General features: G+C 48.7%; 1 protein-coding gene across 5 annotated transcripts; it reads left to right on the top strand.

Moving 5' to 3' along the window:
- Positions 1-65873: 65873 nt before the first annotated feature.
- PAX8 (paired box 8) lies at positions 65874-131107 on the top strand. 5 transcript variants are annotated; one of them, XM_061432589.1, is made up of 12 exons: positions 65875-65977; positions 66320-66426; positions 103091-103256; positions 105245-105442; positions 107225-107313; positions 107607-107732; positions 108174-108349; positions 112936-113056; positions 113489-113695; positions 121367-121468; positions 128443-128529; positions 129976-131107. In XM_061432589.1, exons 2-12 carry the CDS (start codon positions 66402-66404, stop codon positions 130050-130052), a joined length of 1374 nt encoding a protein of 457 aa, XP_061288573.1. In that variant the 5' UTR covers positions 65875-65977; positions 66320-66401; the 3' UTR covers positions 130053-131107. The 5 variants fall into 5 exon arrangements, with proteins under 5 accessions (XP_061288575.1, XP_061288574.1, XP_061288573.1 ...); XM_061432588.1 differs by having other exon boundaries at positions 105242-105442; XM_061432591.1 differs by lacking the exon at positions 113489-113695 and having other exon boundaries at positions 65874-65977; positions 105242-105442.
- The last annotated feature ends 12770 nt before the right edge of the window (positions 131108-143877 follow it).

Below are 143877 nucleotides of genomic sequence, written 5' to 3'. Positions count from 1 at the left end.
GGCCTCCTGCATCCCAGACTGACCTCCCAGTCTGATGCTCACTCTTTCCCCTGGACCTGACATCGCTTATTCTCTTCATCCACACAAATCACTCAAGATGCCTTCCCTGCCAGATTCATTGCAGTATCCCCAGGTCTCAGATCCATGCTTGGCACATAGTAGGCACCCAACAAATACTTCTTAAGCAGCAAAATGAATTATCTAGGCAGCTCTGCCCTGTTTCATTATTCTATAGCTCTTCAATCTCCATCTCAAACCCTGACCCCTTGGTCCTCTATTATCTCATATTTCTTGTTGTCCACGCAAGACCGCTATTTGGGTGACCTTCCAACCCCTGTAACAAAGCTTGTCTAAAGCAGAGCTTGTTATCTTTCCTTCCAAACCAGAGCCCCTTTCCACCTTTCCTATGATTGCTGGCAGCTCAATTAGCCTTAGGATAGCACCATCATTGCTTTTCATTTTTCTCTTTGTTTTTGGCATTTACTCCCTCTTTGGGTCCTGCCTGTTCTTTCTCAGCAAGGGCTCCCAAACTCCAAGCTCTCCCTTCCCATCCCCACTCCTGAGCCAGGTGAACCCTCAGTGCAGGAAGCCTCAGCAGGTGTCCTTCATGACGTCACCCAGCATCACTCCTGCCTTTTCCCTGATACAGATGTGCTCCAAAGTGAGTACTGGATGGTTGACCCCTACACTGGCTTCTCCTAGGGGAGACAGGCCATCTGTGTCCTGTCTTTCCATGATAAGCACAGTAATTTCCAGGCCCTTCTTAATTCTCCAAGTGTCTTTCACCCTCAAAACCAATCTGAAAACATATCCCCTCTCTGCTGCCTTCACATCCCCCATTCTCTTTCCCTCTCTCCTGATTCTGGACCACTGCCCTTCACTGAGTGACATCCACATGACGACTGGGGAAAGGGCCATGATGGGGAATCACTGGTGATCTCGAAACCTTCTCATGGGAACAGATGGTCCTGGCTCATGCACCTCCTGCTGCTGCGGACTTCCCAGGTTTTGTTCTTCACCTCTGCCTAGAAAACACTTCAGAGTTCCTGTTCCCTTCAGTGTTTACCATGAAGTGCTATCTTCCAAATAAACAGATAAACAAAAAGAAAGAGAAATGTCTCCCCAGAGGCAAGCCCAGCTTATTTTCTTCAACACCACCCCCAAACTCCAATCCTCAACCTACCTAAAAGTGTTCTTCACCTGGAGAATGGGTGAGAGGATTTCTACCCACCTTAGCATGCTCTCTGGGTATAACTGTATGTCCAGGATGACTCCTTGGGTTTCCTGCACTCTCTGACCACCCACACTGCTCAGAGTCTATCTGTGTTGACTGATGTATGCGGGGCTAATCCCCTTCCTGAGAAAAAACTTGGGATTTGGACATACACAGGTGACATTGATGGGGTCTTCATGGAAGTCAGACTGCAGTGAGGAACTCCAGTCACCACTGAATCAATCTGGATACAGGGCCTGAGCAGCAGATAGAACGGCTCTGCACAGTGTGAGGCCACCACTATGTGCGCTCAGTCAGTCCAGCCCTGCTGGTGGCCAGGATGCTCTTCTGCAGAAAAAAAGGCTGTGTCTATGCCTTCCCAGGTGGTTCAGTGGTAAAGAACCCACCTGCCAATGCAGGAGAGGCAGGTTTGACCCCTGGGTCGAGAAGATACCCTGGAGTGAGAAATGGCAACCCACTCCCATGTTCTTGCCTGGAAAATTCCATGGACAGAGGAGCCTGGTGGATTACAGTCTATGGGGTCACAAACAGTGGGATGTGACTGAGCATGTATGCACAGTTAAATGAGCTGCAAAGTCTTAGGGTTCAAACAAGTCTGTGCTGATCCCTTATAAGGAAGTCATGTAGCAAGAGAGGAACCTCTTCTTCTCCCATTTTGCAGATGCTCAGCATATAGCCATCCAGAGCAAGCGGAGATGGCTGCCTTCAACAGATCACCTGAGCAGAGTGACGATGGGAGCACAGCCAAGAAGCAAGTGGCATCAGCAGAGGAGGAGAGCAAAGAGATTCACGAGAGCACCATGACACCCCAGGCACTGCCTGAGATGGATGGGAGGAGCCATGGGAGGGTGAGGGAGGAGGGGTGGGGGAAGGATGGACTCAAGTTCCCAGAAGTGAACTCTCCAGTACCAGGAACCAGGCCCACAGATCACTGTGACCTCATTGCACCCGCAGGCAGTGAAGTGAAGGAGCATTCAGATTACATAAAGTATCCTCCAAGTCAAGGTATGTCAAACAAGTCCAAAGAGTGAAGTAGGGAGAAGAAAAACAAAACACCAGGGCTTCCCAAGCATTGAGTACATTTGAGTACAGACAGTGCTTGGTCAGACACTGCTTGAAGGGGGTTGGTTGGGAGAGGAAAGATGTGGCAGGAAGTCAGCCCCTAGATCCCAATCCCCCAGCCCATCCTAAGCCATCACAGTGCTTGGAGTCATGGGTAGTTCAGAGTGGTTCAAAAACAGTGGATGCCTTGGAGACTGGTGATTCTAATTCCTCTGTTTCATCAATGGGCCAACAAGTTTTGCACAGAAGGAAATAATCAGAAGTGGCATTTGGATGGCACATTATACAGGGCCTCCATTAGTCTGCATAATTCTCATAATATCCTCATGAGATATGGCTATCCTTGCTTTAAAGAGAAGAAATAAAGGTTCAGCAACATTAAATAGCACCCAAGTTGCCCTGGCTTCCCTGAATACCTTGCTTTGTTAAAGGGGGATGTGGTGGGGGTGGGAGAGTGTTGGTTATGAGAACTTGATGAAATACTGTCAGCCCTTTAACCAGTAAATATGAGGCATATGAAAACACATTCAATATTTTTAATTACAAATTGGGCAGATTTTTAAGAATTGAAAAGTCCCATAAAATAGTAAGAAAATGTGAGACTCAGAACAATTTAGGAAATATCTTGTCCAGTGTTTGATGTACATTAAAATTCATTTAAAATATATGCATGTGGACCCCACCCATAAACTACCAAATCTGGATTTCTGGGGGGACTCCCTATATCCAAGCTGCCCAAGTGATTCTGCTGTCTGTGAAGGTTTGAGAACTAACAATCTAGGTTATTTGTTGTTTAGTCACTAAGTCATGTCTGACTCTTTTGCAACCCCATGGACTGTTGACCGTCAGGCTCCTCTCTCCAGGGATTTCCCAGGCAAGAATACTGGAGTGGGTTGCCATTTCCTTCTCCAGGGGATCTTCCTGACCCAGGGATTGAACCCAAGTCTCCTGCATTGGCAGGCAGATTCTTTTTTTTTTTTTTTTGTAAATTAATTGATTTATTTTAATTGAAGGCTAAACACTTTACAATATTGTAGTGGTTTTTGCCATACATTGATATAAATCAGCCATGGGTGTACATGTGTCCCCCATCCTGAACCCCCCCTCCCACATCCCTCCCCATCTCATCCCTCAGGGGCCCTCTCACGTCTCATGCATCGAACCTGGACTAACAATCTATTTCACATATGGTAATATGTGAAATATTAGCATGTTTCAATGCTAATAAGATAGCATGTTTCAATGCCATCTCTCAAATCATCCCACCCTCACCTTCTCCCACAGAGTCCAAAAGTCTCTTCTTTACATCTGTGTCTCTTTTGCTGTCTCGCATATAGGGTCATTGTTACCATCTTTCTAAATTCCATATATATGTATTGGTGTTTTTCTTTCTGACTTACTTCACTCTGTGTAACAGGCTCCAGTTTCATCTACCTCATTAGAACTGATTCAAATGCATTCTTTTAAATAGCTGAGTAATATTCCACTGTGTATATGTACCACAGCTTTCTTATCCATTCATCTGCTGATGGACATCTAGGTTGCTTCCATATCCTGGCTATTGTAAACAGTGCTGTGATGAACATTGGGGTACACGTGTCTCTTTCGATTCTGGTTTCCTTGGTGTGTATGCCCAGCAGTGGGATTGCTGGGTTGTATGGCAGTTCTATTTCCAGTTTTTTAAGGAATCTCCACACTGTTCTCCATAGTGGCTGTACTAGTCTGTATTCCCACCAACAGTGTAAGAGGGTTCCCTTTTCTCCACACCCTCTCCAGCATTTATTGCTTGTAGACTTTTTGATAGCAGCCATTCTGACCGGGGTGAGATGGTACCTCATTGTGGCTTTGATTTGCATTTCTCTGATAATGAGTGATGTTGAGCATCTTTTCATGTGTTTGTTAGCCATCTGTATGTCTTCTTTGGAGAAATGTCTGTTTAGTTCTTTGGCCCATTTTTTGATGGGGTCGCAGGCAGATTCTTTACCACTGAGCCAACAGGGAAGCTGGATGTAGGTTATAGCTTACTTTAATTTATAATTATCAAGACAAATAATTAACTCGTTTGTAAAAGCCACGTTTCTTGATTGCTGTCATGTTTTTCTCTGATAATAGGGGCAGATCTTCATAAGGACTGACTCTCTGCCACATACTCTGATGTAATTTTCATAAAAAAATACTTCAAGGTATTATTACACTCACTTTAAGAAAGTAGGACCTAAAGTTCAGAGTAGTGGAGTGATTTGGTTGCTATTAAGCGTCCTCGTTAATATATGGCAAAGCTGGGCTCTGCCTCCAAGTCCAGGGTCAGTCCACTGTACCTGGGACATCATCCTCCTTGGCTGGAGGCTGGGTTGGGAGGATCCGGAAGTGTGTCGCATGACTCCAAAAAGAAAAAGCTTGATTCTTAGCATAGGTCCCGACATTTCTTACAGCAGCAAATAAAGCCTTTTGAGAAGAAGCTGGTGAGGAAAAAAGATGAAGAGCACGTATGGCTTCGATAAAGCCTAGAAGGAACAGGGAGCTTCTCTGCTAAAGAATGAGGAGACATTAGAGAGGGAGTTGGAGGTGATGGAGATAAGAGTCGATGGAGAAAGGGAGGCCTGCTTGAGGAATGTGAGTAGCTTGGAGCCGGCATCTGCGGAAAGTGAAGGAGGTGCTGCGAAAGGGAAATCGGGTGGAAGGAGAGGAAGGAAACTTCCAGACGGAGGGGAGGGGTTCAAGGATATGGCTGCAGTGAATGATGGGGGCAGTATGAGAGCAAGAGATGAGTGAGGTGTGGGGAGGGGGAGACGAGGAGTGGGCTCATTATTTCTAAGCCAAACTCAATCAAACCTGCAACTAATAAGCTTTTAGAGATACGCTCTGTTCCCACAGTTCTCCAAAGTTTGATCTCAGGATCTTTTTACACTCTAAAAAGTTATCAGCCCAAGAGCATTGTTTATGTAGGTTAGAGGTATCAACAGTCATCTTATAAATCAAAAGTGGCACATGTAAAATATATATTTTTTTAAATTCATTTAAAAGTAGTAATAAACTCATTCATGCTAATACAGATAATATATTTTTATGAAAAATGTATTTTCCAAACTGAGTGAGCCAAAGATCATTATTATCCATGTTTGCTCATCTCTTTAGGTCTGACTTAATAGAAGACGCTGGCTTCTCACAACTGCTATGACATTCAGTGTTGCCATATGTTGTTTTGACTGAAGAGTATTGAATAAACTCTGGCTTCACACACATATGTAGTTGAAAGGGGGAAGAGTTAATATTAATCTCCTTCTCAGATAACTGAGGGCATTCTTCTTTGACACAACCTCACAATTCAACAAATGGTAGTTTCTTAAAGGTTATTTGTGACATGGAATCTGAAACCCTATCCACAAGGTTTCTGTATCCTCTTACTTTTAGATGCAATTGAGCTCATTTGCACCTTGAGTGGGTGTTTCTCCCAAGCGTGATTTGTAACATTATGTCTTGGTCGTTTGGAAAATGTTGGCCCCCTGAGCTCTTCAGATCTTCCAAATGTACTATAGAAGATCCACTGTACAAATCTGTGTGCAGGGCATACCTATATTAAGTTAACCTTAAAAATGTATCCCAGTATACATTGTTGTTGCTGCTGTTTAGTCACTAAGTTGTGTCTGACTCTTGCAGCCCCATGGACTGTCGCCCACCAGGCTTCTCTGTCCATGGGATCTCCAAGGCAAGAATACTGAAGTGGGACTCTTGCAGCCCCATGGACTGTCGCCCACCAGGCTTCTCTGTCCATGGGATCTCCAAGGCAAGAATACTGAAGTGGGTTGCCATTTCCTTCTCCAGGGATCTTCCTGATCCAGGGACTGAGCCTGCATCTCCTGCACTGGCAGGCAGGTTCTTTACCATTGAGCCACCAGGGAAGCCCCCAATATACATTAGGTGCAGACAGATACTGTTTGATTCCACTTATATGAGGTACCTGGAATAGTCAAATTCACAGAGTCAGAAAGTACATTGGTGGATGTCAGGATCCGGGGACTGGGGAGGAGAGGAGCGGAGAATGGGAACTTAGTGTTCAATGGGGACGAAGTTTCAGTTTAGGAAGGTGAAAAACTTGGGAGATACATGCTTTAGAGTTGCACAACAATATGAATGTACGTTGTGCCACTGAACAGTGTAGTTGAATATGGTTAAAATAGCATGTTTTGTATTATGTGACTTCTACTACAATAAAAATTTTTTAATAAATTAATTAAGAAGAAAAGAAAACCCATTGTACATTTGTGAGCAAGTGAGCAAGGCAGGTGCTAATGATTTTGAAGTAGCCTTGACCTCACAGGCCCTCTGAGAGGGTCTCAGGGAATCCAGGGGCCCCAGATCATACTTTGAAAATCCCTGTTTTTGTTCATTGAAAAGTGTTCTGAATTGGGAATCAGACAACCCTGGGAACTAGATCAGAGTCTACTTCTCATTAGCTTGGACATACCCTTGAACTTCTCTGAGCCTCTTCAGCCAAACTAGGTGGCTAGATCTTTCTTAAAATTTCCCCAAGAATCCCTCCCACCAAGCCTTCCTTTGCTCTGTCTGAAATATAATTCTCCAAATGCCACCTGTGTCACCGCCCCCCGCCCCTTCTGGAGGACTAGTTGCTTGACCAACTCTTCTTAGGTCCTCGGCTGCCTTTGTGTGGATCTCTCTCGGGTTTCTTATCTCATTCTGCTCTGAATGAGATTGTCATACTGAACGATGTCAGTCAGACAGAGAAAGACAAATATCATATGGTATCGCTTATATGCAGAATCTAAAAAAATAAAATGATACAAAGTAACCTATTTACAAAACAGAAATAGAGTCACAGATATAGAAAACAAATTTATGGTTACCAAGGGAGAAGGCGGTGAGGGATAAATTGGGAGATTGGGATTGACATATGCACACTACTCTATATTAATATGTTGTTGCTTAGTCACTGAATTGTGGCTGACTCTTTGCAACCCCATGGATTGTAGCCCGCCAGGCTCCTCTGTCTATAGGATTTCCCAGGCAAGAATACTGGAGTGGGTTGCCATTTCCTTCTCCAGAGGATCCTCTTGACCCAGGTATCTAACATGCACCTCCTGTATTGGCAGGCATATTCTTTTACCACTGAGCCACCGGGGACTATATCAATATAAAAGTTAACAAATAAGAACCTACTGTATTGCAGGGAACTTTATTCAGTGTTCTTTAATGACCTGTATGGGAATGGAGTTTAGAAGAAAATATATAAGTATATGTATGACTTCCCAGATGGTGCAGTGGTAAAGAACCCGCCTGCCAACGCAGGAGATGCAGGAGACATGGGTTTGATCCCGGGGTCGGGAAGATCACTTGGAGGAGGAAATGGCAACCCACTCCAGTATTCTTTTCTGGACAAGTCCATGGACAGAGGAGCCTGGTGGACTACAGTTCATGGGGTCTCAAAGAGCTGGACATGATTGAGCACCCACAATCTAGAAACGATCAATGACTGATTTACTAACACAACACTGTAAATCAACTATACTCCAATTAAAAATTAATTAAAAAAAAGAAAATGACCAGAGTGCTTATCTAGCATCACCACCCCACTCCACACTCCCACCTCTCCCCCAACCACACGGTGCATCCCTGAAAAGCAGAGACCAACAGTCTTATTCATGTTTGTGTCTCCTTCAGCCCAGTGCCTAATGTGAAGTAGGCGCCCTGTGGAAGTGAAATTAATTGGTTAGCATGTTTCAGAAAGATCTATCTGTAAGGCTGAATGGATATTTATGGGAGAAGAGGCAGGGAAGAGGTGACTGGGAGGTGAAGGAAGAGGAATGACAGTAAATGGAAATAATGAGAAGACGGATAGAAGGAGACAGAGAGGAGAGGTCACAGTTTGTACCTATAGGTCACGGAGCTAGACGAACTGGGGATGGGACCAGGGCGTGGTGAGAAGATAAGAAGGACATTTTAGGGTGGATTTAGACGACTAAGGGAGGCGGGATGCTTGGGAACTGGCATTCCATTGAATTAAGAAAAATAAAGCATACTTGGGATGACAATCCTAAGAGGCTAGTGGGCAGAGGGGGCTGAGCCCTGGGAGGCACTGGGATGAGATGCATGCTTGAGTGAGGGGCGTGAACAGGGATGGAGGAAGTCAGTCCATGTGGCCATGTTCCTAATTCTCTCTGCTAACAATTTCGAGGATGCTGCTGGCTCCTAGGTACCTCAAAAACCCGTTGCCAGCTCCCACTCATCTGGTGCAGGATGAGTCCGCACGAGGCGCAAGTGGAAAAGAGCAAGACACTCCAAACCTCTATTTTTTCTCTTCAAATATTTGCAGAGAGGGAGTGTGGCGTGGGCACAGGAAATACGGTGCTTATTGCTCACACTACATTAAAATTCAGATTGGCTTGTGCAATATCCCCGGCATAACTGCTCTGTGCTGATATTTTTATAACTCTTAATATCAAACAAATTGCCTCTTCACTGAGACAGTTTAATGTGACGGGGGCTGTACCCGCCAGCTTCCTCACGCCGGCCCCATAAAGATCACCGTTCTGTTACTGGGAACAGAGGAGCCGTGAATTTCCTATCAAAAATATGGCTGGATTATGCAGAGTAAATCTTGGACCATATTAAAGGGATCACAGTGTTTTAATTTCTTTTCTCCCCCCACTCCCCCGCCACATCCTCCACCGCATCTTTTCTTACTAATAAAATGAAGTGAGGGGCCTCCAGATTGAGTCAGTCATGAATCATCTTTTTTGGCTGAGATCCCTATTTTTGTCATATTCATGCCTCTTCCCCAGTCATTATGGATGCCTTCTGCCCCACCCACCCACCCGCAATAGATGTCACTTCTCTCTTTCATGATCTGAGGGAGAAAGAGATTTGAATGGATTTTCCTAGGAAATCCTCACCATGCTGTCAACTGCAAGGTCAAGAGAGTCCTCTCATTTGGGCTTCCCTAGTGGCTCAGTGGTTAAAAAAAAAAAAGAAAGAAAGAAAAGAAAAAATATCTGCCCGCCAATGCAGAAAACACGGAAGATGCAGGTTCAATCCCTGGGTGGGTAATAAACTCTAAAGGAAGGCATGGCCACCCACTCCAGTATCCTTGCCTGGAAAATTCCATAGATGGAGGAACCTGGTGGGCTACAGTCCACGGGGTCGCAAACAGTTGGCCACAACTGAGCACGCACACGCTTATTTGGGCAGGTTTTGTCTCAATGGCAGCAGCACAGTAGTGAGAGCGCCATGGATAATATTCTACTCTGCCTCTCAAGCTCTTTTCATCAGAGACCCCCTTTACTACCCACCATGAACTCCTACGTGATTAGAAAAAAACCAATTGAGTTTATTAAACAATTGGCTCTTCCTTCCATATATTAATCAAAGACCTAGAAAAATGTTAATCAGAGCAATCCATTTGAGATAATAAGTAGAGGTATCATAGGGCTTCCCTGGTGGTCCAGTGGTTAAGAATCTGCCTGCCAATTCAGGGGACACCGGTTTGATCAATGGTTCAGGAGGATCCTGCATGCCACAGAGCAGCTAAGCCCATACCCCAAAACTATTGAGCCTACACACTGCAACTACTGAAGCCTGAGCACCCTAGAGCCTGTCTCTGCAACAAGAGAAGCCATCGTAATGAAAAGCCCTTGCACTGCAACAGAGTAGCCCCTGCTCACCACAACTAGAGAAACCCCTGGAGCAGAAGGAAGACCCATATTTATTGTTAGCCAAAAATAAATAAATTTTAAAAAGAAATATCATAAGTTGGTAGAAATTAATTTAAAGCAAAGAAATTGACATTGTACTATCCCATGATGATTTATGGTAGGTAATCCACATACTTTTTCAAATATTGAAAATAGTTCATGGACTCTCCTCTCCTGTCATTACTGTTCCTCCCACTCAGGAAACTGAAGTTTGTAACAAGTGATGTAAGGTGTCCTTAAGGGCCCCAAGAAGTAGATTGAAATGTTGCATCCATAGAAATCAGTGTATTTGTTTATAATTAAAATGCTGACGACAGCACAAACTCAAGGAGCAAATGATCAGATTGTTTGGCCTCAGCTATCAGCGTTCTTGAGACCTGCAAACTCCAGGCTGACAGAGACATAAAGATGGACACCTTACTCTCCAAGGAAGGGAGACGACCTTCACCTCAAAAGTGCCCAGTAACTTGGGTTACCTGTGTTGGTCACTGAATTCCAAAGTTTGTTTGTTTTTTTAATAAAAGTGTACTTATTTTATTTTAAATAAAAGTGTACTTATTTTATTTTAAATAAAATGTTATTTATTTTATTGCTGGCTGCACTAGGTCTTTTTCTTGTTTCGCAGGCTTTTGTCTAGTTTTGGAGAGAGGGGGCTACTCTCGCATTGCAGTGTGCAGGTTTCTCTTTGTGGTGTGTTCTCTCGTCAATGGAGCACGGGCTCTAGAGCACAGGCTCTAGAGCACAGGCTCAATAGTTGTATCTTGCATGGGCTTAGTTGCCCTATGGCACGTGAAATCTTCCCCAGTTCAGTTCAGTTCAGTTCAGTCGCTCAGTCGTGTCCGACTCTTTGTGACCCCATGAATCACAGCACACCAGGCCTCCCTGTCCATCACCAACTCCCAAAGTTCACTCAGACTCACGTCCATCGAGTCAGTGATGCCATCCAGCCATCTCATCCTCTGTCATCCCCTTCTCCTCCTGCCCCCAATCCCTCCCAGCATCAGAGTCTTTTCCAATGAGTCAACTCTTCACATGAGGTGGCCAAAGTACTGGAGTTTCAGCTTTAGCATCATTCCTTCCAAAGAAATCTCAGGGCTGATCTCCTTCAGAATGGACTTGTTGGATCTCCTTGCAGTCCAGGGAACTCTCAAGAGTCTTCTCCAACACCACAGTTCAAAAGCATCAATTCTTCAGCCCTCAGCTTTCTTCACAGTCCAACTCTCACATCCATACATGACCACTGGAAAAACCATAAACCCCTGTCTCCTGCAATGGCAGGCAGATTCTTTACCACTGAGCCACCAGCAAAGTCCAGTGAATTTCAAATTTTTCCCCAACATCTTTACACTTCAAATCCCTTTCTTTTCCACTCATATGATACTAGACCCACTAGACTCTTAGGGTGATGCCACCATTTTCAAGTGTTACATTTTAGGACACTTTGAAATTAGTAGATTTCAAAATTATATAATTAATTTGGTTCACGTTTTATTTGCAGACTTCTTACAAGGATTCAAGGACTTCCTTGGTGGCTCAGACGGTAAAGCGTCTGCCTGCAATGCAAGAGACCTGAGTTCGATTCCTGGGTCGGGAAGATCCCCTGGAGAAGGAAATGGCAATCCACTCCAGCACTCTTGCCTGGAAAATCCCATGGACGGAGGAGCCTGATAGGCTACAATTCATGGGGTCGCAAAGAGTCGGACACGACTGAGCGACTTCACTTTTATTTCACTTTACAAGGATTCAAGCTGGATAATCCTTTTCTTCAAATACTGTATCTTTGTTGGTTCTTATAACAGCTAAAGCCTAATCTACCTCTCTTGCTGGCAGAACATTCTCAAATTGTCCTGGTGGGTAGATTCAGGTGGTCTTTGAAACCTTGAAAAGTTCTAGAAGAACTGATCCACAGTGGGCTGTCAGATCAGAACTCCTGGAGTTGTTAACTTTTAAATATGTCATGTCTTATTCTTATAAAACCAGGAAGGAGCAGAGATTACCACTTTTATCACTGACTATGACAAAAAAAAAAATAGTATAATCTGCACCATACTAAGATTGGCATCGCTTTATAACAGTGAAAATTTGGAAATAATCAAAATGAAAAAAACATGTGCCTTGTTCTTAATAAAGAAGCCATACATGGAACATACAAACATACAATTGATAAACTGTTTCCATTTAGAGGAATAGTGAATATCATAAAAAGGGATGCACAATATAATATTGTAAAGCATATCAAAAATATGTACAATATGACCCTTTTTCTTTTCAAACTCAGACAGACACCAAACTAAAGAACTGGTAGGTGAGTTTTCTTTTCTTGTCCAAGCTTATCTCTATTTTCTTCACATTTGACAGAACAATAAATGTACTGGGGTTTTTTCACATTATCTTTCAGCCCTCCTACTTAATTTATTTCAACTTCTACATTTCAACTTTTAATTTTTGAGAAAGAATTCTTTCTTGTTTACTAAAAGGGAAATTAAGACTTCATAAACAGAAAAAAAAAAAACAGATAAATACAAAACAGAGTTACAGAATAATTACTGCTCTCCCAGAGATAAGAGAAGATACTGCATCCATTAAAATGTATTGTTTTTAAAATAAGGAAAAACACATCCTGAAAAACTGGCTCCAGGGCACATCCCATGGGAGTTGAAAATGAAGCCCTGAGTTTGAAAGACAGTCTTGTGTTGGTGCAATCACTGTGTCCACAAATAGTATTTAGGGCCTACAGTGGCTAAGTTGTGTCCAACTCAGCGACCCCATGGACTGTAGCAGCCAGGCTGCTCTGTCCTCCACTGTCTCCCTGAGTTTGCTCAAATTATGTCCATTGGTTGGTGATGCGGTCTAATCATCTCATCCTCTCCTGCCCTCTTCTCCCTTTGCCTTCAATCTTTCCCAGCATCAGGGTGTTTTCCACTGAGTCCTCTCTTCACATCAGGTGGCCAAAGGATTGGAGCTTCAGCTTTAGCATCAGTCCTTCTATTGAATATTCAGGGTTGATTTCCTTTAGGACTGACTGCTTTGATCTCCTTGCAGCCCTGAGTGAATGAGTGAGTGAAGTCGCTCAGTCGTGTCCGACTCTTTGCAGCTCTGTGGACTGTAGCCCACCAGGCTCCTCCAACCATGGGATTCTCCAGGCAATAATACTGGAGTGGGTTGCCATGCCTTCCTTCAGAGTTCATTACCCACCCAGGGCTTGAACCTGTGTCTCCCGTGTCTTCTGCATTGGCAGGCAGATATTTTTTCTTTTTTTTTTTTTTTAACCACTGAGCTTTAGCATTTTGCCATTTCCTTCTCCAGGGGATCTTCCCAACCCAGGGATCGAACCCAGGTCTCCTGCATTGCAGGCAGACTCTAACCTCTGAGCCACCAGGGAAGCCCTTGCAGCCCTGCTGCTGCTGCTGCTGCTGCAGCCCTAAGGTACCACAAGAAAACCCAAGATCTCCCACCTGCTCTCAGGGAGCTTACAGTTTGCTGCCCAGACAACCAGAAGTGTTAAACCCCTGCCTTGGAGGTGAGGCCTGGGGGCTTGCTTCAGTCAAGGGCTTCCGCTGCCTCTGTGTCCTGTCCTGAGTCATGCCTGTGATCAAGATAAGAAACTGGTTGAGCTTCCATGGAATCTGGGTATGGCTGAAGTAACCTGGCCGTCAGATGTGGGTGGTCCATGAGCACCCACCCACCCACTACAGCTGATTTCACAGCCTAACTCCAGCCCTTGGGACATCCACCTGCTCTTCGGTCCCCTCCCCACCTCTTCGCCTCTGTCTGGTTTCTTCCTGAGCACCCCCAGAGACCTGCTCCTCCAGCCCCATCTGTTGCTTACGTCCTTCTAGAAAGGTCTCTGCCCTTTTCAACGACCACATCCAGGGGGGAGGAAGAAAGGCGCCCCGGGGTCTGGAAGTTCTTCTTGGGGAAGAGAGTTCCTGGAGTCTGCGGCAGATGGGGGAGGCCCCAGTGGGGTGCACGTGGATGAATCTCTGGGCGGAAACCATGTACCATCCGCTCTCGCTCGCTGCCATCCAGTGTTTTCTTCCCCCAGTGAGTCTCTTAATTTTGCTCATTTATCTTAAAGAGCTCCGTAAGCGCCGTGGGCTCTGGTGGGGGGGGCCCGCACGGGGGCTCCGAACCCGACCCCCACGCCTGCCTCCCAGAGGAGCCATCCAGCGCGGACCAAATCTCATTTTCCTACAAATAGTTTGTCAGAAGCAGCAGGGCGAGTAATAAATCACAGAGAGCGAGCGCAGAGAGGGAAGGGGGGAGGCTGGGCGAGAGGAGGGCGGGGCCGAGGGCGGAGGGAGCTGCAGGCGCAGATGCAGGCGAGGCGGGGAGGGGGTTGGAGGAGGAGTGTGTGGCGAGGGGGCACCCGGGGAAGAAGAACAAACAGAAAAGGGGGGAAGGAGATAAAGAGACAAAGAGTAGAAAAAGCGAGAGAAAAAGAGGGACAGAGAAGGGGCGAGGAAGTTGAGAGAAAGCAGGGGAAAAGGGAGAAGGAAAAGAGAGTAAAGGATGAATCAGGAAGGTGGGGGCGGGAGGGCGGAATGAAGCTAAACACGAGAAGAAAATGCATCCAAAGGAGTCCTGAGATGTCCGGTCAAGAGGCAGACCACCGGAATGAGGGTGGTGAGCAAAGCCGCCCCGTGTCCTCCTTCACCTCCTGTGTCCTGCACTGTTGGGGAACCTGCGGTCTGACTCCCCACCTCTGTCCCCGCTGTCTGCTCCAGGTGGACAGACACTGGATGGAGGTCAAGTGGGGTCCTCCCAGTCCACTGTGTTAGCCAGCGTAGAGAGCAAGTCTCCAGTCACTGCTTAGTGCGTGTGTTAAACACGGAGAGGTGAACCTGAATCTGGACTATTGCGATGATGCTTTGTGGCCACTTGACTCCCGTGTGCCTCAATTTCCTAATCTGGAAAATGGGAACAATAATCCCCATTCCCAGGCTTGGGAGCACCAGGAGGGTAAGCCACCTAGAAAAGCATCTGGCCCATAGTGCAGGCTGTTGATTAGGAAAGGGAGCCTCATTTGAGTGTCTACAGTCTGTGAACTTGGCCTGATGGCCACAGGCAAAAACCTTCAGACTCTGCAATGCCGTGCCACCCCCACAGCCTGTGATCCCCAGCCAGCCACTCTGATCCTTCAGCTGTCAACACAAGCACACTCCAGTGCTTTCTGCTCTGCCTTCGGTCTCCCCTGGGAAGCTTTGAACACTAGTGAGATCATCGTTGTCAAGCTCTCCGGGTTTCTGGGGCAAGGGCAGTCAGATAAGGAGGACCACAGAGCTGTCCCCTCCACTCCATCCCCAGCCCCAGGATCTGCTCCTCCTCCCATCCGCCTCCTCCTCCCTGGCTGCTGGGAGGGCGCCCTGCTCTAGAGGAGAACTCTCCGCTACCTTTACAGATGAGAAGAGGAAAGTGGTACTCATGGGGACCCACGCTGTCAGGCTGGGCTCTTGTCTATGTGGATCGCAGAACTATCCACAGCCCCTAGCCCAGCATTGGCACATAGAAGGCTCATAAAATGAATGAATTCATCTAATATCATGAATATGTATTCGCTCATTCATATTTTATGGCAGTAAAGAAACTGTTACCGCATTTTATAGAAAGGGCAACTAAGACACAAAATCACCCATCCACAAAGGGGCAGGGTTGGGGTTTGACCCCCAAGCTGTCCGTCTCCAAAGCACATATTCCTTCCACTGCGGTCCAGGGCTGGGCAACCTGCCCATCAACATTACTCTTCGAACAGCCTATGTTGATCAAGGGCCTCCTAATACCCAAGGTCAGAGATAGCAGAGAGCCCCAAGCCTGCGAAGCCTACTCTGCCTTTTCTTTACCCTCGAGATCCTGGAGACAAGATCCCACAGGGGGCTCTATTTGGGGTGACTCCTTCCTTTCTGGATCCTGTACCACTGGCATTGTCTTCTAGCCCTGGGCTGACATCAGGCTATGCCGGTCCCAGACAGACCCTGAGTCCCCGGGCCTCTGCCCAGTTTGGGGCTTTGAGGATAAGGTCATGTGCCTCAAAACCTCTCCCAGTTCGGCTTTTAGGACCTCGGCCATGCTCGCTCTGCTCCCGTACTCTTTAACCCTCCAGCAAAGTGAACATCCTCTGGAGACCCCATGTTGAACCCCAACAAAGAGCACTGCTCAGGCAAGAGAGAACCAGGATCTGCCATCTGCCATTTACCAGCTGGATGACCCTGGTCAATTGTTTTCACCTCTCCAGGCCTCAGGTTCTTCAGCTAGAAAATGGGAATTGAAGAAAAGCTCCATGCCTAACTCCCAGAGCTGTCATGAGAATCAATTAAAGCAAAAGCTGGAAAGCACTTTACAAATGAGAGGGCCTCCTCCTCTGTACCCTCTTCTGACGTCAGATCCCAGGCTCTCCTTCCTGATGGCCCTGCCTGCCCAGCCCGATGTGCACAGGATCCTTGATCCCAGGGCCTGAACCCTAAGGGCCACGATGCCCCCTCAGCCTGCCCCTCATGAGGAACCATGACATGATACCATCTAAAAACAGAGATGAAGCCTCATAAGTGAATCGACTTAAAGAAGGCAGGTTAAAGCAGTGCCTAAGAGCTCTGATAGGATTTGAAAAATCAAGTTTTAAAATTCCAGCTCTGCCACTTATTAAGGGCTTCCCAGGTGGCTCAGCAGTAAAGAATAGCTCTGCCAATGCGGGAGATGCAGGTGATGCGGGTTCGATACCTGGGTTGGGAAGATCCCCTGGAGGAGGAAATGGCAACCCACTCCAGTATTCTTGCCTGGAGAATCCCATGGACAGAAGAGCCTGACAGGCTACAGTCCATGGGGTTGCAAAGAATCGGACATGACTGAGCAAACATCTGCACACCACTTATTAACAGTGTTAACCCCGGGCAATCATTTTACCTCCCTAAACCTCAACTTTCCCATCTGTAAAATGGAATAATTATAATACCCACTAGGATGTGATAGGTAATATATATTAATTAAGCACCCAATAAGTGGCTACTATTGTTATTTCCCTTTATTTTTGTCTTGACTCCTCAATAATAAATCAGTTGCCAAACTTGGTAGCTTCTGGCCTCTGTCTCAGTTGTCCCAGTGCTGGGACCTCAGTCTACATCCTTTCCCTCTCCTCCCTCAGCTGTGGCCTCTCCTCCCAGGCTGAAACCATAGGCTCAGCTCTGATCTGGCCTCATGACCAAGGAGAAAATCTACCTTGGGTTTCCAGGGTACCCGACAACAAAAAAGGAGGAGGTGAACACAGCGGCCATCCACAATGATGTGGTGATGAGCAAGATGGGAGAGGTGAGGTTCCCTGCCCAAGGTCATGGGGATGCTATAATCAGAGCCACTGTTAGACTCCTGGACTCCTGGGGCCCATTGTTCTCATTACCCTCGCCCAAAGCCCTGGTAGGCTGTTAAATTCCTCAGCAGCCTGGAACCGGCTTCCCGTGTGACAGCATGCTCTGCCTCAAAGCCCTCAGTAAGGTGCACACAAAGTCTGGCTCTACCCCAGCCCCTCTTCTCAGCCCCTTTCATTCACCCTCTCTCTCAGCTTCCTCTACTGTCCTGTCCAGCCTTCACCTGTCACTTGCACATTTCATTCATGGCTCTTTCACGGCTGTGCCGGGCCTCCCACCACAGGAAGCGGTACCAAGTGCGTGGTCTCTGCCCTCCAGGAATCCCAGTGAAGTGAATGAGCACCCAGTCTTCCAGCCCGAGCCTGCTCTTTCAGTCCTGAAAGCCCGCTTCCTCCAGGAAACCCTCCCAGACTGATGCACGGATGGAAGTGTGCATCCTTAGTTATTCAGTCCTGTCTGACTCTTTTTGACCCCATGAACTATGGCCCACCAGGCTCTTCTGTCCATGGAGATTCTCTAGGCAAGAATACTGGAGTGGGTTGCCATTTCCTTCTCCAGGAGATCTTCCCAACTCAGGGATCGAATCCACATCTCCTGCATTGGCAGGTGGATTCTTTATCACTGTGCCACCTAGGAAGCCTGCTTCCCAAATCCTTCCAAATGGTGCTATTTCTCTCTAGAAATTCTATATGTTGATGTTGCTTTGGAAATCAGTCCTGAATATTCATTAGAAGGACTGATGCTCTAGCTGAAACTCCAATACTTTGGCCACTTGATGCAAAGAACTGACTCCTTGGAAAAGACCCTGATGCTGGGAAAGATTGAAGGCAGGAGGAGAAGGGGATGACAGAGGATGAGATAGTTTGATGGCATCACAGACTCAATGGACATGAGTTTGAGCAAGCTCTTGGAGTTGGTGATGGACAATGCCTAACGTGCTGCAGTCCATGGGGTCGCAAAGAGTCAGACATGACTGAGTGACTGAACTGACTGAGGCTATTTTCATTTCCTTTTTAAAAATTGAACTTCCTTGTTGATGTGGTTCACATTTTTAAAGCAATTATTTTTAAAACAAATACTGTCTTTTCTAGGCTTTCTGAATATAGGAGTCTGCATGCATTTTAAGCACTGAGGCAGACCTCAGTTTGCTGTGATTTGAGGGGAATGAAGGCCCAGAAGACTACTGGCAGGTAGGGGCAGCCAGGCCTGCCTTGGAAAGGTGGGGAAAGGCACCCACAGGGCCAGCTCCAGAATCTCGCTGATGCCTCAGAGGGGGGAGAAGGAAAAGACCATTTCTGGAATATTACTTAGCCATAAAAAAGGATGAAATAATTAGAGATACCAAAGGAACATTTCATGCAAAGATGGGCTTAATAAAGGACAGAAATGGTAGCAACCTAATAGAAGCAGAAAATATTAAGAAGAGGTGGCAAGAATAAACAGAAGAACTGTACAAAAAATATCTTCATGACCCAGATAATCACTATGGTGTGATCACTCACCTAGAGCCAGACATCCTGGAATGTGAAGTCAAGTGGGCCTTAAGAAGCATCACTATGAACAAAGCTAGTGGAGGTGATGGCATTCCAGTTGAGCTATTTCAAATCCTGAAAGATGATGCTGTGAAAGTGCTGCACTCAATATGCCACCAAATTTGGAAAACTCAGCAGTGGCCACAGGACTGGAAAAGGTCAGTTTTCATTCCAATCCCAAAGAAAGGCAATGCCAAAGAATGCTCAAACTATCGCACAATTGCACTCATCTCACACGCTAGTAAAGTAATGCTCAAAATTCTCCAAGCCAGGCTTCAGCAATACATGAACTGTGAACTTCCAGATGTTCAAGCTGGTTTTACAAAAGGCAGAGGAACCAGAGATCAAATTCCCAACATCTGCTGGATCATGGAAAAAGCAAGAGAGTTCCAGAAAAACACCTATTTCTGCTTTATTGACTATGCCAAAGCATTTGACTGTGTGGATCACAATAAACTGTGGAAAATTCTGAAAGAGATGGAAATACCAGACCACTTGACCTGCCTCTTGAGAAATCTGTATGCAGGTCAGGAAGCAACAATTAGAACTGGACATGGAACAACAGACTGGTTCCAAATAGGTAAAGGAGTACGTCAAGGCTGTATATTGTCACCCTGCTTATTTAACTTCTATGCAGAGTACATCATGAGAAACGCTGGGCTGGAAGAAGCACAAGCTGGAATCAAGATTTCTGGGGGAAATCTCAATAACCTCAGATATGCAGGTGACACCACCCTTATGGCAGAAAGTGAAGAAGAACTAAAGGGCCTCTTGATGAAGGTGAAAGAGGAGAGTGAAAAAGTTGGCTTAAAGCTCAACATTCAGAAAACGAAGATCATGGCATCTGGTCCCATCACTCCATGGCAAATAGATGGGGAAACAGTGGAAACAGTGGCTAACTTTATTTTTCTGGGCTCCAAAATCACTGCAGATGGTGATTGCAACCATGAAATTAAAAGACGCTTACTCCTTGGAAGGAAAGTTATGACCAACCTAGACAGCATATTCAAAAGCAGAGACATCAGTTTGTCAATAAAGGTCCATCAGTCAAGGCTATGGTTTTTCCAGTGGTCATGTATGGATGTGAGAGTTGGACTATAAAGAAAGCTGAGCGCAGAAGAATTGATGCTTTTGAACTGTGGTGTTGGAGAAGACTCTTGAGAGTCCCTTGGACTGCAAGGAGATCCAACCAGTCCATCCTAAAGGAGATCAGTCCTGGGTGTTCATTGGAAGGACTGATGTTGAAGCTGAAACTCCAATACTTTGGCCACCTGATGCAAAAAGCTGACTCATTTGAAAAGACCCTGATACTGGGAAAGATTGAGGGCAGGAGGAGAATGGGGAGACAGAGGATGAGATGGTTGGATGGCATCAGCAACTCAATGGACATGGGTTTGGGTGGACTCCGGGAGTTGGTGATGGACAGGGAGGCCTGGCATGCTGCAGTTCATGGGGTCACAAAGAGTTGGACACGACTGAGCGACTGAACTGAACTGAACTGAATGCCATTTGCAGCAATGTGGATGGACCTAGAGATTCCCATACTAAATGAAGTAAATCGAAGACAAATATTGCATCATATTGCGTGTATGTAAAATCTTAAAGATTTAAATGAACTTATTTACAAAATAGAAACAGACTCACAGACATAGAAAACAAACTTATGGTTACCAGAAGGAAAATGGGGTTGGGAGGGATAAATTAGGAGTTTGGGATTAGCAGACACACACTACTATATACAAACTAAACAGCAAGGTCCTACAGGATAGCACAGGGAACTATATTCAGTATCTGGTAATAATCCTTAATGGAAAAAATCTGAAAAAGAATATGTATATATAAGGATTATACATATGTATATATAAAAGAATTATACATATATATATATACACACACACACATATGTGTACATATACGTATATAACTGCATCAGGGTCTTTTCCAATGAGTTGGCTCTCCACATCATATGGTCAAAGTATTGGAGCTTCAGCTTCAACATCTGTCCTTTCAGTGAATTGAAGGCAAGAGGAGAAGGGGGCAGCAGAGGATGAGATGATTGGATGGCATCACCAACTCAATGGACATGAATTTGAGCAAACTCCAGGAGATAGTAGAGGACAGGGAAACCTGGCATGCTGCAGTCCATGGGATCGCATAGAGTCGGACACGACTTAGCAACTGAACAATAATATATAACTGAATTCCTTTACTGTGCCCCAGAAGCTAACACAACATTATAAATCAACTCTACTTCAACTATTTTAAAAAGGCCTTTTCCAGATGCAGAGAAGCCAGGGAGAAGCCACCTTTGATTCTGCTCAGCTTCAACGCGCCTGTCCTTGGAGAGGTGGCTAAATGCCACACCTGCCGGATAGGTGCTCAGACCTCCACTTGCATTAGAGGAGGAAACACCATACTATGGGGAAACACCCTACTCTGTGTATACCTTCCAGGGATACTTTGTGGATTCTGTGAAGGCATTTTGCACACTTACATCCATGCACAGCTTTGCTTTCTCTCTGCAGTTCAGTTCTACAAATTCTTCCCAAAGAGAGACCAGAATCTATTAACTTTCATATCCTCTTCCTCCACAACATCCCCCCAGATAACACCTCAAACTTAGTAGGTGCTCAGTGAATGTGTTAAAGGGAAGAAATGGAAAGGAAAAGAAAGAAAGAAAGAAGAGAGAAGGGAGAGAGGGGAGAAGAGAAGGAGGAAGAAAGAAGGAAGGAGGTTTCAGACAAGCTTTCAGGTGGAAACAAGAATCTATCAACAAAGTCAGGCAGCTCTCTGACAAGAGGACCCAGGAAGCAGATTGAATTTTCTATTGTCATCCTGGGGGTAGATGCTTGTCTCGCCAGCACACTGTGGAACCCAACACCTTATGGATAGTGCTGAAGATGTGTTTCTGATGAGAAATAACAGCTGCAAACTCATCTGGATGATTAAGAGTCTCAGATCGACAACCTTGAGCAGGATCCAGCAAGATAGAAGAAATCCATCAGCATCTCGACTCCCTTTGGAAATGGGAGGTTGCTGAGCAGAGGGGGAGTACCAGGGTTCTCCAGCCAAGAGGTTGGTGAGGCTTCCGGGTAAGGACAGAGCCAGGGGATGGCTGGAAGTTGGGGGCTCTGAGCCTGGAACCGGAGGTATTTAGGATGCAGTTGGCTGAAATGCAGTTTAATGGAAATGTACTCCCGTGTTTCTTTTTTTGTTTCTGAGAACTGGGGGACCTCAGATTCCCATGGTCATTTTTCCCTAGCAGAGGAGGAATTGCCACAGAGGTGAGCGGAGCCCAGGAAGGAACAGCAGACTTTACCAGAGTCTGCAAAAGATTCTAGTAGATACTAAGAGCTGGCAGCATGACCTTGGAGCATTCAGTTAGCCAACCCTGTCCTCATCTGTAAAACCTGCTTTCCCACTCAAGGTGGTCCCGTGTCCCATCTTCAGTCTTTACAGACTCTTTGTGAACCAAGAAGCTTCAATGGGATTTGGAAATAATTCTTTCTTTTCTTAGGGTTTCCCTGATGGCTCAGCAATAAAGAATCTGCCTGCAACGCAGGAGACGCAGTTTCAATCCCTGGATCAGGAAGATCCCCTGGAGAAGGAAATGGCAACACACTCCAGTATTCTTACCTGGAGAATCCCATGGACAGAAGAGCCTCATGGGCTACAGCCCATGGGGCCACAAAGAGTTGGACATGACTGAGTGACTAAACACACAAAAGATTCTGGTGTCAGAGATGCTAAGAGCTGGCACCATGGCCTTCAAACGCTTAGTTAGCCAACCTTGTCCTCATCTGGAAAACCTGTTTTCCTACTCAAGGTGGTTCCATGTTCCATCTTCAGTCTTTACAACATCCAGTTCCAGAGGTTTTACTAGTTTAAACATAAAACATCACTTTAGTAATTTAAAAGTGAAGATTAAAAAAAAACAACTTTAAATTGAAACTAACTTCCACAGGAAACTATTGATATATTCAATATATTATATATACTATACAGTCCATGGATATCTCCAGGCCAGAATACTGGAGTGGGTAGCCATTCCCTTCTCCAGGGGATTTTCCCAACCCAGGGATTGAACGTAGGTCTCCTGCATTGCAGGCGGATTCTTAACCAGCTGAGTCACCAGGGAAGCCCTCAATACATTGTAATAAATGATAATAGAAAAAGCTGAAAAAAAGAATATATATACATATATGCCTATATATTTATAGGCATCCCAGGTGGCTTAATTGTAAAGAATCTGCCTGCCAAGCAGGAGACATGGGTTCAGTCCCTTGGTTGGGAAGAGCCCTTGGAGAAGGAAATGGCAGCCACTCCAGTATTCTTGCCTGAGAAATCCCACGAACTGAGGAGGCTGGTGGGCTACAGTCCATGGGGTCGCAAAAGAGTCTGACATGGCTTAGTGACTAAACAGCAGCAGCAGCATGTAATATATGTGTAACCAAATCACTCTGCTCTACATCTGAAACTAACGCAGCACTCTAAACCAACTACACTTCAATTTTTAAAAAAGCAACAACCAAAAAATAATAATAAAATAAAATACTCAGTTCCTCAAAGTATCAGCCTTACAATCACAGCATCATCTTTGCATTGGAAAGGCCTAAGTTCTGTGATTATAAGAAAGAGATCAGAGACTCTTAATCAAACCATGTAAGATAAAAGCCTGCCCTTCCTGCTGCTTCCATGACTCTCTATCCAGCTGGCCTTTTAAATCCAGGATTTAACCCCTCCAGACCTCAGTTCTTTCCCCTGCTAAATGAGAGGGCTGGACTACATGACTTCTGAGACCCTTCCACCTCTAACATTTTACGATCTCTGTTTAAGACTGAGATGACTTTGTTCAGCCTGCTGTCCAGAGGGTAACCTGCCAACTTTCATAAAAACAATCATCATTAACCTATGTTAATTGGTCAATAAAACCATCACAGTTTTATAGCATGAAACTTGGGACCTGCTGAAGCCAATGCTACCAAGGAGTCAAGTGGAAGTTCAGCCTTAGAATCAAAAAGAGCTAATGAGTAACTGCCATTTTAGTCAAAGTGGCATAGACTCAAACTTATTAAGATTGAAGTGAGAACAACTGAGTGACACATGAAACCATCTCAGGGTTGGAAGAACTTGGGCCAGTCAGATGGTGGAGGAGGCTTTCTGGGGTAGAACTGGTGCCCAAAGAGGAATCCAGAGGGCTTTCTGCCCCCACCTCCAACACAACACAGAAGTCACACCTTCATCATGAGCCCAATGGAAACTCCATCGCAAACCTCTGTATTCAAAAGCAATTAGGGTTTCCTTTTCTCCACATCCTCTCCAGCATTTATTGTTTGTGGATTTTTTTATGACAATGGCACTCCACTCCAGTGTTCTTGCCTGGAGAATCCCAGGGACAGGGGAGCCTGGTGGGCTGCCATCTATGGGGTCGCACAGAGTCGGACACGACTGAAGCGACTTAGCAGCAGCAGCAGTAGCAGCAGGATGGGGTGGGAGGTGGGAGGAAGGTTCAAGTAGTAGGGTACATATGTATACCTATGGTTGATTCATGTTGATGTATGACAGAAACCAACACAATATTGCAAAGTAATTATCCTTCAATTAAAAATAAATTAATTTAGAAAACAAGAATCATTAAAGGGTTTTGTAGTTTTGTTTTGTTTTTTAATGTAATCCCTGCCCTCAACACTGCTGGGGTAGCTTTTTAAATGGGCAGTGATTTTCATTTGTCCTAGAACTTGCTGCCCTGCCTGCCAGAGAAGAGATATAGCAGGTGAATTAAATCACAGAAGTGTGTTCCAATCTGACTACCCCAGGGTCCCTAAAAGACCACCACAGTCACCCTTGGGGCCAGGATGTCTGTGGTTAGTGAATAAAGCCTGCAGTCTCCCTTCCAGCCTCATCTGACAACTGCTTCCCACCCTTCCTCAGGCTGCTTAATTTTTTTTTATTTTTATTTTTTGACCGCACTGTGCAACATGGGGGATCTTAGTTCCCTAACCAAGGATTGCAGGGGAAGTGCCAGGTCTTAACCACTGGACTGCTAGGAAAGTCCCCTCAAATGGCTCAATCTGCTCAGTATCTGCCCCACTTAGATTTGAGGACCATCTCTCAGCCCTGACTCTTCATTTGTCCTTTGGCCTTGACAGAATTCTGCAGAACTCGCAGCTTACCCTCAAAATCAAAATTGTCCTATTGTGCGCCACTCTATTCTTAATAAAATGAGTTATCAGGTGTTACCATCTATCATGGATTTGCATACTGTATCTTGCTAAATCCTGACAACATCCTTGTGAGATCAGAATTGTCTTCACCATTTTTATAGCTAAGGAACTGAGGCTCAGGGAGTTGAAATGTTGATAAATTTCCAAGGTCATATACAGGTAATTAGTGGAACCAAACTTCACACCCACGTGGTCTGGCTTCCAAAGCGATTTCTCCATCATCTCTACCCCTACTCCATTCACACCCCAGCCCTCCATCAAGGAGACATGAGACAAGGTAGATCCATTTTAACTTATCAATCATGTCACCTTGCCCAGGACTTCCCAGGTGGCTCAGTGGTAAAGAATCTTCCTGCCAATGCAGGAGACTCTGGTTTGACCCTTGGGTCAGGAAGATCCCCTGGAGGAGGGCATGGCAACCCACTCCAGTATTCTTGCCTGGAGAATCCCATGGATAGAGGAGCCTGGCAGGCTACAGTCTTTGTGGTTACAAAGAGTTGGACACAACTTAGCAACTAAACAAGAACAATTCACCTTGTCCACTGGGACAGGTGAAAAGTGGAGGTTGGTTGCTGTGAAAGACTGGCCCATGGTCACCCAAAGGGCCCAGAAAAACCCACAAGGTAATAGCCATGGGTTTGGAGGTCACGGAGGTAAGGAGCCGAGCTGTGAAGATGAAAGTAGGCAGCTCAGAAACCAATGCAAGACTTTGGAGGCTGTGGTGAGAGGTGGCTTTTAGGACAAGGCACATCTTGCCAGGGGGAAGGCAGTTCGTTACGGATGCTGCGTGTGGCTGGACAGAAGGAGACATTGAAGGTCAGCCACCTAACTTCTATCATCCTGTGTTAGCTCTGCCAAGAAGCCTTCCAACCTAATACAGAAAGACAAAGTCACTTCATTCATATAGATCATTATATAGAGACTCTATATGGTAACTTGTTTAGTCACTCAATTGTGTCTGACTCTTTGCGACCCCATGGACTGTAGCCCACCAGACTCCTCTGTTCATGGGATTTCCCATGCTTGAATAGTGGAGTGAATAGCCATTCCCTTCTCCAGGGGATCTTCCCGACCCAGGGATCAAACTCAAGTCTTCTGCATTGGCAGGCAGATTCTTTATCACTGAGTCCAGCAAGCCCTGATATACTCTTACCAAGTAATAAAAGGAAAATATATACCCCTAGAGAGAAGAGGGGGATGGGTAATTATAGGTGGAGGAGGGGAAGTACAAACTATTGGGTGCAAAATAGGCTACAAGGATGTGTGTATAACATGGAGAAAAGAGCCAATATTGTGTAATAACTGTAATCAGAGTGTAGCCTTTAAAAATTGTATAAAAATTTTTAATAAAAACAAAAAATTAAAAAGGAACATATATAATATAGACCTGCAATCTATATACCTACCGTCTTACATAAAGACAGAAATAGTCTCTATAATGTTCAGCAGTCAGCCCTGGAATATTCCAGGTAGGTCCTGCTTTAAGAAAATTTGTCACACAAATGTGTAAATGCATTAAACCTGATTCTGGAAGAAGGGATTCTTTCTTCAAGTTACCTACAGGTTTTGAGTTGCCCAAGTTCAGCTTAGAGACACGTTTTCTAGAACATGTCTACTGTGTAGAATGAAGATGTCTGCAAATGGATCAATACAGTCCTACAAAACATGGCTGGCAGTGGCTGCAATCACGTGCACATGTCCCTGGAGATGTGCTTTTCGATTTGACAGAGCCAAGCTTATTTTTCTGTTGTGGTATAACTAACCAGAAAAGCTCCAGATGCGTATGTTTGAAAGTTCAGGAGGGATGTGACTGGTTATATGTACTGTGTAATCAATGCTCATGTTGCTATAAGACATTATAACACAGTGTTACACGTGGGTTCTAGATGCTTGATTAGCAATACATAATATTGTTAGTGTTTTAATGAAGGATAATAAGGTGGCCTTCCCCAAGTACTCAATTGAACAAAGTACCTAAATGTGAAAAAACATTCACCAGGGAGCACTGACTTTCCAAGCCATAAGGATGGAATCCCAGGTCTGCTTTTTCTGTGTTGTGATATTGTTCAAACCACTCACCCTTTCTGAGCCTCAGTTTCCCTCTGTAGCTCCTTTTTAGGGCTGCCTCCTAAGCCCCATCCTCCCCACACTTTCTTCTGTCCCACCCCAGCAGGGCTGACCCTCCCGCCACATGGCTGCTATGCCTGCTGCTCACTGTGCCCGCTTGCTTTTTCTCAGTTTTCAGCCCACTTGGCATCCATCGTCCTTCAAATCTCAGTTCAAGCATCATTTCCTTAGGGAAGTCTCGTTGCAGGCACAGCCGGGTCCAATGCTTCCTTTAAAGACCACATTGCACGCATTTATCACTCATGCAGATGTATATGCATCTGGGTGATGATTTCATTCATGTTTATCTCCTCCAGTGGACTATCAGCTCCTGAGAAGACAGGCCGTCTGTTTGTACTCATCACTGAACCCCAAGAAGTTGAACATTGTGGAGGCTCGATTAATGTGTGTTGGGTGAAGGAATAAAATCAATCAATCAATGGATATAAAATGGGATGACATCTACCAAGTGATAATAATAATAATAGGACAGTGTACTCTCATCACCATACACCCTTCCCCAGCATATAACCCTTAATTTCAGGTACATATAGTCTCGAATTATAAATATCTGACCTTACAAATATTTCATTCCTTCTGCCAACTGCCCACAGCCCACCACTGATCTATCCAACCAGTGTGAACATAATCTTTAATGTAAGGCAGGAAAATTGTCCACCTCCTGCTGTTTCTCCACTGCTTCTTTTCTCTTCCTGAACAAGTTGCTTTCTCTCTCTCTTTGCCTCTCTCCTTCAGGAGCAAAGTGAAGAAGACCCTAAACTATATTGCTTATTGAATCAATGATGGTTCAACATCTTTAAAGAAATCTGTATTTTTCCCTTTTTCCCTGTTCTGTTTGCCTTTCCTCCTCCTCATACCTCCTTTTCTTATACCCTTATTTCTCCAGTCATTCTATTTGTGAGCCAAAAAACTGACCTTAATCATGACTGATAAATGCAAGAACAGCGCCCAAGTGATTCGTCTGAATCAATGAGGAGAGTGAAATTAGATGTCATAAAGAAACCAACCTCAGAAGTCCTTGAACATTCCCACATCCTTCCCCAGAGTCCCCACAAAAGTTTGCTCCTTCTGCTTCCCCCCCGGCAATTCTATTCCTTCCAGGATTCAGGGCAAATTCAGACACAGGATATTCAACTTTCAGACTCATTGTTTAATTACTAAAACGGCAATAAGATGATGTCTCCTTTCCTTGTAGACATGCAGAATCTCAGCTACCCTGTGATTGACTGGTTCGGGAATCTTAAGCAAGATTCAGAATATTGTTCTTACATACAAGGCTCGGATTCCTCAACTCCTTCACAACTTTCATCCTCCCTTATAAGAAGTTGGAAGCAAACTGGTGGATCATTAGAAAGATCTGTTGGAGGTAAGACCATCCAAATTTTAAAAACAATGGTGGTGGGGACTTCCTTGGTGGTCCAGTGGTTACCATCTACCTTGCAGTGCAAGGGAAGTGGGTTCAGTCCTTGTTTGGGGAACTAAGATCCCACATGTCACAGGGCAACTAAGCCTGTGCACCACGACTACTGAGTCCAGACACTGGAAGATTCTGCATGCCGCAACTAAGACTCAACACAGCCAAATAAATAAATAAATATAAAAGAGTGCTCACAATGCCAAATCTTTGGCCTGGGATCTGCATAGAGCTCCTAGCATCTCAGGGTCCAAGGTCCACGACAAATGAGGTTCATGTGAAGCTCCAACAGCAGCAGCACTGATAATTCCAGAAATCCTGTCTCTACCCCCTTGAGTGTATTCCTGTGCCTTGGCCCTCCTGGGTCTACCTGTCTGTCTGGTAGAGCAGGCTTCGCCTCTCTCACCACGTCGCCTTACCATCTAGCCCTCAAGGGAGTGTGTGGTCACAGTTTAATAGAAATCACAGTGCAAATACAGCAGTGCCAGCCATCTTTCATGAAACATGTCCCAAGTCTGTGCCATATCCTTTGCAAACACTGCCAACAGCAATCCATGAGGAAGAATGACTGTCCCCACTTTGCAAACGATGGGACTCGAGTTACATGACAAAGGCTGGGTGTGGGAGCTGAGGTTCCAATGTCTCCATCAGTCCTCTTCTGTCTACAACCCCACAAGCTCCTGTCTATCCCATCCCAGTCCTGGGGTCTGACATGCACATTTCTAGATTTCTTTTCCAAGGGGGTATTTTGCACAGAGTCCAGAGCAGACAAAGCCCAAATGGTGAGCATGGCATGCATACAAAAGGGAAGCCAAGATGAGCCTGAGAGAAACACCATCAGGCTTCCAGCCAGAGGGATGACCACCTATAACCTGGGTGCCAGCGAACAGCTGGAGCCAGAAGCCAGAAAGAGGTGAGAAGTAAAGAACAGCCATCTCCAGGTACAAGAATCTGGATGGAGCTAAGAAGTTTGGAGCTCTAGCAGCACACACTTACTCGGCCATGTCACAAATTTCAGGTCAGCTGGGACCTAAGGAGGCACAGCTCATGGCCCCTCTCAGGAAGAAGAAGCCACTTTCTGAGCATGGAGTGCACACACCTTTATACGGCACTCTGAGATGTTATATCAATGACGTAAGTCCACTTGTAAATGCACAGGGGAGATTCACTCATAAAAGGCCCATGAGAGGAATCAAGGAATTTAAGATGACTAAATAACCAGGCACTCCTAGCCATCCTGGACTACAAGTTTGTGTTCTGGAAAAGCAGATTTTCTGGAAGTGGGATGCCTAGGCTGACCTTGGTTGATATTTTAGCAGCCCACCCTGGTTTCTGATGAGCAGCGAACCACTGATTATCGCCACTGATGGCTGCTATGGCCTATTTGTTATGTTCTCTGGGGAGGAAGAGCCACAGTCCTTTTTTACCAGTTTTTTTCAGCTCCTAAACTTTTTTCCTCTGCCCCCAATCTCACACTCCCACTTCAGGAGGGGGTGACCCTTCCCAAGAGTCTTTTTGTGGGCTGACAAAACATTTTAACTTTTCACATTCCTGTTTTTCCACTGAATGCCCAGATGCATTTTATTTTCCCCCAATATAGGGAACCCCTGGCTAAAGAGGTTGGAATGCAGCGATGGTCCGAGACAGATTGTTAGATGCAAGGTCTCACCTCTGCCACTTGTTCTGAGCCAGCTTGGTCTTGTGTGCTCTGAGCCATGGTTCATGATCTGCATAAAGTAGAAAGGAATAGCACCCACTAGGCAGGGTGATTTTTCTCAGGATTGAGAAAAATCAAGTACATCGTACCTGAGAAGGTAATTGTGACCATCATTGCCTCAACCTCAGTCCCCCTCCACCGACTATAATAACATCTACCGTGTGGCTTGCACTTCACAACTGTCCAGGGACTTTCATGGGGACTCCATTCAGCCCCCCAGTTTGCATGATGCTTACATATGTGTAGCTGCGTTGAGGTCTTGTAATACCTGTGTGTTTGGTTGCTGTAGTCCTCAGTCATGCCCTACCCTTTGCCACCTCATGAACTGTAGCCTGCCAGGTTTGTCTGTCTATGGAATTCTCCAGACAAGGTCATTTGCTAGTTACAGGATTAACTGTCTACCAGAGATGGTCAAAGGTTCATTGAATGTAGCAAATGTGTGGACTGGGGTCACATGTTAAGACATATTCTGAGGCCAGTGCTTTGGGAAAGTGCTTTGGGATCCGAGAGGGAAAGAGACAGGTGTTTGGTATCCTGGCTTTTCCGTCTTGAAGGCTGCATTGCAGCATCCTTCAGGTCCGCTGATCAGAAGGATTCTTCAGCTGTTCATTGTCTCCTAAGAACACATTCATGCTGAGGTTCAGGCACTTTTTTCAGCGGTGAAGACCTGAGGTGGAGAGAGGAATGTGTGATCTGAGCAAAGTGCTGGCACCCAGACTGTTTGCCACGTCCTTCCCTGGGCAATGGAGCCAGAAAAGGGAGCAAGTTCTACTCTCTCAGCAGAGAGCAAGGATTTCAGGCGCAGTGTGGGATGGACAAGCTCTCTGGAGCCATTCCCCTGGGACTTGAAATGCCTGCTCCCCAAATGTGGCCGGGAGCTGATTGCAGAAGTTGCAACTCCTTGTGAGTTGCTCCAAAGACAGCTGCGCTCCTCACCTCCTGTCCACGTAATTAACCAGCAGTTGTTGCTGCTTTGTGGAACATGGGCTAGTCCACCCCCGCAGTATCCTGTGGGGATGTTCCAAGTCTGCAGCAGACAATTGACAGGCAGGAGAAGTTTCTGCAATGCTTGGCTGAAGGGACTGAGGGCAATCTAGTTTTTTCTTTCCCATCTCGCATCATCCTAATTGTCCTCTCCTCTCTCCCTCCAGACACTCCCAGAGTACCCATGGCCAGCACACCTGGACACAGACCCCACCACTGTCCTAAGGTGATCCAGCTCAGCCCCAATTTTCACCTCTGCATGGGAGTTTGGATTGAATCCCTAAAACCACTGAATTCTAGTGTGTCTAAGCTAGAAGAAACCTTAAATATCTTGAGGTCAATCTTGCAGAAGAGGAAATTTACGCTTGGTATAACCAAGGACACACAGCTGGCCCGAGTAAGGCTGTGGTGACTCCCAGGGCTGGTCATGGCCACATTCCACTCTCATTTGATCCTCCCCAAACCCTACAAAACACTCAATCCACAGCAATCTGGACCCTCATGATCTTCCTAGACAAGCTGTGCTGCTCTCTTAACTCTCATTTCCATATCTTTAGCACCAACCGCTTTTTTAAAATTGAAGCATGGTTGATTTGCAGTATTGTGTTATTTCAGGTATACAGCAAAGTGATTCCATTTCATTATATATATATTCTTTTTTGTTATAGATTATTGCAAGTTATTGAATATAGTTCCCAGTGCTACACAATAAATCTTTGTTGTTTATTTTACATACAGTAGTGTGTATCTGTTAATTCCATACTTCTGATTTATCCCCTCCCCTTTGGTAACCATATACTTAATTTCTATGAGTCAGTTTCTGTTTTGTAAATAAGTTCATTTGTATTATTTTTTAGATTACACATATAAGTGTTATCATATAATACTTGTCTTTCTCTACCTGACTTACTTCACTTAGTATGATAATCTCTAGGTCTGTCTATGTTGTGGCAAATGGCATTATTTCACTCTTTTTTATGGATATTCCATCTTCTTTATCCATTCATTTGGTGATGGACGCTTAGGTTGCTTCCAGTTTTTGGCTATTGTAAATAGCGCTACTATGTACATTGAGGGGTGGGATGTATGTACCTTTTTGAATTAGTGGTCATCTTTTCTGAATATGGGCTCAGGAGTAGGATTCCTGCCTGCAGCCATTAATTCTGTGTGTGGATCTATTCTGGGAGAAAATGGATGCCTGCTCCTCTGCTCTCAGCCAGGTAGCCACAGGGGAATTGCTGTGCCGGCTGCACCTCAGCCATGAAGATAGACACAGGCCACCAAGATGACTGACATCCCCTGGTGGATGCTCAGGGAGTAGGCAGAGAACCTTAGATGTCTGACAGCTGTCCAGATTCAGGAACTGAAAATCCCTTTCACCCCAGGTGATTCTGTCTGGCGAGGGGTGTTAGAACCTAGTTCTGCCTAAAGGCAAAGTGAAACACACCTCTCTCCAAAGTCCACAGTACTAATTAACTCTATGTGATAGCCTTGCTAATGTTTAAACATAACCCTAGATACCCCTGGCACTTCCCGGGTGGCACAGTGGTAAAAGAATTCGCCTGCCAATTCGCCTGCCAATGCAGGAGGTTCAAGAGATGCGGGTTCAATCCCTGGGTTGGGAAGATCCCCTGGAGGAGGAAACGGCAACCCATTCCAGTATTCTTGCCTGGAAAGTTCCATGGATAGAGGAGCCTGGCAGGCTACAGTCCATTGGGTCACAAAGAGTCAGACACAAGTCCCCCCAGACCAAGCATTTCCTCTCCTCTTGTCCCAGCATCTCCAGGGACCTCATCCCCAGGCCACCCAGGCACACACCCTGGTTGTGCTCCCAGAAGGACAGTGCTCAGAAGGCAGTTGAATAGGGGAGAACCTATTCATAGTATCCTCTCTCACGTCCCAGCAGGGATGACCTCCTGGCAGCCTGACGGTCATGTCCGTCGTCTGGGCAGCCAAGTGTGGAGGACCTCTTCCCAGTTTTCTGAGAAAATGAGGCTCAGTCTCCATCAGCAGTGTCTCCTTCCTGCTCTCAGCCAGGACACACCCCCACCTCCTCGTCTTCTCACAGCCTCTCCTATACTTTTTTCAAGTGAAAGTCAAAGTTGCTCAGTCATGTCCTACTCTTTGTGACCGCATGGACTATACAGTCCGTGGAATTCTCCAGGCCAGAATACTGGAGTGGGTAGTTGTTCCCTTCTCCAGGGGATATTCCCAATCCAGGGAAGGAATCCAGGTCGCCCTCATTGCAGGCAGATTCTTTACCAGCTGAGCCACTAGGGAAGCCCAAGAATACTGGAGTGGGTAGCCCATCCCTTCTCCAGGGGATCTTCCCAATTCAGGAATTGAACCAGGATCTCCTGCATTGAAGGCGGATTCTTTAGTCCTCCTCAAACCCCTCCTCTTCTGTGAGGTCTACTCTGTATACTCCTCGCTGGGATTAGGAGTGGATGGCTTCACCTAAATGCTTTTTGTAAAATAAGGGGATCAAGCCGAGGGACCACTCAGGTCTCTCCCAGCCCATCTATAGTGTTAATCAATTTCCTTCTGGGTTAACTGAACCACAGGTTCTGGCTGATCTTCATCCTCAAAGGTGTGATCAAGCCTGGCCAGTGCACTTGCTCATTAAGCTGAATTAATACATATTGAGTGAGGGAATGGAATGGGGAAGGTAGGTGTTGATAGACAGTCAACCAATCAATCATTCAGAAAGAGACAGAAAAAGGAAGTCTTTTCCCAGGGAAGTGATTCATGGGGGTCCAGGGCCGGTGGGGGTGGGCTGAAAGGGGTGACAACACTCAAAGTGAAAGAGAAGACAACTGTTATCATGGCTGTGCCTCTTGTTTGGTATTTGGGGTTCAGGAAGAGATAAAAAAGAGAGAGAGAGATTGGAAGATGAAGGGCATGACTGTCATTAGGCCAGGAACTTGGAAACCAAGGTTTTTAAGGCACCCATATCCATGCTCAGAGCTTCATCTGTGACATGAGAGACCTGGAATCAGAGTCTCAAAGTGTGGGCTGAACTAGTTAGAAATGCAGAGTCCCATGCTCACCTGGGACCAAATCAGCCCTCAACCAGATCCCTAGGTGATGCTGTGTGTGCTGAAACATGAGAACTGCTGTCCTGGTCAACCTCTCTGTGATTGCAAAGCAGAAACCATTGGGACATGAGCATTGGAGCCCCAACAGTGCTCAAATGTTGATGTACCCCCAAAATCATCTGGGAAGCTTTTAAAATCTCATGTCCACAAGGGCCCTTTCTGGGAATACAGCTTATTTTGTATCTTGATTGGGACAGTGGTTCTACATGTGTACATATATGTCCAAACTGTACTACATTTCATTATATTCAAATTATACCTCAATAAAGTTGACTTCAAAAGAAAACTGTCCCTAAACCTAAATCTTTTACTAACAGTAAAGCTGTAAGGAAGAACACTGTGTTCAAAGATATAAAGAATGTCTCAGAGGGCTTCCCTGGAGGTGCAGTGGTTAAGACTCTGTGCTGTCAACATAGCGGGTCATGGGTTCCATCCCTGGTCTGGGAACTAGATCCCACCAGCCATGTGGTGTGCCCAAAGTTTAAAAAAAAAGAAGAAAAATGTCTCAGGACATTGTCCACTCTTTCCCCTAGAGAAGGGCTAACATGCTCAAGCATGAAAGTGAGCTGGTATGTTTTCCAAGGAGACAAATCTGGGTTTTTTAACCAGTTTTTAAAAATATTCTTACATGTCACATGAATCACATACACACAACACACAGTCCCAATGCCTAGCTCATACCAAGTAGGTCAAAATCCCTGTATATTTTTTAAACCTCTCCAGGTCATTCTAGTGTACAGCAGGGCTAAGAATTACTCTAGAGCTTCTTGTAAGTTTCAGCCATCAGTCCTCGGGGCTTCGCTGGGATTCCCCCACCCTGAGTGCCCAGCACTGTGCGGATGGCAGAATTGGGAGAGATGGGGGAACAGCGTGTGACACATCATGGCCCTGAGTAATTTACAGTCTGGTTTGGAATGCAAGACAGGGGTCCGCATAAAAAGGAAGACAAATTATAACTGAGGGGCAGCCACTCGCACAACTGGAGAAGTTCATGTCCCCATGCAAGGGTGACAAGGGCAGGATAGACCCTGGATGTGGCAGGTACTTACCTGTAGGGTAACTTTTGAGAGCCCTCCCCTTGGTTCCTATCCCACTTCTGCTAGTAGAGATGAAGGGGTAAAAGTGGAAGCAGCAACAGATTTTATTTTCTTGGGCTCCAAAATCACTGTGGACTGCAGCCATGAAATTAAAATATGCTTGCTCCTTGGAAGAAAAGCTATTACAAACCTATACAGCATATTCAAAAGCAGAGATATCACTTGGCCAACAAAGCTCTGTATAGTCAAAGCTATGGTTTTCCAGTAGTCATGTATGGATGTGAGAGTTGGTCCATAAAGAAGGCTGAGTGCCAGAGAATTGATGCTTTCTTTTGGTGCTGGAGAAGACTCTTGAGAGTCCCTTGGACTGGAAGGAGATCCAACCGGTCAATCCTAAAGGAAATCAACCCTGAATATTTACTGGAAGGACTGATGTTGAAACTGAAGCTCCATTTCTTTGGCCATCCGATGCCAAGAACCGACTCATTGGAAAGGACCCTGATGCTGGGAAAGATTGAAGGCAAAAGGAGAAAGGGACGGCAGAGGATGAGATAGATAGCATCACCGACTCAATGGACATGTGTTTGAGCAAACTCTGGGAGATAGTGGAGAACAGAGGAGCCTGGTGTTCAGTCCATGGGGTCGCAAAGAGTCAGACTCAACTTAGGGACTGAACACCAGCAACAGAGAGGTTAAGCAGCTTCCTCAAAGTCACACAGCTAGGAACGGAGGAGGGAAGCCTTGAACCCAGACGACATGGCATGCTTCCCATCAGGAACAGGTTGAGATCTCACCAACCTTGTCGATTTGCCAGAACCAATCTATTGTTAAACTCTATGGTGCCCCGACTCAGGACACGAGAACAAAAAAATAAGCCAGAGCCACGGTGATGTATGTTGGAATGTCACTGGAGACATCTACCGAGTTTGCAATCGCAAAGACACGTGGTTGATTGCAGGGTACAGGTGTCTGGTGCCTCCTGGGGAAGAGGAACCGCCATGTGTGCGGAGGAATAATTCAGCTCCAGGAGGTGGGGGCACGGCGCGCCCCACCGCCCCTCCCCCTTTGCCAGGGCAACGTAGGGCGTCAGACAACACTGCGGCCGCCTCATTATTGGGCGGCTCGGCCATTGTCCCCAGGACAATGGTTTCCGGCCCCTGCTTTGTGTGGGGCTGCCAGCCGAAGTTATTAACCACAGGAGCTGCCTTTGAGGGACATCCAAGGAAGGGGTGAAAGGTCACCGGGAGCAGCGAGGGGAGCGGAAGTGGGAGGGAGAGGCAGCACAAAAGAGAGGGATGAGCCCCTGTCCCCTCCCTCTCCTCCTGAAGGAGCCCCAAACAGAACTGGGCTCAGAGGGAGGCCTGGCGGAGTGCGGATGGGGGTAGGGGGAGTCATCAAGAGGAAGTTCCTGCTGCAGAGCAGAGAGGAGCCTGGGATGGCTGGCCATCCTGAGGGATCTCCGATGTGGAAGCACCGAAGGGACACAGGCTACATGGGGAGAGGTCAGAACCTGGGTGATTGGAAACAGAAGGTGACAGAGGCTGGGTCTGGGGCTTCCCCACTCTCCCCTAAAACAGGTGCTCAATACCCAGGACCTCTGATGTCCATGCTACCTGCCTGACCTGCTCTGGGCGGGCAGGGGCGAGGACAGCATGCTTTAGACTGCCTGGCAGGTGGCTGTGAAAATTAAGCCATAGATAGACCTGATGACCACCTGCCCTTAACTGGACAGAAAACTGGCACCCGGACAGGAAGAGGACCATGTAGGGCACAAACCCAGTGATAGGCACTACTGGAATTCCCTCCCCTGGGAGAAGGCCTAGGGATCTTTTACATTCACCTGGAGCCTCCATCCTCACCATAGAAGTTCCAGTTTCTTGGGTTCCCATGGCAACCCCAACTTCCTGGATAATGTCAAGAGGCCTGAACCCCCTCCCCGCCAAGATGCCAAGCAGAGGGAAGACAGCCTCATTTTGCCTCTCAAAGAAAAGAAAGGCTGAGGGGACTGCTCCCATCGTGGCTACCATCCATGCCAGGCCTGTGTCCTGCTCTGCCAGCCCAGAGGAAGATGCACAGACCAGAGTTTGCCACCCAGGGTAGGACCAGAGCTTCAGGTTATGAGGCCACAAGAGGCCTGTGTCTCGTCCAAGGTCAGAAGAGTCAGGAATGTGGGGAGGGGCAATCCACTGAATTATAAGAGAAGCATTTACAGCTCTCTACAAGTTTAGATGGGGCTTCCCAAGTGGCTTGGGTTGGGAAGATCCGCTGGAGAAGGGATAGGCTACCCACTCCAGTATTCTTGGGCTTCCCTTGTGGCTCAGCTGGTAAAAAATCCGCCTGCAATTCAGGAAACCTGGGATCTATCCTGGGTTGGGAAGATCCCCTGGAGAAGGGAAAGGCTAAACACTCCAGTATTCTGGCCTGGAGGATTCCACGGACTGTACAATCCTTGGGGTCACAAAGAGTCGGACACAACTGAGCGACTTTCACTCTCACTTTTGCCAGGTGGCTCAGTGGTAAAGAGTCCACCTGCCGGTGCAAGAGTTACAGGAGACTTGGGTTCGATCCCTGGATGGGGAAGATCCCCTGGAAGAGGAAATGGCAACCCACTCAGTATTCTTGCCTGAAAAATCCCATGGACAGAGGAGCCTGGCGGGCTACAGGGCATGGGATCCCAGAGTCAGACACAACTGAGCACACACACACAGATACACATAAGTTTGGATATGTAGAGGTTACAACTGGAAAGTATAAATTATTCCACTCAACTTTTATACTTAAGGTTCAGTTCAGTTCAGTTTCTCAGTCGTGTCCGACTCTCTGAGACTCCACGGACTGCTGCATGCCAGGCTTCCCTGTCCATCACCAACTCCCGGAGCCTACTCAAACTCATGTCCATTGTGTCGGTGATGCCATCCAACCATTTCATCCTCTGTCGTCCCCTTCTCCTCCTGCCCTCAATCTTTCCCAGCATCAGGGTCTTTTCCAATGAGTCGGTTCTTTGCATCAGATGGTCAAAGTATTGGAGTTTTAGCTTCACCCTGAGTCCTTCCAATGAATATTCAGGACTGATTTCCTTTAGGACAGACTGGTTAGACCTCCTTGCAGTCCAGGGGACTCTCAAGAGTCTTCTCCAACAGTACATTTCAAAAGCATCAATTCTTCGGCGCTCAGCTTTCTTTATAGTCCAACTCTCACATCCATACATGACTACTGGAAAAACCATAGCCTTGACTAGACAGACCTTTCTTGGCAAAGTAATGTCTCTGCTTTTTAATATTTAAAGGTTACTATTGAAGGTTACTCAGTTTTTTAAACTAAAAAGAAAGTTTCAGTTACATGATATGGTTGCTTGGAAGAGAGAAAAAAAGAAACACCTGAGAGGTGAGGATTGCAGGTGGAATTGGGAGGGACCACAGACCAGCCAGTTTGGAGAGCTTGCAGGAAAGGCCCCTGGAAGGCCAGCATCCCATCTCCTCTCCAATTTCTCATCCCAAATCCTGTTTCCAGTCTCCTGAATCAGTCGTCTCCCTGCCGTGTCCCCGTCATGGTGGGAATGCCCACTTCATGGCCCCCTCCACCCCATCACCCATCAGCATCTCTCCCAGGCTTCCGCCTCCACAACTCCAGCTCTCCTCACACCCCACCCTGGTTCCAGACATCTCTTTATTACCATCACCCCCCCTTCAGGCCATGAAACCTGGCAGCTCATTCCTCCATCCCCTCTCTTGCCCACTCAGCATATCTCAAGGAAGCCCAGAAGAGACCAGTCAGCTTCCTCCACCCTCACCCTATTTCCAGTGCTCTCCTGAGCTTTGCTAATCTCTGACCATCTCTCCCTGCCTCACTCTTGGGTGAAGACTGCCTGGTATATCCATAACTGCCCTTTCAGAAGCCAGACAGTTGCATGCTAAGTTGCTTCAGTTGTGTCCAACTCTTTGCGACCTCATGGACTATAGCCCACCAGTCTCCTCAGTCCATGGGATTCTCTAGGCAAGAATACTGGAATGGATTGCTATGCCCTCCTCCAGGGGATCTTCCAACCCAGGGATCAAATCCACATCTCTTATGTCTCCTGCTTTGGCAGGTGAGTTCTTTACCACTAGAGCCATCTGGGAAGTAAAACAGTTGACCTTAGTGCAATAAGCAGCTAGGGGTAACTTCATTTTAACAAACTCATAATGGGAGATCAAACTAAGGTAAAAGTGAGGTCTCTCTCTTTCTCTTTCTCTCTCTCTCACACACACACAAAGACTCATACATACATGCTTCCTTGTGGCTCAGCTGGTAAAGAATCCGCCTGCAATGTGGGAGACCTGGGTTCGATCCCTGGGTTGGGAAGATCCCCTGGAGAAGAGAAAGGCTACCCATTCCAGTATTCTGGCCTATAGTCCATGGGGTCACAAAGAGTCAGACACAACTGAGAAACTTTCACTCACATACATACATGCACACATTCACACACACACACACACACACACACACACACACACAGCCACAGCACAACCCTTCAAACATTGCCTATATTCCCATGGCCATTCTGACCACCCTCCATGTCTCTCCAGAGCTGAGGACACTATGCCTCTCTCCTCTGTTCTAAATCCTCTGTCCTGAAGCCCTCAATACTGCAACCCTGACCCAAAGCCTGCAGCTACTGCAAACTGCACAGAAAATACAAAAGGCTTTCATTTCCCCTTCAGCACGCTCCATCCTTCTAGCAGCCGGATACCACAAGCACCAATGTCATGGGATAAACTTGCACGTGGTAACAGGGCTCCATCCAACTACTGCCCCAGGTCCACTTTGACCCTCTCCTCACCAGCACCCCAGAAGCCAAAGCCTTCCAGAATTGGCAACAGAGGAAAACTGAGCCAACAGCTAGAGGAGGAAGTGGGGGAGGTGGAAAGCAAATGAAATGTTAAGAAAAAATTAAGCAATACTTGCATTCTCATTAGGAGGAGCATGTGAGATGAAGCACGTTATGTTATTAGGCATTCTCTCGATTCAGTAAACACAAGCTGAATAAATTTATAAATATCAGCATTAAGTGAGGTTTAACGGAGGGCTGTTTATCTTCTGCCTGTCAGGAGGCAACGCTGTCCATGTATCACTCTCAGGCCAGGCCATCTCCAATTGCCTGTCCCGGGCGTCTGGGGGCCCCTCCCAGCCCCACCAGTGGCGCTGCAAGTGTCTGGGTGATTTGAGGACACACTGGACACCCCTCTGAGTTCAAGGGCCTTAATTGCAGCCTTAAGAAACCTGGGGAGCCTCATCAGGCTGTTGGAGAGTCAAATAAGGTACTGTTTAGATCGTGCCTGGTGTAGAGAAGGTTCACAGCCAGACAGCACCCCTGCTTACTTATCCCCAGCACAGAGTTGGAGGAAATGTCCCTACAGCCATGGGCACTGCCAACCTTGATGGGAAGGAAGCAGGTGGCAGGTGCAGGGGATGGCAGCCTGGGGTGGGGGTGGGGGGTCATGCACACAGAGACCCCGGATTTGTATTATCCTGGCTCTGCTGTGGACACCAGTGGGATTTTGTGTGGGTAAGTCACCTGGTTAGCTCCTCATTTTCAAAAGATTGAAGACAGAAGGAGAAGAAGGCAACAGAGTATGAGATGGTTGGAGGGCATCACCAATTCAATGCACACAAACTTGGGCAAACTTCGGGAGATAATGAGGGACAGGGAAGCCTGGCATGCTTCAGTCCCTGGGATCACAAACAGTTGGACACGATTTGATGACTGAACAACAACAAAAAGTCTTGAAGTCCCTCTGACACCCCAGCCTAGGTGACAGCGGCCCACTGAGGCCACAGGCAATAAGTACTGAGTGTCAGAGAACAAGGTCACTGAGACCGTGAAGACTTCATGTAACAGTGTGATCTGAATGTTGGGGAGATGCCGCTCCTCTGAGATGCCTGTAGCCTGTGTCCTCCTTGCCTGGACTCCACCTGAAGCCCAGGCCTGTTCACCAGCTCTGGGAATGAGCAGCCGTGATTCTGAAGGCCTTCCCAGACCACACGGCATCTCCTGGATCTGTTGGCTTTCAGTGTAGAGCCTGGACCTCAGGTCATGTCTAGGCACCCATCTCATTCTCTCTCTCTCACTCTCATAAAACAAATTATCTTACATCAAACGAAACAAAACCTGTACTCCTGGTCCATCTCACTATGTATGAACTGCTATATCATGACAAAGCCCCCAACAACAATAAGTCCTCAACAAAGAAGTATTGAGTATGTGACTGACCAAATTTCCAACTATCCGATGAGGCTTCTTTTATTTTATTTTTGAATTTTTTGGCCATATCACTTGGTGTGTGGGATCCTAGTTCCCTGATCAGGGATGGAACCCATGATCCCTGCATTGGAAGCAAGGAGTCTTAACTACTGAACCACCAGGGAAGTCCATCAAGGTTTCCTTTATTGAAAGAAGTCATAAGGTCCCAGCAGAGTCCTTGAAAACAGAACATATACTTGGGCTCCACATGAACCAGACGTAGCCCAAGGTTTATATTTCCCGAAACGTGACAACACAGAAATACTCCTTCTCTTCCTTCTTCCCTCTCCTGAGCCTTCCAGATTCCAAGGATTCACCCCAGCACAGACTCCCTAAAGTTTTCCTGAGGTGCTTGGCTGCCAGGCAATATTTCCGTGATGCAGTGGGTGGATGTCACAGGATAAAACTGTGCAATGGGGTGGCGCCTCCCCCCACCAACACACTGCAGGCAAGTGAGCTCGTAGAAGGGCCCCCTCTGCCTGCTCCAGCAATGGTCATCAGAGCCCAGTGCTATCCTTTCTAAAGGGAGAGTAAATAAAGGCAGGTAGCATGAAAGGGAGAGTAGGTCCCAGGCAAGTCCCTGACTGTCTCCAAATGTCTGCCTCCTTATCGATGGAGTTAGAGTTAGGGTCAGCTTTCCAGTCCCCTCCAGCCTGAATCTTGTTCAGTTGCTCAGTTGTGTCTGTCTCTTTGCGACCCCATGGAGTGCAGCACACCAGGCTTCCCTGTCTTTCACCATCTCCCAGAGTTTGCTCAAACTTGTCTCCATTGAAATGGAGATGCCATCCAACCAACTCATCTTCTGTCACCCCGTTTTCCTCATGCCCCCAGTCTTTCCCAGCATCAGAATCTTTTCCAATGAATCAGCTCTTTCACATCAGGTAGCTAAAGTACTGGAGCTTCAGCTTCAGCATCAGTCCTTCCAATGAATATTCAGCCAGAATCTTAATCATCACTGTTACTATGCTCTCTGGCTATGCCTGGAATGAAGATTCTGGGGAGCTGAGTTGCAATGAAACAGCATTAACTGCTTATTTACAGACCCTTGAGTGCAAGTGTATTGGGTTTTATGGCTGAGATAAGCACTCAGGCAAATTCTATCATTCAACATTTATAGGAAGCTGGCTGTGTGTGAGGTTCTCTACCAGATACTCTGAAAAAATTGCAGAATTAGTGCAAAAATCATAGATCCCCAAACAAGCAGCATTTGAAAGAGAGGGTGCCCTCAGGCTTCCTTGCATCTGAAACCAGGCCTAGAGTCATCCATATGCTTAAGTGGTCTGCTACACATGCTCTTGCTGTTGTGGCTATTAGAGTATCAGCCACAGAATCAAGCATAGACCAGACTTTCCCTGGCCTTTTGACTCCCTGAGTCTAAAGCTGGGGTCACAATAACGGCAATAAGGCACATCTCACTGGTTGGGTCCCACTCCCTCTGGTGGAGCCTGTCCAAGATCAAAGTGCCACAGTATTTCTGGAAACCTCAGAACAATTTCACAGAGACTGATGTGAATGCATGGAAAATAAGGATCAGGAGGGTGGTGGTGTTAATACCAGCAATAGGGAGGGCAAGAAGAGAAATAATTGTTTCTTTGATCAGGGGAATATGTGTGTGTGTGTAAAGAGAATGTGTTGTTTTTGGGATATAGCACCTTGGAGGCTCTTCAGTGATTTCCAAGAGGCAATGCTTTCCCTGAGCTTGGGAGACAGTCGGACCAGAGAGATATATTTGTTATCTATTCAATACTTTGAAGAGAGTACTGAAGCATGAAGGTTGAGTAAAGGCCAGAGGAGAGAGTGAGTTAAGAGAATATGACCAAGGCCCCAGCATTAAAATGCACCTTGAAGCAGAGATGGGGAGAGAAGGAAAAGACATAGAAGAAGATATATGCACAACACTATGGAAGATGGAAGGAGCCACCAGTGTGCACAGTACCTGGACATCAGCTCAGCAGAGGGATTCAGGAAGGAGAGAAAAGGTAACCATGACAGATACTGCAGGGCGGTCACAAAGCTAGAGCCTGAGAAGAGCCATTGAATTTGACACTGATGACCTTCAGGGGAGCCATGTGAATAACAAGGCATGGAAAGAAACCCATCCACAGGAAGGGAGAACATTTGTGTACCCCAGAACGATATGGTGAAGTCTTCATCCCTGGTTCCTGGGAGTGTGTCCTTATTTGGAAGTGGGATTTTAGCAGATGTAATCAAGTACAGATGAGGTTGTTAAGATGAGCCTTTGAGAGGCACAGATGTAAAGAGCAGACTTCTGGACTCAGTGGGAGAAGAGGGTGGGTTGATTTGAGAGACTAGCATTGAAACATATACCATATGTAAAATAGATAACCAGTGGGAGTTTAATGCATGATGCAAGGCACCCAAAGCCAGTGCTCTGCGACAACCTGGAGGGATGGGTGGGGAGAGAGGTGGGAGGGAGGGTTCAGGATGGAGGGGACAAATTTATGCCTATGGCTGATTCATGTTGATGTATGGCAAAAAACCAGCACAATAGTGTAAAATAACCATTCTCCAATTAAAATAAACAAAATTTAAAAAAAGATGAGCCTTTGATGGTCTTATCTGCAAAGCAGAAATAGAGACACAAATGTAGAGAACAAACATGAATGCTAAAGGAGGAAGGGGGCATGGAATGAATTGGGAGGTTGGGACTGACATATACACACTACTATGTATAAAAGAGATAACCATGAGAACCTACTGTATTGCTCAGGGAACTCTGCTCAGTGCTCTGTGGTGACCTAAATAGGAGGGAAATCAAAAACAGAGGGGATATATGTATGTGTGTGTGTGTGTGTATATATATATATATAGTTGATCACTTGGATGTACAGTAGAAACTAACACAGTAGTGTAAAGCAACTATACTCCAATAAAAACTAATTTTAAAAAAAGGCAGGGCCTTTAATCCAATATGACTGGTGTTCTTATGAGACGCAGGAGACTATGAAGACATAGACACACAGAGGGCAGGCAGCCACATGAATAAAGGCGGAGACCAGAGTTACGTGGCCATAACCCAAGGATTGCTCAAGTGACCTGAAGCTGAAACAGCTGGAGAAGGATCCTCCCCTAGAATTTTCAGAGGAGGCGTGAAGCTGCCAACACGTTGACTTCAGAATCCTGGCCTCCAGAACCATAAGAAAGTAGATGTCTGTTGCCTTAAACCAGCCAAATTATGGTACTTTGTGATTGTGGCCCTAGCAGACTCTTACAGGCAGGGAATATAATAAGAATTTGTTCATGAAGAGATAGAATCAAACACTTTTAGGAAAAGAAATGCTTATTTTTTAATGGACATCCTTGAGTATGCTCACAGAGCGAGAGAAAGGAATCCAGAGAGAGAGAGAAGTTAGAAACTCAAAACAACGGAAGAATTTCTATGCCTGTGTGCATTCTAAGTCACTTCAGTCATGTCTGACTCTCTGCGACCCAATGGACTGTAGCCCGTCAGGCTCCTCTGTACATGGGATTTCCCAGGCAAGAATACTGGAGTTGGTTGCCATGCCCTCCTCTGGGGGATCTTCCTAACTGAGGGATCAAACCCAAGTCTCTCATGTCTCCTGCCTTAGCAGGTGAGTTCTTTACCACTAGTGCCACCTGGGAAGCTCCTTATATGCCTATTATACCTCAAATTAAAAAAAAAAAAGGAAGAATGGTTACTTAATGAAGCATGGAGGAGGCAGAAAGAGATTGAATCAAGAACCCAAGTGACAGAAGTGGTCTCACCAAGGAGGTGGAGGGGGACACTTTGTCCTCTGATGCCAACAATCTTAGCGTCAATTTTATAGAAAGCAGAGCCTGAGGCAAGGATTGAAGAGCTGACACTTTAGATGGGAGAAAGATATAAGCCCAGGACAGTGAGGGATAGGAAAAAATTGAAGGAGGGCAAGGGAAAATGTGAAGCACTTGATGAAATGCAATACTGTGCTAGAGGCAACTTCACAGCAGACTAAGAAGACACACAGCTGAGTTTCTCTGTAAGAGACATAAAGAGAAATCAAAACTTGAAGTACACACTGAAAGGAGGACTGCTCCCCTCCAGTATCTCATTTCCCACCAATCAAGATTTATCCGACAGTGAGTAAATGCCCCTGAATTGCCTCATTCAGTCTGTATTCGCCAAAATGTCAAATCTCAAAACTCATGGTGTCATCAAGTCTGTAAATGGAGGGATGACTCAATGGAATGGGCACCAAACAAGAGAGAGAAAGGAGAGACCCAAGAAAGCACTCAAGATTTGTGGCTTATACAGGCATACAGTATTGCATTTCACAAACAATGCATTTTTTGCCAATTATTGTGGCAACTCTGCATCAAGCAAGTGTATCAGTGCCATTTTTCCAATGGTATTTGCTCATTTCATGTCTCCATGTCACATTTCGGTAATTCCCACAGTATTTCAAACTGTTTCATCATTATTATATTTGTGACAGTGGCCTGTGATCAGTGATCTTTGATGTGACTATTTAAAAATGACACACTAGATAATGGCTAGCAATGAGGTATTTTCAAACTGTGTACATTTTTAAGACAATACTGTTGTACACTTAACTACAGTAGAGTGTCAGCATAAGCTTTTACATGCACTGGGAAACCAGAACATTTGTACAACTCTTTTTTTGTGGTATTCGAGTTGTGTTGGAACTGAACCTGCAGTATCTTCAAGGTCGGCCTGTAAAACGAAGAAAGGAGAATGGATGAGCGGAAATATAGAGACTTCTTATTGAGAGAAGTAGAAGAAACTGACATCAAATGGTTATTGATGAGACATAACACAAGTAAACTGTGGGAAAGGAAGGGGTGGGGAATATAGTTAGGCGCCCCCAGATTTAAAGAGGTAGAAGAAATAAAAGATAACTAAGATAAATCTTATCACAAATGTTATATTATGGAATCCTAGAATTGGACATTAGAAATCACTTTGCTTACCTTTTACACTTTAAAGGTGGGGTCTGGAGAGAATAAGTGATAAGTAAATGCATTTACAATACCTGTTAACGGAGGAGTTCTTCTCTTGTAATGAGCACTTTGTGATTTTTTGTGGACAATTTTGAGCGTGATTTTGCATCTATCTTCTTCTCAATTACACGTGCCCATGAGAAACCATGCAAGGCAAACATTGTAATCCAGGCACTTCTCCACCTAGCGGCACCTGCCTGAATTACAGGCAGAGTCTGGCCAATGGGAAGAGCCCGCAGAGGACAGTCCCGGGATCCCAGAAGGACACTCACGACCCCTTCACAGACCCAGACCAGCTTCTCCTGGACTTGTTTCTTCCTTTGCCTTAGTTCTCAGGGACTCAGTGTGTTTGTTGCCCCCTTCCTTTCCTCAATCCACACTGTGTTCCCTGCCCTTTCCAGTAAAAGGAAGTCAGAACTAGGGGGGAAAAACCAACAAACCTTGTGACGTTCTGCCAGTGGTGGTCCTGGCCTCTTAATTCTTTGAAAGATGGTGGATGGAATGAACAGCTGCACACATGCGCACACAGGTGAGGTGCAGGACTGAGACTCTATACCTGATGGACCTCCTCTCTTCTTTGACTCTGAGAGATGAGCCTCATCGACCTCAACCACTGCCCTCCAGCCCCGCAGCTCTCATTTATTCCAACTTCTCTCTCGGAAAGGACGTGCTATTTCTCCCCCCAGGACAATTCCTTGACTCACCCAGAGATCCAGCCAACACAGAATAAAGCAACTGTTGGACTCAGAGGAACATCCCTGATGTCTCCAGGACAGACTCTGGGAGAACTCCCTTAGGGAATTGGATCACAGTTACATTTAAAATGCCCAGAAAGAATTGATGTGTTAATTCACCAAATCTCCACATTAGAGCTAGAGGCAGGTTTAAAACTCACAGAAGTCAACTGAGAATTTTTTTTTAAAGGAAGAATAAAAAAATTCTACTTTTGTTCTAGCAATGACGATATCCTCTGAGCTGCCTGATGATGAAACACTCTTGGGGCCAAGCGTAGATTCTCAGAGCAGGTAGAAGAGTAAAGTCTTAGTTATCCAGAGCTGTGTAACAAATTATCATGAACTTAACAACTTAGAGCAACAAACCTTTATTATCTCACACAGCTACTGAGGGTCGGGAATCCAGGAGCTCCATAGCTGAGTAGTTCAGGTTCTGGGTTTCTTAGAGGTTATGGTCAAGCTGTCAAGCAAACCTGTGGTCATCTGAAGACTGGACTTGGGCTGAAGACTGACATCCAAGATTTCTCCCTTATATCCTTGGTGGGGCTGTAGGGGGCGATGAGGGGAGCCGGGATGTCGGGGGGAAGGGGTAGAATCAGTCCTTGCCACAGCTTCCATTTCATCCGTGGCCTTCTTTTCTTGGGTAAAATATCCCCTACTTTTCATTCATCCTCAGTGGGAATGGTTTAGAGTCTCTTTATGTTCTTCTGATCCCCTGTGTTTCTGTTTCTCACCTTCTTCCTTTGTGTTTAGAACTGAACCCAGGGACTTTCCTGGTGGTCCAGTGGTTAAGAATCTGCCTTGCAATGCAGGGGACATGGGTTCCCTGGTCAGGGAACTAAGACTCCACTTGTGGAAGAGCAACTAAGCCCAGGAGCTGGAACTACTGAGCCCAAGCAGCATAACTAGAGAGTCTGTGCACCCCAATGAAAGATCCTGTGTGATGCAACTAAGAGCCAAATGAATTAAAATAAATAAGTAAATATTGTTTAAAAAGAGAACTGAACCCATAACCCAGGGGCAATGTGACTCACAAGGAATGTGGAGGGAATACCAACACTTGCACCTCGGATGCCCTTTTACCACAAATGCCACCTAAGACTATAATCTTTCTGTAAGCCATGTGCCTCCTGCAAGTTGTACCTAAACATCTGCCCTTTGAGGATCATTCTTTTGCTTTGGGGTGACAGTGAGCTAATCGAATGGCCCAGTGTTTGATCATAAGTCTGATGGATCTTTGGATTGATATTGTCACATTCTTTTCAAGACAAACACGTGTTTTAATACATCTCTGGAGTCATTGTGCCTTAATTAGAGAAGAGACCCATTTAGGGTCATTTTAAGCAAGCTGTTCAAGTGTTCTTCGTCCTGGAAGCCAAAGCCTGGAGATACAAGGGTCTTGCCAAGGCTCCACTTGCCTTCCAGACGGTCTTCCACACTGACACCCAAACCAGTTTCAGGAATTAGAAGGTCTGGGGCCACGCCCTGGCTCCAACACTCATAGTTAGGGGCCCTTGGGTATGTTAGCCCATAAGCGCCTCACTTTGTTTATCTGTGAAACAGATCAGTACTCACTGCAGCAATTGTTTACCAGAGTGGTATGAGAAAGTGCCCTGTGGGTGACAGTCATTGTCATCATTCGTAGGAGCCTGCCCACCTCCCCTGATTCAGCAGGACACACGGCAAGGGAGAAAAGGGGGTGGCTCACTGCACTCTGGGGTGCATGGCTGGGAAAATGCTAACGAAAGACTTTTATCTTCCATGTGCTTCACCATCTGGTAGGGAGGAGGAATGAGGCACTAAAATTTTGCACAGAAAACACACCTCTAAAGGAAATCCTGAGCTTACCCTGCCCTCTCCTGGGCCTGGAATGGTGTTGACTGACTGGGTGATTCCAGAAGGCAAAGCCACCCCTCGGCCTCCCACTTCCAGAAGCTTAATAGGATAAAGTGAGTGGGAATATTGACTGACTTCCTCTGGAGCACTGCAGGAGGAGCTGATGTCATAACAGCCCCCAGAGGATCCCAGAAATATGACAGGTTTATTGGGACATGAATCAGTGAATAGGGGGTTCTGAACATTTCTGCATTCTGGTGCATGCCTCCTTCCTCCTCTAACGTGGAAGTGTGAGTCTAATTCTAAGCTCACTCATTATTTAAGAGTGGGTATGTGCTCACTCGTGTCCGATTCTTTGCAAACCCATAGACTGTAGCCCACAGGGCTCCTCTGCCTATGGGATTCTCCAAGCAAAATTATTGGAGTGGGTTGCTATTTCCTATTTCAGGGGAATCTTCACAACCCAGGGATGGAATCCACATCTCTTGAGTCTCCTGTACTGGGAGGCAGATTCTTTACCACTAGCGCCACCTGGGAAGCCCCATTCATTCATCATTTGTTGTCTATTCTGTATCAGACACTGCATGGAAAAAATCAGAGCAACCCCCAGTACCCCTTGCTATGTTCCCATCTCCTAGTTTAAGGAAATGAAAAGGGATTTGTAGAAAAGGAAGAGCTAGTTCACAGAAGTCAGAAGGTGAATCTTCAGAATCAATCTGGGAAATGGGATAACAACTATTCTTTAAATACAGGGGCTGCTACACAGAAGAAGGTCGACCCTATTCTTGTCTCCCTGGCCTTGAAACCTTAGGGCATCAAGAGAGGAAAGCTGGGTACAGGCCTGGTGATGGAGGAGACTCAGGTGAGCAGGGTGCTGAGAAGGCTGGTGGGAGATTATGAAGAAAACTCAGGTCTTGAGGAAGCCAGAGCCGTGAGGCAGAGGGAAGTGTGGGGTCAGAAGCAAAGACCTCAAGCTAGAGTCTCCCTTGTCTGCGTCTTATCTTCTCACTAGAGCCGGAGCACCTGGAAGGAAGGGGTCTCCTCTACCCAAGGTGGAGCCTGCTCTCCTCTTGAGTGAGAAATGGTGGGCCTGGGCTTAAGCCATCTACATGACCTTGGTTAATTTGCCTGCTGGGTCTAAGCATCAGAATCATCTTCTTAATACTAATCAGTAAGTGTCTGGAATTGACTAGCAGCTCAAGTCCTGTTTTTCTCTGAACTCCAGTGCCCTTCAGGTGGAGACCTCCTGTGGCTTGGGTAATCTCCAATACAGTTCAGATCAGCGATCAGTTTCTTCCAGATAGGAGCTATGTGCCTGTCCCTGCATACCAAGTCTCACTCTTTGTCTCACTCTTTGGAGAAGGGCATGGCACCCCACTCCAGTATTCTTGCCTGGGGAATTCCTATGGACAGGGGAGCCTGGTGGGCTACCATGGAGTCCATGGGGTCTCAAGGATAGGAGCTGTGACCACAGGAACTCAGTCCAGGATCCAGCAAACACCTGCCTTCCTTGTGGATTCAATACATCGAGGATCAGGCCCAAGACTGCAGAAGTGCAGAGGACCACGCCCCCTGGCTTCAGGGACTGAGGTGGACTGGGGCCACGCCAGCAGGGGCTTGGGAAGTTGAAGCCTCTGCTTCTGCTGGCCTGGGTCCGAGTCAGGCGGGGCAGCCAAGGGGCTAGAAAGCTGGCAGCTCCCCGCCCCCGACCCTTCCACCCTCTGTCTTGCCCAGAGGAGCACGCAACAAATGGGGGCGGGGGCGGGGGCCGGGGTGGGGAGTCAGCTCTGCCTCACCTTCCAGGGCTCAGCTCAAGGATGCTCGGTGAAGCTCCTGGCTCCTTATGATACTGAAACTGCAAAAGGGTAGGATCCCATGCAAATGAAGGCCAGTGTAGTGGAAGGCTGCTGCTGCTAAATTGCTTCAGTCGCGTCGGACTCTGTGCAACCCCATAGATGGCAGCCCATCAGGCTCCCCCGTCCCTGGGATTCTCCAGGCAAGAACACTGGAGTGGGTTGCCATTTCCTTCTCCAATGCATGAAAGTGAAAGGTGAAGGTGAAGTCATTCAGTCGTGTCCAACTCTTAGCGACCCCATGGACCGCAGTCCAGCAGGCTCCTCCCTCCATGGGATTTTCCAGGCAGGAGTACTGGAGTGGGGTGCCACTGCCCTCTCTGAGCGAAAGGCTCAGATCGTATCAGATCAGATCAGTCACTCAGTCGTGTCCGACTCTGTGCGACCCCGTGAATCACAGCACGCCAGGCCTCCCTGCCCATCACCAACTCCCGGAGTTCACTCAGACTCACGTCCATCGAGTCAGTGATGCCATCCAGCCATCTCATCCTCTGTCATCCCCTTCTCCTCCTGCCCTCAATCTCTCCCAGCATCAGAGTTTTTCCAGTGAGTCAACTCTTCACATGAGGTGGCCAAAGTACTGGAGTTTCAGCTTTAGCATCATTCCTTCCAAAGAAATCTCAGGGCTGATCTCCTTTAGAATGGACTAGTTGGATCTCCTTGCAGTCCAAGAGACTCTCAAGAGTCTTCTCCAGCACCACAGTTCAAAAGCATCAATTCTTCGGCGCTCAGCCTTCTTCATAGTCCAACTCTCACATCCGTACATGACCACAGGAAAATCCATAGCCTTGACTAGACGAACCTTTGTTGGCAAAGTAATGTCTCTGCTTTTGAATATGCTATCTAGGTTGGTCATAACTTTCCTTCCAAGGAGTAAGCGTCTTTTAATTTCATGGCTGCAGTCACCATCTGCAGTGATTTTGGAGCCCAGAAAAATAAAGTCTGACACTGTCCACTGTTTCCCCATCAATTTCCCATGAAGTGATGGGACCAGATGCCATGATCTTCGTTTTCTGAATGTTGAGCTTTAAGCCAACTTTTTCACTCTCCACTTTCACTTTCATCAAGAGGCTTTTGAGTTCCTCTTCACTTTCTGCTATAAGGGTGGTGTCATCTGCATATCTGAGGTTATTGATATTTCTCCCGGCAATCTTGATGCCAGCTTGTGCTTCTTCCAGTCCAGTGTTTCTCATGATGTACTCTGCATATAAGTTAAATAAACAGGGTGAGAGTGGAAGGCTAGGTACCTTTAATTAAAAGGAAGGCACCTGGAGCCCCAGCCAGTGGGAGGAACAGGGATCTAAAGCAAGTCTGCCATGCTGCTGGGGTGGTGGGGTTGGGGGATTGGGAGAGGTGGAGCTGAGCCTATCGGGCCTCACCCTTTGCTCAGGCCCCTCTTTTCATATCCCCACTCTCCTCCCCAAGCAAAGGAGGGGCATCCTCACCTGGCCTCTGCTAGGGCAAGGCACCAGGAACCTGGAGAAGGAGAGGGGCTTTTCTGTTCTTTGGAATAGTTCTGACTTTGTGCCCCTGGCCCAACACCCTGGACCCAGCTCTCAAACCCCAGAGTCAAAATTGTCTAGAGGAAATCATTGACTCCAAGTGGCCAGGCAAGTGAGAAATAGAGTCAGGCCCCCAGGACTGCCAGCATCAGGGCCCTTCTGCTACCAGCTGGAAATTCCAAATAGCCATTAGGCCAGGAGTAGCATGGCACCCCACTGCAGTACTCTTGCCTGGAAAATCCCATGGATGGAGGAGCCTGGTGGGCTGCAGTCCATGGGGTCACTAGGAGTCGGACACGACTGAGCGACTTCACTTTCACTTTTCACTTTCATGCATTGGAGAAGGAAATGGCAACCCACTCCAGTGTTCTTGCCTGGAGAATCCCAGGGACGGGGAGCCTGATGGGCTGCCGTCTATGGGGTCACACAGAGTCTGACACAACTGAAGCGACTTAGCAGCAGCAGCAGCAGCAGCATCTACAGGCTTCCCTGGTGGCTCAGTGATAAAGAATCTGCCTGCAGTGCAAGAGACTTGGGATCGATCCCTGGGTCAGGAAGATGCCCTGGGGAAGGAAATGCCAACCCAGTCCAGTATTCTTGCCTGGAGAATCTCATGGACAGAAGAGCCTGGCAGGTTACAGTCCATGGGGTTGCAAGAGTCAGACATGATTTAGCAACTGCTGCTGCTAAGTCACTTCAGTCGTGTCCGACTCTGTGCGACCCCATAGACAGCAGCCCACCAGGCTCCCCCGTCCCTGGGATTCTCCAGGCAAGAACACTGGAGTGGGTTGCCATTTCCTTCTCCAATGCATGAAAGTGAAAAGTGAAAGTGAAGTTGCTCAGTCGTGTCCGACTCCTAGCGACCCCATGGACTGCAGCCTACCAGGCTCCTCCATCCATGGGATTTTTCAGGCAAGAGTACTGGAGTGGGGTGCCATTGCCTTCTCTAGATTTAGCAACTAAACAACAACAAATAGCAATATATATTGTATCATATATAGTATACTTAGCATTATGTGTTGTTGTGTCGTAGATACACATAACAATACTAATAATACAGGTAATACTGATGAATATATTCAATGAAATAAATGGATAAGGTAGCCTTTATTTACTGTAAAGTTTGTATCAGTCTACAGTATTACTATGACTTCTAGGGTTTCAAAGTACTTCCACACACACCAGTTCATAAGAGCCAACCCAGTGAGATTAGTGAGGAAGATATCCTGAAGAACTTTCTACTGAAAATGAAAAACTATGGCATAGAGATATTGAGTGTTTTTTGCTCAGGACACATTTCTAGGAAATATTCCTTTTCATTGGGACTTGAAAGCCAGTACACTTTCCACCTCCCACTTCAATCAGTTCAGTTCAGTCGCTCAGTCGTGTCCGACTCTTTGCGACCCCATGAATCGCCCCACGCCAGGCCTCCCTCTCCATCACCAACTCCCAGAGTTCACTCAGACTCATGTCCACCAAGTCGGTGATGCCATCCAGCCATCCCATCCTCTGTCGTCCCCTTCTCCTCCTGCCCCCAATCCCTCCCAGCATCAGAGTCTTTTCCAATGAGTCAACTCTTCACAAGAGGTGGCCAAAGTACTGGAGTTTCAGCTTTTAGCATCATTCCTTCCAAAGAAATCCCAGGGCTGATCTCTTTCAGAATGGACTGGTTGGATCTCCTTGCAGTCCAAGGGACTCTCAAGAGTCTTCTCCAACACCACAGTTCAAAAGCATCAATTCTTCGGCACTCAGCCTTCTTCACAGTCCAACTCTCACATCCATACATGACTACTGGAAAAACCATAGCCTTGACTAGATGGACCTTTGTTGGCAAAATAATGTCTCTGCTTTTGAATATGCTATCTAGGTTGGTCATAACTTTCCTTCCAAGGAGTAAGCGTCTTTTAATTTCATGGCTGCAGTCACCATCTGCAGTGATTTTGGAGCCCCAAAAAATAAAGTCTACCACTATTTCCACTGTTTCCCCATCTAGTTGCCATGAAGTGATGGGACCAGATGCCATGATCTTAGTTTTCTGAATGTTGAGCTTTAAGCCAACTTTTTCACTCTCCACTTTCACTTTCATCAAGAGGCTTTTGAGTTCCTCTTCACTTTCTGCCATAAGGGTGGTGTCATCTGCATATCTGAGGTTATTGATATTTCTCCCGGCAATCTTGATTCCAGCTTGTGCTTCTTCCAGCCCAGCATTTCTCAATATGTACTCTGCATAGAAGTTATAAAGTTGGGGACACCAAGGCCCAGATAAAGCCAGTAACCTCCCCAACATCCCATAGCCTCAGTCTCAAGTCTAAGACCCTGTGTGTGTTAGTTGCTCAGTTGTGTTGATTCTTTGCCACCTCATGGGCTATAGCCCTCCAGGCTCCAGGCTGTGCATGGAGCCTGGCAGGAATTGTGCAGGCAAGAATACTGGAGTGGGTAGCCATTCCGTTCTCCAGGGGATCTTTCCAACCCAGAGATCAGACTTGGGTCTCCTGTATTGTAGGCAGATTCTTTACCATCTAAGCCACCAGGGAAGCCCAGCCTCCTGACTCTCAACCAATTCTCTCTCTCTCTTTTCCTGTCCTACATAGAGGCAGATATTCTTTATATAACTTTCCAACCACCCTCCCCCCTCCACTCTCTCCTGGTCATTGTTTCTCTGTTACTCAGTCACAAGGGTACTATCTGTGTCCAGATCAGAGCGGGATTTGAAATCCAAACTCCTCAGCAACTTTGAGTGCATGCTTCCTCTCCCTCCCATCAGCCCATCAATCACAGTCTGGGTCCTGGACCAACATCTCCGTTCTCTCTTGTCTGATCTGTCACCAGACAAACTTCTCCTGGGCCATTGGGAAGTTTTGAGAAGAGCCAAATGTGTCTTCCCTTTTGGGGGGAACCTAGGTCTGAGTCCTCCAGAAAACATAGGAAGATAAGAGGGCTAGCACTTACATTCAACCTGGTTTTCATAGGACTGCAACCTATCACCACCAGACCCAGGGTGAAACTGAGAGTCAACAGGTGACCATGACAATGTTTCCACCACCCCATCCCCATCATGCCTTCTCTCCACCTCTGACGCTCCCATCAGCCTGAAGGGAATTATGGTACCGGAGCCTCTCCCCACCTGCAACCTGGACTCCTCCAAGTCTTTCTCACACTGCACCAGGAAGAACTTTCTAAAACAGGAGTCTGGCCACTCTTTCCCCACCTCCCCCACTAGAATCTACTTAGAGATGTCCCTTGGCTTCCCTGGTGGCTCAGAGGTTAAAGCGTCTGCCTGGAATGTGGGAGACCAGGGTTCGATCCCTGGGTCAGGAAGATCCCCTAGAGAAGGAAATGGCAACCCACTCTACTACTCTTGCCTGGAGAATCCCATGGAGGGAGGAGCCTGGTAGGCTACAGTCCATGGGGTCCTAAAGAGTTGGATAGGACTGAGCGACTTCACTTTCACTTTCACTTTGCTTTTTAGGATACAGTCCAAATTCCTTTTGGACTCCTCTGATCCAACCCTGCACACTTTCCCAGTCCTATCCCTCAGCCCTCACCATACCTGTGCACAATCATGTTCACACACAAATTCTATAATCACACTTTATTTTCCACTGCAGGCTTCCCAGGTGGCACAGTGGTAAAGAATCCACCTACCAATGTAGGAGACACAGGTTTCATCCCTGGGTAGGGAAGATCCCCTGGAGAAGAAAATGGAAACCCACTCCAGTATTCTTGCCTGGAGAATTCCATGGACAGAGGAGTCTGGTGGGCTATGGTCCATGGCATTGCAAAAGATGTGAACACAATTGAGCAGCTGAGCATGCATGCTTTCTTGCTATAGTGAATTTGGTTCCCTAAGAGCGCCTGCCAAACCCCCTCCCCCTGCCCCCAGTCTCTGGATCTTCACATGCATTATTTTTTTCTCCTTATGTCAGATTATTCTACTTTCTCCCTTTTCTCTGTTTGATTGGTTCTACCTTTTCCTTCGGGTCTCTGCTTACAGGTCCTTTTTGAACAACTAAGATTTTGTGAGGTGCCCTCCAGATTTTTTTGCTGCTTATAATTCCCACTCTCCTCCCCACCCCATCACAGCAGGCAGCACACCTGCCTTCAGACCTGTCTGTTCATTCCACAGGACATGATTCTTGTTCTGGTCAGCATGGTATTCCCAGGTCTCGGCAGAGTACTCATCACTTAACAGATGCTCAATAAAGATTTGTACAATTAAATACATGGAAAGGAAGCACTGGGGTCACAGGAATAGGAACAGAAAGAAGGAATACGAAGAGGGTTGGAGGGAGGGAAAGAGAAAGGGCTATCTTGGTGAAGTCATCCAGGCATTATATTCAATATCATAACTGCTTCAAATCCATCATTCCTCACATTTCTTAAAAGTTTGCAGTTCACCCCACCCTGCTGATAGGATGTGAATATTATACGTATTTTTTTCTAAGTATGCAGAACCTGAGAATCAGAGTGGGTGAGTGACTTTCCCAACATCACACAGCTCAGAGCAAGACTGTATCATAAACTCAGGTCTCTCCCAACTCCTCAGGCTCCAGAATAGAGAGACTGAGTCCCAAGCATGGGAGTCCAGCTCTCTCTTGAATCTTGAAGGAGAGAATGTAACACTGAATTCAGTCACCCAATTTGACCTATGAAGGTGGCTTTGATCCCAGTGAGCAGAAATGCAATTATTCCCTGATTAGATTGGGGCAGTCCAGAATATGCTTGGGAGGAAGAACATTCCCCAGCAACATCTGTACACCATGGAGGATGCCAATGACCCTGGATGAGGAAATCTCACAGGTACCTTCTTACTTCACCTGACCTGCTTACCTTCCATCTTGAAAGGGATATTCAAGGGTCATGAAAAGAGAAGCCAGACTAGGCTTGAAGGAAGCCAAGTAGTTCATCCCTATTTTAAAGGTGTCCACCCCACCCTGTGCTCCCATAATCCCACTTGTCAGTTCCAGTTTTTCCAGGAAAATATCCACATACATACACAAAGAGTTCATTGAACAGTTCTGATGAGAACCCAGATGAGTAATAAATATCCATCAAAAGGAGGACAGTTGCTTAGACTCTGTCCCATTCACATTTTGGACCCTGATGGAAAAGTTCAAAAGGACAAGGCAGAGGTGTCAGTCTTGAAATGCAAAGATGTTTCAGATGTTACTAGTGAATAATCACAACTTGCAGAGCAAAACACTTTCCGTATGCTACTAGGCAGAGTGAAACTTACTTCTGGTATGCTACTACACATGCTAAAACATACACTCCAAACAGAGGTCATTATTTCTACAGTTACAGACATTAGGTATGAATAGAAGAACAAATATTGAAAAGATAACAGGGTTACCTCGGGCTAAGGGCTGGAAGAAGGGAGACATTTATCATTTCTGTTTAAATTATTTATGACCTATTATATGTATAAGCTAAAAGTAAGTAAATAAAAACAAAGAAAACTAGAGAAGACACTGGCTTATCAATAAATCTGAAAGTGACAGATCAGATATCTCTGCCAAACTCCCCTCTCCCCACCCCACTCCACCCCGGCCACCAGGGAAGCTGAAGCCCGTGCCTGCCCCTCCAGGAATGATGTCTTATGTTCTGGAGTCACAGGAACAGAGTCGGGGAGGAGAGTTCTCTGGTTGAAGAATTTGGCAGAGCTGGTCTGGTCTATGAGCGCAGTCTCAGGGAGCCCAGCGTGGGTGCACAGCCCAGATGAGGGGGGAAAGGGACAAAGCAGCTCACATGTACCTGGTGACCTTGTGCTCCGGTTTTCCCAGGAACCTGCAAGTTCAATTCTCCTCCCCAGTGCCATTCCCCCACTGCTCTTAGGAATCTCTCAGTGTCTCCTCGTGTCCTGAGTATGGTGACAGTGACACCACCCCCCGAGGTCCATGAGTAATACTCTCTATCACCTGTGTTGTGACTAGGTTTTTTGCTTTTGTTGAGGCAGGCATACAGAATCTCAGTTCCCTGACCAGGAACTTGGAACACACGCCCCCTGCAGGGAAGGTGCAGAGTCTTAACCACTGGATTGATAGGGACGTGCCTATGACTAGTTTTATTTCCATTCTAGTAACCATTTCTGAGCATCCTTTGTGCTCCAAGTGCTCTGTCTGACTTAAGCATCATAACAATATGAGAGAAGTACCCTTATTAGTCTCAATTCTCAGACTTAGAAGCTTCAGCTCAGGGAAGTTGGGTGCCTGGCACAAGATCATGCAACCTGTACAGAGTGGTGCCAGAGCATCACATTTGAGCATCAGATTCCCAGCCTGGAAGAGAATGGTGACTCCTACCCTTTCTCTGTATGATGGAAGGGCAGGTGTCAGGATCTGAGTGGGAAAAGATCCTTCTCTAGGACTATGGGGTCTCTCCCCCAACCCCCCAGAGTGAGCCTGAGAGAAATGATTCTACTTGGAAAACTAAAGTTTCAGAGTAACAAGATGAAAGTTTGTAAGGAGAGAGGCGATGTGGATGAAGTGAACAGGAATCATCAGGCCCACAACTTCAAAAGAGAGGCATTAAGGATGAAAAAAAGGACATGCTACCTTACATAAAGACCACATGCCTACAAATGGAAAGAACTTTTTAAGAAGTTTCAGAAAAGATACAGATTTTTTTTTTTAATTGGAGTATAGTTGGTTTACAATGCTATGTTAGCTTCAGGAGTATAGCAAAGTGAATCATTTCTAGGTTCTTTTCCCATATAGGCTATTACAGATTATTGAGTAGGGTTCCCTGAGCTATACAGTAGGTTCCTATTAGTGATCTATTTTATATACAGTAGTGTGTGTATGTCAATCCTCATCTTCCAATTTATTCCTCCACACCTCTCCCCCAGTAACCATAAATTTATTTTCTACATCTGTAACTCTGCTTCTGTTTTGTAGATAAGTTCTTGAGGATCTATTATACAACATGGTGACTAGAGTTGATAACACTGTTTTATATACTGGTGGCGCAGGTGGTAAAGAATCCGCCTGCCAATGCAGGAGATGCAAGAAATGTGGGTTTGATCCTTGGGTTGGGAAGATCCCCTGGAGGAGGAAATGGCAACCCACTCCAGTATTCTTGCCTGTAAAATCCTATGGACAGAGGAGACTGGCAGGCTACAGTCCATAGGGTCACAAAGAGGTGGACACGACTAAGTGACTGAATATACAGACACACACACACACACACACACACACACACACACACACACACTCGCAAGAGAGTAGAACTTACATATTCTCACCAAAATAAACAGACGAATGAATGAGATGATGGGTGTGTTAATTAACTAGATGGTGGGAATCCTTTCACAGTGTATACATATATCAAATCACTGTGACATACGCCTTAAATATCTTATGATTTTATATGCCAATTTTATTTGTCAATTATATTTGTCAATTATACCTCAATAAAGCTCAAAACACAGGGGAAATAAAAAGGGAAATCCATAGGTAGATGATTAACTCATTATTGCCACAAATGTGTTCTGTGTCCACACTTTGCTAAGTGCATGAAAACTCAGTTAGGGAGAAAGGTAAGACTCAATATGACTTCCACCTTAATTTTTTTCATTCTTTCACTTACCTGGCCTGTCTGTAAATCTCGGCAGTGTAAATCTCATTACTAAGGGTCATGCTTTCTCCTATTAAGCCACTGATGGCCCCTGAAACTGACAAACAAAACAGTTTTTCTAGTTTGCTTCTTCCTAGTTTGTTCCGATAGCTTTCTTGGAGCTGTTAAAGCTGTCCTTCCCTGTAAACAGCCTGTGGGAAAGTGGAGGGAAGGCTGTCTCAGGTCAGATGAGCCCAAGTTCCCATCATGGCTCCACTGCCCAGCCATGGGATGATCCAGAGCAGCCACTATGCCCATGTTTCCCCAAAATTCAGTTTCACTGGCTGTTGTGGAAAATAAATAGGGTTAAATGTAAGGCATTTGACAGTTTCTGGCATTTAGTAATACTTCGTAAATAATAGTAGATTTAGCCGTTGTTCTTAGAAGGAAATGCATGTTCAGCGTTCCATCAACATAATGGTGTGTCCCCTCCTCCTATGGGGACCAAAGAGGACCACATTGTTGGGACAACTGGAGCCTAAAGACCAAAAACGGAGAGGCCAAAGCTCTGCTCCTCCAAACGCAGGGGAGTCAAAGGCTGTAGAGTCTGTGGAAGAATGCAAGAGGTCTAAACAGGAAGAGAGTTTTGGGCCTAGCCAAGGCCCAAAGCATGGCAAAGTGCCCAGGGTTACTCAGCTTAGAATGTGGGAAGCCTTCCAGGGGGCAGGTGAAGGCTGGAGGCAAGAGGCAAGTTAAACCTTCCAACTCCTTCTCTACCCCTCAGCTTCTCCCCTCTCCTCCCACCCTATCGCAAGGGTCTCAGATCCTTTCATCAGGGCCCTGGGCACTACCAGGCTCTGTTCTATGGTTTGTGCCAACATCAGACACCTCTGGCCTTCCAAGGCCACAAAGAACAAAACCAACCCTGAATCTGATGAAAAAAGTCTCAGACCTGGTTTTTCCCCTTGGCGCCTCCCCAAGGACAGCTGTCAGGAGGACAGCCCACTTCAGTGCCCTGGCGTCCACCTAAGAGGATTCCTGTGTCCTGACCCCCTCTGCTCTGGGCTGGACTCTGGGGCTGGGCCAAAGGGAGGGCATTCCTGCCTGGTGAGCTGCACTTTTCTTCTGTGGCAGGAAAGTTCTCTGGCCCTGGGAGTTTGATCTCACCCTGACCACACCCTGGGATCCAGAACCTTCCTTTCTGATGGGAGGTAGTGTAGGTGCTGGGGAATGAGCGAACTAGGCTGGAGTGAGCAGAATTTCTAACATCTAAGGCCAGACCTGGGTCCCTTGTGTTTATTTGGACATTGAGTCAGCCACCTACCAGCTGGGTAACCTTGGAAATTGTACTTGCTTTTCCTGGGGCTCAATATTCTCATCTGCAAAATGGGTGGCAAAGAACCTAGGTCATTATTTACAACTTTTTAAAATACTGTTAAAAGCAGGGGGAAAAAAATCTGACCTCTCTCTGCTTCCCCAAAGGAGATTCTTTCTTATTAAACCCTGAAAATATCAAGTCTCCCGCTCCTGACCAGCCCAGGTAGCAGCCACCAGGTGCTTTGGGGTAGGCAAAGAGCTCCAGAGACCTGTGCCCAGGACACATCTCCAACCCCCAAAGCAACTGGACAGATGCCAAGGGTGGCTTTTTCCAAACTGCCTTCCACTTTCCTTTCCCCTGCCAGGATCTGTATTTGTATTTCTGGGTTTTGAAAGCCTGGAGGGTGGGGGGAGGAGAGGAGGAGTGCAGGGCAATTAATGATTGAATCTCTGGCACAGCCACCAGGAGGCCTCAGGGCATGCTGTTGGCCACTTCCTGAGGCATGGGGGACAAGGTAAAAATCCCACCTGGCTGTGACACAATTGGACAGGTCTGAGAAGTGAGGAAGGGGGAGACAGTGGTGCCCTGAGCACTTTTCAGGGCATCAAAGCTCTGCCCTGGCGCCGTCCACCCCCCGCCCCCCCCCCCCACACACATGCACTGACTCTGTTGTCCTTTTTCTGGGTCAGAAACTATTCATTGCACCCCTCACAGACACCCCCAGCCCCAGAGCATTCCCTACACCCACCCTGTACCCACAGCATCAGCGCATGCTCACTGGCCCTTTGCTGCCCCACAGCTCACCTGTCCATCACCCAGTGGCTCACATGGCTGTTTGACGAATGCACAGTGCTGCTGGGAAAGGATGAAAGGAACCGACTTGCACAGCAAAATTTTAGAGGAGCTTTAACTCTGCCCTTCTTGGAAGTATTGCCTGGCCTTTGTTGTCTAATAATAATTAACTTTTGTACAGAGCTGCAGTTTTCACAGACCTCTTACGTTCATAATTCTATTCATCCTCACAGCAAGGCTAAGAGGTGGGTCTCACCCTCCTCACCCCTTCATTCGCATTGCTACCCCCACCCATATGCTACAGAAGAAAGTAAGATTCAGAGAAAAGGAATGGTCCCATTTCACACAGCCAGGGCTGACACGCTAGCCTTCTAACTCAGGGTAGGGAGCTGCTGTTTCTTTCCCAAAGGATGCTCTGTAGTCCTGGGATTGTTTACCATGTAGGGGAAGGTGGCATAGAGGGTAAGCAGGGGGCAAGGATCTCCCCAAAGACTGTTGGGGGCTGGGCTCTCCTCCTCTGGATGGAAGAGGTCTTGGGTCCCCTCACCTAGGATATAGAGAGGTGATAGGGAGAGAAGCCTGTGGACCACTCTGGGGTTCAAGGACCTGAGCCAGCAGGTTGCAGAATTCCATGTGCACCCAACCCAGAGACAGTTTAAACTCTGAGCTTCTTATAAAAGACCCCAGACCACCTTTCTTCCCTACTATTAGCTGACATGACCAACTCATTCTGGTTTCCCCACGACAGTTGGGTGTTTTAGCACCCCAAATCCCACATCTAGGGAATGTCCTTGGTCTCATCCCCAGCTGAGTGGATTTCAGCTGAACTGTGGAAAGACAGACCCCCTTTGGAAGGTTCAGTGGATCAACTTGGAATTTAAAAATCTCAGAAGACTCACGGGGGTTAGGCAGCCACCTGGGATGTATATTAACCTCTTGGAATGTTGAACCACAAGACAATTCATTTCCACAAAGAAACACTCAGATCTGTGGCCACATCTGCCAGATTTTTAAAGGAAACCAGAGTTAACTCTCTCTTCCCTATTGATTTTCATATCGGCAACTAATTACATTTTCTTGGAAAAACACTGTGTTTAAAAAACCATAACTGGGTTTAAACCACAGATTGCCAGATGATAGTCTCGGTGTGAAAGGCTTATGGACATCAAATCTGAGAAGGGCAGGAGAAGGTGTTGGGTTTTGAAACAATGTCCTAAATTTTCCATTGCTCTGAGCATCTTAGTCAGCATGCTAAATTTATTTGGAAATTGTAATTACATCAAAGGAAGGCTTGAGATGTTCATGCTTAGCTAAAAGGATCATGGAATTTTCCTGTTTGAGAAAAAAACTGTGATAAAAGCCATTTTAAAAATTATATGTATATAATTATATATATATATATATATATATATACACAAACTTTGTAGAGCAAATGGCATGCATGCACCGTTGCATCTGACTCTTTGTGACCATGTGGTTTATAGACCTCTAGGCCCCTCTGTCCATGGAATTTTCCAGGCAAGAATAATGGAGTGGGTTGCCATTTCCTCCTCCAGGGGAACTTCCTGACCCAGGGATCAAATCCAAGTCTTGCATCTCCTGCATCTTTTGCATTAACAGGTGGATTCTTCACCACTGCACCATCTGGGAAAATTATATATGTATATATATATATATTTTTTTCAGCTTCTTCATTTTGCAAAAAGTCAGGATACTGGTTAATAACCATTTCCTTGGCCTTGGTTGAAAAGAATTAGAAAGTAGCAGGGAACCCAGGCCTTATTTCCCATTGTAATTAGAAAGCAGAACCAGACCCAGAGGCAAAGGAGCTCACTGTGTTCTCACTGCCTGTTGGCTCTTGGCTTTGGAAGAACTCGTCCGTGGTGCCTCCTCCTGGTAACCCACTGTCATCCCAGTCTGAGGGCGGGCTGTTCTCAGGTGTGCAGATGTGCAGATTAAGTTGTCATATTAAAATGAATTTTTTAAAACACGAACTCACAACTGGGACCTGAATGTTTCAATAACTTGCTGTTTTTGTCCTCTGAGAAATTTTTCTAAAAGCAGAGAGGGAGAAGGGGCTTTGTTTTGCTGAACAGGAGGAAAGCATTGGCAAGACTGAATACGTGCATTTTTAAGGTTATTGGTACCTGTCAGCCCCTCGGCCTGGACAGATCTTCTGAGGTTTGCAGAACTGTTTGGGTGAGGGCTTGTCAGGCTCACCCTGGATGGAGCACTGCCCTCCCCCAACCCCAGGCAGGAGGGGAGCTTGGGCGGACAGTCTCTGAGAGGCCTCCACACTCCACAGCTCCCCTACAGACAACAGGGCAGGCACCAGAGCAGCAAACTGGCCGAGGCAAGGCAGAGGGGTCTGTGGGACCTATACCCAGGTCCACTTTCATCCCGACACCCTTCTTTTCTCTCTCTCTCTAGGGTGAGAGTGGATTTAGGGGGAGGTCTGACTACAGAAGCAGAATATCTGAACATTGTGAAACCACAGAGCAATCTTAAGTAACAATTTTCGAGAAGCACTTAAAACAATAAAGCACCAATTGTTTTTTGTTTCAAGTCACATGTAGGGGTGGAGGATCCATTTCAGGACATACATACTCTTTTTCTATTCATAGAATGATTCATTTCTGCTAAATCCAGAAAAAGCAAGGCTGGGCAGGAGGAGGAAATGGATTAACCTGAAAGCTTTTGTGGGGTGTGTGTGTGTGTGTGTGTGCGTGTGTGTGTGCTATTCAAACACGTGCACACACACTCCTGCATTACCCCTGTTTTCTCTGCCTCATCCCTTCCCTCTCACCCCAGTGGCTCTGGCCTCTGCATCCCAGAGCAGCCCTTCCCAGTTACAAGCATCACTCTCCCCCCAGCTGTAACCCTGAGTCCAGAGCAGGCCTGAGTGTGGGAGCACCCTGCTGGTGCTGTAGGACATTGGTTCACCCACGCAGCCATCCCTGTATCTGCTTCCTCAACAGAAGAGGAGAGCAATGAAGGGGAGGAAGTTTTCGCCCCCACCAAGGGCTTCTCATTTCCACCCAGAGAGCCCTTCTTATCCAACCCTTCTTACCCCTGCTCCCCTGAGGCTGCTGATTCCTGCAGACAAGTCAAAGGTCAGCTCACCCTGTCCCTTTCTAACATACTTCCAGGTTGAGTTGTAATCTAGGCAATCTAGGCCCTCAACTAGGCCTGTCCTCTGAACTCTTCCCCCAAGTTCAAATTCCTCAGGGAGCAAGAAAGGTGGCGGGCTTCACTGGCCCCAGAGGTTCCCAGAGACCCCTGTCCTCAAGCTCTAAAGCCTCCATCGCACACTCCTCAGATCTTTCCAGGCCTGCTGAGTTAGGGCTCAGCTGCTTCTCTCTCCTCTCTCCACTGGAAACAGAAGCTCCAGCGAATGTTTCTAACTCCTGAGTCCACTCAGCCATGTCCCCCTTGCAAAATCCTCCCCTTCCCGCACCCAGCCAGCCAATCGGCGGCCTGCGAGCCTCTCCAGACCCATCTCTCCGGGCCCTGGCGGGATAAAACCGGTCGGCGATGCCGGGTGGATGGGAACAAACTTCGGAAGGAGGAGAGACACGGGGTCCAGGGCACCCTCGAGGGCGGACCCGGGCAGTGAGGGCCTGTGGCCGGCCGGCCAGGTATGCCGCCCAGGGTTTGGCTGAAAGCTGAGTGGGAGACAGGGGTGATTCGAGAAGGGAAAGGGTCCCAGGAAGCCCAGCAGCCTTTTCTCTCTCAAGTTAAACTGGATGAGGCTGGGGCAGCCGAGAGGAGGGCAGCGGGTTAGAGTTTGGCGCTGCCCAGCGGACCCCAACGCCGGCTCTTCCGGACGGGCGCATGGGTTAGGCCGGCCTGAGGTTGGCCACTCTTCGCCTGAAAATCCTGCGACCCCTGCCTGGCGATGAAAGCCTTGGGGTAAGGCCTGGGGAGGAGGTCTAAGGCGGAGGGCCGGAGTCTCATACCCGTGCCCCGGGTCTGTGCAGGGCAGCGGCGTGGCGGCAGGCGCGGCGCGGACCTGCGTGAGGAAGCCCTGAGCCCTCGGCGGGCTGCGAGCGACTCTCCGGGATGCCTCACAACTCCATTAGATCCGGTAAGAACGCGGCGTGGCCGGGGACCCCCGGAGCCCCCGCGTCGCTGTGCGTCCGTGCGTGCGCTCGGGTCGGTGGGGCTCGCGGCTCACTGGACCCCTTGCGTGGGGGCGCAGCTGGGAACGCCTCGGGCCTGGCTCTCCGCAGCGGCCGCCTCGCCACTCTCTTGGGCCCTGAGGTCCCCCTCGGCCCGGCGGAACCGACCTCCCCAGGCCTGGGTTTCTGCGGACCACCGTGAGGGGCGAGGAGCTCTCCGTGGGGTCAGAGGAGTGTCCTTCGTGTCCCATCCGCCTTTCGCCTGGCCCGTCAGAGTGGCCATCCTGCGCGCTCTCAGGCCCTACGCCGCGCCCCTGCTGGACTTGCAGCTCCCCTGCTCCCGACCTCTAAGCCCTCGTCCCCGGGTGCGCGCAGCTGTCTCCTGAGGCTCCCCGGGCGGGACCCTGAGCCCCGCGCACCTCTCCAGCCCACACGAGAGGAGCCCGCGGTCCGGGGCCCGGGAGCCGTGAGCGCACTGGAGGGCTATCGGACTCCTTGCTCAACACCGGTCAGAAGGGGACCCGCGTGCGGGGCATCCGGCCGGGCGAGGACTGAGCCCTCCGCGGGCCGAATCCCGCTCCCCACCGGCATCCGGGTCCACGGCCTTCAAAAGCGCTCGGGGTCCATAGCCGCGGCGCCGACTCTCCGCGACCTCCGGGCTAAGGTCGGGGTGGTCTGTGCCAGGAAGGAGCCGCAGGGCTGGGGCTGGTCGGCACAGTGGGCATGGCCCGCCGGGCGCTCAGCAAGTGTGGACAGCGAGCCGGAGTCACGGCCCGGCCCGCGGTGATGGATGGAGCCGGGCCAGCCGCGGGGAAGGCGATTTATGGGGCCAGGGCGCAACGCTATCGATTTGGGCCGGTGGAGTGAAAGGAAATCAATATTTCAGATGAATTCTCGGCGAATATGAAGTCCCGCTCGGCAAGCGGGACATTTGTTATAATAAGGAGGGTCGCATCGGGCGCTGCGCGCGGCTGAGATCTCAATTTAGCCCAGAGCGCCGCGCTGCTCCGGGACTGGAGGCGGAGGATCCACCGGCACAGGCGCGGGGACCCCGGTGAACGCCCGAAGGTTTCTCTTTCGGGTTCGCTCCACCACCGGAGACTGAGTCAGCAGCACGCTCCCTCCCAGTCCCGGTGCCCGGAGGTGAGCGAGGCCACCGCGGTCCTGGCCCCGCTCTGCGGGCGCCCGGCCTTCGGGGGAGCGGAGTGGAAATCTCACCAATGCTCCCGGGAGCGGCGGGGTCGGCGAGCCAGGAGACCCAGCGGAGCTCCTGGCTCTCCTTACTCAGCGCCCAGGCGTCACAAAAGCTCCTTGACCACTTTCTGGGACCAGGACCAGGTTTTGGTCTGTTAGTCTTTAGCCTAATGCGGGTATAACGACACACGTCACCCTCGCCTCGGAATCAGGACTGGTCTCCCAAGCCGGCGCGGCGTCAGGTGCCGGATCCCACGCCAGGCTGGTTCCGCAGCTTCTGCTCCGCTCCGGGTTTCTTTCTACCCAACCCTTAAGCCACCGCCGACCTTCCCCTGACCGCTCTGGCGATGATAAGAGTGGGTGCTCTCTCTCGGTCCTCGAATTTACAGTCCTGGACCAGACCTTTTCCTCTCTGTCACTGCGTGAGAAATGACGATATCGCGGTCCCTCGGGTTGGCTGGATTTTGTTTTCACTACTGATTGTTATTACGGAAGCGCTCGTTAGAATACATGGAAATCAAGAGGGAAAGAAGAAAGGGCACAATTTATTTTTACTTTATTTTTAATCAGCCCCAAACCCAGATGAGGAGACCCTGCTTTTCCATTAGCTCGGAAGCAATCGCCCTTGGGTTTGGGGAGGGAGCGGTTTCGCCCCTATCGCAGGCGGGGCCTGGGACGGAAGTATATTCTCTGTTTAGAGGGGACTTCTTCAATCCTCTCCCCAAAACGAATAAAAAAAAAAAAAATCTGAGAGAGGGAGAAAGGCTTTCTCCTATAGTTTAATTTAATGCTAGTGAAACAGAAGAAAATTGTTTAAAGCATAGCTCAAAAGATTCAAGGCTGTCCCCTGTTTCTTTTCCAAATCCTCTCTAGGTAAATTTGAGTGAGAGACCCTCCGTCTTTCTAATCACTTGACACCATTGTCTGTATTTAGAGCTAAATTCACAAGCTGAGCCCTCCAGTTTTTTTATAAGCCCATTTCCCTCATTGGTCTTAGAGATTTCCTTCTTTCTCCCTTTCTGAGTTCATGGCTCTGCCTGGACTTTGCCTGGAGAAGCCTTCTTGAAGCTTTTCCCTGGAGCAAAATGGGGCGAAGGCGGCCGGCGGGACGTTTTCGCGGGAGCGAGGCCCAGCGCACCGTTTCAGATAAAACGAAACGCGCTGAGAAAAGTTTTGCGCGGCCTCTGCCGCCCCCGCCACTGCGGCTCACCCACGGCTGATCTTGCTTCGCAGAGGGATCTTTAAAATTTCCTTTTTCCTCCCTACTGTTTTATTCTGAAGGGATGTGGAGAGCGAAGAGTGAATGAGTCTGATTTGCCGATGGTCAGCGATGGGATGAACGGTCCGTAAAATCCACCGGGAGTTTTGTAGCATCAAGGAACAGAGATCCTGAGCAAGAACTTTTCTTTAAAGAGTAAAAGATGCCACATAAGTATTAGAATGTAAACAGTACTACATGCGTGAGGAAGAGGGCTCAGTAAAAAAAAAAGCAAGCAGGTTGTTATTAAAAGTTATGCACAGTAACTTTTCAGAAATCCTCTTCCCCCAACTCCTGAAAATATATTATTCAAGAAGATGCGACTTTCCATTAAGGAAAGAGCGTTTCTCTAATTTCCTTAGATCACAGATGGAAAGCCCCCCATACCCTCCTCTCGGTTTTAAAAAGGAGCAAAGGAAGCCAAGAAACTGTTTTCTTCCCAGGTTTCTTGCCTGGGTTGAAAATAAGGTCTAGGGATGAGAAAAGGTCTTGAGGAACATAAAGAGGTATTGGGGTTCCTCAATTCATCTTTGTTTGGAGATGGTCCATCCTCCAACCCTCCTCCATGCAAGTTAATTAGGAGATAATTTAGCTACCTTGTGAATTAGTTTTAAGATAAGTATCTTTTCAAGCTTTGTCACTTTAATTGCCCCACTGATTGATAAGAAGTAATTATTTCTAATTGACACTTTTTTGATGTCTATTGGAAGCATTTATTTGGGACATTTTCGGGGTGGAAGGAAAGTTAATTAATTTTATCAGTCTATACCCAAAAGGACTTTACCTAATTTTACTGAAGAGCACAAAGGAAGTGGAGGGAAAAAAAAAATCAATCTCAGAAATTTAATTATTAAGAGATATTTTGGTTCAGAGGAGAGCACCTACCATTATAACTACATGTCAAAACTTTCTATTTACGGCCTCGAATCTTGAATTTTAATATGGCATGTGTTTTATGTGTATGCCTTTTCCCAGGAATATACATCCCTTTATATACTGACTTCATTTTGGAGGTTACTCAGCTTTGTAATTAATTTTTGTGAAAAGTAAGATCAAGGGAGTTCAGTACACTCAGAATAAATGGTATCATTTTTGTAAGAGCAAATTGTAAGAAAGATTTACTAACCGTCATCCTTGCTCTGTAATTATTGATAGAGTTGGGTATAAAGGTGAAACTTTACTTACGGTGACATGACTTTTCATACCTAAACCTCAAACCTTGGAGTAAACAGTTTAATCATTCACATCCCCTAGAATGTGTTCGTGTGAAAGAAAAAGAAGGGAGAGACTAAAGAGAAAAAGACACTGAAAGGAGACAATGAGGGAGGGGAGCCTAGAAGGGAAGAAGGTGATTGGAGAGGAAAAAGAAAGAACTCATTTCAGAAATGAAGGTGGCCAGGTACTTGGAAACTTTGCCATTCAGTATAAGGAAATCAAAATTCTACTTTAAAACACGTCCTTTTGAATATGATCTCAACCACAGTCCCTAACCCCTCACCATCACCAGAACCCCCACTTTTTCATGCATAAAAAGGCAGGATCTTTGGGGAGTGGCTGGTCTGAATTTGGGGTGTCTAGATACCAAAGTTTGGATTTGGTGCCCACGAAAAGGAAGCAAGAAAAGAGACATTGTGCTCTGGTGGCTTATAAAAAGATTTAAGTGTTGTTTATTTTTATTATTAAAGCTCCTGAGATCGTTCCTAGTTCTGAACCCACAATCTTTTCCGTGGATTGACTTGTGACTCACTGACATAGGAAAACATTTCCACATTAATCCAAAGTGGAGACACACGCTCCTGGACACCCACGCGTGCCTGAAATCAGAGCAGTTTCATCAGACAAGATACTGTCCTGTCAGGTTCTGTTCAGCCAGTGCCTATTTCCATCATTTATGTTTAAAATCTTGTCTGCTTTTAATGATGTTTCTCCCAGATTACGTGGAGCGACAAGAATGAGGAAACATGTTAAATGAAAAGAAATTTAAAACTTACAAACAGCAGATAATATCGCATACCAACCTCACTATTAGTGAAACTGAAATAATGTATAAATAATGCAAAAAAAAAATCAGCAAGGGAGAGTTTAGTAATGGAAAATTCCCCTGCAATTAAATGAAAGAGTAATTTAGTGGAGATATGCCTGGATGAATTAGCATTTATTAATTGGTTCTCATAAAAACAATTTGTGTGTGTATGTTTGGGGGGAGAGTGTTTAAAGTATGGATTTTTCATGGGAAAAATTCCTCAAATATTCATATCATATTATGTAGCAATCACAGTCTATTTTGTGAAAAATTCCAGTTCTCTCACTGGCGAATTTCACCTGCACACAGAGAGAGTAGGGGTAAGGAAGAGAAACTCCTTGAGATCAAAAGAAGGAAGCGGGGTTCCTTTTTCTCTTGGGACATTTTCCGGCATGAAACCAGCTGGCAGAGCCGGCTCTGCTTGGGAACATCCAAACCGGGTCCTGAGAGGACTCCCAGGTGACCCATCTCCTTTGGGACATGACTAAGAAGCAGAGGAGGCTGCTCTGTGGCTCTGCCCACCGCAACCCCACCCCAGTCTGCTCCAGCATCCTCACCAGCTCAGGCAGGAACTGCAGTTTGTAATCTCAGCGAGGAGCTTGCTAGGGTTGACTGATGCGGGGATGTGTTTACTTTCTCTTGCCACAGTTGGTCTGTCTTCAGTTCTAAGCATTTTAAAGCTGCTCTATTTATCAATCCAAGAGGTACTGACTTCTCAGTTGCGCTGAGAAAGCTTTGAGCTCCGAGGTTCTGAGTACACAAAGAGATAAAAGACACAATTTCATTTAAGGGGGGGGGGATGATTTTAAAAGGAGGCGGGAGGGGAACGTGCCCCTCCCATTCCAGGCTACCTTTGCTTTTGTTTTAGTTGAGATTGGGCGAAAGACTGTGTCTCAGCCCCCAGGAGCCTTCACTCCCTTCAGAGATACAATTTGGGGGTGTAAAGCTCCGTCAAAATAGAGGAGGATGCAGCCTCCCACTCAGAGCTCTTTGGTGGGGAGGATTCTTTCTAGAACACCTTGGCTCAGGTTCTTTTGGAGACGAAGTTAAAAAGACATTCTGCCTAGGAAGTAGGTTCGATGCCTGCTTCCAACAGAGGTGCTAGGTGTTTCTTTTTTGGAAGAAAGAGTATAGAAAGCACAGTCCAAAGGTCTCCTGGTTCCTGAAAACTTCACCCTCCCAAGGGAATCTCAGTTCCTCCAGTCCATGGTGAGTGACCCTAGGATAGAATTTCTGGATCACGGTGGAGTGGGCAGGAGCATCCACAATTCCTTATTTATCTGTGGTCTTAATTATATACTGGGTTGTCCCTGATGGCTCAGTGGTAAAGAACCCACCTGTCAATGCAGGAAATCCAGCTTCGATTCCTGGGTCGGGAAGATCCCCTGGAGAGGGAAATGGCAACCCACTCCAGTATTCCTGCCTGGAGAATCCCACGGACAGAGGAGCCTGGTGGGCTACAGTCCTTGGGATCGCAGAGTCGGACACGACTGAGCGACTAAACATGTTGTGTTATGTTTAGTCACTGAGGTCCAGAGTCAGGGCTGACAAGTCTTTGGGGGTTTCTTAAAACCCCTCCAGACCCCTCCCTTGGTCAGGTGGGCCACATGAGCAAATGTCTCTTACCGGCACTATGGATCAGAAAAATCGTGGTAGAAAGGTTTCTGTTTTAAACCACCGTTGGTCACTGAGTATGGGCTTTACTTTGACTGGGGCTTCTTCCCCACGAAGGACAAAGGGCCTGGGTACACACCAGTGTCTCCTTGCCGTGGCGTGTCTCAGATCAAAGGGAGGAAAATTCAGGGATCCTCCAGTGACACGTGGGTCTTGTTTCTGTGTTAATGCTGGAGGATCCTCCTGAGGTCCTGAATCCCATGGAAAATGCCAAGGATCATCAAGGCTCCGCACAGCCTGCCCACAGCAGCGGCAGCTCTGCCCATGCCTCATTCATATCCAAAGAAAGAGATGCACCACACAGTGCTGAGCACGTCGTGGCACTTAGTGAGCCCTTGGTAAATGCAAGTTCTGATTATTTTATCTCTGAGGGCTATTACAGGTGTGGAATTCTGCTGGGAGAGAGCATATCCATCATCTTGTTTAATTCTCAGGAGCCACCAGGCAGGTGTGTTACGGACATTTTTACAGAAGAGAGGAGCACTCGTGCTCAGTGAGGCTGATGTGTCTGCAACTCCCTTTCCACTGCCTTCTTTCTCGAAGTCCAGCTCATCAAAACTCCCCGCATCACTAGATGGCTTCACGCCTGCAACTCTATTGGGAACTTAGGCCAGCATCTTGGGTCAGGAGGCTCAAGGATTCTTACCAATAGAGACAGATAGAACCATCAGTCTGTTGGCTTGGTTTCCTTATCTCTGTCCCTAAAGCTCCAACTCAGTTAAAACAGACTATTCTCAGTCTTCCCATCTGCAAAATGGGGGCGGTGGTCCCTATCTGGATGTCCCTCCTGGAGGTCCTGTGAGGAGGAAGAAGATGGTCAGCCACTCAGGAAAAGCAGAGAGAGGGAGCTTTCTTTTAACACATCCCCTCCAGTGCTGCCATGTTTCCACCTGCATCAAAAAAAAAAAAAAAAAAAGCAGCTACCCACGAGAACCTCAGAGCTCCAGTGGTGCAATCTGTTAATGCACGGTACTTATACAGCAGTACATGCAGAGCAATGCCAAGGTTGTGAATTGAAGTCTCACCTAGAGCATGACCCTTTGGGCTTCCCAGGTGGCACTAGTGGTAAAGAATCTGCCTGCAATGCAGGAGACCCGGGTTTGATCCCTGAGTCAGGAAGATACCCTGGAGAAGGGAATGAGAACCCACTCCAGTATTCTTGCCTGGAGAATTCCAGGGACAGAGGAGCTTAGCGGGCTGCAGTCCATGGACTTGCAAAGAGTCAGACACGACTGAATGACTAACACTCACACAAGTACCTCCATAAATTGTAGACCATCAAGGAACTTGCTCCCTTGGCATCTCCAAACCCCACTGGGCCTGCCTGCTTGGCTACATTTCAGAGACTAATAGATTAGTGGAAATGATGGACACAGGTTCAGAATTACTGGGAAGACCAAACCACAAAGTCAGGGATGGTTGCTCGGTGCCCTCTCCACGGGCAGCAAGTGGGGAGCCCCTAAGATACCAGATCTTATTTCCCTAAGTTTAGGTTCATTCCCTCTTCTGCTTCCTGAGGGTTCCTCTCACTCAAGAGTTCAAAATTAAGTCATCTGCTCCTTTGGAGCTTCAGCCAAGGTTCCACTTGTACCAGGAGCTGGAAAGGGAGTTGTTTTGTCCCTTTTTGCTGTGGAATGCAACTGCCCAGCTCCTGGCTGATTGCATTTCTCAGAAGCAGACCCATCTTTGATTTAAGCAGAGAAAGACATGGAGAGAGAAAACTACTTCTTCCCTCTCTTCCTTTTTAAATTTTTATTGGAGTATAGTTGCTTGACAATGTTGTGTTCATTTCGCTATACAGTAAGGTGAATCAGCTATACCTATCCATATATCCCCTCTTTTTTGGATTTCCTTCGCATTCAGGTCACCACAGAGCATTGAGTAGGGTTCCCTGTGCTATACAGTGAGTACTCATTAGTTATCTGTTTTATACATGGCAGTGTATATATGTCAATCGCAGATCTCCCAACTCATCCCACCCAGCCCTTTCCCCCTTGGTTTCCATACGCTTGTTCTCTATGTCTGTGTCTCTATTTCTGCTTTGCAAATAAGATCATCTCTACCATTTTTCTAGATTCCACATGTGTGTATTAATGTACAATATTTGTTTTTCTCTTTCTGACTTACTTTACTCTGTGTGACAGTCTTCTACGAATTGTGCCTTTTGCAGAGACATGGATGGGCGCCCCCTTCCTTTCTAACTCTGTTCCTTTTTTCTCCTGTCCTCAGCTCCAGCACTCCTCCGTGTTCTCTTCTGCACTTGTTTCCCTAAGTGGCCTTGGAGTGACCTGAGTCGTTAGTGCTAATTAGTCCACTGGGATGTATTGTACTGTCAGGCCCACATAGCAGAGTGGTCGGGAGCTGGTTGGGTGACGCATTTGAGGGACAAACAGCTTAATCTGCTGTCATCGTATGAACTGCATGTTTGCCCACACCCAGGGCCCACTGTGTGTGTTGCATTTTGATTCCTTAGCTTCTCTGAGAGAACTATTATTCCTCAGATCAATTCAGGGGCAGCTGTGAGGTGTCAAGAGGGCGAAGGACTTTTGAAGTCACAGTGAAGCCAGGTCCTGTGAATGAACGCCTCTCCATCTCTGTAGGCGGTTGGGGGTGCCTCCTCAGAGGCTTTGCCCGTGAGCCTGACCCTGCTGCTTTCTTGCTGTGTGATTTTAGGCAAGTCAGTTGTCTCCCTGGGGACGAGTTTCCTCTGTATAAAAGACGGGCATACTGCAGGATTTCTAGGAAACACTGAAAGTGAAACCAGTTTCCTCACCTGGCACATAGCAACTACTCAAGAATTTTCCCATTCCAATACATGGGTACCCGGGGAGAAGAGTCCCCCCAAATTCTCCGGGACAGATGCTCAAATATGACACTGTTTTAGCATTTCCTGTGAAACTCTCCGTGTGTAACTCGAAACCCTGTGTCAAAATTTTGCTCCAGTTAAGATTTAGGACAGGGCTTCCCTGGTGGCTCAGTGGTAAAGAGTCACCTTCTAGTGCGGGAGACACAGGTTCGATCCCTAGTCCAGGAAGATCCCACATTCCACAGAGCAACTAAGCCTGTGTGCCTTAACTATTGAGCCTGCCTTGTAGAACCTGGGAGCTGAAACTACTGAGCCCACGTACCCGAGAGCCTGTGCTCTGCAAGAGGAGAAACCCCAGCACCGCAACTGAAGAGTAGCTCCTGCTTGTCACAACTAGAGAAAAACCGGCGCAGCAATGAAGAGCCAGCACAGCCAGAAATAATAAAAATAAATTAAGGGGAAAAAAAAGATTTAGGACAGACATGTTAATATTCTACTTGGACAAAATCATAGACCTTCAGTCTAGGGGTGTTGGATTAAATGAAAGGATTCATGAAAAATGCTGACTCAGAGGCCTGTGGCTATGATCAGCTGCTATCCCAATCCACTCTGAAAAAGAAGTCCTTGTTTCCTTTTACCAGAAAACCCAATCATCGGGGAAGCAGCAGGTTCACGATAGAATGGGCTGTCTGTGGACTTTATATTGGCATCCAGAACATTCTAGGGTTTTGGTAGAATTGGCCTTAGAAAAAGGATGAACTAGAGTGAGCGTGCATCTGTGATGTGTGTGTAGCTGAGATAGGACCAAAGGGAGATGTGCTTTGAGTGCGTGTGTGCACGCTGAGTTGCTTCAGTTCTGTCCAACTCTGCAAATCCGTGAACTGTAGCCCGCCAGGCTCCTCTGTCCATGGGATTCTCCAGGCAAGAATAGTGAAGTGGGTTGCCATGCCCTCCTCAGGGGGATTTTCCTGACCCAGATAGAACCCACATCTCCTGCATACCTTGAGTCCTGATTCCTAATTGATCCAGAACCATACGTTAAAAAAAAAAAAAAAGAATCTTCTGTTTTCTTTCTCCTTGTCTCCAGCCCCACCCCTACCTTCTGTCTGATATTTTCCTACTTTGTGTAATAGTAATCCAGCTTTGGCACCATAGCAAACCCTGGTTGACATTTAAAAGTCTGGAATTAGCTAAGCAAGATATTTCTGACTCCAGCTCTGTTGTGCTGTTTCCCTTGAACCTGAGATTGTTCTTGATGACTGTCAAAGTGGAGATGGCAGGAATGGGGTGATTTCCTGACAAGTCCTTGGGGCAGCTGGCTGTGACTTCCAATTGGAGGAAGAGGCTGGGGGAGGGAGGATGTTGGGGCAAGAGAGGCACTGAGGTCAAGCTGGAATCTGAAGGTCAGAACTTTCATCCAATTTCACAAGCCCTTGTGGATGCTACCTGCCACATGCAAAGCATCATGCCATTGCTGGTGGCACCCAGTGCCAGGGTAGTCCAGGCAAATGACAGGGGTGAGAGGCACCATCTCGGGGCAGGGAGCTAAAGTCTTGTGATTCCCTGTCAAAGGGGTCAAACACACAGTACCAGGGCTGAAAATAATCAGACAAAACAATTCAGTGTCTGGACGAGAATTGCAAACTAAGAACCCAAGCAGTGGGAGCACCAAAGGTCATTTATCGCCAATAGCCACCCCAGCACAATCATGTGGTTGCTGATAACAGATAAACCTCATCTGGCCTTCTGGAGTCTGATTGATCTCTGGAGAAGTCACTGTTCAAGAAAGGCAGCATGTGAGGCTGTTGCATCAGTCAACTCCATGACGGTCTACACTGGGGCTCTGTGTGCCTGGCCAGCTTGTAGCAAAATGTTGCAGAATTGTAGGTGCAAACAACATGGACCAGATCAGAACTTTGCTGGACACATCTAATGCTTAACCCCCGTGTGTTCAGAGATTTGCAGATTTTATGAGCCATCTCCCTTTGGGCAGAGTGACAAGACCTGGGTCCTTCCAGTCCCTGTGTTCTCTGGTGATATGAAAGTGAAAGTGTCAGTCGCTCAGTTGTGTCCGACTCTTTGCAACCCCATGGACTGTAGCCCACCAGGCTCCTCTGACCATGAAATTTTCCAGGTAAGAATACTGGAGTGGGTAAGCCATTCCTTTCTCCAGAGAATCTTCCCAACCCAGAGATGGAACCGGGGTCTCCTGCATCACCAGATATGATAACACCCCAGAGATCCCACAAGCCGCTCATCTCCTGCTGACCTCAGAGTTGTCTGGATGGTGCCCCCAACTGGAACAGACATGCTCTGGGTCTTGGGGTTCACCCTCTTGTTGAGTGTCACCCTCTCTAGAGTCTTCCTGGAGCCACACAGTTGCCACCGATTGCTTCATCACAGTTGCTTTCCTCGGAGTCTGACTGGTCGGCTTGGCTGGAAGGTGTCCATCTCCCCAGGAAAGCTTAGGCAGGAGCGTGGTGAGCCCCTGCCTATGCTGCTCTCTGTCCCCACCTCCCGGGAAGTCACTCACTGTCCTACCGTGTACACATGATTGCGCACAGCCTTCTATTGTTTACAGACTGTTTTCTGTGTGTTCATCAGTCTGCCCTGCATAGAGGCCTGGGAACCACTTTACCCTGGATGTTTTGTGTGTGTGTGTTAGTCACTCAGTTGTGTCTAACTCTTTGTGACTCCATGGACTGTAGTCTGCCAGATCCTCTGTCCATGGGATTCTCTAGGCAAGAATACTGGAATGGATTGTCATTCCCTTCTGCAGAGAATCTTCCCAACCCAGAGATCGAACCCAGGTCTCCTGTAATGCAGGCAGATTCTTTACTGTCTGAGCCACCAGGGAAGCCCCTTCCCCCTGGATGGAGGTGGCCAAAGATACGGGTCCTTGGAGGCTCAGCACATGTGGTCTGAATCCCCTTTCAGACCGTGGGCACCTGTGTGACCTCAGGAGCCCCTCACCAGTGAAGCAGACCCATGATTCCTGCCTCAGTGGGCAGCTGGGGGGCCTGCTGGACCTCACATCCATGATACATACATCTCAGCCATCCTCAACCCATGCTGCTCAAATGTCACCTCCCCCTAGAGCCTTCCACGGTTCCTCTCCTTCTCCCCAACATCTTTAGTACCTTATTTTTATGGCAGGTTTCGCAGCCTACTTTGTATAAGAATGTCTGTTTCTATACCTCTCTCCTTCTAGACTTGAGGATGGCATGTCACAGAAGCCTTGTAGGTTCTGTTCCATCAAACTGGCTACCTAGACCAGAGTTGTTCAAGGCCAGGAGGGTGAGGCCCTGTTGCCCCATTTTACCGACAAGGAAACTGAGGTCAGACAACTATGCCATGTCCCAGATGGCATAGGTTAGTGGCAGAGGAATGGCTCCATGTCTATAACTGGGACTCTTGTGATATGGTGCTCCCTTCTGAAGGGTGGCATGGGGTAGAGTGAAGGCTGACCCAGGGGAATGAGAAGAAGGGGCCCCCTAGTTTCTGACTGGATGGGCAAAGCCCAGTGACAGCTGCCAAGACAGACACAAGTGCACACATATACACTCATACTCACACCCACATGTATGCACACGCATACACATGTTCCCATACACACCAATGTACAGAGACTCACACATACAGACACATCACACAACCAAGGCTGAGACTAGAGTGAGTCACCGAAGCATGCAAAGTGCAAAATTTAAGGAGGCCCCACTCTTGGGCTCGTTAAAGGACAGAATCAGCCCTGAGAGCAAGTGCCTTCTTAAATTCTGTACCCTGGATTCCTGGCTGTCATCACCCTGGTCCACAGTCTATGATACACACACCTACCCAGTTATACCTACACTCTTACACACATGGGTGACAAGTACTCTCACATTCATGCATGCATACAAGACTCACCCTTTCATACACATAAACACATGTGTGTGCACAGAACACTTTCCTTGGTTTGGGAGTGATAAAAATGACGGCCAAAGAAATCTCTGCTGTCAGAGACCCCAAGAGACGTGGTTGTGAAATTACGGGAGCAATTGATGAGAGCTGACTGAGTGCATGATTCTAGACACAGTGAAGAAAGTGAGGTTCCAAGAGGTCCAGGGAGCCTGCAGTATATTGAGCATCAATTCTGGTCAGTCTAGCCTGCAGTTACTGACTTGTAAACTCCATGTTCTTGAAATCTGTGGTTTGAAGTCTGAGCAGAGAAACTCTACTGTCCAGTCATGACCTCTGCCAGCCCCCCCACACAACTTAGATTATGGGACATCTGTGGCTGTGGAGCCCTGCAGAGACCTTGTTTTCAAATAAGACCCAAGGGCAGTCAGTCATTGGCACAGGTTGATTGTCTGGCCAGCGTCAGAGCTGCTGGAAATACTCAGGCTCTGGGGTTCATGGTGACTCTGCCCAAGTGGGGAAAGGGTTACCAAGAATGTGAGCAACAGCAGCAGGACTTGGACTTGCCTGTTCAAGAATCTGACCTCTTGCTTCCCCAAGGATGACAACATGGAAGACAGCTGGCGGAAGACTGTCCCTGGTGGGCTCCTCGGCTCAGACAGCAAGAATGTCCTTGCTCAGAATCCCTGGGAGCCCCGCCCTGGAACCTTAGGAACACACATGCCCTGTGCACTAAACTAGCAGGTGCAACATGAGCGGGAACCACAGTCTCGTGGACGCACAGCACCACACCATGCTTGTTGCAGCACCACAGGAACCCGTCATTACAAACAATGTGGTACATCGGAAATATTTCATGCATTTGATCAACAAAATTTGTATAACTTCCATAAATCAGTGATTCTCAAACAATGTTTCCCTGCGGAGTGGACAGAGGTACCCACTTGTGGATATGATGAGTAATGAGTAATGGTGGCAGGAAAAAACTACAATTATGGATAAAATACCTTTGAGTTAAAGGAGTATTTTTTTTCCTCTCTAGTGGCCACTGTTCATGGAAGGAAAGTTATGACCAACCCAGATAGCATATTCAAAAGCAGAGACATTACTTTGCCAACAAAGGTTCGTCTAGTCAAGGCTATGGTTTTTCTTGTGGTCATGTTTGGATGTGAGAGTTGGACTGTGAAGAAGGCTGAGCACTGAAGAATTGATTCTTTTGAACTGTGGTGTTGGAGAAGACTCTTGAGAGTCCCTTGGACTGCAAGGAGATCCAACCAGTCCATTCTGAAGGAGATCAGCCCTGGGATTTCTTTGGAAGGAATGATGCTAAAGCTGAAACTCCAGTACTTTGGCCACCTCATGTGAAGAGTTGACTCATTGGAAAAGACTCTGATGCTGGGAGGGATTGGGGGCAGGAGGAGAAGGGGATGACAGAGGATGAGATGGTTAGATGGCATCACTGACTCAATGGACGTGAGTCTGAGTGAACTCCGGGAGTTGGTGATGGACAGGGAGGCCTGGCGTGCTGCGATTCATGGGGTCGCAAAGAGTCGGACAGGACTGAGCGACTGATCTGATCTGATCTGAGTGGCCACTACCTCACACTTTTCTTAAGTCCTAGGAGTTGATTTAGCATGTATGTGTACTTAGTCACTCAAGTCTTGTCTGACTCTGCGACCTCATGGACTTAGCCTGCCAGGCTCCTCTGTCCATAGGATTTCCCAGGCAAAAGTACTGGAGTGGGTTGCTATTTACTTCTCTAGGGGATCTTCCTGACACAGGGATTGAGCCCATGTCTCCTGCATTGGCAGGCAGGTTCTCTACTACCTGGGAAGCCAGGAGTTGATTTAGCAGCATGTTCTAATTTCGCTAGGTTGAGTTAGCTGTGGTGTTCCTGGGAGAACACTGTGTGGGACCCTCCAGATGCCCCATCCCTCGGGAACAGCTGAGGTCAATATGAGACTGGTGTTGTCTGACATCCACATAGTGACCCCAATTCTGTGAAATGATGAGGTCCCCATGCCTGTGTCAGAAAGCATCCTGAGCACATCAATGGGGAATTTACATTGCCACCATCTAAAGAAAAGATGTGCCCCTTCCTCTCATCTTTACTTTCCCTTAGAAACCCCTTCTTTCCAGGTACTTGGTATAATATAGCACGTATGTATCAGTCATTTAAGGAACCCAGTCACTCTGTGGACCATAAGGACATACACAGAAAAGGCAGGCTACTGGATTGGGGTCTCCTGGCACTCAGCTGCCTGCGTCTGTTCGCCCATCACACGTTGAGCAGTTGCTCCTTTGTCTCATTCTCAGCTTCCCTCGCATACACCTAGAGCCGTGTCACCTTCGCTCAAGATTTTCTCTGAAGATCCTGTCACCTCTGACCTTTCCATCCCAGTCACCTGTCTTAGTCAGCCTGGGCTTTGATGTCAAAATGCCACAGACTATGTGACTTAAACAACAGACATCTATTTCTCAAGCTCTAGAGGCTGGAAGTCTAGGGGGAAGTGCCAGCATGGTCAGGTTCTGATAAGGGCGCTCTTCCCAGTTTGCAGATGGCTGCCTTCTTGCTGTGTCTTCGTATGGGTTTTCCTCAGTGCAGGAGACTGAAGAGAGAGAGTTCTGGTGTCTCTTCCTCCTCTTACAAGGGCACTAATCCCATAATGAGCCGTCCACCCTCACAACTTCATCTGATCTTAATCATCTTCCAGAAGCCTCCACCTAAAAATATTATATTAGGGGTTAGGTCATCAACATATGAATTTGGATGGGCACAAACATTCAGCCCATGACACCAGCCATAGAAATCATGATATATTTTTCTTCCTTTCGGATGCATGGACCACTTTGTCCCCCCTCCAGAGGTGCTTCTGTTCCCTGCCCTCTACTCCTATGACACACCTGTCTCCGCTCCTCCTGGCCTCTTTCACTTCTAAGTGGGTCTCCCTGTGGATGCTGTGCCTGCATCACTCCAGGTTTTATTGTAGCTTCTAAGGGTGGATCTGTAGTCCCTTCGTCTCTGACTCTGACTCCCTGGCAAGCCTGTACCTGCCGGGCAGTGCCTGGCACATGTGTCTCACCTCACCCCCATCAATCATACTCAGTTACTCCCAATTCTTATGATGTGCTCTCCCCAAACCTACATTCCAAGCCACAGAAGCCTAGAGTTCTCACTCCTGTCTCAAAGGGCATCATTACTCTAATATTCAGCTCAGTAAGTAAACATCCACTGAGTCCTTCAGTATGGCAGGCATGGAGTTTAGCTATGGGATTACAGGGCTCAAGAACCATGCTTCTGCATTTATGCTGACATTCTAGAGAGGAAAGCAAACTGGACTTTTAGCCACAGCATGGAGAGAGAGTGAGGGTTTCAGTCCAGAGAGGCACAAAATGCTGAGCTAGGAGATGGTGGCATGCTGGGCTGTGAGTGGATGGCGGGTGGGAGCCTTTCCTGAGACAGGGGCAGAAATCCACCAGGGACTCAGGAGGGACCAGTGGGAGCAGAGATGTGATGTCCTAGGAGTGTGGGCAGGTTCCAGGACTCGGGGTCAGCCCTGCCCATAGCAGACAGCAATGGCAAGACAGGTGGGTTCAGACAGACGGTGTGGGGCTTGGACCAGAGGGGCCAGATGAAGGAGTTCACTCTAACCCTGCCATCACCAAGCCTGAGTCAAGTGCACTCAATATGCATGGGGGGTGGGGAGCTTTTCACTTGTGCATAGAAACTGCCATCCTCCGCTAGCTGGACTTCACATTTCTCTTGTTGCTGATTTCCAAATTCCTTTTAGTTCTCTTGTTAGAGCCACATACCCACTTACTCTGTCTTCTTTGGGCTTTGTGGTATTTTTATTAAGTGGAACAGCTTGGCAATGGTCTGTGATCACTAGATGATTCACATTATCAAAATGTTCTGGTTTTCCTCCTTTTCCAGTCCTGTTACAGAGAATCTGAGTCTGGTGATTTTCCAAATTCATCTTCGAGTCCTGCTAACTCTTCCTTTGCATCCAGTCATTAACAGGCATTTGTGGGCAAACCACTGGTGAACAATCCGAGAAGCTTTGATCTCACCCCTCTGACCCTATTTCCCACTATTTCCGTATGCAAACTCATGTTTCAGCCAACTAGCCTTTGTTTCCAAAATACACCATGTACATTGCCACCAATGTGCCTTTGCCCAGTCAGTGGCGGCTGCCTGGAACTTTGTCCCCACCCCCTTACTCCCCTTCACAATGCCCTGTTCAAGTTCTTTGGGGTTGGTCAAAAAGTTTGCTCGGTTTTTTCCATGTTACAGAAAAACCCAAACAAGCTTTTTGGCCAACCCAAGACTTCCTTGGGCTTCCTGGGTGGCTCAGTGGTAAAAGATCAGCCTGCAACACAGGAATGCAGGTTCCATCCCTGGGTTGGGAAGATCCCCTGGTGAAGGAAATGGCAACCCACTCCAGTATTCTTGTCTGGAAAATCCTGTGGACAGAGTAGCCTGGCGGGTACAGTCCATAGGGTCCCAAAAGAGTCAGACATGACTTGGCAACTCAACAACAAGACTTCCTCAAACCAGACCCTCCCTCTCTGATACCCTCACATTTAGTGACCACCCTGTCTGACTGCCCACTTCACCTGCCTCTGAGCTAGAATATGATCTCTTTAAGTTGTCTCTGCATCCCCAGCATTTTCTTAAAATCATATAGGGAGTGAGGATTCCATATAGTTTCATGATGGTAGTTGTCACATAATTCTCTCATAACATGCTTCGTTGTCTTCCTAGTTGACCTAAGGTGTGCATCTGAAGTTCTCAATGAAGTTTTCCCAATCTGAAATATACTTGATCTTTTCACATGATATTACGGTGATTACTCTCCTGTTTTTCTTTATAGTAAGTGGCTACTATAGGACTGAGGTGGGGGCTTCCTAGGAGGCTCAGTGATAAAGAATCCGCCTGCCAATGCAGTAGACATGGGTTCGATCCCTGAGTTGTAAGATCCCCTGGAGGACAAAATGGCCACCTACTCCAGTATTCTTGCCTGAAAAATTCCATGAACAAAGGAGCCTGGCAGGCTACAACCCATGAGCTGGATATGACTTAGTGACTAAACAAGCAAGATATATGCTAGATGCTTAATAAATATTTGCTAAATGAAAGAACCTTTTTGAAAACTTGGTTTCTACAAATATTTCTCAAGTGTGGTCTCTAGTCTAGCATCAGAGGCTCCTGGGGCTCTGTTACCCAGTGTGGTGCCCTGGAATCTACCTGCTTCACTGTCTTCCCATGTTGCCACTGTAGATCAGCATCAGGGAACCAGTGATCTGGAGTCAGCCCACCACAAGTCCCAACTGGAAGTTAATCCCATGTGGAGCCTCTCATGCCAGCCTTCTGAAGAGACAGTCAGTCCTTCTGTGTGCTGGCAACTCCTCTCCTGGGAGATCTCCCATCTGGGTATGGACAGCAGTGGGTCAGACTCAGGTGCAGTCTCAGTTTTGCTCTTAACTGTGTGTGCTAAGTCTCTTCAGTCGAGTCGACTCTTGGAAATCCCATGGACTGTAGCCCGCCAGGTTCCTCTGTCCAGAGGATTCTCCAGACCAGAATACTGGAGAAGGTATCCATGCCCTCCTCCAGGGGGTCTTCCTGAGCCATGGATTGAACCCACATATCTTATGTCTCCTGCATTGACAAGTGAGCTCTTTACTGCTTGTGCCACCTCCTTAATATCCAAGGTGGTGTCCTCAACTACAAGGGGGCTTCCCCAAGCCTGCTGTGTCTGTTCAGAGCTCGAACCTTGTTGATCTGTGTGTGTGTTTGCTGGACCTGCTGTAACTTAGTACCACAAACTAGGGACTTCACAACAGACGTGTATGGTCTCACGGTTCTGGAGGCTGGAGGTCTGAGGTCAAGATGTTGGCAGGGTTGGTTTCATCTGAGGGCTGAGAGGGAGAATCTGTTCTGTGTTGCTCCTCTAGTGTCTGGTGATGTGCTGGCCATGGTTGGTGTTCCTTGGCTTGCAGCAGCATCACTCTGATCTTCTCATGGCATTCTCCCCATGTCTCTCTCTCTCTATGTCCAAATTTCCCCTTGTGAAAGGATGTGGCCACAGTGAATTAGGGCTCACCCTGATGACTTCACCTTAACTTGATCATCTACAGAGACCCTATTTCCGTATAAGGTCACATTCTGAAATTCTGGGGCTTAGGACATCCACGTGTGAGTTTTGGGGGAGCACAGTTCAATGTGTAACAGTCTGAGTGTTGCTGGTGGTAGGTCTAGCTCAGTCCCCACTTTAGCTTCTTTGGGTTTGAGTGATACCAGCTGTAGAAGCCCTGGTTTGGGACTGACTGAGAGAGAAGTGGACTTCTCTGGTGGTCCAGTGGTTGAGAATCTGCTTGCCAATGCAGAGGACACAGGTTCAACCCCTGGTCCGGGAAGATTCTACATTCCATGGGGCAACTAGGCTGGTGTGTCACAAGTACTGAGCCTTCACGCCCTAGAGCCTGTGCTGCACAACCAGAGAAACCACTGCAATGAGAAGCCCGTGCACCCCAACTTGAGAGTAGCCCCCACTCACCACTACCAAAGAAAGCCTGCATGTAGCAATGAAGACCCAGCACAGCCTAAGTAAATAAACAAACAAATATAACACTAACAAAAGAAGGGAGGAGAAGTGACACCTGTTCTTGAGGGGATTTCTTGTTGCTCAAAGCTCCGTAATCCCATGGAGGAAGAGATTCTACTTCCCAAACTCAAAACCCATGGATAAGAGCTTCAAGACTCGGTTTCCCCACAGAAGAAAATCAAGTGACAAGCAAACTGGTAAAAGGACCAGGACTCTTCCAGGGTGTGCCTGGGCTCAGAATACATTGTGCGTCATCTGCACTGCCATCTTCCTTCACTGTCGGCCAAGATGGCCCAGTTGAGATGGTGCTGAAATCCCACAGGGCCCCCTGGGCTGTAGTGAATGGGAACATGGTTCAGAAAACGTGAGTCCTGCCTGGGCTCTGCCATGAAGTGAGTCTGTGGCATCAGGCCGGTGACCTCCCCTTCCTGGCTGGGGACCCTCTCAAATGTGGCCCACAGCCTGGCACTCGTGCATGTCCCCCTCCATCGTTGGTCAGCAGAGCATCTTTGTCTGCCATCACTCAGATCATGAGCAGCCTGAGGGCCCACTGTGTGCCTCTCCCTTCATCTTCCCACAGGTGGCCTCAGGGCCACCTATGGGAGTTTCTCCCATGGAAAACTTGCCCAAAGCCCCCCCACAGAGCTCTCTCTGCTCGTCCCCCCCCCCGCCGCCGCCTCTAGTATTAATAGTTCCTGGCCTCTATTCTCAGGCCTGCAGTCTTGCAGTTGTGGATGTCAGGACTAAAAGGACAGTGGAGATGATCTGTGCCTTTCAAGCCAGATGAGGAAACCGAAGTGCAGACAGGAGGGCCCCAGAGCCGGCGCGACCCTGGTCTCCAAGTTCTCAGCGCCCCTCCTGTTTCCTCCCTGAAACCACAACCTGCAGGCTGAGTCTGCCCCCTGTGCCTTCCTGTCTCCTCAGGCAGTCTTGTCGAGTGTGTAATCCACTTTGCTGCAGCTTCTGATTCTGGGGAACCAGCTGTTGACAGGTGTGGAAGCCACAGATACGCAGTTTTGTCACAGATTTTACTCAATGTGTCAGACTCACAAGAGCCATTGTTCTTCATTTGTTCCAACCTGTTTGACTCCTCAGGGCAGCCAAGACCTCTCCTGCTCCCACAACCAAGTCACACACACACACACACACACAGGGACACAGACACAATCCCACACACTTATATATACACACAGGGACAGAAACAGTCACCTGCACACACCACACACACACAGGAATACAAACAGCCACACACACACGTACATGAACAGCCACACACATACACACACATACACATAGGGATATAAACAACCACACACACACATACATACACATAGGGACACAAACAGCCACACACACAGACACACACTCATACACACACAGGGACACAAACAATCACACCCACACAGACTCATACACATACACGTGGACACAGACACACACACACGTGCACATAGGGACACAGACATACACTCACACACTTATACATACACACAGGGATACAAACAACTACACATACATGGGCATGAACAGCCACAAACACATACACATATATACACACAGGGACATAGACTCACCCACACACATTCATATACACACACACAAGGGCAAGAATAGACACACACACACACACCCATTCATACAAACCAAGGAACACACACACTCATATAAACACACAGGAACACAAACAGCCACATACACACAGACATGAACAGCCACACACACATACACATATATACACACAGGGACACAGACACACCCTCACACACTCATATACACACACACAAGAACGCAGCCACATTAAAAAAAAAAACACAGCCACCTACACACACATTCATATATACCCAGGGACACACACGCTCATATAAACACATAGGGATACAAACAGCCACACTCACACACTCATACAGACATACACAGGAGCACAGACAGCCACACAGACACACACACTCGCAGAGAAATGTACGCATACACCCCACCACAGGTTTTCCACAGGGTTATAAAAAGAATTAAAGGAGACAGTGCTTGTGAACAGATTTTAAATCTTTAAGGTTCTTTTGGGTATCAGGGATGATGAACCTGTAAGTTTCTCAAGGGCAAGAACTGTGTCTTCTACTCAGAAACCATCTCCCCACATACACACAGCCTGGAATATTATTAGGCATAGAGTGGGCTTTCGTTGAATTGAAATCTAATGAACTGAAAATTGCTTTAATATAGAACTACTAAAAGAAAAACAGCATTAATATCCGTAAGCCCCTGACCCCAGGGGGAGTTGAGGGCACAGCACAGTGACTGGTACAGATGCTGGGCTCCTAAGGGTGGGATCAGTGAGTGCCGACATGCCTGCCTCGCGTGTGCCCACTCTCCGAAATGCAGAGGCCCTGGTCCTTCCCACTGCAGCCCCAGGTGTGCAATTCCAGGGATCTGGAGGCATCTAAGAGGCTCAGTGGGAAGGAAGGAGCTGACAATGACCTCTAGGCAACCACCAGCAAGTACCGGCAAGTTCCATTTGCAGCCTCTCACCAGAAGTTTGTGTTTAATCCATAAATTCATGCTTTCAATAAATATTTATTGACCATCTACTGAGTGGATATAAACTCTGGGCAAAAACAAAACAAAACAAAACTTTGGGCAATTGCCAGACGAACTTTTTTAAAAATACGGACATTGTGCCAAGAGATTCTGGTTGAACTGACGGGGATGGAAAGTTTCTGAACACCCCAGATACTCTAGCAGGCAACCAGGGTGGAAAGCACCAGTCTTCTTCCTGTGATGCAAGCTTAGATGGTCGGATAGGACACTATACCTGTCCTCCAGGAGCTAGGTGTCCAGGGGTCAGGCAGAGCCCTGGCCCCAAGAAAGGCCAATAATGAGACTTAGATGGAGGGCTGTGGACCAGGGCAGTCAGAGGGGAAGAGGGTAGGGGATAGGGAAGGCTTCTGAGAGGTGGTCCAGGCAGTCCTCTGTCCTTGGTAACATGATGGCCAGGGTGCGGGGTATGTTTTAGCCACCCCAAAGCCACATCCACAGAGAGGAAGCTTCCGCTCTTCAGGAAAGGGAAGGAATGTGTCCCCAGCTTGGGAAACAAGGATGGAGGAGAGACAATGCCCAATATTAACCACAGGGAGAAAGTGGCCCAGTGCTGTTTGGCTTCTAGCATCATCGACTCAGTGGATGTGAGTGTGAGCAAACTCCAGGAGATGGTGAAGGACAGGGAAGCCTGGCATGCTGTAATCTGTGGCGTCGCAGGGAGTTGGACACAACTGAGAGACTGAACACCAGTAACAACAAATCTATGGGATCTGCGAAGCTTGCAGAGGCTTCCAGAAAACTTGAGATAGCCCCAGAGGGGAAGATAGCCAGGAAACCCTTGGGCTGGGTGATCTTTCAGGGCTCAGAACTGCCTATTGCATTCTACTTGCCTCCAGTTCTCCAGATCCCACATTCTTGAGCTTTCCAGACAGGCTTCAGGACAAGGCAGGAACTCTCATCAAATACTTTTTTGAGGGAGCTTAGAGGTCATTTAGGGGGCTTGCCTGGTGGCTCAGGGGTAAAGAATCCACCTGTGATGCAGGAGATCTGGGTTCAATCCCTGGGTGGGGAAGATCCCCTGGAACAGAAAATGGCAACCCACACAAGTATTCTTGCTTGGGAAATCCCATAGACAGAAGAATCTGTCAGGCTATAGTCCATAGAGGTCTCAAAAGAGGCAGACATGACTTAGCAACTAAATGATAACAACAAGATGTTATCTGACATTTACAGGAGCTCCATCCCTGGAAATCCAAGCCCTGGGTCCCTTCCTGGGAGAGAGGTGACAGGGTTAATCTCAGGGCTGGGGGAGGCAGAGAAAGGCCTTGAAACCACACAGTGAAGCCAACCAGATTAATAGAAGAAGGGGGGGTGGTGTGTGGACCATTAGGAAGACAAAGAGAAAATCATGCTGGAGCAATAGAAAGGGAAATCTAATATCAACTAGGGAAAAATAAATGGAGATTAGGGCAAACAAATTAGCTTTAATGGGTTCAATGCTAATACAAGAATAACAGCAGAGCTGCGAATGCCTTTGAGGGGAAGATGGGCTAGAGAACCAGAGCAGTCATGCAGGCAATAAAGACAAGACAGCTCAGGGAGGGGGAATCAGCCAGAAGAGCAAGGGGAGGGGGGAAGGTAGAGAGAAGGGAAAACTGGGCATGAATGAGTTGGGGGAGAGGTGCAGGGGAGGAGTCTGTTATCTTGGACAGGAGTGGAGGGAACTGGGGCAGGGAAGGGGCTGAGAGGAGCAGAGGCCATCAGCAAGGGATGGAAAGAAAAACTAGCAAGACAATGGGAGAAGACTGAGGACAGAGGAATAAAAACCTGCGTAGGAAGGACTGGGGGCAGAAAGGGAGTGGAGGTGGATGGCAATCAAGACATGGAGGAGGACAAACCAGTGTGGAAGAGGGGGGAAATATAATGGAATTTGGTTCATTCTCTGGCTAAAGAAAACTTGTAAAAAAGGAAAAATTCAACCTCAACAGCATAAAAACCCAGAGAGGCTTCTGAAGTGGGCTTTGCCATGCACCCATGCTTGGCAGGTGATGTGAAGACACATTCGCCTGCAGGGAAAGTTCTGACTGTCCATCTGGAATGGCCACACGCTGCCAGGGGCAGTGCCAGGGGCACCTGGGAGCCCTCAGCTGGAGTCTCAGTTCTGCCCTTTGGTAATGATGCACCCTTGGGCAAGTTACATACAGTCTCTGCTCACACCTCTTCATCTGTAAAATGGGGATCATGTGCTGTTATGAGAACTGGATGAGAAGATGCACATAGAGAGCTCAGCCTGGCTCCAGAGTGAGCCCTTCTCACTCCCCTGGCTGTCAGTCTTATTCCTAAGCATTGACTCTTGGTGGGGGTTGTTGTTCAGTCTGTGTTGTTCAGCTCAGTTGTGCCTGACTCTTTGCAACCCCATGGACTGAAGCATGCCAGGCTTCCCTGTCCCTCACTATCTCCCAGAGGTTGCTCAAACTCCTGTCCATTTAGTCAATAATGCCATCCAACCATCTCGTCATCTGTCATCCCCTTGTCCTCCTGCCCTCAATCTTTCCCAGCATGGGGGTCTTTTCCAATGAGTTGGCTCTTCACATCAGTGGCCAAAGTATTGGAGCTTCAGCTTTAGCATCAGTCCTTCCAATGGTATTCAGGGTTGATATCCTTTAGGATAGACTGGTTGGATCTGCTTGCTGTCCAACGACTCTCAAGAGTCTTCTCCAGCACCACAGTTCGAAAGCATCAATTCTTTGGCACTCAGCCTTCCTTATGGTCCAACTCTCAGGTACATACATGACTACTGGAGAAACTATAGCTTTGACTACATAGACCTTTGTTGGCAAAGTGGTATCTCTGCTTTTTAATACACTCTCTAGGTTTGTCTCTGCTTTTTAATGTGCTATCTAAGTTGGTCATAACTTTCCTTCCAAGGAGTAAGCGTCTTTTAATTTCATGGCTGCAGTCACCATCTTCAGTGATTTTGGAGCCCCCCAAAATAAAGTCTGACACTGTTTCCACTGTTTCCCCATCTCTTTCCCATGAAGTGATGGGACCAGATGCCATGATCTTCGTTTTCTGAATGTTGAGGTTTAAGCCAACTTTTTCACTCTCCTCTTTCACTTTCATCAAGAGGCTTTTTAGTTCCTCTTCACTTTCTGCCATAAGGGTGGTATCATCTGCCTATCTGAGGTTATTGATATTTCTCCCAGCAATCTTGATTCCAGCTTGTGCTTCTTCCAGCCCCGTGTTTCTCATGATGTACTCTGTGTATAAGTTAAATAAGCAGGGTGACAATATATAGCCTTGACGTAGTCCTGGGTGTTCATTGGAAGGACTAATACTAAAAGCTGAAACTCCAGTACTTTGGCCACCTCATGCGAAGAGTTGACTCATTGGAAAAGACCCTGATGCTGGGAGGGATTGGGGGCAGGAGGAGAAGGGGACGACAGAGGATGAGATGGCTGGATGGCATCACCGACTCGATGGACGTGAGTCTAAGTGAACTCGGGGAGTTGGTGATGGACAGGGAGGCCTGGCGTGATGCGATTCACGGGGTCGCAGAGTCGGACACGACTGAGCTACTGAACTGAACTAAACTAGGTTTGTCTAGGTTTGACTCTAGGGGGAGGGCGGTGAATACTGAAAGTAGCCCATCCTCCCTTTCTCCTTCCCCTCTTTCTTCTTCTTTTAAGAAAATCTTGGTAAAATACCAGCCAAGCTTAGTTCTTTCCCAGTTAGAGACTAATACAGGGGATCCTCTTTATCCTCCCTCTGTCTCCCTCCCTCCACCCCTCCCAGTCCTCTCTCCCTGTTGGAGATGAAAGAACAGGGCTACACCCTCCCACCTCTGGGCTGATCTAAGGCAAGAGCATCCGAGGAAGCCAGACCTCTTACCTCTCATTCCAAGGGCTCTGGGAGACCCTCAGATCTGCCAAAACATCAGAGTGTAGGGGGCTGGGAGCTGGTCCTCATGACCTTACAACCCGGGGGCCTCTTGGGCTGCATTAAAGTGCATGAAGGCCCCACAGGAGGGACAGTGGCCAATAGGCTAGGAGAAGGAATCACAAGAATAAGCCCAGAAATCAGTGACTAACCACCCAGCCAGGGAACCCAAGAGGGGAAAGAGGAGCTGGGATGACTTCCTGTCCCTCAGGGAATTCTACAACCTCACCTTTTGCTCATCACTCAGGATTTTGAAGGAGGAAAAGCAGAAACTGATCCAGGCAGGAAGATGGGGTAGATGGGGTGCGAGAGCTTTGTCACCTGCAGAGAAATAAGTTCATTAAATTAAAACTATTCCCATAAAATTATAACCTCCAAGAGGGTGAAGATCCACCTGTCTTAATCCCTGTACATCCCTGGAGCTTGGAGCCATGCCTGGCCTGGGAGCAGTGATGGTCAGATGATAATGGAGAATGTTTTCGAGTGCTATACACGCATCGTGTATAGCACGCAACACTATGTAGATCACACAGCACGCCTAGGAAGAGAGGCAGAGAGAGGTGAAGCTCATGCCAAAATCAGAGGAGGAACAGGGCTTTGTATGTAGGCAGTCTCTCTCCTGAGCTTGCTCTTCTAACCTCTACCCTATACAGCTTCAGTGGATGAAAATAAATGAATCAATGAACCTCACCCCACTCATCTGAGCAAGAGGACAGATTTGCATATTTCTTATAGTTTGGGCTTCTATGAAGGACTGATAAGCATGCCACACAGAAGGGCTAAAAAGCTGAAGGATGAAACAGGGCTTTCCTCTTATTGCATGTGGTTCTTGTCAGCATGCCTCACCAGCAGCAGGTGATCCAGAGACAAACTCTCCAGGAACCCTGCCTCCTGTGCCCCTCAGATGGACGAGCGGCAGCCAAGAGTGACCATCACCTTGGAGGTCCGAGCCCAGTCCCCTTGGCCCGTCCTTAAAGTGTCAAGGTTCTGATAAGTCCAACCTCTTCCATTTTTACCCTGGTCCTAGGAATGGGGGCATCTTCCCACAGTTACTGTCTCAGGGTTATCCCAGTGCTCCTCTCTGTTCTTACAAGCTTCCAACCACCTAGATAAACAGGTCCCTCTATTCAAGCACCTCTGCTGAAATACCTAGAAACAGATTTGTGTTTTATGATCAGCTCCTGACTGATGCTGTACTTAATGCCAGAGGAGGTCAGAGGAAACAGGATCCCAGGACTGCCTTGGTCATATCCTTGGCCTTGAACCCAAAACACAGTGCTGAACTCCTTGGCTATGAGGTCTGGGAAACCAGTTTCTTTTTTATGGACAGACATCAGGGGTAATATCACCCCACAGCCCTGAGTCACAAACTCATCAAGTGGGTCTCTGAGTCAGGGATGTCCCAGTTCCCAGGAGAGGAGGTTTTTACTATCAAACTGTGGTCCTCCCTAGCTGGAGCCAGGTCTTGTGGCTCTTTCCTTCGGTGCATGTAGAAATCTCCCCACCAGCATTGTAAACCACTCATCATTTTCCATAGCCCTCTATGGCCAGGGTTAGGGAAAAAAGGCCTCCCAATTTGGAACCCAAAGTCTTGAGTTGGTGACAGTCTTCTTATTGGTGTAAACTGGTGACAGGAATATTTATCTCACAGAATTGTCCTGCCCAAATGACAAGGGTGTGTGTGAGCCATTATGCTCCCTGCAAAGGTGTAAGCCTGACAAGTGTCACACCTTAATGATGACCTTGAAGGTTGGATGTGAAAGCCAACTGAAAGGCCCTTGCATTCATCCCATGGTTCCTGCAGAAGGAAGGCAGACCTCTCTTCTCCTGTGTCATGATGTCTGGGCCTCATGTTTAAAACAACTCATGTCTAAGAGTATGTGTCATTGAAAGAGACAGAGTTCTGCTGAAAGCAAAGAATGTGTGGGCTTCACTCAGCTTGCTTTGGTCCTGCTTTCTTTCCTGCCTCCCTCTCTTCCCTCCCTCCCTTCTTTCCTCCCTCTTTCCTTCCTTCCAGGAATGAACTCAACCAGCATTTATTCGGTACCTACTGTGCATCAAGGATTACATTAGAGATTAGGGTTTCAGAGACAAAGAAGCCAGGCAAGGACTTCCCTTGTGGTCCAGTGGTTAAGAAACTGCCTTGCAATGCAGGGGGCATGGGTTTGATCCATGGTCAGGGAACTAAGATCCCACATGCATCAGAGCAAGAAAGCCCATGGACATAACTACTGAGCCTACCACTCTGGAGCCTTTGAGCCACAACTAGAGAGTCCACACATCTCAATAAAAGATCCTGCATGATGCAACTAAGATCAGACACAACAAAATAAAGAAATACATATTTTTCAAAAAAGAAGAAGCCAGGGAGAGGGAATATCGTGTGCAAAGGCCCCAAGACAGGAGGACACACTGAGCTCCAAGGTCACATACAAGGTCTCTGAGCGTGTAATGCAGACAGTATGGTAGAAGCTGGCCTCTGATGAAGCTGAAGGTCAGGTTTTATGCTTGCATGGCGGGTGGTAATGTGACCAACCCAGACAGTCTTAGAGGAGGTGCCTCTGTCACCCAGAAATTTCTGATAGCAATTTGAATATAAACATGGGGGAAGGACTTCCCTGGTGGCTCAGTGGTAAAGAATTTGCCTGCCAATGCAGGAGACATGGGTTTGATCTCTGATCTGGGAAGATCCCACATGCTGTGGAGCAACTAAGTCTGTGAGCCACAACTACTGAGCCTGCGCTCTAGAGTCCAGAAGCCACAACCACAGAAGCCCACATGCCCAAGAGCCCGAGCTCTGCCACAAGAGAAGCCACTGCAATGAGTCCTTTCACAGCAACCAGAGAGTAGCTCCTGCTCGCTGCAACTAAGGAAAAGCCCACACAGCACAACGAAGACCCAGTGTGGTCAAAAATAAATTTTAAAAATTATTTTTTTTAATGGGGGAGAGATCTGGACTGAAGATAGCTGGATGCCTGGATCCCATCAGTACAGGGTTAGAAGGTAAAAGGAGAGAGGGTGGGATCACCAAGGATGATGGTGTACAGTGAGGCATCACTGAGACCTCAGTGAAGCCTGAAAAAAAGTAGATAACATAGAACAAAGCAGGGAAGAGAACCCCATTAAAGAGAAACACAAGTAACCGGGACCAAGTGCCAAGCCTTGTCATAGAAGACTCTTTAAGAGGGATAACTCAGCACCCACCATCCACCAACTTCCTAGCATCTGAGCACCTGCTAAGGATAAGGCATATCACGGTGTGATCCCTGAATAGCAAGGGATGAAGGGAAGGACATAGGAACAGCCAAGTATGACCACTTGTTGAGAAATCTGGTTGACATCAATAAGAAAGAGAGGTTTCCTAGTCGAGGGGAGGTTTGGTTTTGTTTTGTAAGCAGACGCTGGGGAGGCAGCATAGATGAATTTAGTTGTTTGCAGGTCCAAGGGATGGGCCTGGTTAAAAAAAAAAAAAAAAAGGGAGACATAATATAAAGTTAGTTACTTCTTCCTTGGGCTCCCCTGGTGGCTCAGACAGTAAAGAATCTGCCTGCAATGCGGGAGACCTGGGTTCGATTCCTGGGTTGTGAAGATCCTCTGGAGGAGAGCATGGCAATCCACTCCAGAATTCTTGCTTGGAGAATTCCCATGGACAGAAGAATCTGGCAGGCTACAGTCCATGGGGTTGCAAAGAGTCAGACACCATTGAGCAACTAAGAACGCACAATTAATATAAAGACAAAGACATAGGAGGCTGACGGACAGAGTTGCGGCACAGGTGGAAGGAACCAGTGAGAGACGGATGAGAGGAACAAGCAGCAGCCTTACCGACCTACTGTCTCTCTTCTCTGGTCACCCTTGGGAGAAGGAGTGCAAGGCACAGAGACCAAGGTCACGCAGCAAGTCCAGGGTAAAACCAGATGCACACTGCTGCTTCTCAGCATACCGGCCCCTTGTTGTAGTCCAAGGGCCTAATGTGCCCAGGTAACCTAAACCTCATAGATACCGGAGGGACTCAGCATGTAGACTTAGGGTGGAAGGTGGGACAAGAGGTTGGAACACCAGGTCTCCACGGCCCTGGAGCGTCTCCCTTGGCAGTGATTTGAGGCAGAGGTCCTGGTCTTTACTCCTTTCTGTGCCAGAAAGGCATGGAGCCTAAGGGAACAGCTGCGAGGTTACAGCAGGAACAGGCCCGCAGGTGAGTGTGCTGGGGAGACAACATCATGCGGCTGAGATGGTCAGAGACTGGGTAACTCTAGCATGGCCACCATGCTTGAGGCTATGGTCCGCAACCTCTTTGGCACCAGGGACCTGCTTCCTGGAAGACAATTAAACTACAGAGTGGAGGGTAAGGGGGTGGTCTTGGGATGATTCAAGTGCATTACATTCATTGTGCACTTTATTTCTATTATTGTCGCATCAACTCCACCTCAGATCATCACTCATTAGATCCTAGAGGCTGGGGACCCGTGCCTTGGGGAGGACAGGTGGGTACAGCGAGACTTACAGGACACCCGAAAGCAGCCGATGCACCCTCCACTGTAGTCCTTCCAAGGCTCATATGCTCATCTTGACAGTTCTTTTAGGCTGAAACAAAAATCTCCAGATAGTCAAGTGGAAATTTTCACAGCACAATACATCGAACCATTCTCGCTTTCGGGCTAGGCAGCAATGTGAGAAATTAAATAGAACATAAAGCGGGGAAAGTACCCAACCATGGGACTTGGGGGTCTTACAGTGGGGAATGTAAGACTCACTCACCAACCATCACAACAGCCCCCCACACATTTGTAAAGCATTTTTCTGCCACGTGTATTTACCAAAGTGTTAATTAAACTTTTGTAACAGGTGCTAGGTAGACAGAGACAGGATTCCTGCCCTTGAGAGCTCATAAAAGAATCTAAACAGATCAAGGTACTGTCCAGTGCAAGAAGTGCTGTGACTAAGACTTGGGCTTTGGGGCTCAGGGACTTCCCTGGCGGTCCAGTGGTTAAAACTGTGCTTCCACTCCAGTGGCATGGGTTCAATCCCTGGTCTGGGAACTAAGAACCCACATTCTGTGCATGTGGCGTGGCCAAGAAAAATTAAATCAAAATTGAAAAAAGATTGTGGGGCACAGGGAAATTATCCTACATCTCAAGGGTCTGAGTATCTGTGCATGTAACAGAAATATGGGGCAATGACTTTTCTCTTGTCCTCATGCATGTGTGACTCTTTGCAACCCCATGAACTGTAACCTGCCAGGTTCCTCTGTCCATGGAATTTTTCAGGCAAGAATACTGGAGTGGGTTGCCATTTTCTACTCCAGGGGATCTTCCTGACCCAGGGATGGAACCCATGTCCCTTGTGTCTCCTGCATTGACAAGTGGAATCTTTACCACTAGTGCCACCTGGGAAGCCCCTTCTCTTTTCCTCCTACCATCCTTACTCCTCAGAGCCCTGTTAAGGAGTGAAGAATGACAAAAGAAAGTCCTCAGATCTCTCCAAATGGTCACTTTTCCAAGTATACATTTCTGGACCACAGGCTTCACCCAGAACTTTGTAGAGCTCTGTCCCCTCACTATAGGCTCAGAGTTCTCTGTCCCCAGGCAAGTTGGCATCCCTTTGTCTGAGGATCTCACAGTCAGAACCCACTTATGTCCAGCCAGGCTGTCTTATCTTCTTCCTCCACCCCCACGACCTCCAGACCAACAAAGGGCCTTTGTTCAGGAAGCCTCAAACCTCTTCCTGGGTCATACCTTCCCCACCTCCCACCCCCGCCCAACCAGGGGCTCCTACTCATTCCTGGCTTCCGGCCTGAGAGCCCACCTGGTCCACAACCACATGGACAGGTGGTCAGCAATGATGGGTAGCCCTGGGGCAGGAAGGAAGGATGCGCCCACCTCTAGGCTGCTAGTCTGGTGGTGACTCGCCCAAAGGCGTCCACTCCCCCACACCGGACACAGGAGGGACAAAAGCCTTTGGGTGACCAGGACTCGGCTCCAAACCTCAAACCATAAGGCCTGTCTCCATTTGCAGCCAGCAGGCTCTTTCCACACCCTCCACCCTGCCTCTCCGACAGCTATAGTAAATGTTTTTCCATGTCTTGACAGCACCAAAGCCTTGTGTGTGGATTTTCTTCCTATGGAAGCTTCTTCTCTTGGTTACCTCCCAGTCATTCTGTACTACAGCTTCCCTCTGACCACTTAGGGCTCCTCTGGCATCTGACTTACCTCTTCCTAAAAACCTCTCTCTTAACATGATGATTCCAAATTTATCTGATTTCATGTGTGTTAGTCGCTCAGTTGTGTCCGACTCTTTACCACCCCATGGACTGTAGCCACCAGGCTCCTCTGTCCATGGGATTTTCCAGGGAAGAGTACTGGAGTGGCTAGCCATTCCCTTCTCCAGGGGATCTTCCCTACCCAGGGATTGAACCCAGGTCTCCTGCATTGCAGGCAGATTCTTTACTATCTGAGCCACCAGGGAAGTTCAATTTATCTGACTGCATCTCTCCAAAGATTGAAAGTTCCTCGAGGGCCAGCTTTCCTGTCTTGTTCAAGGTGACTTTCCCAGTGTTCTGATTTATACTCACTACTTGGTATATATGGGCTTCCCAGGTGGCTCAGTGGGTAAAGAATTCACCTGCCAATGCAGGAGACACAAGGGACACAGTTTCCATCTCTGGATCAGGAAGACTCCCTGGAGGAGGAAATGGCAACAGACTCCAGTATTCTTGCCTGGAAAATTCCATGGACAGAGGAGTCTGGTGTGTTACAGTCCATGGGGTCACAAAGAGTCAGACAAGACTTCAAGACTAAGCATACTCCCACTTGGTATATATGTGTTGAGATCAAAAGAGATGAAAACTGTAATATACAAACAATAAAAACCATTATTCTAAGAAGATGGGGCTGAGGTGGGGGGTGTACATGCAGTTAGTCTTTCTCTGAAATTTTCTTTACCAGCCATCACCTGAAGTCAGCATCAGACACTGCAGGACGTTTTGTTTAGCTCTTAAGTGGATAGAAACAATATGCTTGAAAAAAAAACCCAACTTTCTCAAATCATAAAATTAAAACAGGCAGTAAATGAAGCGTGACCCTTAAAAAATGTATAAAAAACATATGGCAAGAAAGACAATATCATATGATTTTGCTTATATGCAGAACCTAAAAAATTGATACAAATGAACTTATTTACAAAGCAAATACAGATTCACAGACTTAGAGAAAAAACTTATGGTTACCAAGGAGGTAAGGGGGTAGGGATAGATTGGGAGTTTAGGATTGACATGTACACACTGCTATATCTAAAATAGATAACTAGGGACTTCTCTGGTATGCCAGTGACTAAGACTCTGTGCTCCCAGTGAGGGGGGTGTGGGTTTGATTCCTGGTTGGGGAACTAAGATTCCACGTGCCATGCAGCATGGCCAAAAAAGTAAATAAATAAAATAGGTAACAAACAAGGACCTACTATATTTAAAAAATGACTAGATGGTAAAATACTGTATACATGGAGGGGTAAACAAATTAATAATAATAAGCCTTGGGGGGGGGGGAAGAAACTACTCTTCAGAAGGAAATTTAAAGAATATTTCAAAAGAATTCAAGCAATTTTTCAGAATAAAAGAAACTACTGAAAAAAGAAATTAAAATAGGCAGAGTCAACACAGGAATCTAGCCCAACACCCTTTGCACGGTAATATAAAGAACTCAGAAGTCAATAAAATGAAATAAATCACCAAGGACTTCACAGTTTAAGAGCCAGAGATATGAGTACATCTTCCCTTTCACACAGATGCCAGCTGATCTAGTAAATAACCCTTCCAGCGGGTTCCAGAGAGTTTGAGTCTCTAAGGATATCGATTAACAAGCCCTTCAGGAAGATTTAGGACAGTGATCCCCCACAGCTTCAACGGAGAAACAGGATAGGTTTGTTTTTAAGGCACAATTCCCAATTCATGCTACCAAAAAAATAGCCTTTGATTTTTTTTAACCAATTGCCTTTCTAGGGGTGAAGACTTCCACCTGTGGGAACGCTAGCTTTCAGATGTAGTGGGCCTAGCATGGACGCCTAAGCTCCTAGATGGCTTGGCAGTCTTAAGTTCTGGAAAATGGGGACAAAGATGAGCTGCTCAAAGTCTGTCCCTTTGGGTGGCTCTCTGGTGCCCCCTTGTGTTCAGTGTCTGGACCCAGAAGAGCCAAAAGCCTCAGGAATGGAGTGAGGGTGGAAAGGCTGAGCCACTCACTCTCCAGGACTGCCTGTGGCCAGTGAGAAGTCAGCCCTCTCCAAAGCGGGCTCAGGCCCCTTTGCTGAGCACTGGGATGTCTTCCTGGCCCTGGTGGAAACACTGGCTAGGGCAAGTTGCCTAGAACTGGAAGCAGTTCTAGGTGGAAGCAGTGTCCAAGGTCACCCAGTGGCCTCCACTAGGGAGATGGATCATAGCGTCCTTCCTGCCAGGTGTTTGGCTAGCGGGCTTTTCCTCCTGACTCAGTGCCCAGGCCAGAGGCACTTGTAGCCTCTTAAAAAAAACAGACATTGACCGCTCTGCTGAAGACAGCTTGAGCCCCTGAGGGGTCATTGCAAGGCAGTTCTGAATGTGCTAAGTCAGTGGGCAGTAATGAGCACAGTGTGCCTAGCAGAGGCACGTCCAGCCCTCAGCCATAAATTGTCCTTAACGGGCTGACACAGGAGGCCTGGCAATGGCTCTTCCTCCTCACCCGCCCACCTGTTCCCCCTGACTCCCACCCCGGGGCTCTGCCATCCTAGCCAGATCACCACATCATCATGCTGGGACCATGGCATCTCTAGCGTGGGACTGTAGGGCCAAGGCCAAGTTTCCAGGATCTGTTCTGGCCACAGAACAGGGCTCTCGCAGCAGCCCCAACAGGAGCATTTGTTCCTGGTTAGATCTTGACCCTCCATCATGCAGGCTGAGTCACATCAGTCACATGAATGCTCACTGTAACTCTCTAAGCCCTGGTCTCCTCCTTGGCCAAAGGAAAACCTCGGGCCTGAAGCTCGCCCACCCAGAATCTAGGGATTTTAGAGAATTGAGTATGTTAATAAATCTAACAGATGCCTTCTCACCTATAAGCCTTTGTACATGCTGTTCTCACTACCTGGAACAGTTTTCTTCCTCATCTCCTTCTCTAGTCTGACGCCTCTTTATCTTCAGCCTCAGTTTAGACTTCTCCAGGAACTCTTATAGGGCTTCCCTCATAGCTCAGTCAGTAAAGAATCTGCCTGCAATGCAGGATACCTGGGTTCGATTCCTGGGTCAGGAAGATCCCTTGGAGAAGGAAATAGCAACCCACTCCAGTATTCTTGCCTGGAGAGTCCCATGGTCAGAGGATCCTGGCAGGCTATAGTCCATGGGGTTGCAAGAGTCAGACAGGACTTAGCAACTAAACCAATACCAATACCAGGAACCTTTCTCTGGTCCCCTGAGCCTGGGCTTGGTCCCCTCCAAGGGTTCCCATAACCCCTTTCATGTCCAAATCCCAGTCCTGGCTCAGGTCCACTTCTGATGTCCCAGATGTGGCCATGCCATATGGCCACGAGCTGGTCTAACTCTTCACTTGAACCCCATGAGGCAAGTACAGGAATCACATCTACCTTATCCAACTCAACATTGGGAGGGCTGGTACAGTGCCTGCCACGTAGTAGGTACTCAATAAATATGCATTGAGAATAGGTGGATGGGCTCAGAATGAAACACAGGCTGGGGCTGGAGGGTAGAGGCCAAGTCAGGAAGGCACCTAAGGAGACAGGCGCACATCACAGTGTGTCCACGTTCTGTACCACTGCCCACTGCCTGGCACGTCAGTCCTGGAAGCCCCAGAACATGGGCCAGTGAGGCCTCTGCCTGCCTCTCAGTGCTCCGAACAGAGCTCAAATTGGAAGCCCAAGGACAAGGCCTGCTCTATCCTAGATCAACCAGAGAAGCTCTGCTTTTATTCTTTTGAGTCTGGGTTTCTCATTGTCTTTGTGCTTAAGAAATCTAGCTCTATAGTTCAAAAGAAGAATGAGAATAAGAAACTTAAATACCACTGATTTCTTCGTCCCATGCCCTCATTTTAGAGATGAACAGAGACGCAGAGAAAACATGGAGATTTCCCCAAGATCACACAGCTCAGCCTCAGAGTAGGAAGACAGAACCTGAATCTTCAACTCTTTAGATACTTTCCAGAGGGTAGAGAAAGATGGTGGGATTGTCATTTGGAGTGAGGTGCTGAGGGTCTGAGAGGAGACCGTGTGTGTACTCTGTCATGTCTGACTCTGCAACTTCATGGACTGTAGCCTGCCAGGCTCCTCTGTCCATGGAATTCTCCAGGCAAGAATACTGGAGGGGGTTGCCATTTCCTCTTCCAGGGGAATCTTCCTGATCCAGAGATTGAACCTGTGTCTCCTGTGTATCGTCATCGCAGGTGGATTCTTTATCTGTTGAGCCCTCTAGGAAGCCCATGAAAGAATGCTGAGCAGACACAAAAGGTCCCCAGAGTGGAATGTGCCCCTCAGTGGCATCATACATCCCTGCCCCTGCCACCCTGAGCTAGCCCCCACTCAGAGGCGGGAAGCAGAGGGGTACAGCAGGATCCCCAGGGGATGTGACCAACAGAGCTCAAGTTTAGGGGCTCTCAACAGCCAAGGCCCATATGCCGGCTGATTCTCTGCCTGGTGGCCCTGACAGCAGTCCCCCCGGATTACTGTCTTTCAGGCCACGGAGGGCTGAACCAGCTGGGAGGGGCCTTTGTGAATGGCAGACCCCTGCCTGAAGTGGTGCGTCAGCGCATCGTGGACCTAGCCCACCAGGGCGTGAGGCCTTGCGACATCTCCCGCCAGCTCCGTGTCAGCCATGGCTGTGTCAGCAAGATCCTTGGCAGGTAAGCACAAAATTCACCCCTACCCCCTTCCCTCCCAGGGACTCGGGTCCACTCCGGTGTCCGGCCTGGGTTCCAGGATCTGAACAGGATGTGGTAGGGCTTCCGGGCCTCGCCCATCTGCTGCTCGTCTGTGTGTGTTTCCTGCTCTTCCTTCCTCCCTCATCCATTTCTCCTTCCTTTCCTTTCTCCCTCCCTCATGGTCTCTTCTGCCCCATGTCCTGGTTTCTATAGGCTTCTTTGTTCCTAAAGCAGAAGAATCTTCCCAAAAGGCTTTCCCCCTGCTGAGACCAAGGGATGGACACGAGTTTGAGCAAACTCTGAGAGTGGTGAAGGACAGGGAAGCCTAGCCTGCCGCGGTCCTTAGAGTCGCAAAGAGTCGGACACGACTGAGCGACTGAACAGCAACAACAACAGGGAGGGGACACGCAATCAGAGGTGGCTCCTGAGGTCTTGCTCCAGCATGAGGGATGTCTGAGTTTGTGCTTCTCGAACTGTAACTCCCAGAGCACTTGCAACAGAAGCACTGGGGTGTTTTGATGAAATGCAGATCCTAAGGCCCAGACCAGGCCCATTGCAGCACCCTCTCTGGGAGCCAGATCCGGACACCGTGATTTTTAGGAGATGACTAGGTGACGCTTACGAACGCCAACTCCGGAGCAGCAGTTCACAGCCCTGGCTGCACAGTAGAGTCACCTGGGGAATCTTAATTTAGAAAATAAATGGATGTCTCAGCCCCGGCCCACACCAGTTAAGGCAGAACTTTAGGGGAATGAGCCCAAGTTTGGGTATAGTGTTAAGCCCTAAGATTCTAATTTGCTGCAGCCAGAGTTAAGAACTGTTAACTTAAAGGCTCAGGAGGGGCCAGGAGCAGCAAAGCATAGTCCAGCCTGGAGGGCCACTCCAGTGGAAGTGCCCATGTGCAGGGTTTTCTGGGCTTTGTGTCAGTTCAGTGTCTCCCTTACCCAACCCATAAGTGAGATTCAGGAGGAGTTCTGGTTCAAAGAGGTCAAGGCCTATAATTAAACGTGGGAAGCCCTGCCTCCCTGGTGGGAGTCATCAGGGAAAATTGTGGTCCCCGGGTCTCCTGGGGTCAGGAGAGGGGTTTCCCAGGTGGGTTGCAGCACCCCAAGAGGGGCTGAGTGCTAGTGGATGGTGACACCCAAAAGGGAATATTAAAGAGGTTTTATTTCATGACAGAAGAGACCAGAGTTTCCCCAAGGAGGAGAGGTAGGCTATCCTGACACAGGTCACTGATCTGCCTAAGCAGCTGGTTGGGGGATGGGGGATGGGGCGTGGGGAGACCCCGAGAGAGCTGGCTTAGCTTAGGGAGCTGGACATGGCCAGGGCTCCAAGCCAGGCTGGCGTTCCAGAGTCCATGAGGACCAGCTTCAACCTGAACCATGTAACCTGGTGGAAAACCAGTGGCCGGGGCTGTGGGTGGGGTGGAGGGGGGTTGGAGGGGTTTTATGGAGAACAAAGGTGAAACCAGAAAGTCAGGGCAGAAGGCCCAATGACCCCAGCTGGCTTTCTGGGGAAGGAGGGGTAGAACCAGGATGGTCGAGAACAGTCAGTCATGCTTCAGCCAAGGAAAACTGGATGGAGCAAACGGCCACCACCTTGAGCCTGTATGTACACACAGAGCACACTCAAAATGTCCTTTCTTAGAAGGGGGATCTTTTGTGCTCCATAAGGTGTTTCCTGAAGGTGTTCAGGTGCAGAGGGATGACAGGAAAGAGAGAAACCAGGCATCCCAGGGTGAGGCCTTTTGAAGAGCGTTCTGGTTCAGCAGCAGCATAAACCTACCCGTGCAAGGGAAACAGGCAGTGACAGGAACATGGTGCCAGAGACCACCCTTGGGGGTCACCATTCACCCCCTCAGGCCCTTCCCCAAGCAGCCTCAGAGGGGAACGAGAGTCTCTGGCTAATTTGCTGCCCAAAGATCCCCACCTGCTTACTGGGTACTTCTTTGGGGTTCTCTATTGGAGTAGGTACTACGAGACTGGCAGCATCCGGCCTGGAGTGATAGGGGGCTCAAAGCCTAAGGTGGCCACCCCCAAGGTGGTGGAGAAGATCGGGGACTACAAGCGGCAGAACCCAACCATGTTCGCCTGGGAGATCCGGGACCGGCTCCTGGCTGAGGGTGTGTGTGACAACGACACTGTGCCCAGTGTCAGCTCCATCAACAGGTGAGACGGACACCGCAGCCAGGGACTGGGGTCCCTGGGCTTTGGGGGAATCGTGATGGAGACCTGACTTGAGTGGAACAGAACCTTGGAGGGGGCTGCATGCTGAAGAGTCAGGCTGGAAGTGCCCTGGGCCCAGGGTAGGTACCACACCTCTATAGCATCCCCACTCCCACCTCAACGTATCCCCCTCCCCAGGGCTGTACTCTCGCAGTTTCCTTCCCCACATACCACATCCTCTTTCATTCAATAAAAGAAACTTCTTGAATCAAGCCTTTCCTGCATGAGACACAAGACCCCTAACCTGGACCTCATTCAAGCATCCACTCATTTGTTTAGTCATTCAGTCACCACCTCAGTCAGTTATTCACTCACTCATTCATTCACACATACTTTACTCATGTGTAGGCCCTAAGGCTGGAGTAGGAAATGGCAACCCACTCTAGTGTTCTTGCCTGGAACTCCCATGGACAGAGGAACATACAGTCTGTCGGGTTGCAGAGTTGGACACAACTGAAATGACTTAGCACACATGTACCCCATGGAGATGCACAAGTCTTGTCTGTGTGGCACTTACAGTCCAGTAGGAAAACAGACACTAACCAAGTCCTAATTGATGTCCACGCAGTTCTAAGTCTGGCTAGGGAGAAAAATATGAGGGTATTGAGCTGGTGTCAGGTGGCTTGGTTTAGGGAGGTTATGAAAAGATGTCCCAAGTAAGAAGTAACAAATAAGAGTTACCTAGGTGAAAGGGGGAGTGAAAGGAGCTTGAGAGAGCATGTGCAAGGGCCCTGTGGCTAATAAGATCTTATACGAGAAGCTGAAAGAGGGAAGTCCCTGGCAGTCCAGTGGTTAAGACTCTGCACTTTCACTTCTGAGGGCCTGAGTTGGATCCCTGGTTGGGAAACTAAGATCCCACAAGCCGCATGGCCAAAAAGAAAAGAAAAGCTGAAAAGAAAGCCAGCAGGTAAAGGGAAGGGGAGAGCACAAGGTAGACTGAGGTGGAGATGTGAATAAAGTCTGTTTGCCCCTCAGAGGCCGGGGGTCATGCTACGTATTCTTACCTCTCACCTATAAGCAGTGGCAAGAACCTTAGCACGAGATGTTAACCATGAGACTGACTTGCATTTCAGAAAGTCCAGTCTGGCTGCAATAGAAAGAAAAGATTAGAAAGGGTCAAGAGCAGATACGAGTGGGCCAGTGAGTGACCCTGGAGGTAGAGTTTAGTGGTGGCAGTGAGATGCAGAGAGGGATCAATGCTGAAGAGAGTTAAGAGGTCAAATCTACCAAACCTGATGACGGCTCAATGGAGGAGGGAGGGAGGCAGATACTGAGACCCACCTGTACTTCTGCCTTGAGTGACCGGTGGGCTAATCATGGAATGGGAACAGTGGGAAGGACCAGGCGTGAGGAGTAAGGTCGTGGGTTTGAGTGTGGACAGGTTGAGTTTGGGGCTTTCCGGATGGCTCAGTGGGTAAAGAATCCACCTGCAATGCAGGAGATTCAAGTTTGATCCCTGCATCAGGAAGATTCCCTGGAGGAGGAAATGGCAACTCACTGTAGTATTCTTGCTTGGAAAATCCCATGGACAGAGGAGCCTGGTGGGCTACAGTCCACGGGGTTGCAAAGAGTCAGTTGCAATTTAGCAACTAAAAGAACAATGAGCTGAGTTTGGGCTGAATGTCTATAGATACTCAAGTGGGATCTCAAAAAGGTGGATGGAGCTGGGGCAGCCGGAAGCCCTGTCTCCTTCTGCTATAAGGGCTTTTCTTCTCTTCCTTACAGAATCATCCGGACTAAAGTGCAGCAGCCATTCAACCTTCCCATAGACAGCTGCGTGGCCACCAAGTCCCTGAGCCCAGGACACACGCTGAGTGAGTGCCGAGGGTCCCACAGTCACACTCAGCCCCTTGCATACACACTCCCATCCATGTACACACACAGAGTTGCACACAAACATGTCCACACAGACATACCCATATGTTCGAACTGAGCCCAAACCTGGCTGGAATCCCAGGGAAGATTCTCTGAAATGTTTAGGGCTGGAAACAACACAAGCCAGAACCCTGGCACCAGTAGGCAGGGCCCCTGACTCCTCTGTGGTGGTGTCAGGGGCTCTGAGGGGTGTCAGGCCCACATCCTGACCCTCTGTCTTGCCCCACTGCAGTCCCCAGCTCAGCTGTGACGCCCCCAGAATCTCCACAGTCGGACTCTCTGGGTTCTACTTATTCCATCAATGGGCTCCTGGGGATCGCCCAGCCTGGCAGCGACAGCAAGAGGAAGATGGATGACAGTGAGTGTTGGGGGGACCAAAGGGTAGGTTGGGGGTGCAGGAGGGCAACTGCTAAGACAGGGCTTCTCTGGTGGCTCAGGTGGTAAAAAATCTGCCTGCAATGCAGGAGACATAGGTTTGATCCCTGGGTCAGGAAGATCCCCTGGAGGAGGGCACAGCTGCCCACTTCATTATTTTTGCCTGGAGAATCCCATGAACAGAGGAGCCTGGTGGGCTACAATCCATGGTGTCACAAAGAGTCAGACATGACTGAGTGACTAATACTACTACTACTGATGAGACAGAGACCCCCTTAGGCCCAGGACTTTGTGGATTGTCTCTAAGCCACCCGGAAGTCTTGCTCTTCCCTCTTCCCAATTGAGTCTGCTTCCCCACTCTGGCCTGGGCAATGGGTTGACAAGCCCCCTGAAAGCTTTCTCCCTGCCGGGGGATGCCTGCCAGGTGACCAGGACAGCTGCCGGCTGAGCATTGACTCCCAGAGCAGCAGCAGCGGGCCCCGCAAACACCTCCGCACGGACACCTTCAGCCAGCACCACCTCGAGTCGCTTGAATGCCCCTTTGATCGGCAGCACTACCCGGAGGCCTACGCCTCCCCCAGCCACACCAAAGGCGAGCAGGTGAGGGGCCAGCTGGGCACGGGAGGCGAGCAGACAGTTGGGAGGGAGGGAGGAGGGCAGAGCAAGACATGGTCTCTGAAAGCTCCCTAATCAACTGGCAATTCTAGAAGCAACTAGAAGTTGCTTGATGGGCCCAGGGCACATGCTTCCAGCAGCTCCAAGGCCGTCATGGGCATTATTTCACCAGACGCTAGCAGCATCTTCCTGCTCATCCTTCCAGCCCCCTGCCTTCCCTCACTTGTAGCCTCTGAGCTTAGAGCAATGCAACCAACCGTGCCATCCCCCTGCCACAGTGTCTCCCCCAGATAGCAGGGTCAGGTCCTACAGCAATAAAGTCGCAGCTCCAGCCTTTACAGCATGACCTCCACCAGCACCTCCAGCCCCGCCTCACGCCACTCACGCCTCCCCACCCCTGTGCCTGCCATGCTTTCGCTCCTCTTGTTCACACCTCTCTGCCCCGGCACACGGTGTGCCCTCCTCGCTGAATGCCTTCCTCCCACTTCTCTGCCTGGAAAAGTACTGCTCGGCTAGTATGACTCAGCTCAAGCCTCACCTGGTCCATGAATTCTTCCCTGCCCCTCAGACACGCTTCATTTTCACTCTCCCAGACTTCTGCATGTCCGGGGTGGGAGGGGCCACCCCCCAGAACTCATGGGGTAGTGTCACTGCCTAGCAGACAGAGATGTCAAGATACAGCACATTTCTTGAGCATAGGGCAGCATCTCAAGGCATCTTTTTTACCTCCAGCATCTCCCATTGTGCCCCTCTAACAGATGCTTAATAAAGGTAGACTGAGTAAATGCAATGAGAAATGCAGCCCGAGAAATGCAAGCTACAAGCAAAGTTTTATTCCCAGTGTTCGGGACAGGTGAAATGGCTTATCAGGGGTTGGCTTCTATGAAAAACTGGCAGAGATGTCCAAAGTGTCTCCAGGAGCCAAAAAATAACTCTGCACCTCTGTTAATTATCTTCTGTCAACACCACAGTCTCAGTGTCTTCCCCATCCCCTAACCCAACATCAATCAGCTGAAGATTTTCTCTACTGCTCATCCCTCTCAGCTCAAGGTGTCATCTGAGCCAGGAGTGAGGCAAGCCCGTGTACCTTTAAGATCTGAGCAGGACAATGGTGACGATGCCAGTCACCGGCTGAACCACTGCCAGTGACCGTCTGGGCGGCTGGGCCCTTGCCAACAACGCAGCTGGGCAGGCAATCTGCGTCAGCGATTTTATCAGCCTGGGCTGTGACAACCAGGAGGGCTTCAGAGAAGGCTGGCCGTCAGCAGACCTGGGGAGAGGGCAGGGCGATCAGCCACGAGTCAGCACATGGCACCCCAGGCCGGGGTTGACTGGGCAGGAGGGGAATGGGGCCACAGGGGTAGGTCTGCCGGGAACCTGCTATGAGATATGGACCCCACACAGCTCAGTGTCCTGGTAGAGAAACCTTGCTGCTGAGACCCACTGGGTTGTGCAGAACCACTCCTGAGCTCCCCTACCCCTCTGAGGGACCTTGCTTGATTATAAGGCGTCCCAAGACCCTACTCCAAACTGGCATACATACATAGGGGATCATGCAAATGGAGAGTCTTGAGCCAGAGGACCCACAGGGCCCGTTCAGTCCAGTCTTTCATTTGCCTGGAGAGGACTAGGGCCTAGGAGGGTGGAGAGGGCTGACAGAAGTGAAAGTTTGTGGAGCTCAGACCTCTAGGCCCTGGTTTCATTCAGACTGGTCCACTGTCACCTGTTTTAAATATGGTGCTCCTATGTGAGTTCTTATTTGAAGACTGGAAAAAGAGAACTTAAAAACCATGCAACTACTCTACTCCTTCATCCTACAGTTGAGGAGATGGAGGTTCAGTAATGACCATTACTGATTGAGTGCCTTGCTCAGCCAATCACTCCCTCCCTCATTCATTCCCCTGCTCGATGTGGAAGGACAGGGAGGACCCAGCCTGTGCCTGGGGCTCCTTGCCTTTCCCACAGCTGCCAGTGTTGCCAAAGGAACACCCCAGTGTCCTCTTGCTGGGCAAGGAAAGGGCCTCTGGTCTGGGAAGCTGAGAGAGAAGCACAGTTCCTCACACCTGACCTCAGGATGGGGCAAAAGCATGGCCATCTTTTCTGTAAAATCAACAAAGGGCAAAGCATTCAACATAAACATTTCTGTGGGCTCATTTCTGGTTGCTCTTTTACTACCAGGCACAGTTAGGAGTCTGCAAAGCTCTTGTTCCTCTATTTCACAAGTGCATCAAGGAACAGATCAACACAATGTGAATATTATGATGACAGAGCCTCAAGAACTGGGCAGCTTGTGACCCTTCACATAACTCTAAAGTAGCTGTTTATTGAATGTTTGTTACTAGGCATTTTGTGCTAGGTGTTTAATGTAGGTATATAAAATCTCCTTTAATCCTTGCATCAGCCTTGTAAAGAAGATCTATTATGCCTGTTACACAGGTGAGAAAACCAAGGCTCAGAGAGGTCAAGGAGACTAAAGCTACTAAGCTGGTGATTGCAGAACAAGAGCTCAAACTTGTCCAAGTCCTGAGGAATTGTGTCCTCTGCACCCCAATTCAAATCCCACCCCAATAAGAAATCCAATCATCCTTGAGATGTTTAAGGCATTTGGGGTAACATTACTGAAATGTCTGATTTATAGGTTTGTTTTTCACTGAATTGTTAGATTTTGGAGAGCTATAGGATTTTGAGGTGGGGCTTCCCTGGTGGCTTGCTTCCCTTGTGGCTCAGCTGGTAAAGAATCTGCCTGCAATGCGGGAGACCTGGGTTCAATCCCTGGGTTGGGAAGATCCCCTGGAGAAGGGAGCAGCAACTACCCACTCCAGTACTCTGGCCTGGAGGGTCACAAACAGTCAGACACAACTAAGCAACTTTCACCTCCCTGGTGGCTCAGATAGCAAAGAATCTGTCTGCAATACAGGAGACTTGGGTTCAATCCCTAGGTCAGGAAGAGCCCCTGGAGAAGGGAAGGGCAACCAACTGCAGTATTCTTGCCTGGAGAATTCCGTGCTGAGAGAGCCTGGTGAGCTACAGTCCATAGGGTCACAGAATGTTGGACATGACTAACACCACCAGGATTTTGAGGAGGTGTTTTATATCAGATCAACATGTCCACAAAACATTTTAAACTTTTCTTACATTTCCTAGAAATCAGGCATTTTGTTAAATTTCATGAAACCAGGCTCTAAGTAACTGTACCCTGACTAGAAGCAGGAAGCTCCCTCAGAAGGTGTAGAACCAGAGTGCCATTTAGTCAGTAATTGCTGCTACAGGATAATGGTGCCCTTGTGGTCTCCAGAGTTGACTGCAACTTCCATAAGTGCCTGGCATGCAACCAGAAGCTGCTGTGGCTCCTTGGAGAACCCAGCTCAAATCGTTGAAAGCGATTGCCTTTAGAGAGTTGTTATATAACCATGGAGCACAAGCCTTGATTTTGGTTTTTGCACACCGGTTCACAGAGCATATTAGTGACATGTGTGATCCACATGTGGGGAGCAGAGGTGTGTGCTGTTTCGTGGCCTGATGGGAGGGTATCATGATGAGGGGTGATGTACCCTTGCCTTTAATTGAACAAGTTCTTCTTGGAAGAAGCATTGGAGGAAATGGCCCACTCATGTCAGGGGAGGCTCAGTGAAGTCTAAAATGAAAACCCCCGGGGGTACTTGATAAAGAATTTTTAAACAAAAGTAACCACAAATATCATCTTCAAGCTTAATGTGCACATTTATGTTTGCTTGGATATGGAGAGAGAGGGAAGAAGTCTACCTATTTTGCTTAGGTGTCAGGTCTGTCGTTTTACTGAAGGAGAGAGCGCAGGGGTCAGGATCAGATGTCCTCGATTTAGACTCCACTTCATACGCACCTAGGACATTCACCTCTCTGGTCTTCAGGCTCTCAGCATCTCAGACATAATATTGCTTGCCTACGTCACAGGGCTGTTGGGAGAAATGGATCAGGATAACACAGGCAATGTCTAATGCCTGCTGTCTTTACATGTAAGATGTGGTCATGATGTTATCCACTGCAGAGCAGTGGTTGAGAACATAGGTCCTGAAGTCAGACCAGGGGAGTGTGACTTCTGTGGGAGTGTGAGAAGTGTCTTGACCAGCTCTGTGCCTCCATTTCCCATCTGGAGAATATTTTAATGAAAGGAGGAAAGCACCCTGAACAGTCCCACGTGCTAACTGCCCCAGCCCTGCATCTTGCCCTCCGTGGGCCCAGACAGGATGAGGAAACCCGGAAGGGGCCCAGCATCCAGCCAGGGTGTGGTCCTTGGAAGGACCCACTCTCTTCTGTGTCTGGCGCTGTTGCCACCAGCCAGCCTTGAATTCCAGAGCTGCCGCGGAGGGCGAGTTCTGCCCCTAGAACTGGGAGAAAAACAGAAGGGCTGTAAGTCAGAGAATAAGAACTGATTAAACAGACTAAGTGGAGTCAAGACTGAGCGAGTGAGCGGGAAGAGGGGACAGAGGAAGCAGGTATTTTCTAGGGGGAGCCGGCTGGCGGGGGTGGGGGGGCTTTAAAAGGAGAGCCTGCCGCCCACAGCCTCTGTGCGCTCACTTCTTCTTGTTCCCCAGGGTCTTTACCCGCTGCCCTTGCTCAACAGCGCCCTGGACGACGGGAAGGCCACCCTGACCCCCTCCAATACACCCTTGGGGCGCAACCTCTCGACTCATCAGACCTACCCCGTGGTAGCAGGTACGATGCCCAGAATCTCCTGGGCCATGCGGGAGCCGGCTGGCGGGCAGAGCTGGCTGGTGGAGAGGAGGAAGGTGTTAGGGCCCTGGGCCTGAAGAGGAGAGGGGACTCTGCTGGCCGGTCAGCAGGTGGGTCGAGAGGGTCTCGCCTTCTGTCCTCGGCCCTTTCTCCGCCTGCCCCGCAGCGCGGGGCACACGCGACCTGCGTCTACACTCACAGAGGCACAGCAGGGAGACAGAAGTGCCCTCTCACCTCCTCCCCCAACCTGAGTGACACCGCGTAGCCCCGCCCACTCCCCGCGCCCCGCCTCAGGGAGGAGCCCGCCCGCGCCTCGCCGCCCCGCCCCTCCCGCATCTCATGGCTTGGTTTGTGCATGTTCCCGCCCCATCATCTCACACCCCTCTCTCCTTGTTGTCTCCCTCCCTCCGGCAGATCCTCATTCACCCTTCGCCATAAAGCAGGAAACCCCCGAGGTGTCCAGTTCTAGCTCCACCCCTTCCTCTTTATCTAGCTCCGCCTTTTTGGATCTGCAGCAAGTCGGCTCCGGGGTCCCAGCCGGTGCCTCGGTCCCGCCCTTCAATGCCTTTCCCCATGCTGCCTCCGTGTACGGGCAGTTCACGGGCCAGGCCCTCCTCTCAGGTACGACAGGGAGGTCCCGGGTCTTGCAGCCATCGCGGGGGGCGGGAGGGGGAGTCCTCACGGCCGGCCGCCAGTTCCCTACTTTGGGTCTAGCCCCTACTCTCTTCCCAAGTCCTCTCCACCATCATCCTCTTCCCTCATTCCTCCGACCACTTTTGGAGGCGCCAAGATGCGGTCCTCCATGCCTGCAAAGTCAGGCCATGGGAGGGGCAGGCACTCTGGGGGATGCTTGAAAGTGGGGGTGCCTGGTGGATTTCCAAAACCTTGCCCCAAAGCCCCATGAAAGTGCCAGAACCCTAAGACCAGGAGCCAGACTCAGTAAAGCCCCAAACCCTTGGTCTGGGTAAAAAAAAATGCAAAAGAAGAAAAAAAGAAAACTCTGGAGGGAGAAAGGCTTTGGCTTTGGGGGCCAAATTCTGGATCAAATTTCTAAGGATGGAGGGTCAGTCCCAATTGGGTCCCCATAGTGTAACTCTTGTGTCCCTAGCTTAAGTGTCTCTCTTGGAGGACACTCAGGCAGAGTGACTCACCAACTCAAGAGAAGGGGAAGCAGGGACTTTTCATCAAAACCCTCATCCAACTGAAGTCTGGAAGCACCTTAGGGACATTTAGTTCAAATCTCTCCTTACACTGATGGGCAACAGGCCCAGGGAGAAAGACCCAGCCAAAATCCCTGAATAGGAACATGGTGACATGTCAGCCTGCGTGCGCCCTGTGGATCAGATCCCAGCAGAGCTGAATCTCCCGGGCAGAAGGACATTGGCCCGTCCAGGCAAAGTCTGAGCAGTGGCTGAAAAAGTCAGAGGTGTTTGGCTAGGCAGGGAGAAGGGCAGAGGTGGAGTGAGGGAGGGAACAGAGCCCGATAACAGTTTCCAGATATTTGAAAGACGGCCACAGAGATGAGACTATTTCAGAAGTGGGTCCAAGGCATTGAACCAGGACCCAGGGAAGAAACCAGGAGTGGGCCAGCCCTTCTGGACCAGTGGTTTTCAAGCTTGCTGGGTCTCACAACACTCTTGAAATGGAAAGTTTGAAAGAAGCCAGGTATCCAGACCAGACAAATGAAGAGCTGCTCTGTCTGAAGTAGGGGCTCTGCCCAGGGAAAGCCCTTGCACTTGAAAATCACTGCATCATAAGAACCAGACCTCTGTCCACCCAGAGGGACCTCAAGGTCATCTTATTCAAGTCCATTGACCCTTCCTTATAACTGTCTCTACATTTTATGTCTGTCTGGCACCTAGGACGTTTTTTTTCCCCCTCTGTGCATCCCCGTGTCTAATGAAGGAGGACCTCTTTGAGGAGGTGGGCACAGAGGTAGAGGGTTCATAAAGGAAGCCCAGCGTGTGGGCAGAGAGGCAGTGATGAAGCAAGGAGGAAAGTGTTGACTCAGTGCAGAATTTCAAAAGAGGGTGAAGTCAGCGGAGATGGGTCATTTGTTTTGACCAAAGTGATTAAAGAAGAAAAGTCTGTGAGCTGAATGAAGTGATGTCAGCCAGAGAAAATGGGACAGGGTTAGGAGGGGAGAGAGGAGGGGGAGAGTCGGAGAGACTTAAATTCAATGTGTGTGGGGGAGGGGCCCAGTCACTGGGCACCACTGCCTGCCTGTGTATCTGGTGGGCGATGGCCAGGAGGGCTGAGAAGAGGCAGGTAAGGGATGATGGTGTGGGTGAAGCGTGTGGTGTGGGGGAGCAGTTCTTCACTTACTGGGAATTGTGAAGAGGCTGTGCAGGATCAGCCAGAGAGGAGCAAGAAGGACCCCGGGCAGTGGGAAGCAGATATGTCAGAGCACAGACCTGGGCATTGGTATGAAATGTGGTTGAAACAGCCCAGTGCAGAGTCCCTACCCTCAAACCCCTCCCCTACTTTCTCCCCTCCCTTAAGGGCTTCACGCATCTCCAGACAACATGTGATCAAATCAGGGGTGATGCTTCCAACTTCTACTAGCTCTTAGTTTAACGGACATGCCCTGTGTCCGTTGTCCATGCAGGACTGGGAGGTCATCCTTGCATGGGGCAAAGCAGCAGGCAGCAGACACGCAGTGGTCATTCAGGCGGGGGGCCCCCAGAGACAGACCCTGGTGAGGCTGATGTGGAGGGTGTGACCCCCGTGAAGGCTGTGGAGCCCAGCCTAAGGGTAGAAGAGGCAGCACAGAGGCAGGGGCTCTGGGAAGAGCAAGCAGGGCCCAGGTTTGGAGAGGCTTGGTCTAGATGGTTACTGAGAGCAGGAAGCAAGTCAAGGCCACAGTCTACAGAACTGGGCCTGCCCTGTGACTCAGCACAGGGGTTCAGGATGGCTAGTGTCCACGCTGAGCCCAGGTGGTGGCCTGGAGCTCCTGAAAGACTGTCCCCTTGCAACATCCAATCAAGATTGAACCTAAATGTCTACCACGTGGCTGAGCCAGAGTGAGCAGACTGGGGAGATGGGGTAGGATGAAACCAGATTAGGAAGGGAGTAATTTGAGACTTCCTTGAAGATCCAGTGATTAGGACTCCACAATTTCACTGCTGTGGGCCCAGGTTCAATCCCTGGTCAGGAAACTAAGACCCCATAAGCCATGGGCACCATGGCCAAAAAAAAAAAAAAAAAGGAAGGGAATGATATCAAGAGTCTGGGGGCTGGAAACCTATCCAGGGGAGCAAGAGATTGATTTAGAAGAATAAAAAGAAAGCCAAGACCAAATTAATGCAAGGTAATGATGCTGCAGACAGGGGAGAGGATGAAGGACTAGGTAAATTTTCATTCCATAGTCATCAACTATCTGAATGCCCTCCCCAGCTCTCCTCCTCTGAGTAGCTACCTATGGACTGGACCCTGCCTACCGCCTCCCACCAGGTGTTTGCCTGCCTCAGTCTCCACCAGGTCAAGTTCTCCCCAGCACAGTCTCTGCTAATGCGATGTTCAGGATGGTTTTTCTGGGTCTCAGCTTCTCCCTAATTAGCCAAGAAAGAAGAAATCTCAGGGTTTGGGAGACAGGAGGATTGCCCCTAAATTCTCCTCCCAGATGCCCCTGTCTAGGGTCCCAGCACACTGACCGAGAGCAATATTGATGCTGTCCTTGTCCTGTCTTTTCCCCGGCTGACTCCAGCTCAGCTGTTGAGGAAGCCCTGACTTTGGCTTTATCATCAAAGAGTCCGTTACCCGCCTCCATCCTTCTGTGCAAAATTATATTTAATCCTGCCAAAGAGATTTCTGGATTGCCATAAATTCTCCTTGCTATCAGAGCGAGATAAGGAGTTGAAAAGAGGTCACATAGAGGGCGGACATCAAAGGAGCCGATAAATGGTCTGAAATCACCTCTACCCTCAGAATTCCCCCAAGTCCTGGTTTTCTGACGCTGGCCTCTACCGATACGTAGGATATTTACCAGCATTTCTGAGATGCTAGTGTTTTCTTGCAGAACCCGACTTCCCAGTCATTTAATATGCAGCTTTGTCTACATCAGCTTCTTTTCATATATATACATACATGTGTGTATATATAATTTATTTTATTTTGTGCGGCTGTGCGGGATCTGTGTCACTGTGCATGTGATTTCTCTAGTTGGGGAGAGTGGGGACTACTCTCTCTGGTTGTGATTCTGGCTTCTCATTGCGGTGGCTCCTCTTGTTGTCGAGCTGTAGGCACACAGGCTTCAGTAGCTGCAGCTTGCTGGCCCTAGAACATAGGCTCAGTAGTTGTGGTGCACATGCTTAGCTGCTCCAAGGTATGTGGAATCTTCCCAGACCAGGGATTGAACCCATGTCCCCTGTATTGGCACGTAAATTCTTATCCACTGGACCACCGAGGAAGTCCTACATCAGCTTCTTAAAAACAGAACTATTTTGAAAATATATTTGAGTGCAGGAGAGATGGAATTACAAACCAAAGATAAACTTATGGTGAAGAGCCTTAAAAATCAAGTCCAGAAAATAGGCTGTGAAGGCATGCCTCCACCTTATGGCTTCTGTAGTTTCATTTCTAAGAAGGTTGTAAAGTTCTTGGCTTTGGGGGAAGAAACCGAATATTTAAGGAATTGAAGCAGAGTCCTGGGGCTTCCCAGGTAGCATTAGTGGTAAAGAATCTGCCTGCAATGCAGGAGACACAGGTTCAAACACTGGGTTGGAAAGATCCCTTGGAGAAAGGAATGGCAACCCTCTCCAGTATTCTTGCCTGGGAAATCCCATGGAGAGAGAAGCCTGGTGGGCTACAGTCCATGGGGTCACAAAGAGTCAGACATGACTGAGCCACTAACACTTTCACTCTTTCCTGGGGACTAACAGAGAAGTTGAGGGTGAAGGGTGTCCTGAAGACAGTCTCAGCCGGCTTTTCAAGGGGGCCAAGTTTCAGGGGAGGAAGCCTCCAGGAGTTGACGCTCCAGCATCTGACTCAGATACCTCTGTCCCACTGGGAGAAAATTAGGTGACTGAGAAGAAATGAAGATTAAAAATCACAGAATACAAGGGAGTAAAACTGATGAAATTCAATTTCCAAGAGCATTTTAGGGGCTAGTTCTCATGGGATGGGACTGAGGGGGGCAACTGTGACTAAATTAAATTGTGGCTTAAGGAGAGCTTGTGTCCTGGTGCTCTTTCCCCCTGAGCTGTAGAGCTTAAGAAGCAGCAGGACCTGGTGATGGAAAAGGACAAGATGAGAGTAACATGAGAAGAGGAAATGTGGGACCACAGGGAGCCCCAGAGAGCACTAGGCCAATAACAGCTAATAGGTGGTCTGAGAGCCAATACTCACCCCCAACCCCAGTCATAGCAGAGCAGCCTCAGAATCCTTCTCAGCAGTGCAACAGGAAGCCCCCTACCAATCAAGTATTGGTTTAGGTGAACCCAGTGTACAATCTCTCATCTAACTGAGCTCTTCATAAGACAAATGAGAAGACGCAGGCCAGGGAAATTAAATACTGTCCTCCCTGGCCATAATCTAGACCCAGATGTCTGTCTGTCCATCTCTTGGAAGTAGGGAGGGAAGAGGAGAGGGAAAAGGCTTCAGGGCTGAATTAGCCATCACCCTCTTCCATCACGCTCCTACTCATGTCCCATCCACCCTCTGTCCTCGATCTGCCCACATGGACTTCATGCCGCTCCTTGCCTCTCGTGGGCTCTAGTACCAGGGGCTTCATCCACGGGTCGAAGGGGCTGAGTCTGAGAGCTGATGGTATTGCAATCTTTTTTGAAGAAAGATCCAATTTTCTACCTGTGTCCCCTTCTCCTTCTCATTATACTGAAGCTCCTCTTCTCTCACCTGTGTTGCCAAGCCCTCGTTGGTTCAGGCCTGTGTCAAGTGAACTGAACGCATCTGTCAAATTCCAGCGGGTTCCACTCTGTTTGGTCTAGCACCAACCACTGCCAGACAGTATGCTCAAAACAAATTAGGAACTTAGGGAGTGGTGTTCATTTTTACCAAAACAGTCACACAGCTTTGAATCATGAACACCGATAGCCCTTTCCAATAAGATTTATTCTGTAAGGTTTCCCTTGACATGTAATAATTTATAGAATGTGTCCATTGCATGAATCAGTGTGCACCTGTGGCATGAAATTGACTCTGAATGATGCTGATAACATGATGGTAATAGTAATAAGGTGTGTATGGCTACTTTCATTTTTTTATTTATTTTTTTTCCCATTTTACATGTGAAGAAGCTGAGGCTTGGGGCATGTAGGTGGCTGGTCTGAGGGCACTTGGAAAATTAGTTCTAGAAACAGAATGAGGACTGAAGTCCTCCGATTTCTGGACTCTTCCCCCTAGAGGAAGGGTGGAAGTCCAGGAGGCCTGGTCTTGTCTGTTGAGCCCCCCAGGCTTGGCTCCAGTACCCCTCCCAGTCTATCCTCCCTTAACTTAGCGCCTAGCCTTGCTAATTTACATTCTTGCTTACTGCTGTATCCCCAAATGCTTCTTAAAGTGCCCAGGATATCAGGATTAATCAATATTTGTCAAATGAATGAATTGTCTTCAAGGAGTCTCTAGAAATAGAGGTAAGGAGGCAGTTACTGCTGTATTGATAACTTACAGGGTTCTGTGAGAGATACCTTCTCTTCCAGTGTTGGTAGGCACCCCCTAGAGGGTCTGACACAAGAAGGACCCCAGGGGTGGGGGTGGGGGACTGATGGAGGGAAAATTGGGCAAACAGTGCCGTGGTGGGGTGGACTTGGTAACCTGGTGACAGAGGCTCACAGGGAATCCATGTGAGTCCTAGGAGAAAAGGCAGCCCCCAGTGTGGAAAGAAGTAAAGGCATTTTGATAAAATGGTGATAATCTAATCCAGTGGTTCTCATTCAGAGGTGATTTTGCCACCCTGGCATCATGTGACTATATCTGGAGACATTCCAGGTTGTCTCACTGGGTGGGAACTTACTGGCATCTAGAGGGTAGACCCCAGGGATGCTGTCCAACATCCTGTAATGCACAAGACAGCCTCCCCTCACCCCCCACTCCCCGCCACGGAGAATTATCTGGCCCCAAGTGTCAACGGGGATGAGGTTGGCAAACCTCCTATCTACCTTATAAACATCACCAAGAACTCAGACAACCAGATAATTTCATCATCAAACGGGGTGTTTTGAGAGCAAAGAGAGTGAAATGTGCATTCTTTGTATATATGCTGGGACAGTATTCATATCTGGGCAGATTGGGATGTCTTTTCACCTGGTCAAGAATCCTTGGGTGAGGGACGATCTTGTGGGCCTTCCAGATAGGGGGCCATGAAAGAAGGGACACGGGTAGGGGGAGGATTGTGGTTGTTGGTACGTGGTGTGGATGGAGAGAAATCAACAGGTTAAATGGGGTCTCCAGAATGGGAAGGCTTGACTGAGAGAGGAGAGGCAGAGCCAGAACTTCAGAACCTCACAGAGCAGCCTCCGTGTCACCAAGGCCAGCAGATTTCCCACAAATTATAGATAAACAAAGAGAGGGATACTTGTCTGTTTTGCTGAAAATAGTTCTTTTCAGGAATGGCATGGATAGATGTCAGTGGTTCAGGCTTGTGTAAACACTGCCTGTCAACCCACATGTCCTTTCCAGGTCAGGAATAGGCAACATGTTTCATGTCCCTTGCAGCTCTGATATGTTATATCCACCCGCAAGGCCAGGTTGAGGAGCAGAAACCCCATTCTGGCTCAGAGGCAGAGTGTGGTGATTGATTAACAATGTCTGCCACAGGTTCAGAAAAGGACAGTGATGGGCCAACCAGCCGCCTCTTTGCCATCCTTCACAGGGCCTTGACCTTGGTTCTCCTGGGAGCTGGGGCTGAAAGGGTGGCCAGTGGCCAGTGGCCTCTAATGTGTTTATTTCGGCCCACTGTGCTGGCTGCTATGCGAATGCCACAGGGGCCCACAAAGACCTAGAAGACATAGCCCCCAGCCTCCTTCCAGTACCATGACATCATTATGGATGACTAAGATTCTTGTCAATAAAATAATTGGAGGATAGGGAATAATAGAGGCCTGTAATAGCCAGTCCCCCACCACTACATGGTGGAGCCCGTGGCCTGGTAAAGGCCCACTGAGTAGAGAGGAGCTTGGGCTCAGAGAAGGAGAGGGGAGGGAGGAAGTAAGTCCAGAGAATGGCTTGGGAGAGAGTGGGAGTGGCAGAGGGCAGGTTTGCAGAGCCTCCGCGGAGCAAGACAGTAAGTACAGGAGCCCACAGTGGCCTGCCTGATAATGCTTTGCTGTATTTTTTCAGGGCGAGAGATGGTGGGCCCCACACTGCCTGGATACCCACCCCACATCCCCACCAGTGGACAGGGCAGCTATGCCTCTTCTGCCATCGCAGGCATGGTGGCAGGTAAGGGGTGGGGCTGGGCAGGAGGGGAAACATTGTAAAGAGGAAGTGGTGGCCACAGGTGGAGCAAGAGGGTACAAGAGGTAGGATGTGCCCCATGCATAGACTTTCTGAAGGACACTGAAGGATGGACCAAGGGATGCAGCTCCTTGTAAACACCTGGAGAAAAGACTCCAGTGCAGTCCTGGCCCCTTAACTCTCCCTCCAGCTCAGCCCCCTTCTTCCCAAAGGCTCCCTATTTCCCATCATGATGCAAAGGGAGAGGCTGAGACAGACTAACATTCAAATCAGAGCTCTGCTATTTCTTCCAGTGATTCAGTAAGCCTTCATAGGGAGTCATCTGGGAGCCATTAGAACAATGGAGGTAAACCTAAGCCCAGCTCTTAAGCACCCTGTGGTCTCCCAGTTATTTACCTCTAATGAATCCTGGTTTACCCTTTCTGAAAAATATGAGTGTGAATGGTGTTGGTGATGATGGCGATGAAGATGGTTGAAATATCCTTCTTCACACCTCACATTTATTCAACCATGCACAGTCAGGACCCATGGCTTGAGTATTCCAAAGGTACTAGAGTGTGAGATGAGCAGGGAGTATGTCTCCATCATCACTTGGACAGTCCTGGAATCCTCCCCAACAGTCCTGGGGGTCTCTTTGTCTGACAGGATGATCATCACCCAGCAGTGACCTGGGGTATCAAGGTCTGGACAAGTGAGAACAATGGGAGTTTCTCTGGGTGCATCTCATTCTTTTAGGAACCCTACAGGGATAACCTCAGAATGGATAGGATGGAGCCATATGCATAGGGTCCCTGGTGGTTCAGATGGTAAAGAATCTGCCTGCAATGCAGGAGACCTGGGTTCAATCCCTATGTGGAGAAGGGAATGGCTACCCACTCCAGAATTCGATGGACAGAGGAGCCTAGAGGGCTACAGTGCATAGGATTGCAAAGAATCAGACAGACCTGACTGAGCAGCTGACACTTTCAGAGCCATTTGCACTGCCCAGAGAGGTCTGAGGACCTGGAGCTTCTGAAAGGGGCTCTGAATCAGGGCATCTGTGACCCCGCTTCTCCCCACCAGCCTACCTGCCTCTGACTCCAGAGACTCAAGGCCTTCACCCAGGCCTGCTTCCCCTCCCCCGCCAGCAGGGGTTATTCTTTACCAGCCACCCACTGTGGGCGCCCTGTGCGAGGCAGGTGGGCCGGGCGCTCCTGGGCAGAGGGAGGGGACGGAGGAGGGAGGGAGGGAAGGAGACTCTGGGCTCCCTGGGAACCCGCTGAGCTGGCACTTGTTGCTGCCTGGTTACCGTGGCGATGTGCTTAATGCAGCGTTGAAAATACAGAATACTGACTCCTCTCTCCCTCCTGGCCCCAGACTCCCTCCCTCCCTCCCTTCCTCTTCTGGAGCGTGAAATGAGATTGGTCAAGATAAAAAAGGAAAAGATTCGGTTATTTTTTTAAGAGTGTGGATAATGGGGCCTCTCAATCACAATCCCAGGCTCCAGTCAGTGCCCCCATCCCCCTTCCAACCTCTCCACCTTTCCCTGCCGCCTGCTTAGAGGAGGAGGAAGAGACAGAAAGCCCAGGGCTTTTCTCTTAATTATGAATCATTTCCCGGGGGCAGGCCCAGGGCACAGGGTTCCTGGGGCCCAGAGTGTGACCTGTGAGGTAGCTGGGTGGCTCGGGCCTCTCATCAAAGTCTCCCAGGTTGTTTCTCTAAAGACCTCATCCTGAGTGGGTGTTGCAGAAAAAAGAAATAATAATAACACAAGTACACCGTGGACCACAAGTGAATTCCAAGAGGGGATTTGCTTGGCAAGGTGGATGGGCACCCAGTAAGTTTCATGCAAATTAGTTTTTATAAAATGCAATGTTATTTAAACGCATCCCTTGGTTCCTAGTAACTCGGTGGTGCAAATGAATTCTTAAGGAATTTTTTTGGTAGAAAAGTATTTGTCCATTTCTTACCAGTGGTTACAATCTCCTGATTGATTGAAGGGGGTTTCTTCCATTAAAATCAAACTTTCATTGAGCACCTAACTGCGTTCGAGATAGATACAAAATGCTCTCAGCAAGGCATGCTAGTGGGGTCTTCAGTCAGAGAAGGACAGAAGAGATCATTTGTTTGCATTTTCTGGGTGCCTGGCCATTCGTAGGTATAAGTTTATTTCTCATTGAATCCTCACCATAAGACTGGAGCATTGATATAATCTTAGGTTTATGTAGATAAGGAACCAAGCTTAGAAAAGCAAAGTGGTGTGCTTGGGGATCATAATCATAATCATACTAAGTGGCTGGGTTGTTCACACACTATTCTTTTGATTTTCAAATCTTGCATTCTTTCTGCTACACCACGCTGCCTCCCATCATATCAGAAGTAACCACATGAGCTATAAGAGAGCGACACAGGAATAAGACCAGGGCACAGATTTCTCTTGTCTATTCATCTTCTGTTTTCCCTTCTAATTGTTGCTGTTGCTGTTCCTGCCCTGTTAATACTGTTAATGGCCCTCTTACCAGTTTTGGAGCTGAACAACAACTCCAATAGAATGATACACCCATCTATCTCTCCATCTTTCCATACATTCATCTTTCACACATTTTCCCCATATATCCATGCATATTCTTATCCATCCTTCCATCAGTCTGTCATTCAGTCTTCTATTCATCTTTCCTTTATCCATCCTTTCTTCCATCCATCTACCCATTTTTCTATTCATGCATCCATCCATTCATCTATTCACCCATCTTTCCATTCACCCATCCATAATTCAATTCATTCATCCATTCTTCTGTCAATTCAACCTTCTATTCATCTTTTCTTCACCCATCCTTTCTCCCATCCATTCATCTGTCTTTCATCATCCATCCATCCTTTAGTTCATCTATTCAACCTTTTATCCCTCTATTCATCCTTCCATGCACCTTTTCATACATCTGTCCTTTCTTTTATCCATTATCCATACTTCTGTCACCCACCCTTTCAACCATCCTTGCGTCCTTGCATCCATTTACCACTTTTCACTTAACAAATAGGAGTTGAGATTCTCTGGTATGGGATGCAGTGACCAAGCCAGGTCCATCTGTTTATGGAGCTTACAGTCTAACAGTGGAGAAAAAAGTATAGTAAACAAGTCAACGAATGAATCAACAAGATAATTTCAGATAGCGATAAACTCTGGTTCAGACAATAAAATGGGATGATGTAATGAAGAGCCACAGGGAGAGAAGATAACTACTTTAGATTGGGTGATCAGGAGAGGCCTCTCTGAGAAGGTGTTCAGAGTGGTCAGCCAAGTGATAAACTGGGGCAGGCCATCCCCAGCCCAAAAGAACAGCAAGTGCAAAGGCCCCCAGGTAGGAACTAGTAGTGTAGCATGATCACACATGGGAAGAGTGTGAGTATAACTGAGAACAGCGAGTGAGTGTGAAAAGCACTACACAATGAAGAGATATTGGTAGTGGTGGTGGGGGGGCTCAAATTTTAAGACTACCTGGGTCACTGGGAAATCAGATGGTAGACGGCCAGAAGAGGACACCTAGAGACCAGTTAGTGGAGGGACAGTTGCAGTGGTTGATACAGGACGTGACATGTATCAGGGATGCGCCAGGGAAGTAGCAGGGAAGGAGGAGAAGAGAGACATTGAGGGTGTAATGTATTTTGGTGGTGGAGCCAATAGCACTTACTAGTGAATTGGCCATAGGGGTTTAATGACAGAGGAAACAAGGATAAGTTTGAAGTTTGGGAAAAGGCATGGGTGGTGGTGGCAAGTATGTATGTGAGAGCAGAAGAGGAAATGGTAGAGTATTTGGCATATGGAAGTCAAGGATTCTACTGGGCCATGTTAGGATTGAGACACCTCCTAGATAACCAGTTTAATACATCAGTAGGCACATGATGTATATCTACAGTTGGGAAAGACTAGGGCATACATTTCAGCCATTGTGCAGAACTGTTATTTAATGCTGAAGGGATTATCAAGGTCACCAGAAAGAGGATGTGGATGGAAAATCACAGAAGGCTCACAAACTAAGCTCTGGGGTCCTTCAACATTTAGAGATATAGCAGAGAAGGAACCAACAAGGTGAGAGAGCAGGAAAGGCCAGTGGGTTAGGTGGCAAATCAGGGGACTTGGCACCATGAAACCCAAAGGCAGGGAGGGAGTGATGAACTGAATCAGAGTCAGCCAAGTGACCTTTGGAGTGATCAGGGTAGAGGTGGTAGGGATTTGAAGGGATCAGCGTTGGCCTGACTGGAGGGGGGATGAGGAGGTGAGGGCAGAGACCATGGAGCAGAGAAGGGCTATGAGCTGCAGAGAAATGTGGGCTAAGAAGAGGATTTTTAAAAGAGAAAATAGCAGAGCCTGTTGGCTGGCTAGGGGAATGATGAATTGGAAAGGGAGATGTTGACAAAGAGTGAAGAGAAGGGGTAAATTATGAGGGCCCAATCCATGGAAAGATGAGTGGGGTAGGATGCAGAGCAAAGAGGACAGGTTGGCCTCTCGTGAGAGCAAGGACATTTCATCTGCCGTGGATGAAGGTGGGATGACGGACCTGATGGTGAAAGGATGCTGCACCTAGGGGTGTACCACCTCCTCAGCCCCATCCTCTCCTCCACTACTGTGTGACCAGAGCACATAGGTACCCTGCAAGTGTGTGCTGGATTAATGAACAAGCGAGCGAGTGAGTGAATGCATGAATAAGCGACACAGTGAGGGGCAAATACGGTGGATTTTCCACATTTCTTCCTGTCCTTTGGAGCTGGCTGAGGTTGGCATTGGCTGGGGTAGGGTCAAGGCCTGAGAGCATTGCTAAGGTATAATTGGCTTTCTCCAAGGATGCACTGAAACCAAGGAGGAGTGGGGTACCCCAGCAGTACACAAAGCAGATCACATTGTGAATACAAGAAAGAGCACTGGAGTAGGCACCAGAGGCCAGGGTCCTAGAAGGTTCTAAGGGAGCATGTGGCCTGGGGCAATGTCTTTCCCTCTCTGGGCAGCAGTTTCTTCATTTCTGAAACGAATGGTTGGATGAGGTCATTTCTTAGTTTCTTTCTTTCTCTTTTTAATCCCTTTGCTTTTTTTCCTCCCTCCTTTCTCTTCCATGTATTTGTTGTTCATCTGACCTGTGTTAGATTAATCCCTGCCCCTAATGAACTTCCTGTGTTACTGCCTGTCACTAATGCCCTGGACAAGGACCCAGAAGCCTTCCTCTCCTTCAGGCTCTTCCTCCTCGCTTCCATTCCTCCTGTGTAATTGCCTACCTCTCTGGCAGGAAATCAGCACCCACTGACCCCAACTCAGGCTTTAACACTGGTTGGATGATGGATGCGGGGCTCTGGTGAGCTTTATTTTTGTGCCTGCCTAATGGGGAAATCATAAACGCTGGCATTCCTTGCCTGCTTCTTCTGTTCCAAGAGTGGTGCCATAAACATTTGATGTATGTTATCAAATTGAATCCTCCCCACAACCCCATGAGATAGGGGCAATAATCCGCCCCATTTGACAGATGAGGAAAATAAGGCTCAGAGCAGCTCAGTGACTTGTCCAAGGTTGCACAACTCGGAAGTGGGGCACAGAGATTTGGCTCCAGGCAGGCCAGCTCCAGAGCCAGGCAGCTTCGAGCCCCACTCCCAGAGTCTGGGAATGAGTTCAGGAGCCAAAGAAGGCACTTGACTTGTAACAGCAGATGAGATTCTGGAAGGCGGTGTGGACATTCATTGGAGTTCAGGATTGGTGGAAACCTGGCTTTGTGGATGGAACTGTCTCCCAAGTGCATAAATGGATGATCTGGAATTTCGAGTGAAGACCTCTCAGGTCAACTTCTCCTTTGCCATTTCCCATCTGTGGGATTGAGGCTAACTCCTTACTCACGCTGCACTCCAGTTTCCTCTTCTATAAATTGGCGTTATTGATGGGCGCCTCCCAGTTGTGAGAATAAAGGGACGTCGAGTGTGGGAAAGTGCTTTGCCAACCGTAAGCTCCGTCTGAGTTCCAGCAGTAATTGCGGTGGTCTGCTTTGTTATTTAAGGGAATTCTTAAGTCATTTCTTTGGTAAGTAATTCTAGTGAGGCCAAGAATCCACTCACAGAAACAGGTGATCTGATTTGCTTTGTGTAAGTCGTGTGCTGAGTTTTCTTCAAGTGGCAGGTTTGAGATGGGACAAGAGTCTCTTCAGAGGAAGTCTCAGGCCCCACATGCTCTCCAGGCCCCTCCCCTTTTCTGCCTTTCATCCTCTGCACCCATCCCCAACCACACACACACACACTCTCTCTCCCCTCTGTAACAAAGCATATTGAAGGAGGCTACAAAGAACCCGCCTGCCAATACAGGAGACGTGGGTTGGGAAGATCCCCTGGGGAAAGAAACAGCAACCCACTCCAGTATTCTTGCCTGGAAAATCCTATGGGCCGAGAAGCCTGGCAGACTGCAGTCCATGGGGTCGCAAGAGTCAGATACGATCTAGTGATTAAACAACAACAGCACAGTTTATACGCCCTTGAGTTCTTCCTTGACCTCTAACCTCTGTCACTCCCATTGACCCCTCCTGGAAAGACCTTTCTACAGAAGGTCCAGGCAGCAGCAGAAATGGTTAGAACCTGGAACCTGGAGTCACAGCACAGCTTTCAAATTCCACCAAACCCTGCAGCTGTGTGAGCTACAGATCCCCAAGTCTCTGTTGCCTCATCTGGAAAACAGGCATCATAATAACATCTACCTCCTGGGGTTCCTGTGAGAGCTGTTGTGTCAGGGCAGTACCCCCAGTCCCTGATGGAAAAGGCACTGCCCCCCAAAGGAATGCAGATGGAGGGGCCTCCAAAGGGCTCTTGGAGGGGTCTCCTGAGCTCCCACTGTCCCTGCCCTGGCCCCATCTGTCCCCCAGGGCTCGCTGTGTCCACCCTGCAGACCCTCATCCCCCAGACCCAGCCCTCAGGCTGTGAATCCACCTCATGGGTCTCTCACTGTGTGCCTCCCACAGGAAGCGAATACTCTGGCAACGCCTACGGCCACACCCCCTACTCCTCCTACAGCGAGGCCTGGCGCTTCCCCAACTCCAGCTTACTGAGTAAGTTTGCCTTTGGGGCTGTCACAGGCCCTCCACTGTTCGGGGCGGGTGGAGGTGCTAGGTTGGACCAAAGTGGTCTGAGAGCTGGGAATCCCCAGTTCGATGGAGGGCCTGGAGAGACAGGTGTTATACATAATCCGAGCAGGTCAGGGAAAGGCAGGGTACCAAGTTGTCTGGGGGGAGAGGCGGAGGGGAGACTTCTGGGCATCACTCACTTCTCTGTCCTGAGGCCATGTCTGTGAAATCTTTGTTTTGTGTAAGATTCAGGGCTCAGGCTTTGGGAGGGCTGGGGTGGAGGGGACATCTCTGCAGGATGGACAGGCTAAGAAAGTTCCACGGGGAGGGCACGTCTCTGTGCCCCTCCACATCTTGGAGGGTGCCTAGGGGAGTGCCAGCAACCCTCCTGCTGGGGAGCGTGCTGATTGCAAACAATGCCATCCTGTCGCTCTCATTAACCATCTAAGTGGCTCGAAAATACTCTTGATTCAGCCCCAAAGCCCTTACACAGAGACCCTCTGTTCCACCATATTCCTGATATTTGGCTTGAGATGTGGGCAGCAGCCTTCAGTATGGAGGTCTAGATAGTGAACTGGACTGCAGGGCTTCTCATCGGCCCCTCTTCCCCTGGGCTGGGGTTGGGTTGAGAAACCAAGGAAATCAGGAAACCAAGCCCCATAAATGAATGTGAGGGATCCCACTGGAGTCTCCATGAAGGGGTGACCTGGAGGGTTTGGGAGCAAACCTGAGCCTGTAGAAGCCGTAGCACAGTGCAGCTGACCCCAAGGGTCTCCATTCCCAAGATCCCCCCTCTCTCTTCCTGTTACCTCCTCATGTTCCAGGAATGACTAGGAAGCTGACTGACTTGAGCTCTGTTTGCCATGTGAGTTCAAGCCACCCTTTTGTCCAGTTCAGCTCAGAAAGATGAGGGCATAGAGCTGTGCCCTCCCCATGGAACTTCCCCTGGCTGTCCATCCTGTGGGTGTGCAGAGCAGCCTGGAGGAGGCTCTCAAATCCACATATCCCTTGAGCAGTCAGCTTTCCATCCCCGCTGGTTCCTAAGATCCTCTGATCTTGTGCCTTTTGGGCAAGGCCGGGGAACACCCAGCAATCCCCCAGTCAGTACTTGATTCTTCAGGGCTCCAGGCGTAACTTCTCTTTCTTGCCCTCTCTCAATGCAAGGGTGCTGAAGGTCAAAGGAATCGTGGGGAGGGGAGGGGCAAGAAGCCACTGTTCTCCTTCTGGCCAGAAACTCAAAGGTGAGCCTAGAGAAGGAGGAAATAAGGGCCAGAGAGGAGTTAATCTTTGATGATCAGATAGGCCAGAGGGATCAATGATTAACTCACGCTGTCTTAAAGGTTAGCAGAGGCAGGGGGAGGCTATGGTGCAATTTTTTTCTTCTGACCAGCAGTGTTGTTGTTCTTTTTTTTTTTTTTTGAACTTATCCAGGTTCCCCATATTATTACAGTTCCACATCAAGGCCGAGTGCACCGCCCACCACCGCCACGGCCTTTGACCATCTGTAGTTGCCATGGCGACAGTGGGAGCGACCGAGCCACGGGAGGACTCAGCCTGGGACAGGCCCCCGAGAGTCACACAAAGGAATCTTTATTTATTACATGAAAAATAACCACAAATCCAGCACTGCGGCTCCCTCCCTGTGTGGGTGATTCAGTGAACCATGAGAGACAGGACGATGGTGGAGGAGACGCCTCTGGTCCTCCGGGACTCCTTAATGAGGGACAAGAGTCCCAGGGGGACAGACTGTCCCATTCCAAAGAGACAGAATCGGAGGAGAAATGTGGACAAGAGAGCTGGAGAGAGATGGCCCTTGGGGCCCACAGCGGGCTCTGGGGCACACAGAGGCGCCTCTGTGGCTCCACTGTTGACACGCTCTAATGGCCATGGGCTGTGAGCACTTCTGCCCAGCCTGCAGCCACAGTGGGTGCGCAGGCTCACCCCCACTGCCACCCTGAGAGGCACCACCTTCTCTATGTAGCTTGCTTGGCTCTTCCTGCTCGTCCCTCCTGGTCACGGGCTCAACCCTGGGTCCAGCCAACCAGGAGCTCCACCCGGTGGTCAAGGTGGTCAGCCGCCTGCCTTCCCCTTACCTGTTGCTGTGAATGTACCAATTCCATCCCAGGAGCTCCCCCGCAGCGGAGAATCCACCCCTCTCCTTGGCAGCCAGACCAGCCCATTACAGCTGGAGACAGACATTCCAAAGCACCCCTCCCACCCCGCCCTAGGCTCTGGGGGGTGGGGTGCAGCCCTGCCCAGAGTAGAACCAGGCATGTAACTGGGGACCCTGCCTTCTGCTCCCAACAGCCCTGCCAAACCCACAGCTACTGAGAGACCCTGACACAAACCCGCCTACAGTTCCCTCTCTGGGCCCCACAGCTCCCACCCCCGCCCCCACTAGGCCTGACTGTAAATACTGTAAATGAGCCTCAGCTTAAGTCAAACTACCCCTTTCCTCTCAGTGTCGTTTCCCTGCCATGTCCGGCTTCTGTCCTTGAAGCTTCTTTCTTTTTTAAAAGACAACCCACCATTGCCATATGACTCAATAAACCATTGCTCTTGGTCTCTGGCTTTGGGTTGACTGGGTAGGAGGAACCCTGTGACAGGGTTTTCTCAGAAAACCTCAGAGCCTAGCAGCCAATGAACTCATACTGGGGCTGCGTGTTGAAAGGACTACTATTGTTCGGGAGAACTCTGACTTAGCATTCTGCCCCAGGGAGATGTTCGGCGCCAGGCACACCACTACCCCAAGCTTTGATTGTTCCATCTCTGAGTCAATGAGAGCAGAAAATAAGCAAGTGGCCTGGTGTCTGACCAATCACAGACTCCCCACAGGTGGTGGCTGCTGTTACTTACAGGAAGCCAAAGAATCAGCCAGGAAGGCTGGTGACAGATCCAGGAACAGCGCCACAGGGGAGCCTGCATAAACAGCTCTTAGGATCCCTGAGGTGTGAGAGGAGGGAAGGGAGAAGACAATTATTGGGCTCAGCTGCCTTGGAAAGTGTTGAGAGTGTCAGTCACTCAGTCATGTCCAACTCTTTGTGACCCCACGGACTGTAGCCTGCCAGGCTCCCCTGTCTGTGGTACTGTCCAGGCAAGCATACTGGAGTGGATTGCCATTCCCTTCTCCAGGAGATCTTCCCAACCCAGGGATCGAACCAGGGTCTCCTGCATTGCAGGGACATTCTTTACCGTCTGAGCCACCAGGAGCTGCATGGGATCCTCACATAAATGAACCTGGGATTTGCCCTATTTTACATATGGAGAAACTGAGGCTCAGAAAATAAATAACTTGGCTGAGGCAGGAAGTGGTAGATCAAAACCTCTTACCTTAAGTCTAACACTTCGGCTTAGCACCACGGGCACTCATCATGGATACCAGGGACCCAAGGGAGATCCAGGGACTACCCCTGAGAGTCTAATATCTTTTGGCTTGGTTCCTAAGTATTGGGTTGGCCAAACCGAATGAACTTTTGGGCCAACCCAATATTTGGCAATATTGGACATCCCAGGTGGGGCTAGTGGTAAAGCACTTGCCTGCCAATTCAGGAGACGTAAGAGACTTGAGTTGGATCCCAGGGAAGATCTGCTGGAGGAATTAATGGCAGTTCTCTCCAGTATTCTTGCCTGGAGAACCCCATGGAGGACAGAGGAGCCTTGCAGGCTACAATCCATAGGGTTGCAAAGAGTTGGACATTACTCAAGCGACCACACGCGAAATATTTGGCAAGACTGGGTAGTCAAGAAGCCGGGGCCAGGAAGGGGTGAGGGAGTTACTGTGGGGACTTAGAACAACCCTCTTCTGTGAAATTCCATAGAACAAGGTGGGAAATACCGTGGTGACTGCAAGGGCTGGCTCTGTCCACAAGAGGATGCTCGTCCCACCAGCAGCTGCCTGGTGTCTGTGTGGACCCTCTTCATTAAGGACCCAGCTGGAGTGGGGCCAGGGAGTGGTGGGGGGAGGATGCCCAGGACAAGGCTGACAGTTGGGCAAACAGCAGCTGGGGCTGAGTCTGATGGAGGAAGGGATTCCTCAACAACCCCTCATCCCCAGGGACTCTCAGGCTGAGAGGGCAGAGACTCTGACCCCCCTGGTTCTCCCAAAAAAGAGGCCAGGAGTGCTCACTGAGGGTAGCATGGACAAGGCGGACCCTCCCACGAAGAAAGCTGGTCCCCGTGTCTTCCTTGTGGATCTGAGAAGAGTCTCGTTCTTCAATAACAGGACTTCCCTCTAACCTCGAGCATGGCAGCAGGACTGAATCCCATTATATCTGAGGCTCTTCATGATCCTAAACCTCTGCGTTCCTGAGCTCCCCAAGACAGTCCCCACCCAGGAACCACCTTGAGTTGCTTGGTGCCCCAAGGAGTCTGCAGAGCAACCCTTTCTATTCACACCCAAACCCTTTCTGGGAACACTGGTGCCCTGGTAGCCTCTCTAAGCCCTGAATGACAGAGGAACTTGGCAGTGCTTTTGCTGGGTGACAATGGCTCAGCTCTCTCCTTTTTTCTCGGAGGTGAGCTGAGCCTCCCAGGATGCTGCTCAGAGCAGGTGTCTGTGGGTGTGTGACATGGCTCAAATGCAGCGGGTCCCAGCCAGTACCTCTCCAAACATTGTGTCCATGGTCAAACCCCAGGGGCTTAGAAAATATAGCTATCTACATGTCAGGGTCTTCTCTGGTGGCTCAGATGATAAAGACTGCCTGCAATGCAGGCAGAAGACCCTGGAGACCCTTGTTTGATCCTTGGGTCAGAAAGATCCCCTGAAGAAGGAAATGGCAACCCACTCCAGTATTCTTACCTGGAGAATCCCATGGACAGAGGAGCCTGGTGGGCTACGATCCACAGGGTTGCAAAGAGACACAACTGAGTGTGCACATGTGCACACACTTGCTGGGGGAGAGAGATGATCTGAGGTGCCCTGTCTTGGGGGGCAGTATTGGGACAAGTCGGGGAGGTGCATGAGGGGGCCATGGTGAAGAAGAAGCATGAAGACAAGGATGGGAGGAAAGGGGCGTGGCCACAGAAGATCTGGTTGGGGCATGTGGGACGCATCTGTGGGCAGGCAGTGGGAAGTAGGGGAGGGGTGGTCTACTCTGTAGCAGAGTCGGGGGCCTCTAGTTTCTCTGAAGACCTGGACCTGGGCAGAGAGAGCCCAGCCTCACCACCCCCCTGCCCCATCCCCAACCCGCATTGTGCCCTGGAACCAGCCCTTTCACTACCTATGTGGAGAGGCCTCCTCAGATTTCCAGGCTGCTCTCCCTGGTCTGTCATCCTCGCCCTTACTCCTCCAGCACCCCCTGTACCCTCCCAGAACACACCAGGCCAGCCCAGGGTGCCTGGAGCTCAGGGGTCAGTGTGGGCCAGGCAGCCCCTGCATGTGGGTGGGTTTCCTGCTAGGAGAGCAATTAGGGTGGAGCAGAACCCATCTGTCTAAGGTGGGCTGGAGCTGCTGTGACCCTCTGGCTCCTGCCCCATGGCCTGGGGCTGGGGGGCAGGCGGGAGTCCTGCTCTAAGACCAGCCCCCAGGCTGGTTCCGAGCCCTCCTGTCACTTCTTCAATTTTCTTGGCATTATTTAGTCGCTCAGTCGTGTCCGACTCTTTTTGACCCCAGCGACCACTTTTGTCTCCAATTCTGAATGTTGGCCTCATTTTGCACTTGCAGAAACTGGGAGCAAGAGGTGCCTGGATTTTTCAAGGTCATTCAGAGGAACTGAGACCAGTGCCTGAACTCTAATCTGAGGCTGAATCTGCATCCTAATCTAAGGCCTTGAGTAGCAGGGTGTGGCCGGGTTTCTGCAGAGACCTCAGGCTCCCATAGCTCAGTGGCGAGGTACAGAGTTTCATGGCCGCCTGGGGCACTGCCACACCCACCCAACATCAACGTGGGGACAGTCCTGGATGAAGGACCCAGAGGTTAGCCTGCGGATGGGGAAGGAGTGCCGGGGCGGCGGGGAATGCCAACTGAGCCTCCATCCTTGGTCCCAAGTCTCCCCCAGGCCAACCCTTCAGCCCTCCTCCAGCTTTTAGGGTCTTAAAGCATCTCCACCTGCAAGGAGTCTGATGGCTCCTCTGTCCCAGCTTGTGCATCTCCCGCAGACAGAGAGTGGCCAGCCACGCTCCCACAGCTGTGATGCTAGTGAAAGCATCTCGTCCCACAAGGGCCACCTCCTCTCTCTACCTGCCTCGTCTCTTTCTCCTTCCTTTTCTCACCTCTTCTAGTTTCCCCATTCCAGTCCCTCTTCTGCAGGATTCCAAAGCAATTATTCCTTTGTGAGACCTTTTGTGTCTCCAGTGAATATTCGTGAGGATTTAAGAGGTCCTGCATCTGCTCAGAAAATGCTGCAAGCATTTCTCCTCCCTCCCTCCTTTCCCTTCTGGTTTGTTTCTCTTCTCTCTGCTCTCTCCTCTTCCTCTAGCTCTGGGGGCACTCGGGATACAGATGCTGAAGGTCTTTATCTCCTGATGGCAGATACTGATTCCCTACTGCTCCCTGCTTGCACGCACACGGGTGCATACACACACACACACAAACACACACACACACACACACGTGCCACCAGCAACCCCACCTCCACATCTCTAAGTGCCTCAAGCAAAACCAGGTGCCTGGCTTCCTGGATGAAGCTGGAGGAAGCAGGCAAGGCTGGTCCCCTCCCGGCCAACATCCTCCCTGAATATCACCCTTTCTCCTCTCGCTGAGCGGCAAAGGCTAAACCTCAGGTGCCGGGGGGCTGCCCTGAGACTTAGGTTGAGGGCTGGGTCTGCGGGGTGTGGGGCTTTGTTTTGGGGGGAGAAGAGAAGCTGGAGCCCAGCTCTTCCACATCTGTGCCCGGTGGCAGCCGGCCAGGCTGGGGAGTGAAGCGCTGCCTCCGGCTCTCCCAGGGAAATGTGATTTCCCCTTGAGTGTAGCGGACTGTGCAGTGTGGAAATTGGCTCTTTTCTGAGCGAGTGGAGGCTGTTCTGGAGTTGGGGGCGGGCTGGGGCCCGCGGGAGGCCGCGCTGGCCCCCGGAGTGAGCCGGGAGCAGCCATGTGCTGAGAACTCATTAGGGATAAATCACACTAGTACCAGCGTGAAGCCAACACCCTCCCCGCACCGTGCCTCCTGGTCCCCCCTTGTCTCAGACTCCCCCTCTTTCCCTCCCCCTCCTCCATAGCCAAGGCATCCTCCCCCGTGTAAGAGGAGCCCAGGCCCACACGCGTGTGTGCACACACAGCCCTGCCTGCTGCCTCAAATCCAAGGGCCCATCCTTGAATGAGAGCCATGTTCATTTACAAATAACTCTTTTTATTTGTTTTAGATGTGTTTGCTTTTTTGCCAGGAGGGGGGCATTAGTCACTTCACTAACAGCCCAGGCCTGGGAACTCACATTCCCCTCCACTGCATCCCTCCATTGAGCCCCAGTTCTTATGACCTGCTCCTGCTTCCCAGGGAGTCCTGAGTAGAGGTCCCCAGCTGTGGGCAACATTGGTTTCCGCTCCCCCCGACCCCCATACATGCTCTGGGGAGAGGTGCTGGTTGTGATTTAGTTGCTAAGTCATGTCTGATTCTTGCGACCCCATGGACTGTAGCTTGCCAGGCTCCTCTGTCCATGGGATTTTCCAGGCAAGAATACTGGAGTGGGTTGTCATTTCCTTCTCCAGGGGGGGTCTTCCCGACCCAGGGATCAAACCCACATTTCCTGTACTTCTGTATTGCAGACGGATACTTTTTACCACTCCCCAGGCAGATGAGCCCCTGGGAAGAGGAGCACACCCCATTGGTCCTAGCCCGGAGAGAGTCCCCCAGTCCAGTCACACACCCACCAGGGGACATTGCTTCGGGAAAGATGCTAGCCATAAATGGATGCCCTTGGTCTGAATGGAAACTTATTTCTCCATCAAAGCAAAGAAGGAAAAGGAAGTGTGTAAAAAAGAAGGAGGGCTTCCTTTCGAGGTGGCTCAGCAGTAAAGCATCTGTCTGCCAATGCAGGAGGTGCAGGTTTGATCCCTGATCCAGGAAGATCCACTGGAGAAGGAAATGGCAACCCAGTCAGTATTCTTGCCTGGGAAATCCCATGCACAGAGGAGCCTGGCGGGCTACAGTCCATGGGGTAGCAAAGAGTTGGATGCGGCTGAGCACACACGCTAAAAAGAAGGGAGGCCTTACGGCCTCTTGACCTTGATGAGAACTGAGGTTTACCTGTTGAAATTACACCACGTCCTCTCCAGAACCACCCTCTTTGCTGATGACGAGAGAAAAGGCCTAGTCACCAGCTATTTTAGGGGCTGAGGTTGTGGTGTCACTGGAGCTGTTAGTTATGGTCATCTGTTTACCCCCTGGGAGATGGCATTGCCGCAGAATCCAGGCCTGGGTGTGGGGCTCTGTCCCCACCCCATCACGTCCTGGGTGGCAGCCCCAGGGACATCCTCAGCTTCCTGGGCCATAAAATGCACGGCTCTGGCCAGAATGATGTCCGCGCTAAGGTCATGTATCAGTAGTCACCCGGTCATCAAAGGCATTACGAGACTCATTTGACTGGTTCAGGTATGAAGCTCTCTTCCAGATTCCCCAGGTAATTTTCCATCAGGCAAACACCGTACTTCGTGTGTGGAATCAGTCTCCGTTTGGGGTAGAGGCAAAGTGGCTCCTGGCGCCCCACTCACCCGGGGAACTAGAGTCCTGCTTCAGCTGGCTAGTGAAAGCCAGGCTTCCAGGGGCTTCCACGATGGGGCAGAGATGAGAAAACAGCAAAGCAAATACAGCCACAGTTAGTACAGGCCAGGGCATGAGAAGGTGTAGGCCTCACATTTGTTGATTCATTCATTCATTCGGAAGCAGATCATAAACCACCTACTTTGTGCCTGTCCCTGTAAGAGGGATGAACCGGATGAGATCACCCTCCTCCAACCCCACCGTCACCCAAAATAAAAACAAAAAACCTCAGAGCTTAGAGCCTTTATAAAAGTCACTCTAAGGACTTCCTTGGTTGAAGGTGGGAAGGTCGTCCCCATCTTTCAATACAGGGGATGTGGGTTTGAGCCCTGGTCGGGGAACTAGGGCTTCCCAGGTGGTGCTAGTGGTAAAGAACCCATCTACCAAGGCAGGAGGCATACGAGACATGGGTTCGATCTCTAGGTCAGGAAGATTCCTTAGAGGAGGGCATGGCAACCCACTTCAGTATTCTTGCCTGGAGAATCCCGTGGACAGAGGAGCCTGGCAGGCTACAGTCCATAAGGTCACGAGGAGCTGGACACGACTGAATCCATTTAGCGTGCAGCATGCACGCAGAGAACTAAAATCCCATGTGTGGAGGGGCAACTAAGCACCACAGCTGCAGAGAAACCCATGCACTGCAACAAAGAACCCAGCACTAGTTCCACTTCCACTTGCACTTCATCGTTCACTGCAGTGAACAACCCCTGAACTGCATCTAACGCCGGACACAGCCAAAAATAAACAAATAAACATGAGAAAAAATATCACTATAGAGCAAGGTAGGAAAGGGATAAAAGCCAGAAGAGAAGGGATATAAAGTGTTGGCAGGTTTCAGGGTAAGATTTGCAAAATTCCTCCTGCCTGCCACTCGCCACCCCAAGGCCCTTCTCAAGCATCCATAGCTTCTCCCAGGAGCCTCTAGGAACACCAACTGCAAATCCTAACCTACAGCCTGACCCCTCTTCCTTAAAAGGATTATTGTCCTGACTTCTGTGTCCCAAGGAGGGTTCGGGAGGGCTCTAGGCAAGAAGTCTCAATGTCGGCGCCCTTTCCCAGAGGCCCTCCCACCCCACTGCAGGCATTGAGGGCCAGCCTCCCCACCACCCCCCACCATGATTAACTAGAACCAGACAGCCTGGGTCTTTCTTTGAGTCAGGAATCTTTATTCCTCCAGTGGGGTAGGGAGAGCAGGAGATGCTCAGAACCTCAAAAGAAACCAAAAGCTCCCCTCCTTGTGGTCCTGCCTGGTCCCGCTCCTCTCCATTTCAGTAGCTCCCTGACCCAGGCTTGGGCCAGCCTAGCTCCCTGACCACAGGTCCAAGAACTGGAGAGAAGAGAGAAGGATGAGGGTGCTGGGTAGAGAGGGTCGAGGAGGCCCCAGGAGAGGAGGCAGGTGGAAGGTATGCGGAGTGGGGGGGGCTGGGGACACCACCTGGCTGTGAGTCCCCATCTCTATCTCCTGGGTTCCTCCACCCCCTGAGCTCTGGTTCAGGGTGGTGACAGTGACCTGGGCCTTGGGGACAGGCCTCACCTCCATGACCTGTTTCCCAAGCACGTTTCCACCCAGCTTTACCTGGAGGGTGGTGGGAGGGGCGTTTGGGGGCAGAAACGCAGTGACTGGGGGAGGAGAGGGAGTCACCATGGGGGAGCAGGTGCCTTTCCCAGCAGCCAGCCTGGGGTGGGGGAGGGGTGGGGGGCGGAGACCCAGGCTGAGGCTCGGGGGCCCATCTGAGCATGTCGCCTGCTAAGGAAGAGCGGAGGCAGGGGAGGGGAGGGCGGGGAGGTGAATAAATAATAGGAAATAAAACTTCATGAAGCAGAAAATAAAAGGCAGATTATACAGATGTGGCAATTTGAAGGATCATTGCCTCTGTCCTCTTTTTAACTGCTGCATCTGGAGTTTTGAAGCAGCTTATCCCCTCCCCTCCCTCTGTCGGGTCCCTGCCTGGCTGGAGGCCCCCAAGGGGCCAAGACACGCGAGGGGACAGCACCTCAAACACTTGGTCGGAGGTGGTGTTTCCCAGCACCACGTGCTGCCGCCCAGCCGTGGATGGGCCTGTGGGGCTGGGACACTGGGTGAAAGGGTGGCCTGGGTGTTTGGGGTGAAGCCACCCTGAGTGAGGTGAGGTTGAGGTTCTCTGTGTGAGGAAGGGGAGAATTTGTGGGTGAGAACAGGGCTTCCCAGGTGGCACTAGTGGTAAAGAGTCCTCCTGCCAACGCAGGAAACATAAAAGACGTGGGTTTGAGCTCCCCGGGTCCGGAAGATCCCCTGGAGGAGGGCGTGGCAACCCACTCTAGTATTCATGCCTGGAAAATCCCAAGGACAGAGGAGCCTGGAGGGCTACAGTCTATAGGGTCGCAAAGAGTAGGACATGACTGAAGTGATTCAGCACACATGCACACACAGGGTTGGTGACGGGGGCGGGGTGTGGACAGGTAGGGGTGACAAGAAGGAGCCTGGATGATCAGAAACGGGGTGAGGATTTGGGTGGAGCCTGAAGAAGGCTACTCCCTGGAAAAAGGGGATTTGGGTGAGGTTTGGCTGGAGGATGAGGTCTAAAACCTCTGTATCTTCTTGCAAGCGGCTTCTTTCTCGTCTTCATCAAAATTCATTTGTTAAGCCTCAATTTGACACTGTGCCGGGTGCTATATAAACAGACATGGTCCCTGCCTTTAAGGAATTTCCAGCCTAAGACACACACACATGCCAACATTTTGTTTATTTTATTTTAAATATTCATGCCTTCCCCACCTTGTTCCAGAGAGGATCTGAGACAGCTCACAGGAACTGCATGCAATGAATTAGTCAAATACAAATAAGAAATAAAGCATCGGGACCACAGAAAATATAAACTGGGTAGAAGGATGGGTCCCAAACTGCAAACATGCCTAGAATCTTTGGTGGCCAAGCAACAGTGCCGTCACAGTCACTTCCTGGGTCTCATTTGTTCAATGAGGGAGTCAGTACCTCTCTGTGCATACACCTCCCTCCCCCACCGTCCGTGTCACATCAGATAGGGACAAAGAAATCAGAGAACCAGAAGCTTCTACCTGACCCCAAGGTGAGGCAAAGGCCCATCTGGCTCAAATCTCCCCATAATCCTGGTGTGTTGTCTTTCAAAGCAATGGACAACTTGTCACAGCATCATTCATAGACACGGGGGACAGTTTAGGGGAGATGACACCAATCTCACTCTCACGGGTCATAAGTAACATTTACACAGAAATTTGGCTTCCCTGGCAGCTCAGTGGTAAAAATCTGCCTGCCAATTCAGGAGATACAGGTTCAATCCCTGGGTCAGGAAGATCCCCAGGAGGAGGAAATGGAAACCCACTCCAATATTCTTGCCTGGAGAATCCCATGGACAGGGGAGCCTGGCGGGGTATGGTCCCGGGGGGTCACAAAGAGTCATACACGATTGAGCATGCACACATGGGGGTGGGGTGGGAACAGAAATTTACCATTTCCAGGAGGATTAATTGAGGGTCCATATCCCTACAGACAGAACTCCAGGTCTGCAATTCCAAAAAAAAATATTAGGGCTGAAAGCTTAGATTTGGAAGTTTTTCCCAGAAGTTAGTCTGGTGCCCATGAAGTCAGTGAGGCAAGATCTCTGAGGCTTCACTTTGGGAAAAGGCTGAGTTCAAGGCTGGGGGTGGGGGCGATGCAAGCAGAGGAAAGATGGAAAAGAACATGTAAGGAAGTAGAAGAAGAGCCAGGAGAACGTGGAGTACCGGAAGCCCAGGGAGGATAAAGTTTTGACATTTATAATTTTCGATACCAAGAGCCAGGCCTTGGACAAGGCCCTGCGATATGATGGAAAACAACCTGCATTGTTCCCGCCTTTGGGAGGTTTATGTTCCACTGGGAGCAGGCAGACAGGAAAGACTGGAGAGGAGGGATGTGGAAACTTCGGCTTTGATGTGATAGGGAATAGCTGGGGGAGGAGAACGCAAAGAAGGCTTCACAGAGGAAGTGGTATGTGGATGGCAATGGGTTTTTCCTCTTCCCAGCCCTAGCTCTCAGTGTTTCTCAGCAGCTGGTCACAGCCCCCATCCTCTGAGTAGCATTGCCTCCACACCCCACCCCCAGCTTGGAAGGAGGCAATCTGAGTGGACATCTGTCACTCGCAACGTCCAGGCAGAGGGAGAGCCGAGGGCAGAGGCCCAGCCTTGGAGAAGGACCCCGTGTTTGAGGGCAGAAGGTAAACTGGAGCCCAGAGGCGGGAGGCTGCCTGGGGAAGACCAGCAAAGCCAGCGCTAATAGCTAACTGGGCTTCCTCCTGTGCCCGGCATTGTTCTGAGTTGTTTATGTGCATAATTTCACTTAAGGGCCCTGTGAGGTAAGTGGTGTTATTATCCCCATTTTATAGAGAAGCAAACCAAAGCACAAGAGGCTAAGCAAGTGGCCAGGTCACGCTGGGCTTCGTGTAAGGTCCACAGATCAAGGGGCGGATGGGGCCAAAGGTCACTGAGAGATGAAGGGCTGAGGAGGCTGAGAAGACTTTGGTGATGGAAGGTCATCAGTGGAGAGTGGTGGCTGGAGGCCAATGTGCCAGGTATGAATGGAACCAGGTGAGGGAACAAAACAGCTGGCAAAGATTACCCATCCGTGGGTCTTGGCTACAGGAAGCAGAGAGTCAAACATAGGCTTTTCTTTTTCCTTCTGATGGTGATTCTTCAAGTTGTTTACAAGGCAAGATAATGAAGGGGTAGAGCATAGGCCCAAGACCCAGATGGGACCCCCAAGGGGGAGCTCTAAGGCAGGCAGAAAACTGGGGAGAGGGGATAGTCCCAGAAAGGCAAGGAACACCCCTTCCACAGGAGACAGGGAACAGGTAGAGGTGGAGCCGCAGTTAGATGCAGAATAGCGGGGGACAGAAGTGTTATTGTAAGGATGTGAGGGTTCAACTGTAAAGAAGGCTGAGTGTCAAAGAAGCGATGCTTTCAAACTGTGGTGCTGGAGAAGACTCTTGAGAGTCCCTCGGACAGCAGGGAGATGAAATCAGTCAATCCTAAAGGAAATCAGTCCTGAATATTCATTGGAAGGACTGATGCTGAAGCTCCAATACTTTGGCCACCTGATGCAAAGAGCTGACTCATTGGAAAAGACCCTGATGCTGGGAAAGATTGAGGGCAGGAGAAGGGGGCAACAGAGGATGAGATAGTTGGATGGCATCATCGACTCAATGGACATGAGTTTGAGCAAGCTCCAGGAGTTGATGATGGACAGGGAAGCCTGGTGTGCACTGTCCATGGGGTCACAAAGAGTCGGACATGACTTAGCTACTGAACAATAACAAAGGTGTTGGCAGAGCGGGTGATAAGGAGGGGCCGTTACACAGAGTTTGACATTCAGTAAACCCCATAAGTGAGCAGGGCAGCATGGAGGCTGGGGGAGGGGAACAGAAGGGAGGAGAGGCCAGGTGTGAGAATGCCAGGTTGGCCCAAGGTTCCAGGTCATTCTCTCTGCCCCCTCTTTTCTTATAGAAAAGTTGCACAGATAGTATAAACATCTCTAGGCCATTACTATTATCTACCCTATTCTAGGCTCACTCACTCAAGTTATTGCATCTTAAAGCCAAACTCCCAGGCTGTCTCCCAAGCCATGGGTTGGTCACTCCTCTGCTCAAAACTCACCCTTCTGAGCTGCCCACCAATTCCTTTATGATCTCTCATCCAAGTACTAACCAGGCCAAACTCTGCTTAGCTTCCGAGACCAGACGAGATCAGGTGTGTTTAGGATGGTATGGCCATAGACACTGATTCCCTTCTGATCTGGCCTGAGCCCACCCTGACCACTCTGTGTCTTATGCCATCCCTCCTCCAACCCTCCAGTCCAGCTCCTCCAACCCCAACAAAGCCCTCTTGTTTCCATCTGACTCTGAGCCCCGCAAGGAAATGACCGAGCCCTCAGGCCTTAGTGACCTTTAACTCCTCCCTGGTTCCCAGCAAACAACAAATAAATGAATGTTATTAGCAGAAAGCCAGATGGAGCAGAGATGCTGAGAGACTGGGAAAAGGTTGCACCGGTGTGTCACCTGGCTCATGGCAGTGAGCTGAGCCCCCTAGATGGCAAAGGAGGCCCTGAGGACAGACTTCAGCCAGCCTTATGCAGTCTGAGCTGCTCACCAAGAACGTGTGTCCAGTCCCTTCCCCTGCAAAGGAATGGGCCAGCCCACTCCTGGGTGGGAAGGAAGAGGAGGGTGGAGACAAGGTCAGTCTAGGCCCGTGGGGTTTGATCTGTTCCATACGCAGGACTGGGACTGGGTGAAAACTAAACTCATTTAGTTTTCACTGTTCTAGGTTCCCTGAGACAATTCTGTAGGGAATCCTAGGCTGTCCCATATGACTCCAGAAACTTTTTCCTCTCCATCAGCAGCAAGAGGGTCTTCCCAGATGGCTCAGTGGGTAAAGAATTCACCTGCAATGCAGGAGACACAAGAGATGCAGGTTCGATCCCTGGTTTGGGAAGATCCTCTGGAGAAGGAAATGGCAATCCACTCCAGTATTCTTGCCTGGAAAATCTCATAGACAGAGGAGCCTGGCGGGTCACAGTCCATGGGGTTGCAAAGAGTCGTACATGACTGAGCAAATAAGCACAAGCATTTCACTGAAGAAAGATGTCAAAGTACCA

This window comes from Bos javanicus, chromosome 11 (assembly GCF_032452875.1).
Source record: "Bos javanicus breed banteng chromosome 11, ARS-OSU_banteng_1.0, whole genome shotgun sequence".
Lineage (NCBI taxonomy): Eukaryota > Metazoa > Chordata > Mammalia > Artiodactyla > Bovidae > Bos > Bos javanicus.
This window is presented reverse-complemented; position numbering and strand designations above follow the sequence as displayed.

What these genes read in the sequence shown, in the direction of transcription:
- PAX8 (XM_061432588.1), top strand. Translation starts at nt 66,402, where the DNA reads ATGCCTCACAACTCCATTAGATCCG. An exon ending in GAGCCCAGGACACACGCTGA is followed by an intron (nt 107,314 to 107,606) that starts GTGAGTGCCGAG and finishes GCCCCACTGCAG; the next exon opens with TCCCCAGCTCAGCTGTGACG. An exon ending in GGGCCAGGCCCTCCTCTCAG is followed by an intron (nt 113,696 to 121,366) that starts GTACGACAGGGA and finishes GTATTTTTTCAG; the next exon opens with GGCGAGAGATGGTGGGCCCC.